Source organism: Polypterus senegalus, chromosome 11 (genome assembly GCF_016835505.1).
Source record: "Polypterus senegalus isolate Bchr_013 chromosome 11, ASM1683550v1, whole genome shotgun sequence".
NCBI lineage: Eukaryota > Metazoa > Chordata > Cladistia > Polypteriformes > Polypteridae > Polypterus > Polypterus senegalus.
Genome location: NC_053164.1, coordinates 28,836,961 through 28,981,139, shown reverse-complemented (window position 1 = coordinate 28,981,139; position 144,179 = coordinate 28,836,961). Strand labels below are relative to the sequence as shown.

The 144,179-nt window shown below is 39.9% G+C and overlaps 2 protein-coding genes across 4 annotated transcripts; one reads left to right on the top strand and one right to left on the bottom strand.

Moving 5' to 3' along the window:
* Positions 1–28,577: 28,577 nt before the first annotated feature.
* Positions 28,578–87,366, bottom strand: bbc3 (BCL2 binding component 3). The gene is made up of 4 exons (XM_039768258.1): positions 87,281–87,366; positions 45,313–45,709; positions 32,761–32,963; positions 28,578–28,757 (listed from the first exon to the last, which is right to left on the bottom strand). Exons 2-4 carry the CDS (start codon positions 45,692–45,694, stop codon positions 28,656–28,658), a joined length of 687 nt encoding a protein of 228 aa, XP_039624192.1. The 5' UTR covers positions 45,695–45,709; positions 87,281–87,366; the 3' UTR covers positions 28,578–28,655.
* A 69-nt stretch (positions 87,367–87,435) lies between these two features.
* On the top strand, positions 87,436–138,057 carry ccdc9 (coiled-coil domain containing 9). 3 transcript variants are annotated; one of them, XM_039768255.1, is made up of 16 exons: positions 87,436–87,563; positions 100,413–100,475; positions 102,868–102,930; positions 103,077–103,181; positions 105,912–106,004; positions 106,144–106,287; positions 108,103–108,408; positions 109,649–109,732; positions 113,983–114,156; positions 117,637–117,818; positions 119,033–119,109; positions 122,680–122,800; positions 123,340–123,421; positions 124,051–124,882; positions 136,422–136,493; positions 137,540–138,057. In XM_039768255.1, exons 3-16 carry the CDS (start codon positions 102,928–102,930, stop codon positions 137,542–137,544), a joined length of 2,280 nt encoding a protein of 759 aa, XP_039624189.1. In that variant the 5' UTR covers positions 87,436–87,563; positions 100,413–100,475; positions 102,868–102,927; the 3' UTR covers positions 137,545–138,057. The 3 variants fall into 3 exon arrangements, with proteins under 3 accessions (XP_039624189.1, XP_039624188.1, XP_039624190.1); XM_039768254.1 differs by lacking the exon at positions 137,540–138,057 and having other exon boundaries at positions 136,422–137,517; XM_039768256.1 differs by lacking the exons at positions 87,436–87,563; positions 137,540–138,057 and having other exon boundaries at positions 100,449–100,475; positions 136,422–137,518.
* Positions 138,058–144,179: the final 6,122 nt, after the last annotated feature.

Sequence of the window (144,179 nt, the reverse complement as noted above, 5' to 3'; positions counted from 1 at the left end):
TGGGACATCATTGTACACCCTGCTCCTATATGAAGGATATCCAAGGATCTTTTATGAACAGAGAGAGTTAGAACCTCGGTTTTGTATCTGAAGGACGGTGCCATTTTTACAGCACAGTGTCCCCATCACCGCACCGGGGCATTGGGATTCACATTCGGACCAGAAGTTAAGCGTCCCCTGCTGGTTTCACCAACACTTCATCCTACAGCAACCTAAGCTTTTTCTAGTTGGTCTCCCATCCAAGTACTGGCTGAGCCTGAACACGCTTAGCTTCAGGTGGATGAGCTCTTCAGAAGTGCATGTGGAATGGCTGATCACTCTATTAGCAATGCAGCATGCGGACACCCTGCCATTTAATGCAGGCGGTGAAGAGGAGCCATGATGATTTTGGCATGGACATCCGATCGCACAGGAGGAGGAGGATTGTGAGTTTTCAGAATACCCTGATGGTGGATCATCCCATGTCTTGCATGCATGTTGTGATTGCTTTCCTTATGTCACCTAAATCCATATTGTTGGAGGTTTCTCTTCCAGTTTTTCCTTTCAAAGCTTTCCAGCTTACCCTTATTTCTATACTTGCTTTAAAATGACCTGCTTTAATATACAGTTTTGGAAAGCCTCCATTTGTGCTTTTTTGTATTTTAAAAGCCGTAAGCTTACTATTGCTAGTATTCCTGCTCCAACCATCTTGAGGAGAGTTTCTTAAACTTGCAGGCGTGACATGGATGAGAAAAACAGCTGACCATAATCTCTGGAGTTGTATGAGAGACACCATTGTAACAATTGTGACTTCAAGGAACACAATTACACAAGTCAAGAAGTCAGCAACCATGCAAATGACCCTTTCTTTCCAAAACACTTGAATGTGCTGTTTCTAACCAGGTCTCTACCTTTAATGTTCAAAATGGATTGCTTGATCCCAACCAGTCCAGCTTCAAGAGGAATCACTTGACTAAGACAGCTCTACTAATGGTGGTCCACCAGCTACGACTTGCTAGAGCTACCAACATGTCAGTGATCCTGATCCTTCTAGACCTCTCCTCTGCCTTTGACACGGTTAACCATGACATCCTTCTTGCGATCCTCTATGACCCTGGCATCATTGGGACTGCTTTTAGAAGGTGTGAATTTGACGCTATATAGCGCCCGAGCTGGCACAGATTCACACTGAGGCACATGTAAAAAGACACAAGCTTTTTATTTTTCTTCAGCTGGAGGGCACGTCTTCCCCGTGAACCCTCCAGCCACAACACAGTCCCAAAACCACTTAATATACACAGACCAAACACTCTTCCTCTGGCACAACCACTCCTCCCAGGCAACCTCGTCCTCTTCCTCCTGATTCTGGCCCTGAGTGGTGGTTGCCGGCTGTTTTTATAGCCCACCCGGAAGTGTTCCAGGTGCTTGACCACCTGGTTCCAATTGCACTTCTGGGTGGGGCTGAAGAGTTGTCCAGCTGGGCTGTGGAATCCATGCAGCACCCCCTGGCGGCCACACCAACTCCCAACCGGGCATTTGAGGACTCCATCTCCCATGGAGCCCTGCGGGGGGTTGAGGCATCACCGCCGGCCGGGGAGGCTGCCTCCAAGTGTCCTGGGGGAGGTACTGAGTTGCCCATGGTTGCTCCCCATATGCAGCAGGGGCATCCAGGCAGAGCATGGAACCCAGCCGCCCGCCACAAAGGTTTGAGTCCTACATCTCAGGCAGATCCTACAGTGTGTCCTGGTGAGGCACACTAGACATGCACAGGTGTACCTAGGAGATCGGTGCTGGGTCCTCCACTTCTCTCTGTACACCACCTCACTGGGCTCCATCATCCAATCTCATGGGTTCTCTTATCAATGTTATGCTAATGATATACAGCTTTGCCTGTCGTTCCCTCCAGAGGACAATACAGTATCAGCTAGAGTCTCTCCATGTCTAACTGATATCTCAACCTGGATGAGGGACCGCCATCTACAGCTTTTTGTGATCCCAGCCAGCCAATCTGTTCACCTCCCCATCTCTGTACAGCTTCGCTCACTGTCACTAACACTTGCCAAGTCAGTATGAAACCTTGGAGTGGTGATTGATGAGCAGCTATCTTTTTTAGACCGCATTTCTACTTTTCTCATCCATACAGGTTCACACTGTGCAACATCTGCCAAGATCAGACCTTTTCTGACAGAGTTATAAGCACAACTTCTGGTCCAGGCTTTGGTCTTGTCGTTTCTGGACTACTACAACTCTCGTCTGGTAGGAATGCCCACATGTGCTATCAGGCCTCTGCTGATGGTCCAGAATGTGTCTTGTATTTAACCAGCCAAGATGGGCACAGGTCACTCCTCTCCTCAAGTCACTACATTGGCTCCCTGTAGCTGCACACATTAAAGTCAAAGGCCTGATGCTTGCCTACAGAGTAGTCAGTGGGTTGGCACCTGAGTATGTGGAGACACTGGTGAAGCCCTAGTCTCTCTCTTTCTTGCCCACTCAAGTCTGCAAAGGAACAGCATCTGGTGATGCCACCTCTGTGTAGATTCAAGTCTCAATCCAGTTCCTAGTGCAATGAGCTGCCCACCTCCATCCATACTGCTGACTCCCTCTTTGTATTCATGAAGCAAAAGAAGACCCATCTGTTAGATAAATAGATAGATAGATAGATAGATAGATAGATAGATAGATAGATAGATAGATAGATAGATAGATAGATAGATAGATAGATAGATAGATACTAATTAATCCCAAGGGGAAATTCACATAATCCAGCAGCAGTATACTGATACAAAGAAACAATATTAAATTAAATAGTAATAAAAATGAAAAAAATGTTAGCATTTACTCCCCCGGGTGGAATTGAAGAGTCGCATAGTGTGGGGGAGGAACGATCTCCTCAGTCTGTCAGTGGAGCAGGACAGTGACAAAAGTCTGTCACTGAAGCTACTCCTCTGCCTGGAGATGACACTGTTAAGTGGATGCAGTGGATTATTCATGATTGACAGGAGTTTGCTTAGTGCCCGTCGCTCTGCCACAGATGTTAAACTGTCCAACTTTAATCCTACAATGGAGCCTGCCTTCTTAACAAGTTTGTCCAGGCGTGAGGCGTCTTTCATCTTTATGCTGCCACTCCAGCACACCACCGCGTAGAAGAGGGCACTCGCCACAACCGTCTGGTAGAACATCTGCAGCATCTTACTGCAGATGTTGAAGGATGCCAACCTTCTCAGAAAGTATAGTCTGCTTTGACCTTTCTTACATAGAGCATCAGTATTGGCAGTCCAGTCCAATTTGTCATCCAGCTGCACTCCCAGATATTTATATGCACTGTTCTGTGCATATCTGTCAAATTGATTTGTTATTACATAAAATTTAATTACTCTCTCGTTTATTAATCAAGGTTTGTTCATTTATTAGTTATTACATCTTTTCAAATCTGGCAATCAACTTTTGTTACCTGCCCTGCTACACTTGCTGAGCAAACAGGCCCTTGCCTAATGTTACTCGATTATGTTGGCCTCTTTTGTAAAGCACTTTGGATAAAAGCGTCTGCCAAGCAAATAATTGTAAATGTAAACAATGTGGCATTGCAAATGGAGGAAGCGACACAACAAAATGTAATTTCAAGGCGAAATGTTAAGTGTTATGTTCATTAATAAAAAGGAAGATGACACTGGAACGCAGAAGCCTTAATAAACAGGAATCCACAGTTATGATGACAGCTAATTAAAGCAAGCTAATAAGAATAATGCAAAGCACAATGACGACCACGCCTCTCTCTTTGCTGATTGGACGTTAGAGCTGATTTCCTGTGACGTGTATGGGCTGTGCGGGGCACAGGGTGAGTGTGGCACCTCGGGTTTTTCTCCTTGTTCACCATCGTGCTACCCAGCACGGCAGATGCCAGTAATCCTCATTCTCCAGCATTTTGGCAGGCCGTCTGTGCCTGGGTGTTGGTGTTTACAGTCCTTGTAAGGATTTGCAAACAGAAGCTACTTCTGATACACTTGTGGGTGTTTTTCTTGCCCAGAGCTGGAACGGCACAGTATACATTTCTCAGTTTTATTGTTGATCATGGCAGCTGGTGTACCTGCGTACACTTCCAGCAGAACAGCTCAGTGCCACAAGGCTGGCTTTAAGAAAATGATGGCAAATTCTGCTGTGGCACCAACTGAACATCTGCTGGGTGAATTGGAACAAGATGGCTGAAACAGAGCTGCAGCATCAGCTATGGAGCCATCATGGGCTGGCATCCCTAATGCCTGCTTGAGGGCATGCCAGGACTGACTGAGGCTGTTTTGAGAGCAAATAAGGGAAGGTTAGTGCAGTGAAGTCACTTATTATTTAATATGAAATAAAACATTCAAATAATTTTAATAAAAGGTACACAATGTTAGGAGTCTTTCACTTTGAATTTTTTTTATGGGTGTAATATGTTTTCCCTGTAAAATATTTACATGTACTCAGGCGGTTTTGCTGTGAACATTTTGGGCTGTCCATATCTAGCGTTGGCAGCTTCAAGAATGAAATCTGATTTTATTCTTGCTATTAATCTTTCACTAATATGTCGTCACTTTCTTTTGGTAATGGAAGATGCTATCGTTTGAGTCTCGTCATCAGGGGATGTGGTTTAAGAATATCACGCCACATCTGATGTCATAGACCCGACACTTGAAATTCACGGGACAACCAGCTTTGCTTTGTGAAAAATGACAGATGGCTTCAAGCTGAGCACAAATATAATTTCACATTGACTGTCTTCTTCTTCCTCTTCTTCTTTCAGCTGCTCCCATTAGGGGTTGCCACAGCGGATCATCTTCTTCCATATCTTTCTGTCCTCTGCATCTTGTTCTGTTACAGCCATCACCTGCATGTCCTCTCTCACCACATCCATAAACCTTCTCTTAGACCTTCCTCTTTTCCTCTACCCTGGCAGCTCTATCCTTAACATCCTTCTCCCAATATACCCAGCATCTCTCCTCTGCACATGTCCAAACCAAAGCAATCTCACCTCTCTGACTTTGTCTCCCAACCGTCCAACTTGAGCTGACCCTCTAATGCCCTCATTTCTAATCCTGTCCATCTGCCACCTCCAGCTCTGTCTCCTGCTTTCTGGTCAGTGCCACCGTCTCCAACTCATATAACATAGCTGGTCTCACTACCATCCTGTAGACTTTCCCTTTTACTCTACCTGTCTGTCACAAATTACTCCTGACACTCTTCTCCACCCATTCCACCCTGCCTGCACTCTCTTCTTCACCTCTCTTCCACAATTCCCATTACTCAGTACTGTTGATCCCAAGTATTTAAACTCATCCACCTTCTCCACCTCTACTCCTTGCATCCTCACCATTCCACTGACCTCCCTCTCATTTACACACATGTATTCTGTCTTGGTGGTCCTACTGACCTTCATTCCTCTCCTCTCTAGAGCATATCTCCACCTCTCCAGGGTCTTCTCAACCTGCTCCGTACTATCGCTACAGATCACAATGTCATCAGCAAACATCATAGTTCACGGGGACTCCTGCCTAACCAGTCAACCTATCTATCACCATTGCAAATAAGAAAGGACTCAGAGCCGATCCCTAATGTAATCCCACCTCCACATTGAATGCATCTGTCGCTCCTACCGCAGACCTCACCACTGTCATGGTGTAATTTGGGGGAATATTAAATTTACTTTGATTGAATTTAGTATGTTTCATTGTTTGATGACATTGACACACAGGTTTCTTTCAGATTGCATCAGGTTTTCCTCACCCTCACATACCTTCCAGGGCCTGCTGCAGAGAAGCATCCCCACAACATGATGCTGCCCCCTGTATACTTTACAAGAGGGATGGTCTGTTTTTCGTAATGGGCGGTCTTCACACATGGTGTTATGTATGATGGCCAAAATGGCCAAAAGGACCATAGAACCTTCTTCCAGCTGACTTCAGAGTCTCATATTTCTTCTGGTAAACTCTAGCTGTGACGTCATGTGTGATTTTTCTCTCTCCAATAAAGTGGCAAGTGGTGAAGCCCCCTGACACAGCTGTTGTCTGCACAGTATCTCCAATCTGTACCACTGTAGCTGGAAAATCTTTCAGAGTTCTCATCAGTGTCTTGGGGGCCTCCCTCACTTGTCTTCTTGTACAACCATTCAGTTTTTGATGGCTTGCTATAGCAGTCTGTCCATTGCTTAATGACTGATTTAACTGGACACCAACATATATTCGGTAACTTGGAGATTTTCTTGTCTCCGTCCCCTGAGTTGTGCTTTTCAGTCCCCTTTTCACAGTTGCTTGGAGTGTTCTTTTGTCTTCATTGTGTAAGTTAGACCACCATACTGACTCACCACAAGTTAGATCTCCCAGGGTGCATTTAAACCCCACCAAACTAATTCTTTGACATCTAAAACCAAAAGGCTGCACCAGTGACGATTTAGGCCTTCTCTGTGGGAAAAGACAAGATGTTAGAAAGTCATCCAGCATCACCATTCCTGATGGACTCCTTTTGAGTTTTTAAGATAACTTGTCGATGAATCCGTTAGTTGTTTTTGCCTTTTTGGGGGTCCGTGAGCCTGGAAAGAGGGAAGCTGAATGTGCAAACCGACTAACATGACCTTCTGATCTGAGATACTGAGATTTTATGATCAAAGTGGTACAACAAGGAACAAGGAATGTTACTGTTGCAAGGCTCTATATGGTGGGAGCCAGTTATATAACATCATCTCCTCATTATTTAAAGCCGCTTTATCTTGAGTAGGGTGACAGGGAAGATGGAGCCTATCCCAGCAAGCAGGAACAATCCCTGGTCGGAACAGCAGTCCATTACAGTATATAATACCACATCTCTCTATTATATAAAAAAATCCTTCGACGCGACAAGACTTTTTGAAGGTGAGACTTTTTGGAAGAGAGATTTTTTCAAGTCTTGCAAGATGAGACTTTTGTATTGAGATTTTTTCAAGTCATGCCCTGCTGTCAAACATTTTCAAACAAGACCACGGTCCCCTCACCTCTCATTCGTGTGAATGCTTTTGTCAGAAACACTTCCTGCTCCCTCAGCTCTTCTACATTTTAATGCTTTCCTCACTTTAAGTTCCCAATTAAAGAAGACATATTATGTCCAAATCTTATTGAAGAATTTCATCACAAAGGGTTATCAACAGAAAAAATGAGTATACGGGCAATCCTAGTATAGAGAAGCGAGTAAGTCAAATAAGTTAATGGCAAAAATGTCAAAGAGTTACACGGCAAATTGGTTAAATGCGTATCAATAGACTAAATCCAAATCATATTATGTGATATCATCTACTGTTAAATTCTGCTCCGTACTTGTCAAATTTTTATTTTTATACCGTATTGAGGATTTGTTCTGTTCTGTGTATTGTACTGTATTGTATTGACCCCCTTCTTTTTGTCACCCACTGCACACCCAACCTACCTGGAAAGGGGTCTCTCTTTGAACTGCCTTTCCTAAGGTTTCTTCCATTTTTTCTTTGTCTTCTTAGAGAGTCAAGGCTGGGGGGCTGTCAAGAGGCAATGCCTGTTAAAGCCCATTGTGGCATTTCTTGTGTGATTTTGGGCTACGGTAGTCACTTCTTCTATTCCGCGTCTAAATACGATGAACGACTTCGTCTTGGTTCCATCACCCTTGGTCCCAAGAACTAATGTAAAATGATCTTTCCCATGGCCAGTAGTTTTGATAGAGACTGTGTTTGTTCCACTGGGATGAACGGTTGTCTCACCCGGCATTAAAACCAAACATTCCAATAATGTTATATTCTCGGATACCTTTGGTCATCTGCAACTGAGAAATCCACATCACAAAAGAAATAACTTTGTCAATGAGTTTATCTGGATCATTTTGAGCCACATTTGTTTTTCGTCTGAGAGATAATGAATTACGATCCATACATTTTTGCAACCAGTCATAACTCGCAACAAAAGTCTCTTTCTCTTGGATTCTTCATCGATCTCGGCATTGAAAATCAGTTTCGCTCGTTCATGAATCATCTTTCTGGAAACACGGACAGATTTTCGCAGGTGCTCGAGAATCCAGGACAATACACGGTCTTCAAGTTCTTCACTAACTTTCTTGGATCCTCCTCCTAACCGCTTTCTGCTTGTACCTTTGTTCACTTTCGCAGACATAAGACTCTCATATTGTTTCTTCCACTCTCTGATCCTTTTCGGATCAACACCATAATGACGAGTGGCCACTTCACCAGAAGTTTCTTTCACGTATTCCACTGCATGAATCTTAAAGGCAATGTCAAATGACCATTTCGGCGGCATTTTGGAGGGCATTTGAACCGTAGATCAACATGACCGTATAGGTGAAAAATTGCTATGGCAAACTCTGCTGACCCACTACCGGCATCATCCTCACGCACTGCTTTTTCCAAAATGAGACAGGAATGTTGTACAGTTTCTCAAAATACCAAAGTGGAAGGGTGGTTTAGAGTGGTCTCTTTGTTTCACACTTCAGAAATATAACAAGGGCACCTCATATCGCTGGTGAAGAAATCACGTGAAAAGGATTAAAATGACAAGAAAATTCCATTTTAGTGGATACGAAGACGACAGGTCTTTCTTTGTTACTCCCCTCTCTCCCCAAAGACTAGATTTCATAATCCAGGGCCTCACAGGTCCAAAATACTGTAAGTAAATGCGTCCCAGGTCTGACGACCTAGGATAATCTTGTTGACAGCGAAAATGATAAGGAATGTGCAGCTGGTTAAAAGTGATGAATCTTTGCAGAGACCCTTCATAGAAAAACACATTTGTACCACTCTCTGTTTATCACTACCGTACGGTATTACCATATAACAACCGTATTTTGGTCGACCAGGCACGAAAATGAAGCAGTTTTAGAAACAGGTATATCCGTATCTATACTAATAAAAGGCAAAGCCCTCACTCACTCACTCACTCACTCACTGACTCATCACTAATTCTCCAACTTCCCGTGTAGGTAGAAGGCTGAAATTTGGCACGCTCATTCCTTACAGCTTACTTACAAAAGGTAAGCAGGTTTCATTTCAAAATTCTACACGTAACGGTCATAACTGAATCCTACTTACGTACATATATACGGCCATAGCCTGCATCTCGGTCGCTGTGTGAGACGGAGTTGCGTCACCCATCACCATGCCTCCCACGTAGTTGGCTGCCTGCCAATATTACGTCCCCCTTACCCACGCCTCCCATGAAATTGAGTGCCTGCCCATATAAGGCCGTCCGTCACCAGCAAATAGACACTCTGCCGCTACGAGGCGTTTGTCATGCCTAAGACGAATATGATTTTGGTGAGATACAAGTTTAGTGAGAAGACGCAAGGTATAGATGTGACTTTTGATCACTTTGTAACGGAGTTAAAATTTCTGGTGAAGGACTGTGCTTATGCAAACGAAGATGAGATGGTCAGGGATAGAATAGTGTTTGGCACAAACTCAGCAGAAACTTTTTTAAGTGCTGGGTCTGAGCTAACATTAAATAAAGCCGTGGACATCGCAAGATCGCACGTGATAGCAAACCTTTAATGCATGTACTCCGAGCAGCTCACGTGAACTGACTGTGAACGCAGTACGCAGACAACAAACAAGAGCTCCAATGAGCGCTGAACAAAAAACACATTACACAATTGAGAAGGCAGCAAAAGAATATGAAGCGAGTGACGCATACAAGCATATTCATAAGTGCAGCTACTGCAGAAACAAAGCACACGGTGGAAAAAGTCAATGTCCAGCTAAAGGAAGACAGTGCAAACAAAGATGAGATGGTCAGGGATAGACTAGTGTTTGGCACAAACTCAGTGAAAGTGCGAGAGAAACTTTTAAGTGCCGGGTCTGAGCTAACATTAAATAAAGCCATGGACATCGCACGAGATAGCACAAGCACAGCTGAGAACCTTCGATGCATGTACTCCGAGCGGCTCACGTGAACTGACTGTGAACGCAGTACACACACAAAAATCAAGACCTCCAAAGAGCGCTGAAGAAAAAACCCATTACACAATTGAGAAGGCAGCAAAAGAATATGAAGCGAGTGACGCATACAAGCATATTCATAAGTGCAGCGACTGCGGAAACAAAGCACAAGGTGGAAAAAGTCAATGTCCAGCTAAAGGAAGAGAGTGTAAAAGATGTGGTAATTTGAACCACTTCGCTAGTTTGCAGGACTGGGAAAGGTAAACCTGTGCATGCAGTGTGTGATGTCTCAGATAAAGAGGAAGACGAGCTGTTTATTGATGCAGTAGGACAGGAACAACCCACAGCAACACTCATAACAGTAACAAAACAATTACATTGACAAACATGTTACGTTATTTTTAAAATGTTTTCTTTTCTTTTTCATAACTTCTTTAACGCACTACTTCTCCGCTGTGAAATGCGGGTATTTTGCTAGTTTCTTATATATGCAACGTGCTGACATGCACATGTATTACACACATCTATAAAGATACAGACGCTTACAATGTACGCTAGTAGGCAAATATCAAAGACCCGGCCGTGTCCCCTCTGAAGCCTGGCAATTATCAGAGACCAGCGACAATAAGAGACTTGCCATTTATTGGAGCATATATGGTATACAAAAATAAATTGTGTTGTATTGTATTGTACTATGCTGAAACAGTTGGTGATGATCGTGCAGAAGGTGAAAATATCAACTTACAATATCCCATAGAATATCTACAACAGTCCAGTCTTCCAAAGCACGAATTACTGTAGAAAGAAGGATGTATCCAAGAAAGGTAATGTAGTATATCTTCAGGGGATATAATTAGATAACAAAGGAGATCTTGATGTGCCATTTGTATTAAAACATTGACAGTTTCCCGTTAGAATAGCTCTTGTAAAGACAATTAACAAAACTTAGAGCCAAGCATTCAAAAAAGTAGTTTTATTTAATAGAGAGAAAAAAATGAAATTCAATCACGATGTTCCTTTAGGAGGCGATAGCTCCCTAGTTGGAATAAGTTCTTTTGTAATTGCAGCCTTTTAAGGAACCAAAAACTATAAAGATATGATATTAAAAGGCGATACCTCTGCCATAGTGATACGGCGGTAAGAAATCACATAAGAGAAAATAACTTAGCTTTCCTTACTGACGATTTACGTGGCATTACAGACAAAGGAAGCCATAGCAAGACAATTACCCAGGTGGGAACTCAGTGCATACAGTCTGCCATTTTTCGTCACTGCGCTGGAAGGACTTTCAGGACGGTTGACGATATCACCCATCTGTCCGTCGGCTTCAAAATATTTGGCTGCTGTCCAATCCTTTCATACTGGTTCCTCCACATTCAGGCCCCCACGTCGGCAAATAGTCCATTTCCAAACAAGGAAAGAAGATTTTGTGCTGACTTTTAACAGAGGACAAGATAGTATACACCTGTCTTTAGGCTGACTACACATTCCTCCAGCTGTCTTTGTCTATCTTGTCCTATGCTTGGCCCAGCACTTCTAAATGCTGAGAGCACCCTGTGTGCTAAGTTTGGCCTGGCCTGTACATGTCAGTGGATTTATAAAATAATTTTTGTACAGAGCACAGTGACATTAAACATACGTTATACGTTGCGTTGATGCATGTGTAACAATTCCCATGAAAATAACAATCTATATATATAATTTACTAAGGCAAGACACCAATGGAAAGCATGCCGGAAGGGGCGTGGATTCACTGAGCTGCCGACAAGTAAGACACCTATGGCGCACGCAGGGAGGAGCCATGCCCACCAACTCCAAGACCATTGGATACGACGACAACTCGCAGAGCTACGCCCACGTATTTCGGATGCGACGCCATAGAAAGAACAGCGTCATTTATATTCGTCTGTCGTGAAGGCCTCATGTACTTCTGAGCCACCTTGACTGTTCATAGAGGCATGTTTCTCGCGGAGGTGAGTCGCCATATGCAGCGTGTGAAACGGTTTGCGAGCGGTATCCCATGGAATCCTTAAAACAATCCGAGTTTTCGGTTATGACGCACTACCGCATGCACCATTGCAAACTGTTTTACACGCTACATACAGCAATTCGCACCCGTGACAAACATGCGTCTTCTTCACTCACGGACAATTATATGTTGCTCTCTCCAGAGTTCCATCTTTTCATTCACTTTCTGTTGTATCCTCAAACCCTCCCTTTTTAGACAACTGTGTCTTTCCAGAAGTGTTCAACCATCAATAAATAATTATGCGGCGTTTGTTATGCTATGGGTTCACTATTGTGTTGTATTTTGCTCTCTCCAGAGTTTCATCTTTTTATTCACTTACTGTTGCATTCTCACACCAACCCGTTTTACACAACCGTGTCTTTCCGGAAGTGTTTAGCATTTAATAAATAGTTATGCATGACATTGAGCGTGTGTCTACCCGGCGCAGACTGGCGTGGGTAAGCCGTTGAACCCCATTCGGGCTGCAAATTGTGGAATTCCCACTGAGTGCGACTCATACGCTCCCACTGTTTTCGTCCCTACCCTTTGTGCACACCACCCTCCCACCTCGCTACTACCGTGGTTGGGTGTCTTGGTGGATTATATATAGATAAGCAGCCAAAACCGCACAGAGCAATGAGACGTCTACGTGAGTCACAGGTGCTTAAGTGACAAGTTGGAGGTGGGCACATGAGCGGGCAGTGCATACTGAACGAGAAATCAGCAGACTAGCATGATGGAGGGAGCGGAGTGGACGTCCTTCTTCTCTCCTCCCGTTCCACACTCCGCGCCGTGCACCCCCATCCCTACGTCTGGCAGGACAAGGCACGATGGCGGTCCGCCAGTTTTCAGTCACAGACGATTGTGTGTTGGTTCGTTCCGTGCATTGTTACAATGTTACTTTTCTTGCTGATTTATTACATTACCGATTTTTCAAATGTTAATTTTCTCCCTGCGCTTAAAAATCATTAAAAAACCTGCCTGATTATGCGGCGTATGGTACACCGCGGGTTGGCTAGTATGTTTAAATTGTACAACGCATCCCCATACATGAGCGGCAGAACCGCAGAGAAGTTAGCGGGTAGCGCAGGACTGGGGGGGTGGGTAAGTGAAGCGAGCAGGGGGAAAAATTTATTTAAAAAATAATTACTAAAGGAAGGCTTTTAATTGTATTGAAGTATGTGATTGAAAGAAAAGTGAAAAATGTCTGAATTGAAGAAAATAACCAAGAAAAAAAAAAACACCCACATTATAAACTCAAGAGATATCGAGGAAACAGAACAGGCACGAGAGACGACTACCAGCAAAATGCTTGAAAATAAAAAAACAATCTGCACCAGTAAGGATTTAGTTACTCAAGGCCTTCTGTGTGAACAAAACAAGGTGTGGAAAGTCCTCCAGCATCAACATTCCTGATGGACTCCTTTTGAGTTGCTTCACTTTCTTACAGCTCAACTAACATTTGGTCAGTTTGCTTCCTGAGCTTCATCTGATAGCAGCAAGTTTTAAAGAGAAGAAAGATATCTTTATCAGTGTGGCTGAGGCTCAACTTTTACAAATTTTCATACATACGTTGAGATAGTGTCACACACACACACACACACGCACGCTTAGGGGGGCAGCCAAAGGGCCTAAAGGAGCATAAAAGAACGAAGGACAGGGGTTTGGAACAGAGTGTTAACGCTTTTTGCCCTCTTCCAATAGACCATCAGAAGAACGCTAAACCACTCTTACCTCAGTCTCAAGCACAAACGCCACTTCCGGCTCCCTGAGATGACTCCACTTTCGTTTCCGTCTCCCAAAGACATCACTTCCGGCCCCGTGCTGATGACTACACTTCCGTCCCTCCATTTCCTGCCAGCTCACTTTCAGTTCCTTTCATCACCATATAAAATGATCCACATCGAAGCTCCTAATTGTCAAATGTATTTATTGCAAATTTTGACCTCAGTCTTAGTCTTTAGTGATTATTCATCATTGGAAGACATTATACAGGGAATTCCCCCAACTCTTGACCTTGTACCCGTGTTTGTTTCTTCACAATAGACAGAACTTTTATTTGTCTCAGTATTTATGTACACATACACAAATTCTTGATTATCATGGTGCTGGAGAGCGGTGTTAGTTGAACGTGTCAGATGTTTTGTGCTCATTTTACTGATTATTCAGAACTGTCATGTTTATCTACTATGGGATTTTGAGGTACAGAGGATCTGAGTCTGGTTTTTCCTTCCTGACTAAGCTGATTGCTTATGTTCTACCGTGACGCCATTTTGTTTTCACGCCAGGTGGTGAACGTTGTGCTGGTGGTTGCCATGTCTTGAAATTCCCGGGACGCACTCTTTAGTGATGTCAGACTCATTCAGTGCCATTAGTTCCTAGATATCTGAGCTGGATGGTTGATAACCATTTGTTTAACTACAGACTAAAGCTCTTCTTTTGAATTTCTGGTCTCAAATCTCTTTTCGTTTTTTTTTTTTTTTTTGACTTTTGCATTTTGGGCTCTGATGAAAGAATCTCTCTGATTCCTGGTTTTGACCTTGGCCCCTATTTTGGTTTTTGCATCCTTTGGTCATTTTTCACCTTTTCACATCTGTCTTTCTGTCACTGGACTCTGTATGTACTGTCAGCGAACCGCTGGGTAAACCTTTTGAGACCAGAAGAGGAGAACACACAAAAAAAAGGGTTGTGAACTAAAAGAAGACAAAGCCAAAATGAGAAGCAAAATTCAAGATTGAGAGAACAAGAGAGAGATCAAAACTGAAAGTAACACATGAGTAGAGTTTGCACAGGACTTTCTGGCAGTTTTGATATTTGCAGATCAAATAAGGTAACGAACCTCTAGCTGACATTTCATCGTGTTGCGTCGATTAAACACGGGGCACAGCCTCCAAGGCTACGCCCCTAGAAACATGGGAAGCAGACCTAATGACGGGATCTCGAGATGCCAGCGAGTGAGGACCTAAAATGGCGTCCAAGACCATGGAAGACGAAACCAAACATCTAAACTATTAAGAATTTCAAGCAATAGGCTCTATGGCCATGGTAGTGCTGACGTACATCCGCTGTAATCTCAGCCAGCTAACTCACTTCTGTTGTCCATACTGCAGTTGTGATTTTTGTTTTGTGGAGAGAATGGCTGAGAAAAGCAAGTTTAAGTTGCAGTGTACAGATACTGTAGCTTTATGTCAATCTTAATAATAATAATAATAATACGGGCAGCACGGTGGCGCAGTGGGTAGCACTGCTGCCTCGCAGTTAGGAGACCTGGGTTTGCTTCCCGGGTCCTCCCTGCATGGAGTTTGCGTGGGTTTCCTCCCACAGTCCAAAGACATGCAGTTAGGTGCATTGGCGATCCTAAATTGTCCCTAGTGTGTGCCTGGTGTGTGTGTGGGCTGGTGCCCTACCCTGGGTTTGTTTCCTGCCTTGCGCCCTGTGTTGACTGAATTGGCTCCAGCAGACCCCCGTGACCCTGTAGTTAGGATATAGAGGGATGGATGGATGGACAATAATAATACTTTCTGTTTATATAGCGCCTTTCCAGTGCTTTACAGAGTTTAAGAAAGAACAGCAGGGTATACAGTACAGGTATATAGCATTGTACTAAACCAGATAAATAAATAAAGAAGAGTAAGATAGTAAATTCAGAGAAAAGCCTAACAGACAACGTAATTGATGGTCTAGCACACACACAGGTTACATGAGCATCTTGGCATAAAGGTACACTGAGAGAAGGGGAATAAAGCTTGCAGTAAGTACAACAAGATATTTCGTTTTCATACATTTCTCTCCGATGCTCTAAAGGGATTGTCGCTATTTGGGGAGAGAGCTTTACGGTTAGTCCCCATACCCGAGTTTGTAACCAGCATTTTAAAAAAAGAGGATTTTCACGAGCTAGGATCCGAGTCAGGGTGGCGACTGTTGAAGAAGGGAGCAGTTCCTGCAATATTTGAGAAGAACAATTGCTCCATTCCACTTTCAAGAACTGGGGTTTGGGATAAGGAGAAAGCGACTGATGAAGGATGACACACCAGGCGAGGAGGAGGAGGAGGATCCAGCAGCACGTGATGAAAACATGACTCTCAGAGGGGACGTCCTGCAGCTGAGGAAACAAACTGAGACCCTTACAGTGAAGCAGCGCTTTGGCATTCACGGTTTTACTGGCTCAGACAGAGACATTCACTTTTTAACAAGGATAGACACCCATGTTATTATGTATTAAGCTTACATACAGGGCAGCACGGTGGCGCAGTGGTAGCGCTGCTGCCTTGCAGTTAGGAGACCCGGGTTCACTTCCCAGGTCCTCCCTGCGTGGAGTTTGCATGTTCTCCCCGTGTCTGCGTGGGTTTCCTCCCACAGTCCAAAGACATGCCGGTTAGGTGGATTGGCAATTCTAAATTGGCCCTGCTGTGTGGTTGTGTTTGTGTGTGTCTGCCCAGGATTGGTGCCTGCCTTGTGCCCTGTGTTGGCTGGGATTGGCTCCAGCAGACCCCTGTGTTCGGATTCAGCGGGTTGAAAATGGATGGATGGAAGCTTACCTGTCCCTGAATAAAGCTTAATGACGAATTATTGAAATTCTGGTTCTTAAAGAAGCCTAACGTAATCACGTTCAAGTTCATAGTAGACACAAGTTTTAAATTATAACATCTGTAGCCTAACGGTAAGCTCTCCTTTCTCTGACTCCTTGTTTGAAACTGAAATTGACAAAAATGTTAGGAAAACGGTAACAGTAATTGACACAGACGTATAACATTAGCGGTATCACTACGTTATCCCTGGCTAGCACACAAACATGTTAATATGTCCGGATCTTACCTTCATAATTGTGGATGTAGCTTGAAACACAAGGGTGGAGTGGTGGCTCTGAGGCTAAGGATTTGCTCTGGTATCCCAAAGGTTGCTAGTTTGAATCCCCGTATCTGCCAAAAGAGATCCTACTCTGCCGGGCCCTTGAGCAAGACCCTTAACCTGCAATTGCTCCAGGGGTGCTATACAATGGCCGACCCTGCGCTCTACCCCCAAGGGGTATGCGAAACCTAACAAATTCCTAATATAAGAAATTGTATAAGGTGAAACAAGAGAGCAAAAAAAAAACAAACACAGAAGCCCTTCTCCTTTTTAGCTCCTGACGTTTTGCACGATATTTGAGTAATGCGACTTTCTTCGTTTACCGTAACACCTTGAAGTGAAAAATGCCACAGCTAGTCAGCTTTGATATCAGCGCTGGAAGTGAAGCAGCTGACTGATGTGGAGTTAGCTAGAGTGTGCGTACGGCCTACTAATATAAAGAACAATATCCTCAACCTCAGAACCACCCAATGCAAGGTCAGAATTATACAAAGCAGTCAGCAAAAAAACAAATCACGACACTGAACATGAGACAATTAATGTAGGGGATCTTACTCAAATAAAGTAACTGCTTATAAATGAGTAATTCTTCCTCTCAAATTGTAACAAGATGACTTTATTCATTACTTCCTCAAAAAGCAATCAAATTACAAATTACTTTTGCATGACGCTTATGTGGCTGGGTGCAGGAATGACAGGCTGGGCAACAGAGAAAAGTTGGGACGCCAACTGAGTCGTCCCGTTTAATGCTATAAGTCCTAACAAAAACACGCCTTAAGGTGACAAAGAGAACAGGGCCACTGAGGCATAAAAGTGACAGAGACGTTAAGCTCTTCTGAGCGGACGTAGCAGGCATGGCAAGTGCCAATGAGACGGGGGCGCGGATCACCTGGCCGCTCTCACCTCCTTCAACGCTATGTGGGATGAAATGCCGCCCTTCAACGCTTTTGCATATTATTTGCTTAGTTAGAACTGCATGTGTGACACAAACAACTAAATTCAAGTTAAGTAAGTAACTGTAATATGAAAACAAAAGTTGAAAGTGTCTTTGTTACTGAAGACTGCAATTAGACTACAGTAATGTGTTAACTTCTGTTTGTATGTATGTGTAGATACTGTACAGTTGTGCTTGAAAGTTTGTGAACCCTTTAGAATTTTCTATATTTCTGCATAAATATGACCTAAAACATCATCAGATTTTCACTCAAGTCCTAAAAGTAGATAAAGAGAAACCAGTTAAACAAATGAGACAAAAATATTATACTTGGTCATTTATTTATTGAGGAAAATGATCAAATATTACATATTTGTGAGTGGCAAAAGTATGTGAACCTCACGGATTAGCAGTTAGTTTGAAGGTGAAATTCGAGTCAGGTGTTTTCAATCAATGGGATGCCAATCAGGTGTGAGTGGGCACCCTGTGTTATTTAAAGAACAGGATCTATCAAAGTCTGCTCTTCACAACACACGTTTGTGGAAGTGTATCATGGCACAAACAAAGGAGATTTCTGAGGACCTCAGAAAAGAGTTGTTGATGCTCATCAGGCTGGAAAAGGTTACAAAACCATCTCTAAAGAGTTTGGACTCCACCAATCCACAGTCAGACAGATTGTGTACAAATGGAGGAAATTCAAGACCATTGTTACCCTCCCCAGGATTTGTCGACCAACAAAGATCACTCCAAGGGCAAGGCGTAATAGTTGGCGAGGTCACAAAGGACCCCACGGTAACTTCTAAGCAACTGAAGGCCTCTCTCACATTGGCTAATGTTCATGTTCATGAGTCCACCATCAGGAGAACACTGAACAACAATGGTGTGCATGGCAGGGTTGCAAGGAGAAAGCCACTACTCTCCAAAAAAATTGCTGCTCGTCTGCAGTTTGCTAAAGATCACGTGGACAAACCAGAAGGCTACAGGAAGAATGTTTCGTGGACAGATGAGACCAAAATAGAACTTTTTGGTTTAAATGAAAAGTGTTATGTTTGGAGAAAGGAAAACACTCAGTTATCTCATCTGTGAAACATGGTGGTGGTAGTATCATGGTTTGGGCCTGTTTTGCTGCATCTGGGCCAGGAACAATGAACTCTGAATTATATCAGAGAGTTCTAAAGGAAAATGTCAGGACATCTGTCCATGAACTGAATCTCAAGAGAAGGTGGGTCATGCAGCAAGACAACAACCCTAAGCACACAAGTCGTTCTACCAAAGAATGGTTAAAGAAGAATAAAGTTAATGTTTTGGAATGGCCAAGTCAAAGTCCTGACCTTAATCCAATCAAAATGTTGTGGAAGGACCTGAAGCGAGCAGTTCATGTGAGGAAACCCACCAACATCCCAGAGTTGAAGCTGTTCTGTACGAAGGAATGGGCTAAAATTCCTCCAAGCTGGTGTGCAGGAATGATCAAAAGTTACCGGAAACGCTTAGTTGTAGTTATTGGGGGGTCACAGCAGATACTGAAAGCAAAGGTTCACATACTTTTGCCACTCACTAATATGTAATATTCGATCATTTTCCTTAATAAATAAATGACCAAGTATAATATTTTTGTCTCATTTGTTTAACTGGTTTCTCTTTATCAACTTTTATGACTTGATTGAAAATCTGATGATGTTTTAGGTCATATTTATGCAGAAATATCGAAAATTCTAAAGGGTTCACAGCCTTTCAAGCACAACTGTATATATACAGTATATAAACATATGTGTGATACAGTATCTACCAAACAATACAAAGAGTACACAACACGTGTTTTGTCCTTATTGGGGCTCGTCAGGTGAACTCACTTTTGCTTCCCCTTACAGTGGTCAAACCTTGGGCAGCAGTGCCTGAGGCGAAGCCTCTGACATTGCGCCATGGCAGCGGGTTCACTTATTTGACAGGGTGAAGATTAGAGTACAGTTTTACATTCTTAGTTCTGTGTCCCAATCTCATTATTTAGGTTACTAGGGGGCTTTGCTCCCCTGCTCGATTCGCTCGCCAGCCCCCTGGCCAGTGCTACATATTAGCCTCTTTGTGGTTCTGCCGCTCACGTATGGGGATGCAGATGTACAATTTAAACAGATTTTAATTTTCATTTGAAGTGTTGTTAAAATGTATAAGAGCTGAGAGAGCAGGAACTGCGTCTGACAAAAGCATTTACAAAACTAAGAGGTGAGAGTAGCAGGGTTTTGTTTGAAAATGGTTGATAGGAGGGCGGGACTTGAAAGAATTTTAATGCAATATTCTCGTCTCGCGGGACTTCCAAAAGTCTTGTCTCCTAAAAAGTCTTGTCGCGTCAAAAGATTTTTATATATTTTTTAATATAAGGGACTACCTTTTAAGGTGTTGCTAGTGCTGGACAATGTCCCTGGTCACCCTGCCCACTTGAGTAACTTTAACCCTAATGTTGAGGTGGTTTACCTTCCACCTAATACTACTGCCCTTGTACAGCCCATGGACCAAGGTGTCATTGCCTCTTTCAAGGCCTACTACCTCCGGAAGTGCTATGGCCCTTAATGCAGCTGAGAAGGACAAGAACCTGACACTCAAAGACTTTTGGAAGTCTTATAACATTGACAATGCTGTACAAAACATTGCTTTTGTCTGGGATGAACTAAGGTGAACAAATTTAAATGGTGTGTGGAAAAAACTCCATCCCCAGTTTGTGTATGACTTCCATGGCTTTGAGGAGTCAGTGGTGGCAGTAACAGGGACGGCTGTTGTCATGGGTAAACAGCTTTATTTGGAGGTGGAGGCTGAGGATGTCACAGAGCTACTGGCATCTCATGGAGAGGAGCTGTCTGCTGAGGACCTTATTCAGCTGGAGAAGCAGCTGATTGAAGAGGAAGAGACAGAAACTCCAGAACACAAGAGATTTACCACCAAGGGTTTGGCGGAAGTTTTTTCTATGATAGAGGATGGGTTGGCAAAATTTCAGCCTGAAGACCCCAGCGATGACTGTTATGGATGCCTTGTAATGTTATAGGCAGAATTTGGAAGTGAAGAAGTCATCAACCTTCCAGACTAGCCTGGAACAATTCTTTACGAAGGTAGAGAGACCTGCAACAGATCCTGTACCCTCTACATCAGCTGCTTTTTTGAGATGAAACACCTGTAGTGCAGGTAGAATCATCAATCAATCAACATTTATTTATATAGCACATTTTCATACGAAAAAATGTAGCTCAAAGTGCTTTACAAAAAGAATAGAAAAATAGAAGACACAATAAAAAATAAACATAAGTCAACATTAATTACCATAGAATAAGTAAGGTCCGATGGCCAGGGTGGACAGAAAAAACAAAAAAAAAAAAACTCCAAAAGCTGGAGAAAAAAAATAAATAATTATTAATTATTTATTAATTTAACCCTTTGTTAGTATATACCGGGTTGGACAATAACTGACTGACACGGTATATACATTTTTACTTTTTATGTGTAATACATTTACTGACATTAAATTTCATTTGCCACAAATCTGCCCAAGCCTGTATGCTGTCCAAGTTCCCTCTGCAATGACTCAACGGATTCCAAATTATCTGCCAATCCACTTATTTGGTATCATCAGCAGTCTTAACCAGCTTGCTTCTTATTTTCCTACCAAATCATTTATATATATTAAAAATAGCCACAGCCCCAGCACTGACCCCTGTGAACACCACTCTTAACATCGGCCATTTCTGATGAGGTTCCTCGCACCATCACCCTCTGCTTCCTGTGTCTGAGCCAATTCTGCACCCATCTAAAAACATCACCCTGAACTCCCACTTCTTTTAGTTTGATGCTCAACCTCTCATGTGGCACCTTATCAAATGCTTTCTGAAAGTCCAGATAAATAATATCATAAGCTCCACTTTGATCGTATGCTTTTGTTGCCTCCTCATAGAATTCCAGCATGTTAGTAAAACACGACCTCCCTCTTCGGACTCCATGCTGACTGTTCAACATAACTCCTGTCCTTCCCAGGTGTTGTTCAATCTTATCCTTAATAATTCCTTCCATTAATTTTCCTGTGATGCATGTTAGGCTTACTGGCCTATAGTTGCTTGGACCTGTCCGGTCACCCTTTTTATATAATGGGATATTTGCCATTTTCCAGTCCTTTGGAATCTCTCCAGTGCACAGTGACTTCCTAAAAATAAGTGTCAAGAGTTTCTTATATGGACTCACTAATCTTCTTAAGAACTCGAGGGTAAATATTTTCTGGTCCTGGAGATTTGTTTGAACCTTCTCCCAGCTGACGTCAGAGTCACCTGTGTCCCCTCACCAAGATGACCTGTATGTGTTTTTCTCTTTACCTTTCTTCCACAAAGCTGTGACTGGTGAAGTAGTCGAAACACACTTGTTGTCTGCAGAGCCTCTCTAATGTCAGTCAGCCTCCCTCAGAGTTCTTCTGGTGGTCTCCCTCACTGGTATTTTTGCACAATCACTTGGTTTTTGGGAACGGGCTGCCCTAGCAGATTTCCGGCTCTGCCAGGCTCTTTCCATTTCTTCATTACTGGTTTAATTGGATTACAAGGGATATTGAGTGACTTGGATATTTTCTTGTCTCCATCCTCTAGTGACCCACGTCCTGCTTACAGAGGAATCGAACCATTACGCACATCTGAATCTGTTCCTTGGAGAGTCGCAGTCAGGGCAGCTGATGGAATGGTCTTTACGGATGACACTGCAGTTGTGACCTGCTGGGCTGGCTACTTTGAGCAGTTGTTCAAAGCTGATCCTCCAGCTAAGACGTTGGATATCTCTGGGTCCAAGGTCCTTGAGGCTGTTCCTCCAATGAGCTGTGAACCACCCAGTCGCCTCACTGAGATTGCACAAGTGGTGAACCAGCTGAGGGGGGAAGAGGCTCCAGGGATCTGTGGTATCCAGGGGTGAACTTCTCCAGGCTTGTGGTAAGGCTGTCCTCCTGGCATTGCAAGCAATCTTTGCTTCCATTTGGGAGACTACCATCATCCCAAATGACTGGAAAATGGGACTTGTCGTCCCTATCTGGAAAGGGAAGGGTGATCGCCTGGATTGCAACAACTACAGGGGGATAACACTCTTCTCGGTGCCAGGTAAGGTCCTTGCTAGGGTCGTCCTCAATAGGATCCGGGATCACTTGCCCACCTACCAGCGACCGGAGCAGTCTGGTTTTATGCCTAAGAAGTCTACCATCAAACGCATCCTGGCACTGAGGGTTCTCATGGAGCGCAAATGCGAATATTGGCAGAGTCTCTTTACAGCCTTTGTCAATTTCCGTAATGCGTTCGACTCAGTTGATGGAGCTGCTGTCTGGGACATCCTGAGGGTTTGCAGGATCCCCTCGAGGTTGCTGGATATCATGGCCGGCCTGTACACTGGTACTCTGAGTGCTGTGCAGAGTGGACGCAGGACCTCTGGGTTTTTCCCAGTTGATTCTGGGGTTCGTCAGCGGTGTGTTTTTGCTCCTACTCTGTTCAATGCTTGTATGGACTGGGTGTTGGGCAAGGTCGTGGGGTCCAATGGCTGTGGGGCCTCTGTTGGTGAAGAAAGGTTCACGGATCTTGACTTTGCTGACGATGTTGTGATCTTCGCGGAGTCAATGGAGGCTCTGGTCGAGGTGCTAGAGAGACTGAGCGAGGAGTCTGAGTGTCTGGGCTTGCAAGTGTCCTGATAAAAACCAAGATCCAGGCCTTTAATGACCTCTTGGGCACAGCCATCAGAAGTGTGTCTGTTTGCGGAGAGAGTGTTGACCTTGTTGAGAGGTTTACTTACCTTGGCAGTGACATTCATGTCCTGGTGACTCTTCCTATTAAGTCAGTAGATGGATTGGGAGAGTATGGGAGGTCATAAGGTCACTGGAAAGGGGTGTGTGGCATTCTCGATATCTATACAAAAGGACGAAGGTCCAAGTCTTTAGAGTCCTGGTGCTTCCTGTTTTGCTATATGATTGCGAGACATGGACACTATCCAGTGACCCAAGACGAAGACTGGACTCCTTTGGTACTGTGTCTCTCCGGAAAATCCTTGGGTACCATTGGTTTGACTTTGTGTCGAATGAGCGGTTGCTCATGGAGTCCCGAATGAGGCACATTACCTGCATTGTGAGGGAGTGCCAGTTACGGCACTATGGCCATGTGGCGCGTTTCCCTGAGGGTGATCCGGCTCGTAAGATCCTCATTGTTGGGGACCTGAGTGGCTGGACCAGGCCAAGGGATCGCCCACGTAACACCTGGCTGCGGCAGATAGAGGGTCATTTCCGGAGGGTGGGACTGGACCACGTGTGTGCCTGGGGGGGTTTCCAACCTGGATCCCGAGTTGTTTCGTCGTGTAGTGGGTGCGGCAACACACTGTACCAGTGCATGCTCCCCAACTTGAATTGACATCCTCTGACTTGTGCTTTTTAATCCCTTTTCATGGAATTTTTTTTTGTCTTCAGTTGGTTTATTTGGCCACCATACTGACTTGCCACAAGTTGGCCGTCCCACATGCAGGAACATTTAGAGTACAATGAAGTGAAACCCCAGACAGGTGACCTCCAATAAACTAATTCTGGGACTGGGCTGCACAGAGTGATGACGTTGATGTGTCATATTAAAGGGGGTGAACACCTATGACGGGCTGGGCAACGTCAGTCCTGGAGGGCCACAGTTACAAGCCAGTTTCTTAGTGAGATGTCAATTATTGCTAATGAAGCCCTTATTGCTCAAGTGACATTTTGATGCTTCATTTTTGTGGTCTCTCTTGTTCAGGTTCCCCACCCTTAATTGCTTATTTTAATCTTGAACAGCTGCATTCAGTGTTTTAATGGCTCCTTATTAGAAATAAGATGTTAATGATAACGCAGCCAGCAGTTCTCCATCTAACTTGTTTCCATTTACACCTGGTTCTATTCATCATACACTGTTTGGTTTAATAAATATAAATGTGACAGACTTAAAACAATCCACTTTAGGCTTCAAATCATTTGCATATCCTTGGAAAGGAAAATAAATCTATGATATAAGAACCTAACGTTGCAGACTGATGAGCCATTAAATTAAATAAGCTCTGAGATTGGCAAGGATTGTTTTCTAATTAAGAAATTGTGTTGGAACGAAAACCTACAGGCACTGCGGCCTTCCAGGACCGACACTTCCGATCCCCGTCTTATGTGATCCATTTTCACATTAAAGAGTCTGTTTCTATAAAAGCCAATTTAAATCCACTGGGATTCAATGTTACATAAGAATACAATGTGAGAACATCCAAGGAGGTGAAAACTTTTCATTTCTATTCTCTGTCCATAGAGCAGATCCTTCACTTTCTCCACTTTTTATGGTCTACAAAGACTTCCCTGGATTTGGTGTTTGTCCCGACATGCAGTGTGAACCGTGGCACGTTACATACTCAGGTACATGTGGGCCTTTCTAAAAGATGTCTAATCACAAGTAGACGGCAGGTCAAGTTCTCGACACATTAAACCGGACGACCAGACCACAGTTTGAAGGGTCTGAATGACTGATTTGCTGCACTCTGCACTACCGCTGTCTCATCCTTTTGTGCCGTATGTTGTGTTGGCGCTCAGTGCTGCACAATGTCTTGTTGCCTTACGTGTTGTATATTTGCACCGGGGTCCTGAAGACACAAAATTATTATTTCGTCTCGACCTGTACTATGTATCTGGATGGGATGACAATAAAGAAACTTGAATTTGAGCCTCTATGGATGAGAGATTTCAATTTTTTATTTTTATTACACTTGCAGAGTTAAAGATGTTAAGATTTGCATTGTGTGACAAGGAAGGACAGGATTAGAAATGAGGACATTAGAGGGTCAGCTCAGGTTGCACGGTTGGGAGAAAAAGTCAGAGAGGCGAGATTGCGTTGGTCTGAACAAGTGCATAGGAGTGATGCTGAGTATATTGGGAGAAGGATGTTAAGGATAGAGCTGACAGGCAAGAGGAAAACAGGAAGACCTAAGAGAAGGTTTATGGATGCGGTGAGAGAGGACATGCAGGTGATGGGTGTAACGAGGACAGGAAAATATGGAAGAAGATGATCTGCTGTGGCAACTCCTAATGGGAGCAGCCGAAAGATGATGATGATTACACTTGTAACCTTTTCTAAAAACTTGTTTTCACTTGATGGACAGGAAAAAGTGACAAATGTATCCATTAAAAAAATACATCTAACAACCTGCGAACGCTGCAACCAAGTCCCAGCCTCACTGGGTCACATGTTCTGGGCCTGCACCAAATTAACATTATTCTGGACAAAAATTTTAATTACCTTTCAGACAGCCTTGGACTCACAATCCCTCCTAACCCATTAACAGCTGTGTTTGGTGTTCTTCCAGAGGGGCTTAAAGTGGAGAAGGACAAACAAACTGTGATTGCATTCACTACACTCTTGGCACGCAGACTTATTCTCATAAACTGGAAGAACCCAAACTCTCCTCTTTTAAGTCAGTGGGAAACCGATGTGTTACACTATTTGAAATTGAAAAAAAAATCAAATACTCAGTTAGAGGATCCGTACAGACTTTTATCCAAACATGGTAGGATCTAATCAGTAACATTTTAAAATAAGCTCATAAAGCACAAAGAATGTATTAATTTAGGTATGTTTACAAGCCTTAAATTTCACGCCGTTTGGCTTGCTCTCTCTCTCAGGGGTGGGGATCGATTTGTCCTTAACTTAATTTTTCTTTTTGTAAAAACATGATTGATTTGTATGGATTGCAATAAAATTAATAAAAAAAATACATCTAACAGCACAACCAAGTGCAGGGTTCTGAATATATATGTACAGAATATTCTTTCCCATCCACTCCTTGCAGAATATGTGCTGGTCAGCGTTGCCAACTTGCAGAGTCTACACCTTCTTGTGTGCCGTTTCTTCCTTCCACACGTGTTTTCGGTTAACTGACGATGCCAAACGGCCTGCCACCTTGTCTGGTGTTGGCTCCTGCCCTGCTGCTGGACAGGCCCGGTGCGTCATACTTTTGAGACTGGCATGTCATGTCGTGCCAATCCCAATGACTGGCCTGGCTCCGGCTTGAATCATTTCATATTTGAAGCTGCGGTTAATTCTTTCATACACCCTTAGCAAACAGCATTTACCAAGCAATTTGTAAAACTCCTAAAGAAAAACACGAGAAAGGTTTTACGTGGAGGTCTGCTTTAAAATACAGTCTGGCAACTGAAATTAGAAGCATCTCAGATTCACTCTTTATTGGAAAAAATGTACAAAATTCACATAAAAATCAAACAGCAAATATACACATTTGACTCACAGACGGCGTATTTACAAACGGCATTAGATCAGCACCAGTTCCAGACCTTCTGTAACTTTTCCTTGACCTCGGGGGACAGGGATGGCTGGCAGAGCGGTTTCTACACAGTACATCCTTGACGACAGTTTGAATTGCTACAAAGTAAATAAGATCCAAAGTTCTTCCCCCAAGTGAAATAATAACAACAACAATAACAACCGGCTCCATGTTGGAAGTGGCCAGACACGGGGCAGGTGCGTTTGAAAGCAGTGAAGGGCTCATAACTCGCAACATAGAGCAATAAATTAGAATAATGGCTACCAAAAGTCATCAGCTACAAACACTTTGTGGCATTTACTAAACAGATTTCCTTTTTTGAGCAAAAGTTGTTTTACCACTGCAGTGAGAAGTGGTCTTGAGTGCAACGGTTGTCTTTGTATTTTACGGGACAGGAACAGCGTTGCATCATTTAAGTGCATTTTGAATAAAATCTCACATGTCATTTTTATATACACGTGAACATCTTAAAATATTCTTTACGCTCATTTCTTTTTAAGTAATCTCGACTTACAAAAATAATATGAATTAGAGAATCCTTTCTTGTGTTTTTTTTTTTAAATAAAAAATTATTTGAAGTCTTTGCGAAATCTCTTCTTTAAAACTAAATGTGGTTTATTCCAATTAATTCAAAATCATAGAGTTCCTCGTTTCTCTTTCTTTTATCACAATTTAAGAAGAAATGACCTCATTATCTTTGAGGTGGATTTATTTTACAGTTTTTGAAATGAATTAGAATTTCTTTTATTAAAGATTTTTCAAGATATAGAAACAGTATTCACATTCTCGTAGACAAAATGGAACAAATTATAATGGACATTAGGAAAATAGACTAAATGTACTCAATCTTTAGTGAGCTTGACTTTGTTCATAAATATGTACAAATAATTAAAGGAAAACAAAAAGTTTTAATAAATATTTTTTTTTTTCCAATCTCAATTCCAGTCTTTTTTGGTACAAAAAAAAAAAAAAATGTCCCCAATACTGGCCGCCCTGGTGACACGGTGTCAGCAGATAAATGTCATTTCCATTACACCAAGGGCCACGGCCAGTTTGGATGCCCGCCTTCTCTCATCTCTGGTCAAGCCCTTTAATGCTAGTGGGAACCAATCCTCCCTCCTGGGCGCATGTGGACGTGTCAGGTCAGGTCACTTACATTTTGGGTCAGTGTTTTCCTGAATGTGCTTAACGTCAGGATGTCTCTCCTGTAAGCGCTTCCTAGATTTTGCCACCCTGGTACATGTTGCTATCGGCGTGTTGACAAGGTTCAAGTCATCCGTGCAGTGGCATGGTCAAAGATTTTTTAAAGAAGAACAATCCTGCAAAATGCCATCTCATTAAGAGATTTTTTTTTTTAACCTAATTTCACAAGTCACTAGGCCAACACACTACTGGAATTTCTGTGTGCTGTGGTCCCTTATCTCTGACACTTACTCAATTGAGTCCTTTTTTTTGCCCATCATTAGAATTGCTAAGTAAAAAGAACAAAAAAATTGGCAAATATGCCAATGATCATAATTAACACAGGAGAAACTAGCATTTATTATCAATATGCTACAGTTCCAATTAAAAAAATCCGAACCAGCGGATTGTGAAAATTGTCCCCGCAGTAGCTGGTCACTCTGTCCTTGTCCTTTGCTGGCATCTTCTGCTTATCGCCATCCCGGGAGGTGGAATGCAGTCAGAGTCTCTGTAATGAAGTTGAAGAGTCCTCGCCACACCCCGGGCCAGTGCTGCCATTCCCAAGCACCATTCTGTGCAGGGGACAAAAAAAAAAAAAAGGCACAATTAGTACCTCACAGAAGTGACAAAAGGTAAATATTTATTATGATGTGCACTTCAGTCTGCCGCTGGAAGCTGTTTACACATACAAGTGCAGCCTACAAACTGCTCGATATTAGTCACAATAAAGGACAAAAATCTCAACAGCATCAAGCCAGACGTGGTAGTCGGTACAATTCTTAACAAGCTGGTGATGACGGCCATGTCCACATTACCAGCTAAGAATGAACTCCATTGCATCTTCAGAGATTACCCTAACAGGCCAAAGACTTTTAGTCAAAGTGGATGTCAAACTTGACGAATCTTGTTGCCAAAGGATATCAGATTACATGACTAGGAATTGTAGACAATGGCAATTTAGATGACTCTGTGATGACTTTTCAGCACAGTTTAGCAGTTCCACTTTTTTCTGACAGACAATAATGCAGCTGCCTGATGAAGCTGGTTCCCGTCTGAAGGATTTACAAGTATGGCGAGAACAGCCGCTTTCTTTTGTCTTCCAAACTTCCATCATGGGCGGCACGGTGGCGCAGTGGGTAGTGCTGCTGCCTCGCAGTTAGAAGACCCGGGTTCTCCCTGCGTGGAGTTTGCATGTTCTCCCCGTGCCTGCGTCCCACAGTCCAAAGACATGCAGGTTAGATCCTAAATTGTCCATAGTGTGTGCTTGGTGTGTGGGTGTGTGTGCCCTGCCCGGGGTTTGTTCCTGCCTTGTGCCCTGTGTTGGCTGGGATTGGCTCCAGCAGACCCCCCTGACCCTGTGTTAGGATATAGCGGGTTGGACAATGACTGACTGACTTCCATCATACATGAAACACAAGGTGAAAAACACTCCTGTTCAGTATTCCTCGGGCACTGCATTATATGCATTGGCTGGCAGCTCTCATATGCACACACACAGATATGCATCTTGATTGTGTCAGAGTGTTGTAAATGGGTCACTGGGTGTACCACACTACACGACCGCTAGGACTTGGCAAGATTGCATAAATGATGTCAAGTCGTGTAATGTAACATGGCCTTCAGGGGAACTGCCACTGTTAAAGTAGGTTTCAGTAGAATTTATACATTTTTTTGTGAGAATTCCTGCATGAATTTCAAGGATCTATATACAGTATTTAATTAGGAGTTCTGGGACTGAAGGACTTGCTAGTCTTTGCAAATAAACAACATTGACATTCTGTAGCGTTTTTTTTTTTTTGCTGTGATACTATCTTTGCTTTTCTAATGGCGCTGCCATTTCAGAATATTTGTGTCTATTGTTTCCATGGTAATTATACCCAACTTTCCCCTGGGACAGTATCAAGAACAATGGTAGAAAGGTCACTTTGGGCATTTCTGGGGTATCCAAATTTATGAATAAACCTAACGCTTGTGCTTTACAAATAAACATTTTGCATTCAGCTTCCCAGTTAAATAATCCTTTGGTCTAGTTTCTGACTTAAAGTTTGTGGATAGACTTTGTAGTTTTAATGTAAGATTCATCTGAATTACAGTTTTAACTTTGGTTTGTGTTTGGCTCTCCTGTTCATTACCATCTCTCATATTATCTCTGGTGCGAGTGTCTGTACCCTGTCCAGGTGTTGTTCGCAATGAATGCTAGTATAGATTCCAGCTGCTGCCATGTGACTTTGCTCTGGATAAGTGGCTTAATGAAATGAACTTTGCGTTTAGGCTTAAAAGCCCAAAAATATCTAACATAGCAGGATGGTTTCAACTAGGGGTTCTGTATGGGTATGTTGCAGGAATGGCACCATCTCAAATACAGTAGGCAATTCAGTCTACCATGATGTTGCCCTCTGACACTGAAATCTTTTACCTCTATTGCTTGGTCCCCAATTGGTTAGCCATTGACTCTACCAGAATATTGCAATCTGATCCAGAAATCTGTCACTTCGATTGTTTGGTCTCCTGTTGGCAGAGCCAACTTATTAAACTGTTTCATTTTAATTCAGCAGATAGTTTGCCGCTAGGTTAGCACAGGCAACATAACAATGTTTTTCAACCTGCTTAAACCAATTGAGGGTCACAGGGAGCCTGAGTCTGTCCTGACAGCAGCTCTGGACAAGATGAAAGCCCATCTTTCCGCATTCAATTCAAAATTCTTCTGTTAACTTTTAAAGGCTATCCACAACCTTGCCCCTCCATATTTGTCCGACCTCCTCCATGTTGCCATTCCCTTCCGTACTCTTAGATCCTCTTCCTCCATCCATTTGACTGTACCCTTCGTCCGTCTTACCACTATGGGGAGCACAGCATTCAGTTGCTCTGGAACTCATTACCATCTGAGCTTAGAAATATTAAATTATTTTCACTTTTCAAATCTAAATTTAAAACTCACTTGTTTAAGACTGCTTTTTCTCTTTGATTACAAATTGCTGTCCGATTTTCCATCCATCCATTATCCAACCCGCTATACCCTAACTACAGGGTCACAGGGGTCTGCCGGAGCCAATCCCAGCCAACACAGGGCGCAAGTCAGGGAACAAACCCCGGGCAGGGCGCCAGCCCACTGCAGTGTCTGATTTTAACTTCTGTATTTTACTTTTGGTTATAATCTGTGTTTTATCTATCGTTCGGTGTCCTTGAGTGTTTAGAAAGGCGCCTACAAATAAATAAAAATGTATTATTATCACATGGCCCACTTGCACATGTGTACACACGCACATACAGGACCAGTGTGAATTGCCAATCAACCTTAAGCACGCATCATTGAGGAACTCTGAGGAACACCTAAATACCCAGAAACCGATACTGGCATGAAGTGAACATGCAAACTCCACACAGACTTTGACCAAACAAAGGATTTGAATCTGGGACGCTGGATCTGTGAGTTGACAGTGCTGATAATTCAGATAAAAATAAAAAAAATCAAAATAAAGTAAAAAATAAAGAAAGTTGAGGAGAGGGAGTGGGTGTGATCACCGGAGCATGACTCTGGCACTCGTGCTGCCCCAGAGAACGACAGCCTTGTGGTGCCTGGATGCCGTCCAACAGCCAAATATTTCAACACAGTGTCACCCAGCAGTTTGTGTGCGTCTTCTGCTCGAGGTGGCTCTGTCTGTCTGCTGGGCGCTCTCTCTCGCACGCACATGTGCGCACACACACACACACACACACACACAGGGAATGCAGGAGTTTGTTTACTTTGCTAGGGGGAGCTGGCGGTGGGCAGGGCCGGGCCTGTTCAGCCCTTTGGCAGTGGGGACAGAAGTCAGGAGAGGAGAAGTGCTTGTGCAGCTGCTCTGACTCACTGGCTAAAAATAGAGCTGGATATAAAATCAAGTTGCAGGGCGCAGAGACAGGCAGACAGAGATAAGCGTTGAGACGAGTGAGACTAACAGAGAGGGAGGGAGAGAGTGCGTATAAACGGAGACAGGACCAAAAAAAATGATCGTGTCTGTCATAAATTCTGAAAATGCAAAGCTGGCAGCCCTTGTTACACTGTAAACACACAGACAAGGTGTGAGGGTCTGTCTATGGCACATCCTAACTGTTTCTCCACAGATTTTACAAATAACTTTTTTTTTTTTTTTATTTTTTTATTAATTTAACCCCCGCTTTGCACTTTGCTGTCTGCCTACTCTGCTGCTGCCTGCCTGTCTGAAGGGAGTTTGCATAGCTTGTCTGATCTGACCTTTCAGAGTGATAAACTAAAGCAAAACTTATCTCCACAGCCCCATCCAGACAGGCGCTGAGGTCAGTTGTGTTGACAGCTGGCGCAAACTTTCAGGACCACACACACACACACACACACAAAAAAAGGCATATATACATGTATACACAACCAATGAAAACCTAACAGCAGACAGGTTCAAAAACCTCAGACACTGCTGTTTTCTTAGGAAAATCCTCAGGCGGCCCCCCCGACCACCAGAGCTCGGCCAACACGTGGAGAGAGTGGGTGGCCATTTACAAATAGATGTTTTTACACCCCCCGCCGCCCCCCGTAAGGAAACACACAAAGGAATTGCGTACCCATCCCTGAAGATACAACTCGTTCATTTCATCCCCTATGACACGCAGTTGTGCCGCCACACGGCTCGACACCTCCTCTTCCCAGGTGCTCCTTTCCCCGACAGGCGTTGCCACTGGAAGGTGCTGGTCATGATCCACGTTTGCAAGAGGCAAAGCTTGACTGCTTCCCCACTGGCTCCACAGTTGAAACTGAAGTCCAGCTTCTGAAAATGAAAAGAAAACCAAGGGTTACATTTAACAGTGAAACAGCAGTGATGGATTACAACTCCTTATGGTGAGGTATGCTTGAAAAGCCTACAGATGCCAGTTAACTGGTGAAAATGAAATCCTGTTCAAAAACATTGTCTCAGAATGCTTTATACATTTGCCAAGTGGAGTCCAGGCAGGTTAGATTCAATCTGGGACGGGGTGCAAAATGAACCTGTGGCAGTAGGCAGGCGAGTGTGCTGTAGTGGCTACGACACTGGACTTTTAATCCAGGGTTGGCCAACTAGTTCTTACCTGCGACTCACTTTGTGACCATAGGGGAGTTACTTAACCTGCCTGAGCTGCAACTGTAAGTAATAGATGTAAAGTATTGGCAGGAATGCTGACCTTGCAGTTCACCTTGGATATTGGCATCAAAACGAATGTGTGATTATATGCTAACAGCCACTAAGGTAATGACCTGCCTGTTCTCCACATACTTACCAATAATTTACCCAATCTGTTGTAAGTGCTGGGCGGCACGGTGGCGCAATGCTGCTGCCTCGCAGTTAGGAGACCCGGGTTCGCTTCCTGGGTCCACCCTGTGTGGAGTTTGCATGTTCTCCCCGTGTCTGTGTGGGTTTGATCCCAAAGACATGCAGGTTAGGTGCATTGGCAAGTCTAAATTGTCCCTAATGTGTGCTTGGTGTGTGTGCGCGCGCCCTGCGGTGGTCTGGCACCCTGCCCAGGGTTTGTTTCCTGCCTTGTGCCCTGTGTTGGCTGGGACTGGCTCCAGCAAACCACCCCCCCCTCAACCCGTGACCCTGTAGTTAGGATATAGCGGGTTGGATAATGGATGGACGGATGTTGTAAGTGCTTAAAGTTCAGCTATTGGTGGCTAATGCTTGCTACCCTGCATGGTTATTTCTAATTTACAGAAGAGATACTTAATGCAGAGATGTACTTGTTTGGGGTCTCTGCCCTTTAGATATAAACATTTCTTTCTAATACTGTGCCATTCTCAAAACCCACAGGGAGCTGGAGCCTATCCTAGTGACAACAGGCAAAAGGCAGGAACCAGACCTGGAAAAGGTGTCCACTTAGGGCCGTAGCTGCTTTCAGTCTAGGGCCAATGTAGAGTCACCAGTTAACCTAAACTGCAGGTCTTTGGGAATATCGGCGGAAAACCTATGCAGACATTGGTGACAATGTGCAACAGCCACATGGACAATGACCAGGCGAGGGATTTGAACCTGGGGTGCTGTATCTGTGAGGTAGTAATGTCACTGCCCAATTTGAACCAACAGTCTAGCAGCCAACACATTTTATGAAGTTACTTTTCATTAATCTTCACCTAGTGTACCATCCCATTAAAACCTTTTCTATCAAGAATGAATAAATGCACCTCAACTACATTATACAGGGTGGTCCAGATCTAATTATGCAATTTTCATTACGCTATAACTTATTAAGTTTATTACATAGAGAATTCACAACTGAATGGAGCACAAGTGGGACATTACATGGAAAAAAAATCAGTGAATTAATTCAATAAAAGTCCATTTTCGTTTATTGCAAGATATTTTGAACACTTCTTTTGTCTTGCATTGTTTTCCTGCATTGCATTAAAAGTTGCATAATTAGATCTGGACCCCCCTATAGTTTATTAATTACTAACTGGGCTTCCCGTTTAAGGTGGATTGAAACCTAAGGAATCAACACAGACCTCAGTGTTAATGTTTGCAGTGCAGTGTGTCCATCCAGTTATATACCATTTGGCACAGGACCATCTGTTGGGACCGGACAGACGGACAGACACTTGTCCATTAATTGAGGTGGATTACTGTACATCTACAGACTGTTTTGTGACATTCAACTGTTTACTTATACACCGCCTACTTTATATTGTACACTGTATACGGACTGTCTTTGTATACTGGACATTGTATACTGACTTCATACACAGTTTGCACTTTTTACAACTGTGGAACTGCCTATAAGCAAGAACTCCATTTTACTATACTAGTACATGTACTACTTATATATGGCAATAAAATCAAGTTCAAATGTGCCACTTTGCGAACACACCCATTAATCTAAAATTTGAACAATAACTAAAATGTAAGATTCTGTTTAACATCTTTATTAATATGGCAGTTCATACATGGTATTCATGCAGACACAGAGATTAATAAACCATCCATCCATTATCCAACACGCTATATCCCAACTACAGGGTCACGGGGGTCTGCTGGAGCCAAATCCCAGCCAACACAGGGTGCAAACCCCAGGCAGGGCTCCAGCCCACCGCAGCAACTGGCAACCAATTAATTTTAAAGCTAATAAGCTTGATCTTCTAGGTTTGCCCAGACCTTAGGCTCCTACACATTCACAGGTCTAGCCCTCTTTTTTCTCCCACTCTGTGTATCACAGGTGACATCCTAACCTGGTTACCAAGTGCTGAAATGTCAAATCCAGTTAAAAGAGAGACCATGCCCTGCTCTCACCAAACATCCACACAATTAGAAAAGGGCTCTTTTATGCTTTTCATTTAACTACTTGCTTAACTTGCCATAACTACTTTACGGTTTGCCTGCCTGTGCATCTCTTCTAAGCCAAGGCTTGTTGTCATGAAAACACACACACATACAGCGAGCGGGCTGCATATGGATTCTTGTGAATGGTGGATTAGAAGTGGCTGCTTACAGTAAGTCGTGAAAAGGCAGCCGTTTCACAAAGAGTACAGACAGAGGCACGTGGTGCTGCATTAGCTGCCGCGACTCTGAATGTTTCATTAAGTACATTTCTCTCTGTATTTCGGAAATTAGCTGCTTCAGTAATAACTGGCGTATTTAGAGAGAAATAAGGTAGTCAATTTAAGTGGGGGCATGAAGAAGAGACAGAATGTAATTGCGCAAATTTAAAGAAATAAACACCAAATCTCCAGAAGATGACAGAAAAAAAAAAACACAACATTTAAAATTTGGTAAAATAATTAGCCCAGAGTTTAAAGCTTGGCTTGAATCCACAGCTGACAGACTGCGGAGGTGTTGGGAAGCCACCTGGCCTAGGTCTGGGAGATGCTGCATTTTTACTTTTTCCCTCATTTAATTTGGGCTTTTGTGTTCATCAAAAAGTTTATTCAATTACAATTTTATATTTCATCTCCTTCACTAATTGTCCTTACTTTAAGTGAGCTAGAGAATCTTACTGTAGGTAATCTATTTCACGGTCACATGAAGCTAGACACCATCCCAGCAACACTGGGTTGCAGTGTAGGAGCCATGCCTGGATGGAGAGTCGGTCCTCTCACACATATGGCCAACTGCCAGTTATTCAAATATGAAGGTCTTTGGGACATGAGAGAAAATCGAAGACCTGCACATTAGATCTAGTGGGCCAGCTTGGGTGAATGTGGGGCACCATATCCAAGTGTCTTCTGGAATACTGCCTTGCTCACCAGTGCCTAATGCTGCGTAGACTGACTCCATTTTTCCACACCCCAAAACTGATGGATGAATGCATAAATGACTGAATGAAAAAAGCTTAATAAGAATTAATCATTTTAATCTGTTGATGTGTGAAAGCTCCCATGTTGTGTGGCTCTTCTAAAATCCTGAGCACCTGGGACTCCATTTTGCACAAAACATCATCAACCTAAGCTACCATGACAGTGTTTAAAAGAACCTTAGGAAATCGGATATATGAGAGGTGACCATTCAGTCCATCAAGCTCTTTTGTTTGGCTAATAGCAAAGCTGTCCCGATATCTCCTCCAGAATACTTCTTAAAGGTTATCAAGATTTCTGCTTCAAATACATAACTCTGAAGTTTGCTCCAGATTTCCACAATTATTTGAGTAAAGAAATGCTTCCTGGTTTTAGTCTTAAATGCACTTCTCTTTAATTCCCACTGGTGTCCTCACATACATGATTCAAAATTTAGTCAAAAGAATTTGGCTGGATCCACTTTACCAATGCCTTCAAGGAAACTGGTGTCCACAGCAATAATTCTGTTCCTGGATAATCAATAAACGTCATGGCAATGTGACCTTGTCAAAGATGTCCCCAGTGATGCTGATTCCATATACTGAGCAGGGAGCAAGTAAGGAATGAAATCTGACAGGTAGATGAAGGCATCTTCAAAGATTAGGAAGGGGTGGTAAAACTAAAACCAGGTTGTATCAAAAAAAAGCAGCAAGTATGGAGCTTGCTCACTCCTGCTGTGTCTATGTAACGTCTCTCTGGTCTCTTCCTGTGCGGATTAAGTCTGAGAAGTCTAAATAAACCAGTATGAGTAACTAGTGTGGCCTAAGGAGGATAGGCAGATTTCTGACTTGGATACAAACCTTCAAGGATAGCTTGATGCCTCTGACCTATAGAGTACAGGTCTTAAACAACAGGGCCTACAGCATATCTCTCCTTCTTCTCAAACCAATATTTTTATACAAATATCCACGTTAGCTTTTGTTATTGCCATTATGTAGCCCCTTGACCACCACTTCCTCGTCTGTCCCATATTTTTCAATTATTGAAACTTTACTGTCACCTAATCAGTTACTCCACTTGACCAATTTCCAATTTTGTACTTGGTAATTTAAGTAAGCCATTTTTAATATCCCTTATTTTTACATACATTTATAAATTATACAAATACGTATATGTTACACAGTCAAACTTTGAGAACGGCACCATAATATATTATAAAGCACTACTCTATCAACCAGATGACAGAACTTTATTTGTTCCCGGGGGAAATTTGGCTTTTTACAGAAGCTCAATAAATAATCATACACCATAATAACTAAAAAGAAATACTGTAAAACATCTGACTTGGTACTGGAATTACAGTTGGTTAGTTATTATGCAAGTGTATTGCTGCTGCTGCTAGTAGCCCCTGTTTTTGACACACTCCTGCTAAATATTTGTTTGGCTGAAAGTTCTCAGAGTTAGTGTGCCAGAGAGAGGATGTGCAGCATTGTTCACACTTAAGCAAATCATACGCAAGGCAGTAACGTGTAGTGGATAAGACCTGGACTTCAAACCACAAATCTTATGGTTCAATTCCCGCAGGTAACACTTTTATAAATCTTTACTTAACAATGATTTTTAGACATGTGTCTTAATTTGGGGCAGCATGAGGGTAGTGTTCATCACTTCTACTTCAACATATTGAATGTTTTAGATTAGAATTTCTGTCTGTGTGGAGATTGCTCCCCATGTTTGTTTGTGTCCATTAATTTTACCAAAGAAATGTAAGGTAGCTTGACTGGCTACTCCAAATTGTCTCTTTGTCGCTCTGTGAATGTGAGTGGATCTCACAATTGACTGTCTGCATGCCTCTGAAGCAGATTATGTAAGTTTGACAAAGTGATGTTAGGTCACTTAATTGTGCTTCTACTTGACTATGCAGAGATACCAGAGATATGATAATAGCAAATCGCGCTTTGCTTTAGGAGCCGGCCCCCTCTTGGTATCATGCCACTTACTAAATTTGGCAGGGTTCACGCTCTCCCTGAAAAATGATTTATTGTATATCAACTGAAATGCTAGCCCAAAACACCATTAAAACAGGAAACGGTGAACAAACCAATTGTACTCATACACTGGGCTTATAAATACAAATCTGTATATTTTAAATAACAATTCAGGTTTTCCATCAGGTAACCTTGTGTTTTCTATAAAATACAATGTGTTTCTGTATTTTACATTCTTGCTTACCATAGTGCTGGAAAATGGTGATGTGTTGCTTGCTTGTCTGACAGGCAAGTAAGAATTTCTGTGGATTCGGAACATGTGACTATTACCGTTACTGTAAACCCCCGTGTGACCCTCAACCTGTGCCTACTCCAACTGCAAAAAGGAAATCTGTAAACAGTTGAACTTATCTTGATCTTGTAAGCGGCCTTGGATAAACACTTCGGCCAGACCCAATAAAGCAGCAAGCACTCTCGGACATCCATCCTTTAGTTCTTCACCTCTCAATCCCTATCCTATCAGGCTTTATTTTCTAATAAGCCGCATATGCTCCTCACTTTACTGACCCTCACCTTCCCTTCACTCTCTACTCCCCGTCTCTCACTCAGCCCTTTGGTCACAGTTGCTGACCCTCCCTGCCTCCCTCTACCTCACAAACTGACAGCTCTGTGGGCAGACAGCACTAAGACACGCATCTTCTGGCCAATGAATTGCACAGACGAAACTTCAATGGTTGCCAGGGCAACTGCAGGCCTGGCCAGCAACAAGCCCACATCACCCATTGGCTAGGAGCCCAGCAGAACTCTGGGAGAGGATGACAGAATGAGAGTAGTGATGCCACCAACAGGAAGTACTGACAGATTCCCATAGCAAGTACTGACCGCAGCCCTGCGGGAGCTAAAAGGAAGCTCCCAGTGTCACAGTGGGTTAGACTCCCAGGTGTTCTCACTCTCTTTTAATTGAACCTTTAATGTAATGTATTTTTATATTTCTCTTACACAAACCAGCACCACTCGCAAATAAAATTGTCAACTGGTATTTGCATAATAGTAAACTCTGCATCTATAGTTTAGTGGCTGTACAGATCCTTCCCGTTTGTATTCTAACACGTTATTAAATGAATTTGAAATGAGCTTCAGATACGAGAGTTTAGTTGTGCGTGTGCCCTCAAAAGATGAAGGTTAGCCTCATCCTGTTTGTCTTGCGCATTGGCGTCACTCCTACTCTTAACTCTCACCTGCTATCACAATTCCTAGAAGTGGTCTTAATTGCTGCACGTCAAAAGCATACACCCCAGAGGTCTGGTTAGAGATGGGATACACTTGTTCTTCAAGCAGACAGAAAACTGAACTTACTCAGCTCTTGGGGACAAGCCTTGACATGCTCTAACCACTATGTCTATCTCAAATGGCCGGAAAAACCTCAGCGAGAAAAGGCAGCACATATGCTTTTTTATTTTTTTAAATTATTTTCATTACTGAATGCCACAAAAAGCCAAATAATCACTGCTTTCCACACCATGGGCCAAGTGATGAAAAAGAACAATGAATTTACATACACTAGTGAAACCACAATGAGTATTTTTTTTTTCCATTATGCTCACCAAGTGATTGGGGGTGTGCAAAGGCTACAATGTTACATCTCTGCATGCAAGGCACATATAGGACATTCATGTCATTAGGAAATACAATTATACCACAATATAAAAGCAACTGCTGCCTTTATATGAAAGCAAGGATATTAAAAAGCTAACACATACTGTATAGTTATGAGTATGTTTCTGTGAAAAGTACAAATTCACATGGATTTGCATATGTGTATGTATTATGAAACAGAGCCAGACCAGACTGAAGTGTTTGCACCTCATCTCTGAGGTTGCCAAAAATACTTCCCGCACACAATGACAAAGTCCCGTCTGGAATGTTTTGGAGATCACTTCCTAGTTGAGACGACAAAGTTCATTGTGGCAAGTTGCAAAAACACAATCCCTGGACACGATTACAAACTAATGATAAAAGAGTATCAGAGGACAATATGGGACTGAAACTCAGACCTCCAGCCAATTAGGTTGGTTGCTCCTTTATTAATATGAAGCCTGCCATGGGGGCACAGCCATCTTAGGCCCAGCAGTGGGCATGTTTGGTGCCTGGCCAAGTCACTCATAAGCAGTCTGCACTGACCTGGAAATACTTCTAGAAACAAGACAAGAAGTGGTCCTGGGTCTGGTCTTAAAAGGACCCCTTCCTCACTTGCCAGACAAGCTTGGAGTCTGAAGATGCAGCAGCAGGGGCAGTGAAGGGAAGGACAGAGTAGTGGACTTGGGCTGAGTGTGGAATGATTGTGTTTTAGTTGGTCCTACTAGTCACATAGCTTTTGTCTTCATTGCATTAACTCCTTTTTATTCACTCTTTGTTTTTACAACATGTCATAGTCAAAGCACTTCTGTGTATGTGCAAGAGCACCCTAAAGCATTTACAATATTTAGGGCTACAACAGTGAGTAAACTCAATAAGATAAGAAAAAAAAAAAAGACTCAAAGATCTTGGGGTGCTACTTTTACACACCTCACTCCTTGATAGGATCACCATTTACACAACAAATTACGACATACACCTAAATGTGATAAACTATCTGATGTGACCAGCTCATCATTAGTTCCCTCATAAAAGGAATACATTTAGGATGAGGTGCTTAAAAAAATGAAAAACGTGAAATTCACTTCAGCTTCACGGATTATCTGAGGAACATATTCTATATGCTTTTTTTTTTTTTTAATTTTTTGGACTATGTTTTGTTCTTTAAATAAAATTACATGCAGCAAATTAAAATAAAAAAAAATAATTCCAAAAATATCAAGTTCAGTTTTCCTTTTAGATTGCTTTTCACATCTTAGGAGTCCACTTCATTTTATTATTGCCGCAGTTGACTGCAGATTAGAGCTATACCCATGTCCCAGGATGTTTTGTATTTCAAAAAAAAGTAATACATTTTTAATGTAAGTGTTTGATTTAATTTTTAATTTCAAAAAAAGGTAAACTTTCTTGCCAAAAAAAGTTAATCTTTTAATCCACTTCAGATTTGTGGGGGCCACAGGCCATCCCTGCACCATCAGCTGAAAAGCTGGGCACTCATCAATCACAGAACACATACTCACTCATGCACAGCCATTTTAGGGTCAACAATTCACCTTACCTGCAGATCTTCACAAAAAATTGAGGAAAAACGGAGTACCCTGAGAAGTCATGCAGATATGGGAAGAATGTGCAAAATCCATCCAGACAGGGATTGGGCACTCTAAACCGTGTATCCTACATTATGAGGAAAATACAAGCGGCCACACCACTTAGACCATACACTACCTTAGAAAATAGACTAAATATCTATAAAATTGCTTTATGCTGCAACTTTTTATACTACCTCAGATAAATCAATAATGTCTCAAATTGCAAAATACCACTACTTTACATAACTTGCAGCTATGACATTTCACCATTTATTTTTGTGCTGATATTTAGGAGCATTAAGCTGAAATAAAATTATCACAATAACTCAAGGATTCTCCATATAATCCAGTTGCAAAATTAATAAATCAAATACAGGCCATTTACCATTTACCATTTAAATGTGCAAGTAAATAATAACGAGACAACATCACTACTACTATTTCTTCTACTACTACCTGATAGCTGACACAGATCAAAATCATGCCTGGGTCAATGCACAAGTCTCCCAAAGATAACCAGATCAGTAAAATGAGTGAAGAGCTCTTTTGACTAGGGTGACATCAATAAGACTATTGACTCACAGCATGATGGTGCATTCAAGGTTAACATCAGAGGACACGCTCACACAGGAGCAGTTTAGGCTCTACGGGTTTTTTGTTTTTTTTCTTTGGGGATGTGGGAGGGAAGCTGGAGCACCCGGAGGAAAACCCAGGTAAACACTGGGGAGAACATTGAAACTTCAAGACGATAAGAGTCTGGGCTGGGATTTGAACACAGGACTCTGGACCTGTGAGGCCAACATGAATGTTATATTTTGAACTCAATGTTATCCAAAGCAAAATAGAAATCACACTGAGATATACTCTACATTTACATTGAATATACCCATAGACAGGTAAATGACTCACTCAGAATCATACAGTGGATCAGGGAGGAGGAATGAAATGTCGGCCTCTTGGTATATACAGTATAGTCCATTAGGCTGTGCTACTTGTCTAGAGCAACTTGCAAATCACAGATACCCGGTTCAGTTCTTCATTTACAATATCCAGACAGTTAAAAACCTGGGAGGTGAAGTGACACACTTAAGATCACAGTGTGTACTGACTGATGAATGAACAGTCACCCTCACTGCTTAATCTTCAAAAATGTGATCTAATATTCAATTGATTACTATAGGAAGTTACTGAGAATATTCAGTAAAAAGAAAATAAGGTGAGAAATCATCACACCTGTGCTGTGAATGGCTTTTCAAACAAACATTTACTTACAAAGCCAGTTACTGCTGTCTAACAAGACCTTACCAAACGCTTTGTTTGCTGTTAAGAGTTACAAAGCACAACACTTAAGAAAATGGGCTATCTATAGTACATCTTTTGGTTACGCACAACTGCAGAGCAGGTCTTAAAGATGGTGTTTGTATTAGCAAGGCTCAAAAAGTACCAATGACAATACTGTACTTAAGAGAAGGAGCAAGCTAGAAGACCCATTTGTGTTATATGGTAGTAAAAGACTAACAGCTTAATGCTCCTGTCCTAAATGGTTATCTTGAAAATTTTGTACCTGCTTAGAGAAAGAGGCAGTTTGTCACCATTCTACACACTGTGTAGAACTATCTGCTGGATTAATGACCATTTTCTGGATTTATCTAGGTTGGCCAGATAAAACCCAAATCTTGGCAGTAGTGCAGCAGAATATTTTTATGACCATATGCCCTTCCTGATGCTAAACTTTAGTTGCCTTTTATGACACCCTAGAGAGCAGGTTACCTTATTCTATACCCCAGGTCACAGAGGAGAATATGAGAAGTTAATTATGTGGTTGTCCTATATGCAAACCCACAGTGCTGAACCACCAAAATGTACAGATTCTCCATTTATACAGGAAAAGACCAGAGGCTATGTTTCATTCCAAATTCTCCCCCAGGCAGAACTTAATTTTAGTGACCACATCTGCACTTTGTTAAGGAAGTGTACCTAGGAAGCATTTTTTAGACTTGGCACACGTAATTAAAAATTGTTTCCCACAGTGGGTTTAGTCACTGAAATTTTGGATGGGGCCACAATTTATCAGTGATCACACTTGCACTTCACTCCATCGCAGGCAATAACAGACAGTAACATCCATCCACTTTCTTAATCTGCTTATCCACGGTGGGGGTCAATGAGCAGCTGGAGCCTATTCCAGTAAGCACTGGGGCAAGGCAGGAACAATACCTTGACAGGGTGCCAGTCCCTTGCAGTGTTACTAGTGGCATGTAATATTATTTCATGATTTGATAGTTAGTATATAGGGGGTTTGATAATGGATGGATGGATGGATTTGATCTCAATGGTTGAAGAAAAAAAAAATTAGCAAAAGTTGTAAAACTCAGTACAGGAACTTAAAGTATGTTGACTCTCTAAAAAGGTACATCTTAACAAACAATGTGATATGAGTGGACACTCCTTGACCCCAAAAAATGGCATTCATATTTAAGCAAAAGTAAGTAGCCTTCCCCCTCACACATAATGCTATTTGAACAACAAGCCGTAATTCAGGCTCAGTTTTCACATGCACATTTTAAACAGTATTTCCAAATAAACACTGCCTGGTAATACATTCAGCATTAACAGGAGGTCTAATAATTTATTGGATTTAATTTATAATTAATTTATGCATTAGGGTTGAACTCACATTATGTTTGCATTTTGAGGTCCTGAAAAAGTTACTACACTTACCAAAATTCCTGTTGTTTAAAAAAACAAAAAGTATATTTGTAATACATGTAAATGTAATAGGTGTATTATCCATTTCTGAATTTTCAAGTTACATAGGATAAAAGCAGCACAACAACACATGCCCGATTAATCCAATTCAGGGTCACTTGGGGACCAAAACCAGTCATGGCAGCCTGGGTGCCAGTCCTTCACAGAATCCACTTATGCACACACCCACACTTGTACCACTCTAGAGTTGCCATTCAACCTACCCTTTACATCTTTCAAGACCTGGGAGGAAAACCAAAAAAGATAAAGGGTATATGTACAAACTCCACAAGGTCAATGACTGAGTTCTTCATTATTTATTGAGTTCTTGTTTATTATGGCACCTGAGAGTGGCAACATGTGCTATGTTGGTCAGACATAGAAGCTACTTATTGCTACAATGTCAAAAAATAAATGCAAATGTTAGAATGCTGTTTGCCAGAATTATGTTTCAAGTATCCACACTTTAACAGTAACTTGTGTATGTTACAGACAAGTTAGGCTGTTAAGAGGTGTTGATGAGCAATTATGCAAAAAAAGATATCCAAAATACTACTGTTTTTCTTATACTATGTAAAACATGTAATGATTTCCATACCAAAAAATCATACGCACTTTTATGTGCCACTTGGTACCCTACAAAGATATTTTAACCTCCTATAAAACTAGACGATCGACAACTAATAAAGGTTCATTGGTGGGATAAACATCAAAAATGACTGAGCAGGAAGCTAAATATTTCAGCACCATTATTATGGATTGCACATAAAATGCCTTTTGAACATGTGGTATAGTTTTTAATGCTGTTCATTAGTATAACCAAATAACTGTGTGTGTCTATGAGCACTGGCTCCTCCTGGCACACACTGTACCATACTCCAAATACACCATCACCATTCATGCATGTCATAATACTTACCAGTGTAGTTCTGCCCATGTCTCCTGGCAATTGGAATTCTTGGAAGGACAAGATTCTGCATGGCTGCTCTCTGTGTTGCCTGCCCAAAAGGATCAGCCAATGTCTGCGAGGACAAGTCTGTCCGTGCCACTTGGCACTGCCCTGTCTGGGATTGGTTCTGCCTGTGATGCCAGTTGGCCAGGCGGGTGGCCTCTAGCCTGCAGTTCGGCCAGATTCCCTCTGCAGGGTTTCTAGGAATGGTCTCTTGCTGGTATGTACTGTCCAGGCTCACACTTCCTCTGCTGCTGCAGTTTACCGGGTTGTTGGGAAGTCGTCTGACCACTCTACTGTCCCTCCTGCTCCCTCTGCTTTTGCCAGAGTTGTCCTTCAGAGCTCGGGCCATGAGAGGCACTCTTTCCTATAAAGAATCACAGCAGACAATTGGTTAGTCTCACACAGATACAGAAAATCAAATGTAAAAGCATGGCTACCAGTATGGAGTCCTTTCTTAAAGTGAGTGAACAATTAAAAAAAAAAAAATTTATTCAGCCTTGGACACTCTCTTCAAAGTGGTTGTTTGTTATCTTGACAAGTTAGTAAAGCAGTGAAAGGTTTTGATGAAACAATCCAAACCAGGGAAATGAACAATATCCATTCTTTTGTTTTCTGAGCCCACCTTTGCATCAGAAGGTAGCTGGCCCCTCATATTAGTCACATATCTGGCGATTCTGAAAGAAAACAAATGATCATCCCACTTCCTGAATATACTTTTTACAGTGTCGGGTTGTGAAAAACAACAATTGGAGGGTATGAACCAAGCCGGAACAGATGGCCGGTCCATCACAAGAGTCACCTCTGTTCCTACCTACAGTGGAACAGCTAATACTTACATTCATAGTGCTTTTCTAGTCAATAGGGTGACATTTCAACCATCACAAACCTGCAGCAAACACCTGGGTGATTCAATGGGTGCCTTTTTTGCACCAGTATGCCCACCACATATTAGATGGTAGAAGAGGTGAAAGGTTAGCCAATGGTTAGCCAGTCAGAGACAGGAGATGATTAAGAGTCCAGAACGTACAAGGTCAGGACATCAGGATATACCCAACACTTTTCATAGGATGCCCAGTTTTTAACAACAACAGACAGTCAGAACCTAAATTTTACATCTCATCTGAAGGATGGCATCATTTTTAAGCACAGTGTCCCGGTCACTACACTGGGACATTAGGGTCTACACACATGCGTAGCTAGGGTTTTCAGTGACCCGGGGACAACTGAAGATTTTGCGCCCCTCCTGTTTACCAAAATGCAATGATGAAGGGAAAGAACATTTTTTAAAAATGTATTTAAAATAATGGTATTTTAAGAAAAAAATTTCACATAAGTCTCCGAAAATGATAAAGCCGCCTCGTGTTCTTTAAAATCTAAATCCGTCATTAGTTTTTGTAGGAAAAAAATCGTTTTCCGCATTTAAAAATCATTTTAAAGAAAGTATATAGCAAATTATAAACTAAAATAATTATATATTTATAAAAACTGCATTACTTACAATTTATTCATACGAAAATATGATGGGGAAACGTCTAGACTTTTGTAGCCATCTACTAGAATACTTCACCAAAGCCCAATCAATTTTCTATCAAACACATAAACACAAATCACTTGACACACAGAAATGGCGTTTGCAACAACTTAGACAATGATACACTAATGCCTCATGTTAGTCGCGCGACCTGTTTAATAAAGTCAAAAACGTTTCTGGGTGGGAGTTAAGCATGTTAGAGTAGTGGAGGGAATAAATTACTGTCTGTTGGGTATAGAGAACTAATACGTGCTTTGAAATCAGAAAGAGACAAAAAAAACAAAAGGATATTTGAAAAGGATATCCTCATACTGATGGAGTGATGGACTGTTTATTTACTTTTTAGTGCATTTGAGAATGGAACACATTTCATTCTAAAATTTCGTAACATCAATTTGGCGCCCCCTGGATGCTGCGCCGGGGACAGATGTCCAACCCCCGCCGGACCATACCCCCGGGCTACGCCACTGTCTACACACAGACCATAGGGTAAGTGCACTCTGCAGGTCTCCCCATCCCTTCTTCCAGAGCACCACCAATCCTCCCAACAGTCATTTCTTTGGACTGTAATGGGTAAATGGGTCAACCTTCTTGCAGACTTAAAAATTACCACTGAAATATGGGAGGCAGAAGACGAAAATGCTTTATTAGCTTATATTTTTTTTGCCATCGAAGGTGGATAAAAATGGTCAGATAAAAAATTGCTTATAAAAAGCCATCAACTACACACATATATTAAGACGGTCATATTAAATACGCATATCTTCATCGATGTCCTCGGACATTACTTCTGCTACCTCTTATGACCAGACGACACTATCAGCTCTGTAGTAAGCGTGTTTCATGATTTCTCAGAGAGCGCCGCAAACAGTGTCGACAGCTGTCGGTAGATGGCAGTAGTGCGTGCCCGCATGTGCGTGTGTTTATAAACAAAATCTCAGCTGTTTTTGCATTACATCAGGGCTGCACGCTAAGCCCACGGGACTGAAAGGACCGCTCAGTGTCACTTTGGACACAGAGATGCGCACAAGCAACGTGGCAAAAATCTCTCAGCGACACCTGAGCAGCGTCGAGAGCGGCAGAACACGCTCTGCTAAATGCATCTCACAAGCTCAAGAACAAAACATCCCACAATCAATTTGAACCCAACCACCTTCTTCGCGCTATCACACCCAGCAAATTAGAATATCGGTAACATTAGAATAGAAAAAAGACCAAACACGCGCTGTAAACTGTATCAATAGATCAAGTGATTTGTTTTGATCCTCGCACACTGACGCACGTTGTACAAATACACAAGCCCTTTCAAGGCAGCTCGTCGGCTCGCCATTGAGGTATCAAAGGAGTGCAGTACTGCATATTCAATAAGTGCCCAGAGTAAAGATAAAATGGAAAAAAAAAAACAGAGAAAAAAATCATTGAAGAAATAATCATAAATAAGAAAGAGACGCTGACTTGCACCCCCTTCCCCAGTACCTTACAGTGGTGTTTTTTCCATGTTGCAATCAGACAATTAGTAGCCTTACGTACACAGTTGAATGGAAAGTGTTACGTATTTGCATTTACGTAAAGCTAAGACAGCTGATAAAAAGAAGAAAATAAGAAATGTATTCTTTCAGCAAGATTGGAAGATGCTATTTATAAACGACAAATAGGCGCGATGTTGTCCAGACCAAACCCAGAGTCTCCAGCCAATCAGCGGCGCCGACAGATCGCTTAACTTGACAACAGTCTCCTGGAGTGATCTTTGACACAGTTTCTTATTAACACACATACGAGCGTTTAACTCTGCATATGACCCATCTTATGTACAAAAGGTCCGCACCAAAGACAAAAGGTTCAGAGGCATGTTAAAAATATCCGGCACGTTAAGTCCAGTTCTACCATTCCTTCTCCTACTGCTGCTGCGTTGCTTACGGTTAAAGAGTCTGCGCCTATCCCGGCAGTAACGACGCTGGCAGAACTTACAGTCAGCTGGGTGCTGGTCCGGCGCAGAAAACTACAAGCATGCAGTTGCGATCACAGCGATTCGAAAAATGTGTCCAGCGGTCAGGCGTGTTATAACTGAACGCTAAGATCATTTACAATAATCTGCTGTTAGACGGATTGGTCATGTGCGCCCTGACTTTCCGTTAATGCTCGAATCCTGCTTTGATCGTGTTGCTCCCGGGTTGGGCTATTGCTACCCGCGACTGTCTACCAAAAAAAATCGATTTCAGAAAATTGAAAGAGATGGGTGGTTGCAACGGGAATAGGACCGACTTTCTGTCATAAACTCCAGTTTGTATCTAGATTATGTATAAAACCATTCGAATTCAAACGTCATTATGTCTTGTGGTTTACATCTACTGCTTAGCACTACCATTTACAGCCAAGCTTATTGGCGAGGTATTGCGGATTAGATCTCTTGACAACAGTGCGTGCCAAAACAAACCCATGCGCCCGCTCTTGACAGTGTTTATTATGACGGTAGTGGTTTGGCCAGACAAGCACGCTACTAGTAACCCAGCTTATGGACCCGCTGTTTTGCTTTGGTCAATACGGAGACCAGAAGCCCATTTTCGGCAACTGTAGAACTCGAGAAAGGACACCAGCTCACTTAAATGACTCTGCGTGTGTCAATTTGTTTGAGATGCGAGTTCGAGTAACCAGTTGGCACCACGTCATCGAACTGAATACATATCGTTAGAAAAATCAAAAAGTCTAATCGAGTAAACAGAGGGTTACAAACACTTCCCTAAAACGTTAGTCTTTTTAGTTTGTAAGTCACTGATGTTTTAAAAGACCAGCACCATCTATAACTCTGAAAAACACTTTTTTGAGAATACGGCGCCCTACACACACACAAAAAAACAAGCAAAATGGCTTTATTAGTTGAGAACTGACTGCGATGCGCTAAATTCAGGATGAGCCGTCAGATGGGACGTCAGACAAATACGAGGTACAGCCATCAATTTCGTGTCACCAATTTGTTCGTTATGAGAAGAGACATTAACGTGGAAGAACATGCAACATCCACACTGACGTGACACCGCAGTGACAATGCACGCGAACAACAAACAATATTCACAAGTGCGACAAAAAGACGATACACTTACATGCTGAATTGTGTGACACAGAGAGGAGCTGATTTCCTTTAGTTTCTGCCTCTTCGGTTATCACAACGAAAATCCTCTGCCCGTTTCCTGGTTAAAATTACACAGACAATTTAATTCCACCGCACACTTCACTGCACGCACCTCCGAATGTACAAACTTCACTTCCTCCAATTGCTGAAGACACGCTATCGGAGTGTTACGCTTCTGTTTATTTAGAAGAAAGGAAACAAAAGTTCCCACAGTGGCCAGAGTCGCTAGCTGTTTTTTTTTTTTCTTTGGGCTGCGCAGCACACACGCGTCTCGCCTGTCGGCGCCCTCGATTCGTTTTGTTTTGTTGAGATCTGCTGCTTTCACTACTGCCGGGGTCGGAGCTTGCTGTGGCCACGCCCTCCGAGGGCTTAACAAGCCCCGACATGTAGGAGATGCTTTTTTTTTTTGGGAAGCGGAGGGCGGAGGCAGTGGACATCCTCTTTTTAACGGAATGGACCTTCAACACACGACACGCCCACCAATCTCACCTCTGAATGGGACAAACTCCTGCCCTCCACTCAGCTCTCATCCTAAAAAGAAGCTGCGTACAAATGTAACGGAAAAAGATTTAATAGATCATCGCGAATTCCTGATTTGTTTACAAGACTGATTCTAGAAAGTTTATCATTCGAATGTCGTATTGCTGGCATGGACTGCACAGAAGTTTATTCCAAGCCGTCAAATTACAGACCAGTGGCTTCCACCTATCATGAATAATTTCATGGATATGATGGCACAGTGATTAGTATGCAGGTGATGCTGCCTGAGGAGCTGGGGTCCAAATATCAGCCCAAACAGCATTTTTTCGCATTCTTGGGGTGCATCGCCATTTTCTGTCAACCTTCCCTAATTTGCACACTACAAGCCAAAAGGTTGGACATATCCAGAAATGTTCATGTTTTTGTTAGAAACTGATACCTTTTTAAATCAAGATACGACTAAATTGAATTAAAATACAGTCAAGGCATTTTTAATGTCGCTAAACGCTATTAATGCTTGAAATGACTGACTTTTAAATACATTATTCACATATTATGTCAAAGTCCAATTTTTAACAGCTCTGACTTTAATGTCCAAATCAACAGAGTGTAATTGCTGACTGGAGTATCTTTCAAGTCGGTCACGTAACAGCCCAACATCATGACATGCTCCCATCGTCTACAGTCAAGAAACACATATTGCATGCTGGATGAGATTAGGGTTGTGTGAGGGTTATCAGACTCAAAGGGTGTTTTGTGACTGACGTTGTGGGCATTACCTGGCCTATCATAGGCATTGCAGGCTGCAGTTAGACTCAGCTCATCCAAATGGCCAACTCCCTTACCTTATCCTTAATTTGTCTTAACACAAGTGAGAACAATAACAGATGTCAGTGGTGGTGCAAATGCAATTACAAAGGTTTCTCTAATAACCAATTAGCATTTAAACAAGACTAATTAAGGATAAGCTATGGGGCATGACCGTTAAGACAATGAAGGAAAAAATAAATCAGTAATTTCAAGCAGTAACAGCCATTATAAATACTAACTAGGCTCACCCCCTTTTAAGGCGACCGACTTTTAAGTTGACCACTTCTTAAGGCAATTCAATATGTAGATCAACTTGATATTTTATACAAACTCATTAATTTGGTTATATTGCATAATAATAATACTCGTAGTTTCTGTTATTTTTGTGATGAAATTGAAGCTTTTTTTCTATATTGAGGTCGCCCTTTTGAACCCCCCCTGATATTTACTACGCAGTGAGGCATTTGTACTCCATCAACATTAATTATTTCCAGAGACATAATTTTGTCTATTTTTCCAGCGCATCGCACACTAAAGCAAGGGAACAATGGGAGCACCAGAACTCTGCTCACATCATGTCGCTTCGTACCGCAAGCTGCAAGTAGTAAGTCTGTGATAAGCGGAATACCGCTAACGCTTTCCACTCACGGGACAGAAGGACAATCCCGACCGCTTTTATATGGTAAGAAAGAAGAAGAAAATATCGCACAGTCTGGAGTAGAAAATCATCTTTTACCTGGAAAAACGAAACTACAAATCCCATCGTGCATTGCAAAATGGACAGGGAATGTGTGAAACTCTGCGCCTGCGTAGCACTCACGGGACGGAAGGACAATCCCGACCGCTTTTATATAGAAGGATAATGGCTTGGCTGATATTTTTTAAATCAATTAAATAATACCTTGACAAAAAGGTATCAGTTTCTTTTGCCGTATATTTCTGGCAACCGTAAAAGTGTAAGGAAATGTAGGGTTGAAAAAAAGGGATGCATTATAAAGATCAAAACTGCTTAATCATTCATACTAGATAGTGACTTTCAGAATGGGTTAATGGTTTAGATGGGGGGAATCCTATTTAAATTAAAAGTGAGTATTATGAAGAAGGAACAAGAGCTTTTATTTATAGCAGAGTAAAGTGCTGCTGGACTTTTTCATTTATGTAAAGGATTAAGATACTCAATAGATGTTGGTTAAAATATTCAGATGACAATAAATAACTGAAATTAAATGTCTAGTTTTACATACAATATGATTACAGGCTTTAAAGGCTACGACAGGAGGAAAAGACAGGATGGAATGTTTTCACCTTAGACAAATTACGAGAAGAAATGATAAAAGTGTTCACATATACAAAGGTAATAAATGAGGCTGATGCTGTCATGCCAGCTAGCTGTGTTTCAGCTTTTAGTGTCCCATGTTACTTGGTAACGGCTTTGTACAGCTCGCTAGCTCATTGTTCACCTAATAATCATTTGTAGCAACACACAATATTTAAGATTAAACTCTGTACTAACCTCATTCATGAGTCTCCTTGTGTTCTGCAAAATGTAATTGCTTCCTATGACTACTGTACATTTGTGCACTTCTTTTTGGTTACCCTTCTTGATCAATTTGTGTTTTAGATATAAACATGGTGAGAATATTTCTATGGTCTGCAGTTGCCTACCTGTCCAACATGGACCACGTCTGAAATTTCACTTGAGGTTCACTAAAAATTATTAATTCATTCTTTGAACGCACTGTTTCTTATTGAGATGCGTGAGGGACTTCATGCCATTCCATCACAATCGCAGATGGCTCAATTGTTGGGTATAACCACGTCAAGTACATTGAGAACAATGACAGTTCCTAGGTCGAGATTCAAAATGTGAGAGGGATAAGACAAGATTACAGGAATCAAGATGGAGGACTGTATTCCTTGGTGCAAACAGAATTGTCTACAATTGAATATTAGTAAAGCCAAGGAACTTCCAATGTCTACTTGGGGAGTGGATGTGGAGATCATGCACTGCTACAAGTACTTGGGGGTCCACATCAATGACAGGCTGGACTAATATAGTAAACCAAAGGAAGGCAGATACAAACTATGTTTTCTTAAAAGACTGCACTCCTTTGAAGTTGATAGTGACATTGTTTACAAGTTGTAAAACAAGTCTCTATGCTGTGGTGTGCTGGGCCAGCGATATCACTTTTAAGAGAGGCCTACTAAATCAAAAAACTAATTAAACGGGCAGGATCAGTTATTGGATGCACTCCTGACATCCTGGAGGTAGTAGCAAAAGAGAGAATTAAAGCAAAACTGAGTGTCATTATAAACAATGCTGCACATCATCTCTCTGTCACACAATACCATTTAGTAGTTTCAGCCAATTAATAATTCACCAGAAGTGTGGGAAGAAACACTACTGGGTCTGCTTCAGTCCAATGGAAATACATCTTAATAGTGCCTCACTGTGACTGCCACTGCTGTTTTTATATTTTTAGCCAAGTTAGAAGTTTCTCTTTCTTTTTAGTTATCCTGGTGTGTATTTGAGAGGTCTTTGTTGTTTATTAAAATGATATTCATTTATTGAGCTTCAGGTAAAAGCTAAACTTGGCTCTGGGGACAAATAAAGTGCCACCCCTGTATAAACAAAATCATTGAGTCAGCATTGCCACCAGTTTGTTAGCAATCATCTTCACATAACATACCGAACATGAAGAAGATATTCTGTCTTCTTATTAGACTGCACAACACAAAGGTATACAGTGCTGTGGAATGTCCAGGAGGGAGTGGGCAGTCAGTTGGTCTAGGTCTTTAAAACCATGGCTTTGTGTGACTTTGGATTATAACTGATCGTAAACCCCTCAGGGTTATATTTTCTCCAGGGATGCTTCTGGCTAGTTTTTGTTTTTCTCTCCTATGTTGTCAACTGGTCAGATCGTAAAGATAATATTAACAGACATATAAATTTAGGATTCATTTACATTGACCAATTCAAAACTTTATTCTTTTACAATGTGGTAAACTCGAGCCCCAGGTTAACAACGACCACCACCAGTACTATTAGCCAACAGGGTGCTGAAGGAAATTGGGCTACTGTTAGCCAAAGAAGAAGAAAGAAAGATATGGAAGAAGATGATCCGCAGTGGCAACCCCTAACGGGAGCAGCCGAAAGAAGAAGAAGAAGATTATGTAATTTGTTCTTTACCTGAAAACCTATAGAACCGCTTGCCTGTACTCAGTAAAGTACACTATACAAAAAAATACCGAATTAAATAAAGTGGTGTAAGATTTACAAGAATGGACAATGAGGACACAGATGGAGAATGGTGAAAAGTAAATGTTATACACGAGTGCCAAAGCCATTTAATACAATTCAGGGTTTTGGGCAGAGTCAATCATGATAGCATTGGGTACAAGACAAGAGCAGGCCATGTTTGAGACACTAGTCCATCACAATGTCACACAAATACTTTTATTCCTCCTTACACAGATACCTAATTGATCATGTAACACTGGCTTCTTCAAATCTTAAGTTGACATTATTTTAGACATGGTGTCTATTTATTGGCGCTACCACCTCACAGATTCTGCATCTTGGGACTTGAATCCTGAACCCAGCCATTGTCTGTCTGGGTGAAGTTTGAACATTCTCTCCATATCATCGAGAGTTTTCCTCTGGATGGTCTGATTTTCTTCCCACATCCCCAGAGACATGTTAAATGGGTGGGAGTGAGAGTAGGTCCACCAATAGACTAGTGGCCAGTCCAGGGGGTGTAATCATCTTGGCTGCTAGGATAGGCTCCAGCCCTCATGACCCTGAACTGGTCAAGCAGGTTTAAGAATTATATGTCATTTTGAAAATGATTATTGAATATGAGAAGTGCTACAGTGGATGGCATTTTCTTGGCAAAATGTTTCCTTATTATTTTTACTCATCATTGCAGCTAGCGTCATCTAAAGCATTGGGCGATGGGTTAAAATATGATCTCCACTCTGAGCATACATTTTGTTTCTTTTGTAATAAAAATGTTCAATTGTGCTATAAAATAAACAACTGAATGATGGAACATCCAATGTGGCAGTAAGATTCAGGACTGTAAAGTGCAAGTTTGTCACTTCAGTTCCTGCCATACAGTTGTTCCTGTTGTAGGAACCTCCAGCTCTATATGTCCATGTACTGCAAATTGCCAATTCAGGAAATTGACAGATGAAAAAATTGCAATATGTATGTGTGATTCACAGGTTATTGCTTATTTAAATATTAATATAATGTGCATTTTATAATAGGCAGTTTTCAAAACAAAAAGCAAACACCACAAGATGATGGCATTAGCATTCCAATATTACAATGTTAAAAAGAAAACATAGATAATAAGCAACGAATACCATTATATAAGTGTACTTTTCATATAATGTCAGTTTCAACATACATCCCTGTGTTTTATCTGTAAATTCCCTATATATCTACCTGTAAAATATCTCATATTCATTCAAAATTAAACTCATCATGTTTTATAACGGACATAGTTAATATCACAAATCAGGTCCACCTAATCCAATTCAGGGTCACAGGTTTCTGGAGCATATTTTGGCATCATTATGAATACAGCCCTGGACAGGGGCACTAGCCCATCACAGGCCTCAAACACATGTACACCCCCTACATTGTGATGATTTAGAATTGCCAGCCATTTGAGCCTGCATGTCCTCGGGTATGGGGGAGCAAAATCATGAATACCCAGAAGAAAACCCACACAGACACAGAAGGAACATGCAAACTTCACTTGGACCACAACCAGCAGTGATTTTCAAACCCAGCATACTGGATCTGTGAGACTGTTAAAATGTAAATTTTTTTATTAATCAACACATACACTAATAATAAATCAAGTGCAAATTAGATCTTTATACCTTAATAATAAATTAGCTGTATATTAGATCTTATATAACTAACAAAAAATAATACATCTTTAAATAGTTTCAATTGCAAATCTCCCAGACATTTTTCAAATACAATGTTCCCTTTTCCTTATCACACTAAACCAGTACTGCGTATGTCACAAGAACCAATCTTGGATTGGCCACCATCAAAATTTGCTTTACTTGCCCCTTTGGCAAGGGAATATCATTAAAAAGGGATGGAGGCCTTAGGGCTTCTCCTCTTCTCCTTGCAGGATCCTTGGAAACTCAGCGGGCTTGATGTGCTCATTAAGGGAAACTAGAAGCCTTCAAAATTTGGCATAGCCTTGGATGATAGCAGATGGGTGAAGGGTGTGTGGGGACCTTTCGGTTATTCCTAATGAGGAACAATACAAGATAACATCCCATTAAAGATGGCTGCTCTTTTGCACAGCTATCAGCAGTGTGTCTGTCTGCAGTCAGAATGTTAACCTCATCGAGAGGTTTACCTACTTCAGCAGCGACATTCATGTCTCTCGTGACTTTTCCTATTAAGTCAGTAGACGGATTTGGAAAGCACAGGGGATCATGAGGTCACTGGAAAGGAGTGTGTCGTGCTCCCGATATCTTTGCAAAAGCATAAAGGTCCACGTCCTGGTGCTTTCTGTTTTGCTATATGGTTACGAGACATGGATGCTGTCCAGTGACCTGAGATGAAGACTGGACTCCTTTGGTATTGTGTCTCTTCAGAGAATCCTTGAGTACAGCTGGATTGACTTTTTGATGAATGAGTGGTTGCTCACAGAGTCCTGAATGAGGCACATTACCTGCATTGTGAGGGAGTGTCAGTTATGGCACTATGACCATGTGTCACGATTCCCTGATGGTGATCCAGCTCACAGCATCCTCATAGTTGAGGACCCCAGTGGCTGAACCAGGCCACAGGGATATTCACATAACACCTGGCTGTGGCAGATAGATGCTCATTTCTAGAGGGTGGGACTGGATCGTGAGCCGTTTCATTGTGTGGTGGGTGCAGCAATGTGCTGTACCAGTGCATGCTTCCCAACCTGACCTGTCCTGACTAAGTCAAGAACTCTTCCTGGTAGACTGGTCCAGACACAGCTGAAGGGAATAAAAGGACAGGCCAGTGGGACCGAGCTCAAGACAAGTTGTAGGACCAGCTAATCGTTTGTTGAATAAAGAAGCCAGGATGTCTAGTTTCTACATGACTATTTAAGAATCAGTTTTACAGCTTATTTATGCTCTCTGAAAAGTAGTTTTTTCTGTCTAAAGAAGTGGTGCCGATCTTAAGTCACAGAGCACTGCAGTGGCTAAAGCTTTTCATTCCAGCCACTTTCTTCATTAGTAACCAATTACTGCTGATAACGGAACAGACTGCTTTTCCTTTCATTTTAGTTGACTTTTTTTGTGATTTAGAATCCATAGTTATATGTTAAGAGATGTCCCGGTAACTTGATCCCATTTTCATGTGTGTTCATCATAAAATACCAGTTTCAATAAAAATAACACAATGGTCAGAGAAATATCAATCTGCTCTAATGCAAAAAACATTTTGTTAATGCTCTCAGAGACAATTCAATATTTATGGAAATGTCTGGTGTGGCTAAATAGCACATTACTAAGTAGCTATAGAATTAAATTACATATTCATTAACAGGTAAGAACTGGCTTCTAATTAAGAAATCAGTGGGAGCATAAATGTAATTTATCCAGGAACTGGGTTTGAGATCCCAAGTTAGCAGGTCATCTATTTCTCACTGTACATCTTATTATTTTTTGGTGGCTGGTTAAGAAAAAAAAACCAAATCAATTAAAATTAATTCATGAAAAGTCTGCATCATTAGCAGCAAAAAGTAGCTGGAATAAAAAACTAAAGGCAAATGAGCCCTACAGAGTGGAGTTTGACACCACTGGTGTAAAATCTTTTACTAGTCCAAAAACAACCACCTTTCCATACATCTAAAGGGCTAGCATAGACCAAAGCTCTCAAACATTAGGGGAAAGAATCATTTAGCCTGGCTTTGAATGCTTATTTAACTTGTTAAAACTAATAAATGTGAAGGCACTGCATTAACAAATAGTCCCCAGAACAGCAGGAATATGGAAGTTTCTTGTCTGGTGCTTAGAACTGCTTCTGCAGTGGGTCTCATGTTCACAGAAAAGGTCCCATTGGGTGGATGGCTTGATAATTTCCAATAAGACAGAACTCAGCTGTTAACTCATGAAGACAAACAAACAGCACAAGTGTATGATAGCTGCCTTCTTTAGTCATGTTATTCAAACATTATTTGCATCATTTGCCCCAAGTGTGATACAAATCCATACACACCCCTCTTTCACACTGTAATCATATATTCTGGTACTGTAATCTTGTTGCCCATCTATTTCTAGATGCTCTCATTTTAAAATGTCATGTTCTGCAGCACATATAGTATCTTATGTGTAAATGTTAGCTAAAGCCAAGTGTAAATATGAAAATATAGCAAAAATTAAATATTTTTGCATAACTCAATAAAGCATAAATCACAGTGGGATACTAATTATTGGTTTAATCTATTTTTTATTATGGTTTCCCCAAGTGGTCACAACATTATATACTACAACAAGCCCCCCCACTCACACCCCCAACACTGTCAAACAAGGCAGATGGATAATTGCTCCTCAGCCTAACATGCATGCCTTGGAATTTGGGAGTAGACAGGAATACCTGGAAAAATGTCCAAACTCCTCACAGACAGCGCATGAGTAAACTTTTCTACCCTTGTGTAATTATACTGAGTACTGGTTCTTCAAATTGAAGTACATGACTGAACGAAGGAGACCAAGAGGAAGTCTTAACTATGGTCAACAATTAGCTTTTAAAAGAGCCCTAGATAAATTTACTGTATAGAAAGTCTAGAAAACATTATTAAAGGACCTAAATGCAGCTTGAAGACCAGTGAAGACCACCTTTAAAAGGTGGAAGGTGTAGGGACAACCAATACTGAATCTGGTTATCATTGCAAAAAAGATGACCAAGCAAGCAACACCCATTGCTGAATGCAAGTATTTACAGGCATTTATGTATAAAAAAATATATAAATAAAAATACAGTAGCCATTTGCTTTACACAGTAAAACAATCTTTGTGGGAAGGTGTTAAAAAGAAAACCACAGAGAGTATCATTGGATGCCTAATTAAATCAAGACAAGCTACTGTATGCTACAATATTGTGGCTTGATTGCATTGCATACACAATGAATGGAGAAAAAGAGATGTAGCGATATACAATTTCACAGACATCCAAATGTTAAATCTTATTTAAAAATTTCCAGCCACAGGGAATCAACAAAGTCTCTAGAAATACAATTCCCAGCACCCTTCATCCGTATTGTGTATCTAAATCATTCTCTGAATGCAGGTGGAGGAAATAAAAGCAGAAAATTCAAAGGTATACAATGCCACCATAATTCTGCGCTAACTTACCATATTTAGAAAATGAGCTCTGCTTCTAAAAACATAGGAAACTGAAGAGTATCAGCTCTGGAAAAAGAAAAACACACAGACATCCATGTCTTTGCCATACCTGGACCACAACACATGCACAATGCATACAATCCATGTACGTTGAATGTGTATGTGGATACACATGGTACATCTTGACCAGTTAATGTACAGTAAATATCACAGACATTGAATCAGATTTCAACACCATTTCCAGTGTGGGCATAAAGAACTGGTAGTGCAAGCACGACTCTTGAGAAACTGAATGAAAAAACCAGAAAGATCATGGAATAAAACTTGCTGTCCTCTACAAACAGGTTCAACCTTTGAAGAAAATGTATTTCAACATGGGGTGGACCACGAACTCACAGCTGTCAGCGCTCCTCCTTTAACAAGACTAAATGTGTAATTGTTTTTTTTAAGCTAAACTAGAAAGCTGCTTTTCTGTCTTGCTCTTTCTAATTCAACTATTTTTGGATGCACATTGTGGATGACTAGGTGGGGATTAAACCACAATTTAATTGCTTTTTAAATTGATGTTTTGAAAATTTCCAAACTGTACTTTTATTTGGGAGTTGTGTGTTATAATAAAACAGTTTAGTAGGCATTGAACTGAGGCTACTAGACCAAGCCAAAAAAACTGGGAATTTGAGACGGTGTGTAGACAGGGCCAGCGCCTTAAATAATGTCACCAGAAATAAGTCACATTTTTGCCACTTGTCCACCCCACCCCCAATACATATCCTTACTAAGCATGAGTCAATATGCTTAATTCATATGCAATGTTTATTGTGATACAGAATTCAGTACATCCTTGAAACAACAGGAAAATAAAAATAAACAACATTATTTCTGGAAAGAAATGAAGGATTATCTTAAAAACAATTTAACACACAAAATGGGCATTAAAAACTAATACAAATGTATATATTCTTTAGCACTTCAATTCTTAAACTAAATGCAAAACAAAAATCATCTGTTTCATTTATCCTGCATCCTTCTCTAAATACCTTGGCAGTTTTTAAACCTTCACGCTTAAATGTGCTTGCCCTTTCCAACTAAACAACTCCATCCATCCATCCATTTTCTAACCCGCTGAATCCGAACACAGGGTCACGGGGGTCTGCTGGAGCCAATCCCAGCCAACACAGGGCACAAGGCAGGAACCAATCCTGGGCAGGGTGCCAACCCACCGCAGGACACACACAAACACACCCACACACCAAGCACACACTAGGGCCAATTTAGAATCGCCAATCCACCTAACCTGCATATCTTTGGATTGTGGGAGGAAACCGGAGCGCCCGGAGGAAACCCACGCAGACACAGGGAGGACATGCAAACTCCACGCAGGGAGGACCCGGGAAGCGAACCCGGGTCTCCTAACTGCGAGGCAGCAGCGCTACCACTGCGCCACCGTGCCGCCCCCAACTAAACATGCATTATACAAACTGAAGAGACATTTAACAAATTGCATCTGCAACTGACATCTTAATAATATTCCAGAAATTAAGAAAATTTGATAAAATGAGAAACAATATACTGTAAATACAGCACAATATATAAAAAAAATCTGGAACATAAACAGCAGTAACAGTTATTGATGTGTAGCTTTGAGATACACACATGCTGTGTGTAGTCTGATGCAAGAAGTGTGGTAAAGCAGTGCTAATTGTAGTTCTGAAATATAAATTAGGTTCTTGATATATATGCAACTCTTATGGTTCATACTTAACTTTCTTTTTTATATTATTATTTTATAATGTAAAAAAAAAGCCATGTATGAAAATGCTCCCTTCACTTAAGTGCTACCTGAGGCAACTGCAACATCTCATGTGCCTGTCCTGTGTGTAGACTTTCGACAGATCCATCCTAATGAATACCTAAATCAATATGATGATCATTACAACCAATCAGGAACAGATTAATATAATAGCACTTATTTAAAACATGGTGAAAAAGCAAACAGAAATGGGTAAATGAAATTAAATTTATGTAATAAAACATTTGTAATGAGACAATAGTGAGAGTCACAGAAAATGGAAAGTCTATGACTTTTAGAAAAGACATTTAGGTAAAAATCAACCCACTGCTCAATAATGATCCACACTCAATTACAGCTGGAAACACCAAAACTGAACATATACAATCTTTATTATGGATGGATGGATGGATGAATGCAGCAACATAGGGAGTTCAAGTCAAGAGAGGATATGTTTAAGCTATGTAATTCACTGGTGACGTCACATCTCAAGCACTGCATGTGGTTTTGGTCTCTGTATTCCAAAACAATTAGCAGCACTATACAAACTCTAGAGAAGAGTGGTCAGGCTGATTCCATGACAGAGATGCACCATCTATGAATAAATATTGAAGGAACTGAATCTTTTCAGTATAAGCAAACAGAGATTAAGAAATCACAAGACTGAAATAAATCTAACTGAAGGGCCTGCTGGAGGTCATTTTGTAGGGCTCTGGCAGTGCTCATCATGTTCTTCCTTGCCCAAAAGAGCAGATACTGGTCCTGCTGATGGGTTATGGACCTTCTATGGCCATCTCCAGCTCTCCTAGAGTAACTGCTTGTCTCCTAGAATCTCCTCCATACCCTTGAGACTGTGCAGGGAGACACAGCAAACCTTCTGGCAATTACACGTATTGATGTGCCATCCTAGAGAAGTTGGACTACCTGTGCAACCTCTGTAGGGTCCAGGTATCGCCTCATGCTACCAGTAGTGACACTGATTGTAGCCAAATGCAAAACTAGTGAAGAAACAGTCAGAAAAGATGAGGAGGGAAAAATGTCAGTGGCCTCCACCTGTTAAACCATTCCTGTTTTGGGGGTCATCTCATTGTTGCCCCTCTAGTGCATCTGTTGTTAATTTCATTAACACCACAGCAGCTGAAACTGATTAACAACTCCCTCTGCTACTTAACTGACCAGATTAATATCCCATAAGTTTCATTGACTTTATGCTATACTCTGATTAAAAAGTGTTCCTTTAATTCTTTTGAGCAGTATATATATATATATATATATATATATATATATATATATATATATATATATATATATATATATATACACATATACATATATATACACATACATACATATACATATATACACATACATACATACATATACATACATGAGGGGGTTGTTAATCAGTTTCAACTGCTGTGGTGTTAATGAAATTAACAACAGATGCACTAGAGGGGCAACAATGAGATGACCCCCAAAACAGGAATTGTTTAACAGGTGGAGGCCACTGACATTTTTCCAGACCAGTATCTGCTCCTTTGGGCAAGGAGGAACAGGATGAGCACTGCCAGAGCCCTACAAAATGACCTCCAGCAGGCCACTGGTGTGAATGTCTCTGACCAAACAACCAGAAAGACTTCATGAGGGTGACCCAAGGGCCCCATGTCCTCTAATGGGCCCTGAGCTCACTGCCCAGCAGCATGCAGCTCGATTAGCATTCGCCATAGAATACCAGAATTGGCAGATGCACCACTGGTGCCCTGTGCTTTTACAGATGAGAGCAGGTTCACCCTGAGCACGTGACAGAAGTGAAAGGGTCTGGAGAAGCCATGGAGAACATTATGCTGCCTGTAACATCATTCAGCATGAGCAGTTTGGTGGTGGGTTAATGATTGTCTGGGGAGGCATATCCATGGAGGGTCACACAGACTGATACAGGCTTGACAAAGGCACCTTGGCTGCCATTAGGTATCAGGATGAAATCCTTGGACCCATTGTCAGACCCTATGCTGGTACAGTGGCTCCTGGTGCACGACAATTCCTGGCCTCATGTGGTGAGAGTATGCAGGCAGTTCCTGGAGGATGAAGGAATTGATACCATTGACTGGCCACCACACTTTCCTGACCTAAATCCAATAGAACACCTCTGGGACATTATGTTTTGGTCCATCCAATGCCACCAGGTTGCACCTCAGACTGTCCAGGAGCTCAGTGATGCCCTGGTCCAGATCTGGGAGGAGATCCCCCACAACACCATCTGTCATCTCATTAGAAGCATGCACCGATGTTGTCAGGCATGTATACAAGAACACAGGGGCCATACAAAGTGCTGCGTACAATTTTGAGTTGCTGCAATTAAATTTTGGCAAAATGGACTAGCCTGCCACATAATTTTTTCACTCTGATTTTTGGGGCGTCTTTGAATTCAGGGCTCTGTAGGTTGATCATTTTCATTTCCATCAAACGATGTGGCATCCTTTCGTTCCTAACACATTACCCAGTCTATATCAGTATAGATATCCAGGAGGATTTCTTTTTCCCATTGAGATCTGATGTGATTTCAAAGTGTTCCTTTAATTTTTTTGAGCAGTTTATATTAGTATAGTGTACATCTACAGTGTGAATCAGCAGTGGACTGGCAGTTTGATCATTTACATTTCACACCTTAGCCAACAGGCAAGTGATTCCTATTTATGATCATTTGGCAGATTGGCTTTCCCTCAGGGGTTTGTATATTTTTTATTTTATTTTAAATTAGGCAGGTTGGAATATTATCTAATCTGGGCTGCTGCTTGCCTAAAAATAGTGTTATACAATTTGCCAACTATTTTTTTTTTTAATCAGATTAAGGGTATTTCCATGTACCAGAATTTCAGATTCAAGCTTGTTTGGTTGTATAGGAATATTATAAACTTTTACCATGCATTTGTTTTTATCCCTCTTTACTATATTTGAGAACTGTGCAAGCTGAGCAAATGGTGCTACAAGGAATACATTTGGCATACAAGAGGCTATGAGATATCAGTCTTGTGCTGCTCCTACTATTAAAACACATTTTGCAAAAAATGTTTGCAGAAGGGTGGCACAGTGGTAGTGCTGCTGCCTCACAACAAGGAGGCCAGGGTTCATGTTCTGGGCCCTCCCTGCATGGAGTTTGCATGTTCTCCCCATGCTCACATGTGATTCCACAGGGTGGTGCAGTTTCCTCTCACACTTCAAGGACATGCAGATTAGGTGGATGGACTATACTAAATTGGCTTGTGTGTGTGTGTGTGTGAGTGTTTGTTCTGCAATGAACTGGTGCCTGTCCAGGGACTGTTCCTGCCTTGGTCCCTATGCTTCCTGGTGTAAGCTCCAGCATCCCCACATTCCTTGCTCAGGATGATGTGGGTTTGAAAGATTGATGGATATTTGTTTGGAGATCCTACTGGCAATTCATTTGTATGGAAAAATACTCTATTAAAACTTTTTGCTTTTCAGTTTTGCAATTTAAAAAAAAATGCCTATTTGCTACTTTTGTTTTAAAGATTAGAAAGAATTGGCATAAGCTTCCTTTTATGCCACCTGAAGCTAGACATACACATACAGTTAAAGACGGAATGCTACACTGTATCACTGATAACATTTTGTTTTTGTTTTCACATTTGGATTGGTGCCATGTAGAAGCCATTTTAAACCACAAGAACAGGCACAGAGGTTTTAAAACGTTTCAACCTAAATCCACAATTTGCCATGGTAAATGAATGTATACCACGACAGTGAAAAAGCTCTGACTTTAAGAATAACAAGCTAAATTCCTTTACTTCCAAATACTGTGACTACATACTGCCATAGCTGGCTAGTATACACTTGCTTCCAAAAGGATATTTGCTTATCTTTGAAACTGTACTACTGACTTATAAAGCTATATGCCTAAACACGCCAAAATACTTAGCTGTATTGGCTCATTACATTTCATACAACCTGTTAACTTATTATTTCAAAACAATGTGACACAACTCTCAGTAAAAACTCATTCAGCTTTATGGCTTCTGCTCTCTCTGTAACTTTGTTCCATTGTTGTTTCTTGAGGTTCCAGTTCACTTGATGCTAAGATAAAGACTGAAGATCCATTAGTTCTCTCTTGTTTTTTAACTGTTGATTCTTTATTTCAGCAAAGTATTACAGTAATGACAGTTCAGTAACTCACACTACCCTGAACTTCTACCTGTGAAATCTCTCACTTTGATTTATCCTCTATTATGTATGTTTGCTTCACTTTTGCAAACCTCGGTGCAGTTTTACATGTTGGATAAACTCGGTCTGTAAGTTTATTTTTGATTGATTTGTAGTAAAAAATGATCACATGTACTTACTAGACTCTCTTGCCAGCTGTTCATTCATTGTTTTAATTTTACTTTTGAGTGTGTGTGTGGCATGGTGGACCAGTTGTTAGTACTGGACCCAGTATCCTAGGTTTGAATTCCACATTCAAAACATTTGCATGTTCTTTCCCATGTCTGTGTGGGGTTTCCTCCAATATCCACAAAGTTCTGCCAATTAAATTAAATGGCAACTCTAAGTAAATCTCAGTGTGGCTTTTGGTGTGTGCATTTATTTTAAATCTTCTTCTATTGGCAGCAACACATTATGGAACAACATTCTCAAAAAAAAAAAAAAAAAAAAAAAACACTTCACTGCTCACTACTTATCTTATCTTACTTAGAGAGAAGAAACCTAACCTCCCCTCCTAAGCAGTGGAAAAAGAATATCTGATTTAACATAAATTAGAACAAAATATAACTTACCCTGTAAATAAAACAAAGCAAACTAACGATGATGTGGATTCACAGACTACTTTAATCAGGAAGGAAGAGTATTTGTAACTTTACGTACACCTGGCCACAGGCAAAAATGCAAGGAAAGTATTTCAAAGCATATGCAAGTTGAGGTGAATTTACTTTTTATTTTTTTACTTTTTAATCACATTGTTTTTAATAATCACATTACAACGAACAAGACACAGATCTGGATACAATCAGTACTGCATCCCATACATTTATGTTTAATATCCATCCACTACCCTGTACATGTACTGAGGCCTAAAGAAGGCTAATCCTGGCCAAGCTTGGACTAATTAAGTTGGTCTCTTGTCATGAAAATTGTGATGATCAACTTTAAGTCTTGCGAGTCTGCACATTGTGATAATGTTAAAGCAGGGTTGCCTTACTGGTTTGAGAAAGCAAATCTTCTTTCATATACTAATCAGCATTATAGATAATTTCCTCTGTTTCATATCTACACATATTTCTCTGATGTTTTTAAATCAAATTACATCCAAGTCATAAGGCTAATGTTATCTAAAACATATGTAAATACTGTAAGTGACCATTCATAATGTCCTGTCCAACATATCAAAATCATATTTTCATAACACAACATTCTCAAACACGATTTCTCCAATGCAGGATTGTAGACCCTGGGCATGGCACCAGTCCAGTTTCTTTTTGATGGCAGTGAGAAAAATGGAGAAGAAAAAAAAAAAAAAACATCGCCAATATCATCTGTCACTAGTAAATAAAAGTTCTAAGTAGAAGGGTGCAAATCTGCAGACCTGTAACAATGGACTGCTTTGTCAACACTGCTGTGATTAGCCCTATTGAAATGCAAACCCTGTCTTCTTCACTAAGAGGATGCAGTCGGCCACAGAGAACTATTAACATTATTACATGCAGTAATTGGCCTCCAGCGACCAGAGTGTACAGCCCTGTGTTCAGCTACTTCAATGGGGAAATCCCCGATTAGTCACTTGCCCGGGCGAAGATCCCTGTATCAGGCAACAGAAATGGGGAAGCATTTTGTTCACTTCAGTGCTCATTCAGCCCAAAAAGAAAAATATTTATGGCAAGCCATTTTAAAATATTTATTTTTTTAAAGACTTATTAATTAATAAGAGCACACTTCATATTAATTGCCTTTACATATTTGTTAAGCTCCGGGTGCTAGCACAGGCGCAATGCAGAAGCCAACACTAGGCATCAAATCACATTTTCTCACACTGTGTCAGTTAGTGGTTGCCAATGAACTGAAAATACACATTTTGAACATGATAACACCGTCATCCTGGGAACCTGATTGACTACAATAAAAATGCAGGCAATGTCATTGCTTCACTAAATACTGTGGTATTTAGTAACACATTCAAATTCCATCACTATTAGTTTCCCACCTGGACACTACAATATGCATATGCATTATCAACTACCACCTTTCAAGTACATGCGTCACATATAAAACAAAGAAACGGGTGATTCAAGGTCGCACAAGCACCATCACTTTCCCCACCACATGACAGCTGCCGTGCAGAAGCTTTCAGTCATGGACACAAAATAAGAACCAGCTGGGAACATCATGTCAGTCCATAACATGGTATACCTTAACCCTCAATGGTCCCATTTGGTGCAACTATTTAACGTGGGATACAAGATACTGTATATAATCATTTGGCTATACAAACAATGCTTTCTTTGCAACAAATAAAATTATATAATATATACAGCAGAGCTAGAAAGCATTCAGACCCCATTTTGCTATGATGCAGTCTTGTGCTTAGATCATTTAAATGCCTCTTTTCCTCCATCAGCAATACTTAATACTGCAGAATGATAAAGTGAGAAAAGGATTTCAGAAATGTTTGCAAATTAATCAAAAATTAAAATCTGAAATATTCCATTGACGCATGAGTTCAGATCATTTGCTATAACACTTGAAATGTGGCTCAGTATCATCCCATTCTGTTGGTCATTCACCAATGGTCAATTTAATTGATTTGATATTATTTAGAATGGCACACCTGCTTAAAGAAAGTACAACAATTCAGCAAAAACTAAACCATGAGATCAAAGGAGTTGTCTGCTGAGCTAGAGTCTAGGACAGTGGTGGCGAACCTATGGCACGCGTGCCAAAGGGGGCACTCAGAGCCCTCTCAGTGGGCACGCGCCGTCGCCCGAGCATAGAGTTCGTTACTATAAAGCCAGAGGAATGCGGGGCCGGGCTGCTCCCCTCGCCGCTCCCCCTCTTCACGCGCGCTGGAGGACGTTTCTCACATCACCCGCCCCTCTGCCCAGCAGCCCAATGGGAGCGCTTCCTTCCTCTCCTGTCTGAGGTAAGGCGGGCGGCACACATGCTGCTTGAAGGTGCGGCACGGACTGCAGCCTTTTGAGTGTGTGATTCTCGTGGTGGGGTTGGAGGGGATGTGGTATAGCGGGCACTTGAGATTGCTTTCCTTACTTTGTTTGGAACATCTTATGCTTGTGCGCAGCTGTTTTCAGCTTTGAATTAAATCAAATCTGACACCAGAAACAGACTAACAGATGACCTGAGTGCTGCATGTGTTGCTCTCAAACTTACAAAGTATGAGCCAAGGTTAGACAAATTATCAGCATGCATACAACAGCAAAAAGCACATTAATTGTTCAAAAGCATACCGAATGCAAACTTTTACCTTTCAACAAAAAGTTGTTTGTATCATTGAAAGCTCTGTTATTATGTTTTTCTTTTAAGACAAAATATGTTAATGTATGAGTGGTTTTTCTAAACTAAAAGCTCAGTAGATAGACAGACAGACAGAGCATCAGTATTGGCAGTCCAGTCCAATTTACCATCCAGCTGCACTCCCAGGTATTTATAGGTCTGTACCCTCTGCACACACTCGCCTCTGATGATCACGGGGTCCATGAGGGGCCTGGGCCTCCTAAAATCCACCACCAGCTCCTTGGTTATGCTGGTGTTCAGTTTTAGGTGGTATTCAGGTTAAATTGCCATGTTGGCACTTTGCGATAAATAAGTGGGTTTTGGATTGCAGTTTGGGCACTTGGTTTCTAAATGGTTCGCCATCACTGGTCTAGGCTGTGTGGCAAATGCCTTGACACAGTCAAGGGGAAGGCTGCAAAAACATTTCTGCAGCATTGAAGGTTTCCAAGAGCACAGTGGCCTCCATAATTTTAAAATAGAAAATGATCGAACAACCATGGCGTCTGCTAGAGCTGGCTACTTGGCTAAACTGAGTAATTGTGGGAGAATGGCTTTAGTAATAGACCAAGACCCTAATAGTTACTATGTGTGACCTCCATAGAACCACGGTGGAGATGGGAGAAGTTAACTCAGAGAAAGAAAACCATCACTGCATCACTCACCTTATATGGGCTTCATGACAGAGAGGCCAGACAGAAACCACTTCATATTAAAAGACACATGGAAGCCCACTTGGAGTTTTCAAGTAAGCACATAAATTCCTCTAAATGTCAGGAACAAGATTTTTTAATTAAACCAAGATTAACATTATGTCTTGGAGGAAACCAGGCACCGCTCATCACCTGAGCAATCCAATTCCAACATTGAAGAATGGTGGTAGGGGCTGGCAGACTTGACAGGGTTGAAGGTAAGGTGAATGGATCAAGTACAGAGATATTCTTTACGAAAATCTACTCCAGAGTGCTCTGGATATCAGACTAGGCCAAACATTCATCTTATAAACAGGACCAGGACCCAAATCACAAAGCAAAGACAGCTCTGGGAATTTCCCCCGAGTCACCCAACCAGAGCCCAGAATTTAACCCAATCGAACATCTCTATAGAGGCCTGAAAATGGCAGTCCACAGGTAGTCTACGTCCTACTTGGTAGAACTTGAAAGGATCTGCAGAGAAGAATGACAGAAAGATCCTTTAATCCAGGTTAGCAAAGCTTTTTGTGTTAGGAGACTCCAGGTCAGAGTTGCTGCCAAAGGTACTTCATTAAAGTACTGAGTAAAGGGTCCTAATACTTGTGTCAACGGGAGATTTCAGTTTTTAATTTTTAATACACTTGCAAAAACGTCTAAACTTCTATTTTCACTTTTACTCTGCCATTCTGGTGTATTTAATGTTGCTTATGTGGAGAAACTAATTAAATGATTTTACAATAAGGCTGCAACATAGCAAACTGTGAAAAAAGTGAAGGGATCTAAATCCAGTGTGTGTGTATATCACGTGTCACAAATACACAGCACCCGGATTAGGCGTACTTATTCCTCTATTTATCTTTCAAACATGGGTTATTACTCACTTTCTTATTTACCACTGATAATTTTCCTCCGTTACACTACAAAATGTACATGCGCTCAGATACTATAAACAGTCCGTGTGCATGCGTGAACGTCTCTCCCCGCCTCATTTAATATGTTCTGTTTTACTATGCTGTACAGATCCTGTTACTGGAATCTGTACAATACATTAAAACTATTTGTATTCGTTCGCATTATTTGAAAAAAAAACAAAAAAAAAAACGTTTTAGATATTGACAGATAAATGTGAATTTGCCCAACATTAAACTGGCAAAATGCAAGTGTGTACTTCCATGTAAACGGTTCGTGGATCTCGGGCTGTCCTCGAGTTTTACAGCCAATCTTCTATCGCAATTCTGTGGAACTAATAACCGATATATGCGCATACTTGCTGTCTTTCCATAAAAGACACTAGAGTAATACCACAGCGCTTGCGTCTGTATTAGCATACTTCGGCAATAAAAGTAGAGAAATCCACACTCAAATAAATATAAACATATTACAACATCGATTCACCTAAATAGTTTGATAGAGAAAAACTTCAGAACTCTTTACATAATGCTGCCATACGGTTTGGTCTTATGTTTAGATTTATAAATGATATGAAGTTCATGCGATCAGTTGACTGATTTCTGTTTTAATAGCGTGCGTTGCCTACTGCCCACAAAGACTTTTTAGAGGGTTTATATCCCCGTCATGAATATTTAAAGCAACTGCGTTTACTTCTCCGAAATGAGGGATGTTAACATTTCTAAAAGCGTGTTTGAAAATCTACTATTAAACAAAAATCGGTGCACATCATACACTTGACTCAAGATACTGTATATCATAATGTAAAATAATCGATGCACAGCATACTTTATCTGAGAGGATCGCGGAACATGCAGAACTTACTCAAAATTAGAACGTAATTCATTCAATACTCAAAGCATTTAGATTTGACAGGCTAACGAACATGTGGATATTCTTGCGCTGTAAGTGTTGCGCAGACATCCATGATGAGATACAAGGAAGCTATACAATTCCAATATTTTTTTCTTTCTTTTTTTCTGCCCGGAAACAAGGTTGGTGCGCCGGCGCAGCGGGGTAGTAATTGGTTGCTGAGTCGGGAGGCTCTCCACCTCAACCGCTTGGGCGATGATGACACAGCGGAGTAAAGAGCCGCAGCGCAGGGGGTGGTGGCCCTGTCACAGAACATCATCATCAACCTACATAGCCTTGTTGCTGGGCTCTGTGTTGAGAGTCCGGCAAGCAAAAAGTGCCTGCCAGGACAGTGCCATGGCAAGATAGTCTGCACAGCAGCACCGAGTTACAAGCGAATTACAGCATTCGCCCATCTTCACCCCTCCTCATTTTTTTGTCCAATTACAATAACTCAATAGGAACATAAAGTGTGAAGAGTTGCGGTACTCGAAACATCAGCCCCCTCAATACACGCACGCCATCTCCACCCCATTCCTTTGCTAAATGTAGCCTATAACGATTTTTTTGTTTTGCTTACAAAACAGCATTAAGAAGATCTCGCTAGAAACGGTGTTTTAAATAGCCAATTGCATATATTACATGCTGAAACAAATATCCAATAAAATAATTTGCGTTTTTACTTGCAGATACTCCTTTTGTGCAACAAATCCAAATAACTTTCTCCAGTGCTTGCGGACATAAAACACAAAATATTTCAAAAATGATGCATGTCTTTGTAACCGGGATTCAAAAAGAACATGGTAATTTACAGTGTCTGGCATACAAACACCATTAATTGCACTCAAAAACACGTGTTTATTGCAGGTACAACACATGTAAATTGGGGCCCGAAGAAGACTGCAACTGAACTTACAGGAATTGGGCTCTAAGATGCTCAGATGGCAGGTACACTGGCAATGGTAGCATTGTCAGTGACAACTGTGCACCTCTAACAGGGGGACCTTATATGCCTTATATGCAGCCTCAGAGAAAATGACTCCTGGAGTACCAATGTAAATCAAAGATATTGTGTGATATGATATACAGCTCAAGCCCCCTGTCAGGTGGCAGCAGAGAGTCAGCTGACTATCTAACATTCATCTCTCTGTCAACCACTATAACAGGCAAAGAAGAAGTCCTAAGATTTGACTGCACCTTCAGTAGTAGGCTTGGGATCATCATTGCAGAGACACTTGGTACTGCTAGGGAGAGTCTTGACAAGATGATACCAGGAGACTGTGAGCCCTTTCCAGATGTTGGAGGAAAGAGCTGGGCTCTACTGTGAAACAATTCCCTGTAGAGACTTAAAATGCCTTTCTCGCCATATGCCAGGTGATGGGAAATCTTGTGGTTCCAAGAGTATACTTATGTAGGAAGAAAGACCTGAGAAAAAGACACAGGGGTCGAAGTAGTAAGCAAAAAGAGATAGGGCAGTATGGATGAATAAATTATGCATCCCACCACATAGACATGATTGAGTCTGTATAGGCCCATAGTGGCCTAGATGTTACTACAGTGGTGTGAAAAACTATTTGCCCCCTTCCTGATTTCTTATTCTGTTGCATGTTTGTCACACAAAATGTTTCTGATCATCAAACACATTTAACCATTAGTCAAATATAACACAAAAGTAAACACAAAATGCAGTTTTTAAATGATGGTTTTTATTATTTAGGGAGAAAAAATCCAAACCTACATGGCCCTGTGTGAAAAAGTAATTGCCCCCTGAACCTAATAACTGGTTGGGCCACCCTTAGCAGCAATAACTGCAATCAAGCGTTTGCGATAACTTGCAATGAGTCTTTTACAGCGCTCTGGAGGAATTTTGGCCCACTCATCTTTGCAGAATTGTTGTAATTCAGCTTTATTTGAGGGTTTTCTAGCATGAACTGCCTTTTTAAGGTCATGCCATAGCATCTCAATTGGATACAGGTCAGGACTTTGACTAGGCCACTCCAAAGTCTTCATTTTGTTTTTCTTCAGCCATTCAGAGGTGGATTTGCTGGTGTGTTTTGGGTCATTGCCCTGTTGCAGCACCCAAGATCGCTTCAGCTTGAGTTGACGAACAGATGGCGGACATTCTCCTTCAGGATTTTTTGGTAGACAGTAGAATTCATGGTTCCATCTATCACAGCAAGCCTTCCAGGTCCTGAAGCAGCAAAACAACCCCAGACCATCACACTACCACCACCATATTTTACTGTTGGTATGATGTTCTTTTTCTGAAATGCTGTGTTCCTTTTACGCCAGATGTATTGGGACATTTGCCTTCCAAACAGTTCAACTTTTGTCTCATCAGTCCACAAGGTATTTTCCCAAAAGTCTTGGCAATCAATCATTGAGATGTTTCTTAGCAAAATTGAGATGAGCCCTAATGTTCTTTTTGCTTAACAGTGGTTTTCGTCTTGGAAATCTGCCATGCTGGCCGTTTTTGCCCAGTCTCTTTCTTATGGTGGAGTCGTGAACACTGACCTTAATTGAGGCAAGTGAGGCCTGCAGTTCTTTAGACGTTGTCCTGGGGTCTTTGTGACCACTCGGATGAGTCGTCTCTGCGCTCTTGGGGTAATTTTGGTCGGCCGGCCACTCCTGGGAAGGTTCACCACTGTTCCATGTTTTTGCCATTTGTGGATAATGGCTCTCACTGTGGTTCGCTGGAGTCCCAAAGCTTTAGAAATGGCTTTATAACCTTTACCAGACTGATAGAGCTCAATTACTTCTGTTCTCATTTGTTCCTGAATTTCTTTGGATCTTGGCATGATGTCTAGCTTTTGAGGTGCTTTTGGTCTACTTCTCTGTGTCAGGCAGCTCCTATTTAAGTGATTTCTTGATTGAAACAGGTGTGGCAGTAATCAGGCCTGGGGGTGGCTACGAAATTGAACTCAGGTGTGATACACCACAGTTAGGTTATTTTTAACAAGGGGCAATTACTTTTTCACACAGGGCCATGTAGGTTTGGATTTTTTCTCCTAAATAATAAAAACCATCATTTAAAAACTGCATTTTGTGTTTACTTGTGTTATATTTGACTAATGGTTAAATGTGTTTGATGATCAGAAACATTTTGTGTGACAAACATGCAAAAGAATAAGAAATCAGGAAGGGGGCAAATAGTTTTTTACACCACTGTACTTTTGTTTTTTTATCTCCATGGTGCTATGACCTCCTGCTTATGACTTGCATTTATAATAAATTTGCTTTTAAAGTTATTTTGGCTTCCTTGGTTTTCCTTTTAAATCCAGGATTTTCATGGGAGCATCCCCAGGCAACACACACATTTTTTCAGTTCAGGGTTGTAAGGTCATTCAAGAGTAGAATGTACCTTGAATGTTGAAAGTGAGGTGGAGATTGTTGATAGTTATACATATCCGAGGACAACCATAGACTCAGAACTGAAGTTTAAAGAAAATGCAAAAGCCATCTGCGAAAAGGGATGTCACCACCTCTATTGTTTAAGAAAGCTGAGCTTTTTCAGTGCAAGTCCTACCACAATGTCAATCTTTATTAAATCTTGTACTGAGTCTGTCTTTACTTATATTGTTCTGGCCTGGTCTAGAAATGTTAATGTCAGCAACAAAAACGGAATAAATCAAATTGCAAAATAGAGCAAAAAAAAACAAAAACACCAAAGATCTCAACAGTCCAGTTTGACAGACTATTTTAATAAGCAAGTAGTGAGGAAAGCATGTGTACCTCTGTCAAATAGGACTCATCCACTACATTTTCAATATTCCTGTTGTCATCAGGACAAAGGTTTTAAGAAAAGAAAAAAAAACCTGTTTCAATGTTCTTTCATCTCCACTGTTGTTAATGTTTTAAATAAATTCAGTTTAATTAACGTCCAAAGTCTTACATAATGGTATTATTTGGCTATCTTTTGGCAAGTCTAAATGTTGATTTAAGATATATGATATGTTTGATGTAATTTTTCACCATAAGTACTGTTAGTTTATGTTCGATGGATCGGCCCTTTATGATGTGTTTTTAATATTCTGACGTGGTCTCAGTAAAGAACACAAATTGAAAAGGTGATGCTATTGACAAGTGAATGTTCTCCGTGCATGGATATGTTAAGAAAAGGGGCGGTTCCGCGTTGTTTATCATAATGGTGGACCGACAAGGTGACATCACCAGGTCATTGTGGCCCTGGTTCTCACGTTAGGTTCTCTCCTGGGAAAGTTAACATTGCTAGAAAATGTCGCCTGGGGATTCGAGAAATACTGTAGCTGCTAAGAAACCCATCCGTGGGAGCTCGATTTATTACAACGGATCCAAAAAATGATAAAGCTAATACTATAGACGTACTGCATTTTGGTAATAAAATGAAACTAGTTTCACAGTGTTTTCCTCCCCTTTAAACATGACCATTGACGTTCATTATCCAATTTCATTGAACCACAGTTCTCCACTTTCAAACTTGACTACTATTTGTCCCGGCGTTTAATCCTTAGGAACTCTTTTTTTTTTACAAATCCACAAACAATTAGAGCTGTTTTTATATAAAAGTTGAAAACTCCTTATTTAAGAATAATAACCAAACGTGAAAGAAAATAATCTCAAAAAATAAAACCTGCATGACAGTCAAGGTATGGTTACATGAAATCTTCTGCTTAAAAGTGGCGAAATAGTGATTGTCATAAAACATGGATAACGATAACAAGTGCACACGGAACTCGTGGCCCTATAGGTTCGAATATCAAGCAGTAGGCTCGGTGGTGAACGAGCCGTGGTTCTCTTTAACAGTACTTTTCAGAGTATCGGTTAAATTTGTAGCGGCTGCAGCAACTTACATGTGGTACTTTGACAACAACATATAAAACTGAACTTATAAACATGTGCACAAGTGACAAGATTGTAGGAGAGGCTAAAAACAGTGAACGGAAGGCAAAAAGCATTACTACCAAGTCGCCGTGAATTAAGGCATCAGCCAATAAAGTAAATGTAAATTTAAACTTCTGACACCGGTACAAACGCGTACATACATGGCAATAATCGACAAATATAGGCAGTAAAAAATTAAAGCATGCACACATATAAAGATACGATCCTATTCACGCGTAAAACACAAATCTTAACAGAAATAAAACCAATGATACAAGCCCTCACACTGAAACCAAAAGGAAGCGACTGTGTTACACAAGCGCGCACACTGAAACAGAAAGCACGTGCACGTAGACAAACGCAGACACGCGATGATCTCACCTGCCTCTGTCTTCACCCCACATCGGTATAACGAATGCGTGCCAAGAGGGCTTTGTTTACAGATTCATACAATAGACTTTAAGTCATCTGGAACGGACTGCGGAAAACCACTAGGATTACACAAAGCTTTTCTTTTAAGATTTTATAGTGTTAAGTAAACACGAAAAATGTATAACTACTTGCCGGTTGAAGATAGTGACGCGTGTTATGTGGCATAATATTTCAAGACGAAAACAAAAAAAAAAAAACAACTTTTCCATTCGTAACAGATACGTATGTTACAATATGTCTGTAAAACATATTCTTATTTTCTCCAACTGCCTATAAAGTATTGTTTTTGTCATTAAATGCTGTCCTTAGTCCAGAAGAGTCACTCTGGATCTGAGCTTTTGTTACACCGAATTTATACGTTAATAACCAATGACTACTGTTAATGGAATATACTTCTTTTCAAATTCTTTTAAAATTTCAGAACACTTTGTCTTCTTTACATGTAGTGGTACAGTGAGCATACCATGGCCAGCTAACTCAGTATCTCCAACTCACAGTGGACCACAATTTTCTCTAAAACTAGTTTCTTAATTACAAGGTACAATTTACTGTTTGTTTAACAAATGATTCAATTCTGAGCTGTCTGAGCTGTAACTCTGCTACACTAGACATTTTCAAACCAGTTAATTATCTTTTACTGACAGCACCACTAAAATGTTTTGTGGACCTAAGATGATCGATAATTCTCAGGCCTTAGCTTTTTTCTTTTCAAAATTTTGCTGAAACAGATGTTATATGATGGAAACATAGGTGCAGATAAGATCAGGTTTATCTGTTGACTCACTTTATAGCTCATTACTATGTGGCTGATAGTTTAAAAAAAACTGTTGGGTTCTGCATCTTAAAATAAAGGAGAAGAAATGTGTTCCATTAGTAGCGCTAATTGGTTACTAAATAAGAATGTGTGTGGAACAAAATCAACCAGCCACTGTGGGCCACTAGGGGATACAACTCTGACACCCTGCCTTAGCTGTAACCTTTAAAATAAATAAATAAAAATAAACATATATATATTATATCTATATATATATATATATATATATATATATATATATATACACACACACATATATGCATACAGGTGCTGGTCATAAAATTAGAATATCATGACAAAGTTGATTTATTTCAGTAATTCCATTCAAAAAGTGAAACTTGTATATTAGATTCATTCATTACACACAGACTGATGTATTTCAAATGTTTATTTCTTTTAATTTTGATGATTATAACTGACAACTAATGAAAGTCCCAAATTCAGTATCTCGGAAAATTAGAATATTGTGAAAAGGTTAAATACTGAAGACACCTGGTGCTAATCAGCTAATTAACTCAAAACACCTGCAAAAGATTTTAAATGGTCTCTCAGTCTAGTTCTGTAGGCTACACAATCACGGGGAAGACTGCTGACTTGACAGTTGTCCAAAAGACGACCATTGACACCTTGCACAAGGAGGGCAAGACACAAAAGGTCATTGCTAAAGAGGCTGGCTGTTCACAGAGCTCTGTGTCCAAGCACATTAATAGAGAGGCGAAGGGAAGGACAAGATGTGGTAGAAAAAGTGTACAAGCAATAGGGATAACCGCACCCTGGAGAGGATTGTGAAACAAAACCCATTCAAAACTGTGGGGGAGATTCACAAAGAGTGGACTGCAGCTGGAGTCAGTGCTTCAAGAACCACCATGCACAGACGTATGCAAGACATGGGTTTCAGCTGTCGCATTCCTTGTGTCAAGCCACTCTTGAACAAGAGACAGCGTCAGAAGCGTCTCGCCTGGGCTAAAGACATAAAGGACTGGACTGCTGCTGAGTGGTCCAAAGTTATGTTCTCTGATGAAAGTAAATTTTGCATTTCCTTTGGAAATCAAGGTCCCAGAGTCTGGAGGAAGAGAGGAGAGGCACAGAATCCATGTTGCTTGAGGTCCAGTGTAAAGTTTCCACAGTCAGTGATGGTTTGGGGTGCCATGTCATCTGCTGGTGTTGGTCCATTGTGTTTTCTGAGGTCCAAGGTCAACGCAGCCGTCTACCAGGAAGTTTTAAAGCACTTCATGCTTCCTGCTGCTGACAAACTTTATGGAGATGCAGATTTCATTTTCCAACAGGACCTGGCACCTGCACACAGTGCCAAAGCTACCAGTACCTGGTTTAAGGACCATGGTATCCCTGTTCTTGATTGGCCAGCAAACTCGCTGACCTTAACCCCATAGAAAATCTATGGGGTATTGTGAAGAGGAAGATGCAATACGCCAGACCCAACAATTCAGAAGAGCTGAAGGCCACTATCAGAGCAACATGGGCTCTCATAACACCTGAGCAGTGCCACAGACTGATCGACTCCATGCCACGCCGCATTGCTGCAGTAATCCAGGCCAAAGGAGCCCCAACTAAATATTGAGTGCTGTACATGCTCATACTTTTCATGTTCATACCTTTCAGTTGGCCAACATTTCTAAAAATCCTTTTTGCATTGGTCTTAATTGATATTCTAATTTTCCGAGATACTGAATTTGGGACTTTCATTAGTTGTCAGTTATAATCATCAAAATTAAAAGAAATAAACATTTGAAATACATCAGTCTGTGTGTAATGAATGAATTTAATATACAAGTTTCACTTTTTGAATGGAATTACTGAAATAAATCAACTTTGTCATGATATTCTAATTTTATGACCAGCACCTGTATATATATATATATATATATCATTGTAAAATGAAAAAAAATGTAATGCTGGGTCAGTTACATAGATGATCAACTACTCTGGGGTCTGAATTCAAAGGTTGGAAGAACAGATGGATCAAAATGGCAGTGATATACAGATAAGGAAAATGGAAGAGATGCAAGTACAGCCAAACAAAAGTATTACTAAAAAAACAATATGACCAGGTTCTCCAGAGCTCTAAGGAGCATACCATGCTAAAATAATGAGTATTCAGCTTTCTTTTAAAAGCTAAAAATGATGAGACATCTCTTAATATTGATAAATAAGTAATTTCAGAGTATGGTCACCCCACAGAAAAAGACTGGCTCCTAAAGGTTAGTTAGTTAGTTATTTAGTTAGTAGGTTGGTAGGTTGGTAGGTACTTTATTAATCCCAAGGGGAAATTCACATACTCCAGCAGCAGCATAATGATAAAGACAATATTAATTAAAGAGCAATAAAAGCACAGTGCAAGTTAAAAAATGCAAGGTGGAGAGTGTGAGGCAGGTATAACAGTCTATAATCTTGTGCAGTGTTAACGTTTACCCCCCCAGGTGGAATTGAAGAGTCGCATAGTGTGGGGGAGGAACGATCTCCTCAGTCTGTCAGTGGAGCAGGATGGTGACAGCAGTCTGTTGCCGAAGCTGTTCCTCTGTCTGGTGATGATACTGTTCAGTGGATGCATTGGATTTGTGATCTCAGTGTACACCCTTGAGTACTGGCATTAGTATATTGAGGTGAGGGGGGTAGAACATATATCACTTTATATTAAAAGGAGGATAACTGGCTTTAAATAACACTGCAAGCCATAGTAGGAGATTTGATAAGGTGGAGTTACACTGTAATACTTCTTAGTTCTAGTTATGATCCTTGATTTTTTTGTGTCCAAATATTTATTGATGTTCAAGCAAAATAATGAGAAATAGAAATAATGACACCAACAGGTTTCTAAAAAAATAAACAGCAAAAGAAAACAATTCTAAATGCTTGGTTTTTAATTACCTGAGAGTAGTAATCAAGTTAAAAAGCCATACAACACATTGTGGTCAACTCTGCTTTATATAAATGAATAAACTAGTTTTTATTTAAACTGTATTTTAAAAAAGAGCTTTCATTTTGCAGTATTTCTAAATTGACTAAAGCACATCTTGGATAATGTAGGAATAGGATAAGTAAATACTTGATCGATCTCAAAGAAATCAGCTACATATAGCTATATTCAGGTTAATACTGTCACATTAAGTGCTGAATTTCCCTATTTAATTTTTTTCCTTGCATTTTCAAATGTATATTTCTGTCTTCCACAGTTTCACCTCATTCAACCAGATAATGTTAGAAGAGCAATCACCTAATTTTTGATAAATACACCTGGATTATTATTTAAATATTCTAAAAAAGGAAGTACAGCAACCTCAAGAATTTAGTGTCACTGGTGCAGATCCCAAATAAAGTCACTATCTACATGGCTATTTCTATACTTTTCCTCACATATCCATAAGATGTACATGTTAGTTTAATTTGCAATTCTTCATTGGCTCCATTCAAGTATTAGTGTTTATGTGAGTGGGCCATGTGGTGGATCTGCATCCTATCCAGGGTCAGCTCCTGCTTTGTGCCCAATGCTGTAGAGATGTAAATTTCCCTGCAAGTTCAAATTGGACTTATTAATTTTAATGTTTTATGTGAGAAAATATTATAATATAACCTATAACATGAATTGGGGTAACTTTGTACTGTAACTACAGGGAAATGTAATGATTGTGTTTAGGATAACCCTGGACTAGAAAGGTTATTTTCTCTAAAATGCTAGAACGAAACAGCACATTTAAAATCAATCTATAATTCTTAATTAAAGTGGATCTAGAGCTATTTTAATAGCAGTCTAACATTAGTGGACTATGAATGACTCAATGGCAATGTCAGTTAATAAAATGTAATAATCATAGCCATAACATGAGCTGTTTATCAATAAAGTGACTTTTTCAACAATATTAGGGACTGATAGTGGGTTTCATTTTAGAAACATGTTCATTAATTTACATGTACTAACACAAACTCTGCCATTTTGATTGTGCTATCATTTACCCTTTTTTTAAGTTATTTTTGCTTACAAATTGCACACTTTTAATGTTACTTTATTTGATGGTACATATTGTTTCTGTATTGTAGTCTTGTATGCAAGACATACTGCTACTAGTTGCATTATTAACTGATAAAATAATAATGGCTGAATACAGAGTACATTCTTGCTATGTAGAACTATGTTGATGTAGTTCTATAGTAAACAAAATTTATAATGAATACTTTAAAAAAATCCCTTCCACCCAGAGAAATACAAATATCATTTGTGTTTATACATTATAGTAGCCATGTTTACTCAAAGTGATAATATCATAATATAGAACCATGGAGAGACTAATGCAGTAGGATCAGGCACAAGACAGGAACCAGTGTATCATTGGGGCCACTCATGCAAACACCAACACTCATATGGGTGGGCAAAAACATAAAACTGATTGAGAAAACAGTTGTGCAAGCTCTTAAAAACCCATGTAGTTTATTTTAAATGCATTTCTAAAAGGATGGTAAATTCAAATATGAAGACATGTTTAACACACTGTGACTAAGCAGCAAAGGGCGAGAATAGTACATAGTGTATAAAGCTTTAATCAGTACATAGATAACCATCAAATAAAAATAACAACCAATATTTTATATTACATATTGTATAAAATGAATACTGATTAAAACATACATACATACTGTATATACATACATACACACACTCACACACACCTTCTCTCCAAAGTGAAATGACTTAACCGGCAACATGGAAGAATAGCTTAGTTTTGTCGTTCTTAAATGACACCCGTTGACAAAGGCTTTCGAGACATCGGAATACAAAGGCAGCTGATGCAGGGGAAAATGATCTAGAGGTGAAGTAATTGAAACGTGACTCATTACATACTTAAGACAAGCATAGTTTGTGAGTTACTGGGTTGATGGCCCTGGGGACATACCTATTCAGTTTTAATGGTACGTAAACAAAAGTGTATTTTGTTGACTAAAAAAAATCATCAAGAAAGAGGCCAACAAAAACACTTCATATTAAAAGTCATATACATGTGTGAAATGTAGCTAGATCAAATGAGATGTTTGATATTAATGCATTTATAAATTAACGTATGTTTTGTTATTTTAGGACAATTTTAGGAGTGTAGATATTCTCTGTTATGACAGGTCAGTACTGCTCACAATGATTCCAGGGGAACCACTTACAGATACTTTAAAAAGCTCAAAAAACACACTAGGATCATAAAATGTTTTGTGGAGTTCTTTGTCTCAAAAGATTAACTTTTTACACTTAGGTTTGACACGCCCGGCAAAAGGTAAGTTCAGTAAACAATGGGAAGATAACAGCTAGAGTTTCCACTATTACATCAGTGTTTATTTTTACACTATTTACCATACAAGAGTTCTTACATAGAGAGTACACGTATGCACCAAGGAAGTTACCAAAGCCCAGTGACTCTTACAACACACACACACACATATACGCATATATATACACAAACAAACCTTTGTGAGGATTTTAACATTTATTAATACTTGCAATTCACAAATAAAACATGACTGTAGTCATTCACGTCATAACTAAAGGTATCAAATATTCATATGTCTAAAATAACTTTTTGAAAATAAAAGAAAAAGCTGCCAGGATTTCAGTTTTTTTTTTTAAAATGAAGTGACTGGTTCCAAAATTAAAAGAAATAAATTACTCTAAGTACAATAAAAGGATAATATACTGAAACTTTTTTAGAAGCAATATGAGACACATTTGGGTCTGTATCACCCCTGCTTGTCAACTGACCAGCATATCACTGGACTTCTGCCCTTTGCCTGGAGAATGGTAAAACCACCATATGAATAATCCACTCAGTTTTTTTGTTTTTGTTTTGTTAATGCCACATGGGTTATCCAGCCAGAAAGGCCTAGTCAGCAAACACCACACCCCAGGCAAGACTCCCAGTACAGGTCTTTGAATCACTTCTAGCATTGAACCTGTCTAGCACTTTGTTTTTGACTGATCTTTATCTGGACTTACCCTATGAACTAATTTGCCATTTAAAACACTGCAAAAGTACAGTTGCTTGGGGGTGCCTGGGAATTCCCCAGAAGTACTTGGAGATTGTTGTTAGGGACAGTGTGGCCTGGTCTGTAAAATCTGCCCTATTGCAACTACAGCACTCACCAGAACAACACAATGTGGGGAAAAGTAAAGTGTAAAGTAATCCTCATTAGTTTGTACATGAAGCTAGTGAGAAAGGCACAAATACACTCAAACTGTGTCTCTTTAAGAGCATAAGCACTTTCTTTTGGTTAAACATATATTAAATGGCAGATTAAAAGTTAAACACTAAAGTAAAAACAAAACAAACAAAAAAGCTAGCATTCACATACATTCTACAATGCACCTTTTCACTAACCACAGTTAAGATTTTGTAACATTTATGTTTATTCATTAATACAGTGCAGCAAATCAAAATAATTTCTGTATTTCTACACTTGGAAACAATGTATCTCCACAGGGTCATATAGTGAGTCAAAGGCAAGGCCTGAGCCAGCCACTTTACAACCTACCATGATATGCCTTAAACATTAGGTAAAACCACCTAAATTTGACTCATTACTGATGAAAATACTCTTTATTTTAAATAGTAGCCTGCATTCTAAACAGTATCTTAATTGTATAGTGTTAAATATATTTTACTAAGTGACACGGCTTTATAGTATTGAGGTCCAAGCAAGGTTTAAGAACTTGATGGAAGTTGCATGAATAAATGGTGTGAAGCAAACATACAACTATATTTTTCACTGTCTAAAATGTTAAGCGCTATGCCACACTTACAAAGTTAACACTAAAGTCTAAGGATAAACGTTTATGTATTTAATTGATACTCAAGTGTGTAAAAGAGGTGGGTTAGGAGACTCATTTAGAGTTATGCAGTACAGCCTTATTATTACTATGGCATTTATAAATGAAAATGATATGAACCATGGCATATAGGTTAGAAATTTTGGAAAAAAAAAAAAGATCTTTTATGCACAGAATCAATTTTCACTACTGACTAACAACCTTGAGCAAGTAACCAAACCTGTAACAGCTAAAACTGTAAAAATATCAACACAACTCTATACTGAAATTGTGATTTGTGAATCACTTTGGATAGAAATGTCAGCAAAATAAATATACAGAGTTCTGACTGGTTGAAGGTTCAAAAATTGGTTGCTGTTAGTTTTCAAGCTTTCTCAATAGACTCATCTTGTGCAATATCGCCATCTATAGGAATCTGAAATATTGCATACTGTGAATGCTCTTAACTTGAACATAGTCAAAAAATAAGAGTATTACTAATACAGACAAGTTGTTAACAGAGTTGTCTAAACAATGAAATAGTATATGTAATCATAACATGAACATCACCTTTGATAAGAACTCATTAGAATGAGAACAAAGCACATTATTTATTAAATTGAAACTGAATAAGCAAAATACTAAAATCCACTGAAATATAAATTATGGTTCCTAAAAATCATTACCAACATGGCTGTGCTTCAGTTGCAGAACAAAAAATATCAGGCAAAAGCATAGTTTGTCAGATTTTTATGCCTGCAATCCTGGAAAACATAAATGTGCACCACAGACCATTAAACAAATAATAGGTGTCTTTGGGCGAGTGTGGTGAGGAGAGACATTTACCTCACCAAACAAATGGGTATTAAGCACAATAAGAGCCAGCAGACAGTGGGTCTTCCAGTGCAGTTCTATATTAACTTATTTATTGACCATCCTATGGTACAGATCTTATTACATGCCACTTTCAGAAAAAAATCTTCAACGTGGATAAATAACCAAATTGCCCTCCCGTCATGTCCTGAGCAGCAGTGCTTATACATAACGCATTAACTAATATGAGGTATAAAGCAATAATGAAATGCTTTCCTAGGCATGTGAATTAAAAATGTAAAATCCTAATATATCTAGCAGTCTGAAAGTTGTGAAGACCATTTGTTAGAGCGACCACTGGGTTCTTGGTGTCCTCCCTATCCAAGGCCCTTCTTGCACAGTTACTCAGTTTGGCCAGACAGTCAACACTAATAACAGTCCTAGTGGTTCCAAACTTCTTCCATTTAATAATAATTGAGACCACTGTCTTCTTGGGAACACACACAGCTTTAGAAATAGTTTGATAACTTGTCCAGATCTATGCATCAACACAATGTGTTCACGGAGGTCTAGAGAGTGATCCTTAGACTTCATGGCTTTTTTTTTGTCCAGACCTACAGTGTAAATGGTAGGACCTTACATACACAGGTGTGTGTCTTTCTAAACAATGTCCAATCAATTCAGTTTTCACAGGTGGACTCCAGTCAAGTTCTAGACACATCGCAAGGATAATTAAACCAAATAGGATGCATCTAACCACAGTTTGGAGTGCCAAACCAAAGGGTCTGAATACTTATATGAGTGATTTCTGTTTTTGATTTGTAATACATTTGCAAATCTTTATGGAAACATGTTTTGACTAGTGAGGAAAACAAAGATTCTCAGGGCCTCCTTCTTCTCCCAATAAAATTAATCCTGTCTGAAAAGGCCTTAAAACCCTTGATTTACTTTTGTACCGAAACTAGGCTTCGCTTTTAGCAAACTGAAAAACAAAATGGCACTTTCCCCCATTATAACATGAGGTAACTACAGAGGAAAAGAGGAGATACTGGAAAGAAAATTAAAGGATAGGTTGTTCTAGCCTTCCAGAATCTCAAGGTCCTTTTATCCCTCAATACTATTACTTTCTGCTCCTAGAATTTTCAAATCAAATAACTTAGTTGCCATGAGCCCATAGTCAAAGAGGCACAACTCTAACCTAGGTCTCTTGTTTATCATAATTTTACCGCTTTGGCGTTTGAAAAACTGTGTTATACATTTTTTAATTCAAACTCAACAGCATTTTAGTTGTTCATATTGGTACTAAATAAGTGGAGAAATAAATACATTGATGCCAAGACTCTGGTCCTGGAAAACTGAAGGTTTTTATTATAACAAAATCTACTAATGACCATACATGTCTTCATTTCCACAGTTTTCTTAATGTGGTTCCCTTACTTGGTATTATTTATTGGTACACTAGAGTATAGTTGCAGAATAAATCCACAATATTAATATTTATTGCTGTTTATGTTTATCATCTGGTTTATTAAATACTGGTGCATTTAAAACAGTTATTCTGTAAAATATGTAATAATCATATTATCTGCAGCATTAGAGATTTGTACTTGCATAAGTTATTCGAATGAAGTTTCCCTTTATATTAACAACCAAACTTGACGTCACAATAAAGTTCTATGAACACTTCATTTTGAACTACATGAATGCAAAACAAAAATCGGTGGGTTACTTGGAAATCACTTTTTAAAAAGCCAATTCCTACATTCAAAACACAATTCTACAACATGAGGGATGACCATTACCATATTTAATTTCTATCTTGCATTTCCAGGAGAAATTCAGCAATGCAGAGTAACAAACTTTGTAATCACTAGATTTTATTACTGAGAACGTAATTTTACGTTTTCGTCATATCAATAAAATTAACTATTATTATGGATATTATTTAGTAGGGCACATTACCTGTTGGCGATGAAAGATAATTGGTGTTCATTTAAAAAAAAAAAAACTTAACACGTTTTACTAATGGTTTGATTAACTCTTATAAAAATAAATTTTAAACTGGTAATAAATTGAACCTTGTTACTTCATATTTAAAGAATACCATGTACATACCGAAAAACCGGAAGGATTTTGCGCGTGCGCAAGCGACCTGCACCAAACGGGCGCGTGAGAAACGCGCCTGCGCACTAGGAGTGATTTGCGTTATGATTGACAAGAATGGTACCCCGGATGTTCTTGTTATTTTGTAATGACGAAGGTCGCTTACGCCCCCGGAAAAGGCAGACTGGATAGAAAGGAAATCATTTGAGAAGCTGATTAGTAGGGTCCCTGTTTTCAGAACGCTGTCCTCTGCAAAGTGAAACTTTATGTTTTGATTCTGTCGTTGGATAAGAAGGTATGTTTAAGTTTGTATACTGGGGACGTGGCTTGAAGACTGGAGATATGCTTTGTATGTACCAGTCGCTGCATTGCAGGTGACGATGTTGCTTGGCACTGTGACAGAGGTTCAGTGTAAATGGGCATCTAGTGCAAGCGATCGCCACACTTGTCATTTAGAATATTTTAACCGCACCCTGACAGCAGTTTATATCGTAATTATATTAGGCTGGTACAGACCTTTAAATTCAGCGGTGAAAGTTGTTTTGACGTGACCAGAATGAACAGCGTATTCGTCTTATTTACAAGAAAGATTAACGCGCGATTTCTTACGGACTTTGTATATAGTTGAGAATGTCATAGAAGTTCAAATAACCAACAAAATAATTTACGACAATATAGGTATAATTTTGTCTAGTTTAATACTTTAATATTTAGGAGCTTTTTAGTGTCGCTTCTCCTATTCCTCAATCGCTCATTTTATCGTGCCTTTTGTAGTAAAACTTGCTGTACATTTTGCAAATGAAAGGCATTATTGCTTTGAGTGTGCGTTGTAGTGTTAACTGGAACTTTTTTTAAGTCAGTGAACTACAACTTATAACGTTTACCATAAATTGTGACATATTCAAAGTATACCTTTCAGAAAGTCATAGCAGTCCGTTTTCCGCATGGAGTTACGAGTTGGAGTTAGATGGAGTTATGAGCCAAAATATGTGACTGGCAAAGCGTTAAACTAACATTTAATTGATTTGTACTGTCATTCTGTAGTTATACTAGTGGCTCTCAACCTTTTTGGCTTTGGGACCCAATTTTATATTTTTTTTTGTTCAGTGATGACTTATAACAGTAATCTTAATATAGAGTAGCCTGCATTAACAAAAACTAGCACATGTTAACAATTAACGGTAAATACATGTTCAGCATTTAAATACAGTGACATAGAAGGTGAAATGCGCAAGTACTAATCCAAAAATAACCTGACACACAAGGATGTTTATACTGAATAAAATTTAGTGTCCATTTGTCTTTTTAATAAGTAACCTGGGGGTGGTCTGATCAGGGGTAAGTGTAGAGAGGAATATGTTTTAGTCTGCAGGCGACTGACTAGTTACATGCTTCATTAAATAAAACAACAAACATGGCAAGTTTCTTAAATGTCCCATAGTGTCACCTACTCCAAACTCTTCCAATTCTGTATCAGCCTCACAAGATTCATTCCAAAAACATGAACTAAACAGTAGTGTTAAAAGAACATACAACCCAGATTTTCTGAAATAATAGATTTACTGTGAAGACAAATGAAAGTATGAAGCTTGCCAAACTATAATGACATTTGTAAATAAAGCATTCAACTTGCATAAATTGTTCAACTCTTTGAAATGTAAATATTGAGGCTTGACAAAAATATTCTAGAGTGTTTGTACAACAAGCTAGCAGTCACTCAGGAGATTGTCTTGTTGCGCATGATGAACTGACAAATAAAAGAAAGGGCACACAATTACAGAACAGTTTGTCTTGCCTTGTACAACAGATACAGTGCATCTGGAAAATATTCACAGCGCATCACTTTTTCCACATTTTGTTACAGCCTTATTCCAAAATGGATTAAATTCATTTTTTTCCTCAGAATTCTACACACAACACCCCATAATGACAACGTGAAAAAAGTTTACTTGAGATTTTTGCAAATTTATTAAAAATAAAAAAATTGAGAAAGCACAAGTACATAAGTATTCACAGCCTTTGCTCAATACTTTGTCGATGCATATATGTAATAGCCTGTGTAGGACATGTTATTTTGGAGTCTGATAATTTTGCACACAGGCTTTGATGCTGTCTTGTAGAATGTAGTGAGAAGAGACTGAAAAGGATAAAGGGGTCATACATGATGGAACTTGCTCTCCTGACACACGGCTTACTGACAATGATGTGAATGGCTACTGAAGTGCCGTTGATGTCCTAGTCTGCCTTCACCAAATGCTGCGGATCTTTCCAATCAGACACAGTGCAGTTAGCCCACTAGATGGTAATGTAGTACTGTATATCTGGATGATGTCAACAACACATCTATAGAAATTGATGAGAATTTGGAGGGGGTGAAAGTGTTTTTTTTTTTTAAGTCTCTTCAACAATTAATTATGAATTCTGAATGTGTATTTGATGATCTTCTCAATTGTCAGTATGCATTTCTCTGTATTTGTCATTCTTACATTCTGTGTTCTATACCCCATTATTGCATCTCCGCAGATTTTGCTGCTCTTTTCTTCCTTTCTGCCATGACACTAGGTTTTGCTATCACTCTGCTTGCATAAAAAACACATGGTGATAGGTTGCTCTGCCAAGGCTGATTTCAAGTAAGACTTAGATCAAAGTTCTAGACCCAGTGGTTCGTGAGTAACTGCATGAGAGACAGAAACTCTTTAGCATTTTATATATGCAGATAGATAGATATATTTATAAAGATATATATATATATATCTTTATAAATATATCTATGTGTGTGTGTGTGTGTGTGTATCTCAGAATTCCATACAAATAAATTAACCAAAGTCAACAACTACTTAAGTAAATGAGGTGCAAGACGGAAGAGGTGGCATGAATGTCTAGGCAGTGAACAAAGTAAATGAAAGTGCGTGGAGTCCCATGGAAGGAGCAGCAAGTGGACACAAACAAGAATAGTGTTTTAGGGCATCTAAAGGAGGAAACTGCGGGTGGCATGAGCCCTGTATGACACCTGCCCTATCAACCACTGTCATATGCTAACTAAAATCCTGGAATGTAACTACATCTTTAACTGAGGTTTTACAGTATTGGTGTATTATACTTAAACTAGGACAATTCTTGCAGTCATAAATTTAAATTTTGAAGTGGTTGGCTCTGGCAGTGTATCTTTACCCATGATTTATTATGTGGGTTAGTGAATGTGACACTACTGTTGAAAGAGCAGCACTTGTAAAAGGAGATACTGTACTGAAGTTTGAAAAAAGTTGGATTTTTTTACATTTTGCTATTACAGTGAGTAAGTATATAGTGCATTCACAAAGTAGTCAGACCCCTTTACTCTTTATACACATTCCTTTATGTTGCAGCCTTATGCTTAAATCATTTTAACACAGTTTTGCCCCCGTCAAGCAACATTCAAAACCCCAGAATGGCAAAGCCAAAACAGGATATTAGAAATGTTTGCAAATTTATTAAAAACAAAAAAAAAAAACTGAAGTATCTCATTGACAGAAGTATTCAGACCCTTTTCTGTGATCTTGATATTTGGCCCACATGCATGCACTGTTGATCATTGTTGAGATTCTGCATCATGTTTGGAGTCCACCTGTGCTCAATTCAATGAGTGAGCATGATTAGAAAAGGCACACCTCTGTCTATAGAAGGTCTTAAAATTGAAAGTGTGTATCAGAGCAAAAACCAGGCCATGAGGTGGAAGGAATTACCTGCAGTCGAGGCATGGAAGATTCCTAAGAGCACAGTGGCCTTCCATTTCTCTTCTTCCTAGAGATAGTTTCCCAGCTAAACTGTGCAAACTGCACTGAAGTGCTTTGGTAAGGCAGGTGACAAAAAGCCGATTGTCATTCTGCAGGAGTCCTTGAGAACCTGAGTGGAAATGGGAGAAACTTTCAGAAGGACAACTATCACAGCAACACTGCACTGATCTGGGCTTTATGAAGCATGGACAGGTGGAGGCCTCTGCTCAGTAAAAGACTCATCAAATGTCACTAAGAGTATGAAAACAGGCACCTATCGGCCTCACAGGTTGTGAGAAACAAAATTCTCTTGTGTGATGAAACCAAGATTGAGCTGTTTGGCCAAAATTCTAAGTGTTATTGTTTGGCCAAAATTCTAAGTGTTATTGTTTGGCCAAAATTCTAAGTGTTTTTGATGGAAGAAAATCAGGCACCACTCATCACCCACACAAATCGAGCTGCTGGGAGACTAATCCGGGTCAAGGGAAAAGTGAACAGAGAAAAGTACAAGGATATCCTTACTGAAAACTTGCTCCAGAGCTCTTTGACTGCTGGGCTGTGCCGAAGGTTCCTCTTCTAACAGGACAATGACCCAAAGCATGAACCTAACTGAGCATCTCTGGAGAGACCTGAAAACAGCCATTGATTGTCCCAATCCAACCTGACAGAGCTGAAGAGAATGGTTGAAAATACCAAAATCAAGGTTGTGCCTTGATATCTTGTCATGTCAACAAAGAAGAACTCCAGGTTGGAAATATTTGCCAAAGGTGTTTGAACGAAGTACTGAGTAAAGAGTCAGAATACTTGTGGTAATGGGATATTTCAGATTAGATTTTTTTTTTTTTTTTTCCCCAAATTTAGTTAAAATGAAAAAGTCGAATTTTCACTTTGCCATTCTAGATTCAGTTTTAGCATATGGCTGCAACATAATAATAAAAAGTGAGAAAACTGAAGGGGTTAGAACTTTATGGATGTACTGCATATCTGATTGCAGAAGCAGTTACACCTTGCTCTCGTTGCTCAGATAGCCCATGTAAGTTTCTGTTTATTACTAAAATAAGCAGATAATTGTCGGTTTCTAAAGGTAGACGATTTCTCAGTACATAGCATTGTTTACCACCTCACCAGGGGCCTCTTGCATAGAATTCACACTATAACATGGCGTGCGGAAAAAAATGGAAATGTGCGTGCGCACAAAAAAATCCAGATGCATAAATCTGTGTGAACACTAACTTCCATGTTCTTCCGCTCCATAAATCCCGGTCAGCGTGAAAAGAAACGCATGTGCTATCTTGCCCTAACTCCTCCCAGAATTATGCCTCTTTGATTATGCAAATCAATATAAACTGCCCTTAAGCAGCCTTCTGTGAAAAGACAATGGCAAAAGCACAAGGGAAAATAGAAGAATTTCAGTGAATACCAAGTAGAAGCAAGGAAAAACATACTATTTGTTGGTTTAAACAGTGGTATAAACAACAAAAGGAAGTTGATCGAGTGACATAGCGTGTCAGAGAAACTTGAAAGCTCAAGTTCACAAAGTCGCACAGTGCCCGAAAAAAAAAAAAAAAAAGAAGTTGTCAGATATCAAAGTCGCTGTGAAAGCTTATTAGGGTACAGAGGAAAAAAAAAAGGCACACAGTGGGGGGAAAAAAGCACAAAACATCAACTATAATCTCTAAATTTCCACTTTAATTATGTAGTTTATTTTGTCATTAAAGTAGAACATCATTAACATCATCTTAAAATCATTTAATTTACTAGTTTCTCAGATCCCATCGTAATTAAAATAGCATGTTAAATGCTTTGTTTTGTATTTGATCTTCTATGTGCTCTATGTGTGTGAATCACTACATGCTTCCGGCCTTTCTCTTCCTCTGACAGGACACAATTCATTACATTTATAATATTATAGCTCTCTGAATAATTAAAATACCGAGATGTATACGTGATATCATTTTCATGATGATAGGAGTTAAAGCTTGTAAACATGGGAACACGGTGGAGCTGTGATTGTTCATGTCTCATGACAGATGCTTTCTGCTCCATACACGACCTCTGATGAAATACTTTATTGTAGCAGTACTGTCTCTTTCAAACGTACTAACCCCAAATTCCTGTCCTTACTTTTCAGCTCTGTAATAGACGTTAAGCCATCTGTAAGCTTAGATCACCGATTCTTCACAACTTTTAAGGAACATTGAAATATCTTCGTAGTACATGTTTAAGTGCCATGCCAGCACAGCAAGAATACAGCGTGAGGCAGGAACAATCCATGAACGGAGCGCCAGCGCCTCGCTAGCACTGCAGCAACATGTCCTCACATGTTTAATTATTAACAATACAGATTATTTAAATGAAGTTAAAGTTTTATTTGTATAATATAATAAACATATTTTGCTGCATTTCATCTTAAAAATTATATCATCATCATATGTAAATACAGGCTTTATAAAGTGGCTCAGGTTGTGCAATATTATGACTGTATCGCAAGTTTACAGTGAGGTAATTGTACTTATAATTACAAAGCATTCTACAAGGAGCACTTGATGGACTGATTGAGTGCATTTATATTTTTTGGAATGAAACTGTTTCTAAACTGCGAGGTCCGTACAGGAAAGGCTCTGAAGCGTTTGCCATAGACACCATGGATGAGGCAGTGTGTGCTTGATGCTGTATACCGATAATTCTCTTTCTTGTCAGCTGCTGTACAGCTGTGATTCCCCACTCAGATACAGTGATATAAATTCTCAGAGTGGTGCAGTGAGAGTGATATGGAAAAAGATGATCCTAACAGGAGCAGCTGAAAGAAGAAGGTGCAGTAAGAGTAACAACGCTAAAGCAGCTATTGTATTTAGAATAGTTTGACCAATCTGTGGACCATTACATTGTTACAGGTTAATTACCATCAGATGCATTAAACTAATAAACAATATGCGGTTAATTTCAGTGTATTTATAAAGCCGTGTCAGGGATGTGGATCTAAAAAAGAAACCACACTGGAACAGTAGCACTGCTTTGACACTGGGTGCCACCAGTCTGCAAAACTGAGCACAGAACTTGCGTATGCCAGGGTATGAGCTACCGTGGAAATGTGCGTAGCTTTACACCAAGTTTAGGTTTTATACGCCGCGATTTGAACGTGGAAACGTTCTTATGCAACATTTTTATGCGTATACACCGTTTATACATGAGGCACCAGGTCTTGATCCTGCTTTGCATCGTGTATTCTTTTTGAAGTTTGCATATATTCATGATAGGCTGTTCCAAATAAAGCAAGCTAGTAATGGATGTTAACTTAAAAAAGAGAGACCTCCTCACTTCCTAACAAATAAGAATAACAGCCTTTAAAAATACATAAATTCAGTTCTGGAGTAAATTCTCAGAACTTTCTAAACTTTTTGAATGTTGTGCTTCCTCCCAAGATCTAATTAAGGGCTTAAAAAGAAAGATAAGTGTGTCTTGCATGTTCTCCCCGTGTCTGCGTGGGTTTCCTCCGGGCGCTCCGGTTTCCTCCCACATTCCTAAGACATGCAGGTTAGGTGGATTGGTGATTCTAAATTGGCCCTAGTGTGTGCTTGGTGTGTTTGTGTGCGTCCTGTGGTGGGTTGGCACCCTGCCCAGGATTGGTTCCTGCCTTGTGCCCTGTGTTGGCTGGGATTGGCTCCGGCAGACCCCCGTGACCCTGTATTCGGATTCAGCGGGTTAGAAAATGGATGGATGGATGGAAGTGTGTCTTGCAAAGCAGGGAAGACTATAAATAAAATATCTAACCTTTTCCAACTTGGAATTTAAACTCTTGATTAAGAAATGGAATTGTGAAGTCAGTAAAGAAATTGAATCTGAAATGAGGATGGATAACTGTTTTGCCAAAATATATAAAAACTTGTGTCAAAATTGAAGAAAAAGTTTAAATGTTTTGGAAAGGCAATCATAGTCTAAAGTCACTAAAGTGACGTAGTCAGGACTATGACATTCATATCTGGAGTTTGAATATACAGGGTGAGTTGAAATTATGTTAACACTAATGGATTATTTTTATCTCGACCACACCTTTCCAGGTAGGTGAATAGGTCATGGTGGACCATTGCTATGGCCTCCACACTCCCCTGATTTGACACCTTGTGATTTCTGGTTATGGGGTATGGTGAAGGAGTGCATGTATAGCAGGAAAGTTTGTGATATAAATGACCTGAAGGACAGAATACTGATTGTGCTGTCATCTATTCCTCTCGAAATGTGTTTCTGGGCTTTAAATGGTACAATTGCTCATTGGTTTTTGTGTGGTGAACAGGTTGAGACATTCCTTTAAATAATCTTGCACATATGAAGTATGTTTTGTGAATAAATTGTTTCTGCCTTTCAAATGTTAACATAATTTTGACTCACCCTGTATTGTAATGCTGTATGTATTACAGTTTGAATATTGGAAATTGAAGTGATCATTTTAAATGTTTCTACTCGGTTCTAATTGTTTTACTTCCAGACCTTAAATGCAGTATTATGGATTTTTTCTTCACAGCCTATTGTATTCTTATATTTGAACATTAGAAATATTTAGACAAGAACATTTTGTTCAGCCCCCCAAAGCTTGTCAGTATTATTTACTTAATTCCTCCATTAGAACATTAGAAAGATTTCAACAAGAACAGGCCATTTAATGAGAACAAGGCCATTTTTGCTTTTCCTTAGAGTAGTATTGTTGTCAGTGAAATAGACAGCCTTCAGTTGATTGAGAGAGAGAGTGTACCCTTTTACTTTTCAGATGTAGGCAACTATGCAGTGCCTCACTTTCAACTGGAAGAACTGACCAGGATGTGTCTGTTAAATCCCTAAATGGCTGCTAAGAGTAGTGGTTAAAGGTTGATCTGTACTTCATGCAGAGGCAAATTGCATATTCTTTATACACAAATACTCTTCATCTGTTGTACAGAATGGGACTGTGACAATTTTATGTTGAAAAAAATGGGAATTCATAAATGATTAACCACATTATACACAGTAGTTTCTCTGAATAATACCAAAAAACATACCATATAATTTCATTCGTGTGACACTGATAGTCTTTATGCATTTCTCAAGCTGAATATTTTACTGTACTAAATATTATAGACACTACTGAGTGTTTAATCCTTCTTATGATGAAACAAATACACCATGGGAAAGGGGCTTTATAAATGAAATGTATTATTAAAATTAAATTCCAAAAAAATCAATGATCTGCATTTGAATGAATATCTGAAAAGATAAACAATGGAGAGCAACATTATTATAGAGCACTAGAAGCTTAGTGCTTTGGTTCGATCTATATCTTGAGGAAACCTATCCATCCAAAAAAACCACAGCTGGTTGTTGGTGAAATGTCAAGACCGTTTTTAGATGTAGGAAATCCAAAGAAGAATAGGAAGCTTGAACAGTCCCAAATACTTGTGACATGCATGCTATAGAAAGTACACTATTTAACATTTGTCCAAGGTTCGTTTACAGTTTTAATAAGTATTGAGGAAGTGGCACATTAATCATTTATTTGTTGTGTTGTGTGTCCACATGCTGTATCCTACCATATATACTTGTGGGACTTGCTTTTACTGTATAATTTCTGGTATTTTATAATGTCGGTCGAATGCGGAAAACTGACGCTATTGGTACAAGGGATTATGATATGCTAACGCCCACCTGAGAGAGTAGCCACGGAGCACACTGCCTTTTTTTTTTCCCCTACATGGGTGCGGCAATGTGCTTTATCAGTGCATGCTGCTAGCCTTCCTCTCTCTCTGTTGTGCTTACGTAACCACACGGTATTACCCGAACTATTCCGAAGCAACGTTTGCAATGATTTGTGGTTTTTTGTATCTCACACCCTCATACACCTTTATCGTAAGAGCATCCCTTATCTGCGATGGAGCGTTAGATCAGAAGAAAATCTGAAGCTGGTTTTAAATTAAATGTTGTTGTAGTAGCAAAAGAAATTGGTAACTGTGCTGCTGTAACAAAAAAATGATGCATCTGAGAAACTGATGCGAGATTGGAGGAGGCAAGAAGATGTTAAAAAAAAAAAAAAATGCATAAATAAGTGTCACATTTTTGAACGGGAGTATAAGTCAGGGTCTGATTTTATGATTGATTTTTCGGGTTTCAAGACCCGACTTATATGTGAGTATATACGGTAGGGTACATCAAGCTCACAGATTTTTTATTTTTTTTATTTTGAGTATATTGAAATCAATATATATTTTTGCAACATGAAATATTTAATCTCGGTTATCTATTAAAGTGATACTCTTAAGAGGATTTTGGAGCTTAAAGAGTTTTAGAAGCAAGAAGAGTAAAATTCTTAGGAGACTGCTGGAAGTATTTGAAAACTGAGTTCTTCTGAGGAAGGTGTTCATTTGTGCTGATAGGGTCTCACAAATGTGTTAAATTCTTTTCACTAAAAATCCATTAAAAGCTGCAATTTGAGTATGTTTGTTATGAGTTAGAGAGAGAGAGATTGAAAGGTATTGATGTGATAACAAAGAAACATCATTTATTAAAGTGTTTTGGTAGGATATTATAATGACCTTTGTACCATTAATTAGTGGAACTTAAGAGTGTCCTGGTGGGAGTTGAAATTCACAAAAATGAAGTAATGAATGATGCAAGAGACAATATAATCAATGTATTTTTCTGTACAATTTCAGGTATGTGCCATTGTTCTTGTTGGAATTATCATTTTAAAATGGCGGAGTAAGGTTTAAGGTTTCTTTATTTAGTCATGTTTACACAAGAAAATGTGAAATTTGCCTTCTCTGTTGCATCTAATAACAGAGAGAATGAAATAAAACAGACAAATAGAAACAAGAAAGGGTAAAGTAAGGCAGTTGGATAATGCATATTTACACACACAAAAAAGGTTACAGGATATACTGTATATCAAAACCTTAATCATTAATCAGTAGAGTAGACGTGACAAAGTTGATGTGGATCAGCAGCTTCCTTGCCACTGTTTCCCATATGCCATGGTATTGGCACACATGAAGGTATATTTGGGAAGCACTTCTCTTAGAGAACAGTTGTGTTTTTGTTCTTGTACACCAAAATTTTACACTTGTCTCTGGTTGAGTGTGGTTTAATACAAAGTACAGTGTACAAAGTCTTGCTCAATATCTCACAGATTGAAACAGAAATACGCTTTACATTTGATAAGTTGTGCTGAAAAGTGCACAGTTCTTGATCCTTCCACTGATGTTGATTCACATGGCAGTGGGGCTCCCAATGAGAGCTCAGAGAGGACTACTGAGTTTTGAGCAGGCGCTACACTGTATTTATGGCACATGGTTTCACTGGTACTTTGAGTAAGGAGCGTAATCAAGTCTTAGAACGCGACTTCTATGTCCAGCTGCCAAAGTTTATTAGAGTCTTGAATTTTATATTGGTCATCAGTCTGTGGTGCACTGCCAGAAGGAATATTATAAGCACTGGTTTAACCATTCCCAACTGCAAGAGGCAACAACCTATCTGGACATGAGAAAAGTGATAATGACAGGCTCTGGGAACCATCAAAGACTGAGATCAATATGATTCTTTTCAAGTGTTTTCTCCCATTAACAAAAAAAATACATCTCTGACACCCAAAACTAAAAGACCGAATTGACCTGCACGTTAGAGTTCCTCCAGCAAAATGTTAAAGGATTAAATTGCCTTGTTAAATAATAAAAGTACTTTTATTTCAAAGGTGTTGTTGTTTTTACAGAGAATCAATTGGCATAACAGGGCCTGTTTCATAATGATAAAGCAGAATGGTTTAACATCTCCTCCAAAACTGCCAGAGAAGGAAATTAATGCAGCTATTTGTGGTGTTGCATCCTTGGTGATTGCTGACCCAGGAGGCTGTGATTTGAGTGTAGTTGAAGGCCTTCATTAAAACCTGGTGATCTGTGATGCAAGCTGGGTTAACCATGTGTTTGTTTTTTTTGTTTTTTTTTTTCTTTCTCTACATGTAACTTGGCTGTGAGTTATTCCCCCTTAATACTTTTTTTTTCCAAGTTGTTGTAATTTGGATCTTCTTCAAAACTTTTAATGTAATCAGATTGAGATTGTTTTTCTACCGTGCTAAGAGCTACTGTTTCAATTACTTTCACTATTTACCTAGTAGTGTACTGATGCTAATGTTGCTACATTTTCAAAACCAGAAATATGTGAATGTGGAAGATTAATTTCATGTTTAATAAGACACAGCTGATGAAACCTTTAGATTAGAATTAAGGCTCATGACTGTATGGAATCCATCTTTTCTTCCTTAGTATATTTTCTCACCTGTTTATTTTTTCCAAAACCTTTCTGTGCAGCTCTGTGTGGGTCTTTTAACTTTGTGTACTTTTTCTCCATGTTCTGCTTGTGTGGCTCTATCATGATTTAGATTGTACCTGAAATTCTTTTCTTTCTTTTATTTTAGAATGTATTACCTGTGTTTTATTTGGTTCTCAGTTCTCTTACTCCAAATTGTCTCTGCCTACACTGTATTTATCACACATTATGAATAGTCTTCAGTGAAGGATTTAGGAATGTGCAACAGTGGCTCCCATCCATGCCAAAAAAAAAAATCAGGAAAGTTAAAAGATGCACACTATGCAAAATGTGCATTATGTATACAGATGGGCACCGTTTATGTTCCTGAGAGGAGTGCGTGACCTGGACACTGAGGTGTGCTCAACACCCCCCAAACAACCGGTTGTCCTAAGTCTAATAGTACAGTATGCTTGCTGTTGACACCGATAGGTGCTGTCAATCCCCACCTAAAGCTCAAAACAGGCTTTGACCGGCACTAGTCTCCTTTATATTTTCAGTTAATTTTTGGTTTTAAAGGTTATTTCTAGGACTTAATTCCCTCTTGACCATATATCTGAAATATCATTTGGTATCATTTATTTTGTTGATTTAAATGACTTTCTGTTTTGGTTTGTAAAGTACCCTCTGTAGCGACCCCGGCTGAATGATGATCAGCTCTCAGACTGATGGTTTATGAATTTTATTATCGTTTCCGTGACCTTGTTTCATAAACACACCGTAAGAGCTATAAAAGGCAAAGTACAAAATAAAAAGCATGTAAATAACTTAACATAAACATTCGTAACCTTTGTTTTACATATAACCCAAAAAGATTAATACATTGTTCACTTTTCAGCGAGGTGCTTGTTAGTTAACCCCATATGTCGCCATTTTCCTTTCCTATTCCCGGCAAAACTGCACAATTAAATTATGCAAACTAAAGACACCCAATAACTTGTCAAAATAAAAGTCACGCAGACGCTGTGATTCAAGCCCAGCTGAAGCATCATGTGTCCTTTACACCTTCTGATGGATTACTCTTAAAAAAATTGAAATATTAAGTTTGATTTGTTGTGGAAATTTGACAGGTGAAATATTGAATGGGAAGCTGGATGTGAGATCAATCCAAGGTGAAAGATACCTTTTTACAGGTAAGCAAACTCCTCATTTAATTTTTTGACAAACCTTGTGTTGTTTGCAGATATAGTGCACCCAGAAAGTATTCACAGTGCATCACTTTTTCCACATTTTATGTTACAGCCTTATTCCAAAATGGATTAAATTAATTTTTTTCCTCAGAATTCCACACACAACAGTCCATAATGACAACGTGAAAAAAGTTCACTCTTGACCTCAGACTGGGGCGACGGTTCATCTTTCAGCAGGACAACGACCCTAAGCACACAGCCAAGATATCAAAGGAGTGACTTCAGGACAACTCTGTGAATGTCCTTGAGTGGCCCAGCCAGAGCCCAGACTTGAATCTGATTGAACATCTCTGGAGAGATCTTAAAATGGCTGTGCACCGACGCTTCCCATCCAACCTGATGGAGCTTGAGAGGTGCTGCAAAGAGGAATGGGCGAAACTGGCCAAGGATAGGTGTGCCAAGCTTGTGGCATCATATTCAAAAAGACTTGAGGCTGTAATTGCTGCCAAAGGTGCATCGACAAAGTATTGAGCAAAGGCTGTGAATACTTATGTACATGTGATTTCTCACTTTTTTTATTTTTAATAAATTTGCAAAAACCTCAAGTACATTTTTTTTCACATTGTCATTATGGGGTGTTGTGTGTACAATTCTGAGGAAAAAAATGAATTTAATCCATATTGGAATAAGGCTGTAACATAACAAAATGTGGAAAAAGTGATGCTGTGACGATGTGGGTTCAGGCTCCACACTCCCTTTGATATTGGAAGCACATGAACCCAACACCGTCGATAATGTTGCCGAGTGAGCTAGTCAATGGAGGCAAATAAACAATTGAGCAAGGGGTGGTATACAAAAAGTGCAATAGTGCTTTTATTAAAAGCAGTCAACAAAACAAAAACAGTGTTCAAATAAATAGTGCAGATCTTCAATAAAATAAATAATCCATTAAAAGAACACGTGGGGGTTAAAACTCAATAGAAAAACAATCCTTAAAATCGGAGGTTAAATCTTCTCTTGGAAGCAGTCTTAAAACACTAACAAAATCCGGTGCCTATTTTCTGTATGCGTCTCACCTGCTTATCCCGTACGGGCTTAGCAGCAGGCAAGACGCTCTCTGCAGCTGCCCTCCTACATCACACGCTCGAGACTGGAGACCTCCCGATCCCTGGCTTCGGTCTGACACTCATCCCAGTCCCCGAGACTTGATTACCCTCAACGGCCAGGTCGCCCACGTTGGGGATTCCATCACCAAGTCTCCCGACTTCCGCTGCCTTTTCCATGGCCTCTCTGCGGCCCGTCGCTTTCACCTTGTCACTACCGCTACCAAATCGCTCAGCGGGAGCGACATCTACACAAACACCTGGGTGTCGGCCTAACACCCAGCTTCCTCGCAGCTGCCCACGAGCGCTCGATCGCGCGCTCACCACACGCTCCGCGTGTCCGTCTCTCTCCTGCACCGCTTGCTTCCACGCTCCCTGTAACCTCCGTCCTCTCCTTTCCTTTCTCTCCGATCGATTCTCTCTCTTTCTCCCCAACCGACTTGCGCTTCTTTTAAAAACGTGAGGGGCCATCACAGCTGCAGCATTAGCCACGGGAGCAATCACGAATGTGGGCAGTTCCTCACCTGTGCACACGGTGAGAAACGCCCACATCGACGACTGCCCCGCTGCTCGCTAACAACGCCTCACGAAGCCGCCTCGGGTGCGGTGATTATTTATTTAAAATCAATGGCCTTTTCTCCACGAGCTGTGGACCCATAACACCACAGATGCGCTGTGAATACTTTCCGGATGCACTGCATGTCAAACCATTCCTCATGGGGATATTGTGTGTTTAATCGAGTTGTGACCAGACCCTTTTAGAGAAGCAGTTCAATTGACATGTTTTTGAAAACTGTAGTGGTTCACAAATGTCTGAAAAGAGGGGTTATCATGTTGCATTACAAATGTCCAGCCTACACTAGCAGATTCCTTTTTTCTTTTTCGGGTAAAAATTTTTTTAATAAATGAAATATGAACTCATGAAAAAATGAACTATTCTTCATTTTGATGAGGTTTTTTTATTCTAAACATACAGACTTCACAATTTTAAACAGAATATGCTGTCTTCCAGAAATACTTTTTCAGACTTTTTGAAAAGTGAAGTTCAATAGAATGGAGTTTACAGTTGATATTTTCATCAAGATTGCTCTTTCTAAAAAGGTTGTAAGGCTCCCTGTTCTGAAAAAAAAATACTTCTTCCTAAAATATTTTCCTTTTTTTTTGTCAACTTACTACCCAACCCAAACCCTACCATGAGAGTAATATATAGGAAAAAGAAACGACACAAAAAGTTTTAACAGTGGGTGTAGAATGATCTTAATATATCATTTTAATCTTGCTTGTTATTTTAGATCCAAAGGGAGCACATAAGGTTGTGCTTCTCTGCCTTGGAAGAGTTTCGGAAAACAGCCATGGTAAGTGACTGTATGAGGGATCTTTTATTGATTTCTGTATTTATGACAGATCAACTTAATTGATTGAAATGTATTACAGCTTGACTGTCTTAAACTGCCTCAGGCATTTGTGCTTGCAACCCCACTTAATTTCATTTTCACTTCAGTCCACAGCACTTGACCTGAAAACAAAGGAAGAAAAAAATGCTGAATTAGACAAACGCATTGAAGCCCTCCGCAAGAAAAATGAAGCTCTGGTTAAGAGGTACCAGGTAAGAGACATGGAATTAATTTTCAGGGATGGCCATTCTTTGCTTTTAAAAATCGTGAGGAAGTCGGTGGATAAATTTTATTATTACACTAGGCAAAGTACCTTGTGTTGCCCTGGTACAGGGAGATTCACTTGAAAGAGGCCTTGAATATTCTGTTGTAACTCCGATTAGGTTGAAACAATCTGAACCAAAAAAATACTTTTTACCTTGATGTATGTGTAATCGATTGCATTACTTGCGATGCTGGGGCGGAAATAGCAACAGTTTCATGTTGGATGTTTTCCTCCAAATCTTTCACAGTGCGAGCCTTCTTCCAATAGACTTTTTATCCTTTGAGCAGACCCCCAAAGGAAGAATTCTGGTGGTGTCAGATTCAGCGACCGTAGTGGCCAAAGCCACTTTGAAATTACCCTGTTGCCGAAGAACGACTCAAATTCAGCCATGCTCCTTGCCGATGTGTGACACGTTGCTCCATCTTGCCGGAAGTAACCTTCTGTTAACTCCCAATCATCCAGCTGATACTGACATCACTTAAATGAATTTGTGACCCAGTAGGTGTGCACCATAAAGACGCGCTGCTCAATACTGTACACCACCATCCTGATGAGAAGTCGAGTAAATAAGTGAAGGGGTATGGGTGATATGCACCCAGAAGTTGCAAACGGAGATTAAACGTCATCACGCAGAGACATCCTGGCTTTTTCGAAGCTCCATGTACTGATAATTACACACACAGGGTGACACGGTGGTGGAGCGGTAGCGCTGCTGTCTCACAGGGAGCCACGTCGCTGATATTCCCTGCCTGGAGTTTGCATGTTTTCCTGCTGGGTTTCCACAGTGTGCTTTGGTTTCCTTCCAAAGATATGCAGCTTTGTGGGCACTAAAATGACGCTAGTGTATGTAAGTGCTTGTATTCACCTTGCAATCAGCTGATGCCCCGTCCAAGGATTGTTTCTGCCTCATGCCCAATGCTTGCTGGAATGGACACATCCCTTGATTGATAGATTTAATCATTAAACATCCTTTTCGGAGATATTGCGGTAAGATGTCATCGGAATTTAATGGGTGTTCCAGGCAATTCACAAAACAGCAAAGCCGAATCTGTTCTCACCGTGATGATGATTGCACTGCCACCTGGTGGATTCTTCCAGATTTATATAAAGTACGTGCGCAAGTATAAACAGTAAAACGCTTGCATAGCAGGAGTGTCCGGTGGAGCATGCGCTGCGTCGCGTGAAGTATAAACCTGGCGTAAGGCATCTTGCTAATATTTAGCAGCCATCTTACACACTGAAAAATTTGGGCTTTAAGATCTCCATTTATGAAGCAAGATTTCACCTCACCCTGTTTCATGTTAGAGAGGTAGAGTTACAAGACAGATGGATAACACACACACCCTTGAATACATAGAAACACTCCCACACTTGGTTGCATACTAGCTTTAAGGAAAGACAGTTACCTCTGTTGATTGAGTGAATGCCAGTTGTAATTCCTTAGGGCTAGTTAGTGTCTGCCTGTTTGAACCCTTATGTGTTTGAGAATGTGTATTAGAGTTTTGTATGATTACAGTTAGTGGCATTTGCCAAAACTCTAATTCAGGTTTGCTTTTGGTTACTGCCATCTCTTGGTTATAAAAGGGCTATATAAATATCTCGCCTGATAAATGAGTTCTGTGTGCTTAATAAATTACATCCATTAGGATTTTTGAACACTGGCCTCTCAATATTGAATAATTATGCAGGCTGTGGAAAGCCTTTAGTTCTGAATAGTAAGCAGGTTCTCATAGGATTGTGTTACTTCACCTCTGTTTTGCACTTTTATTTTAATGTTTCATGTTTTTATTCTTTGTTTCTAACCTATTTTTGATTTTATCGTTGTAAGGCACTTTGGTCAACTCTTAAGGCTATGCACCATAATCAGACTTTTCTATTGATTTTCACTTGTAGCCTTCATTTGCATAATCTCAGTGAGTTGGAGAAAGTCGACAGTGTGCACTTGTTAAATCAGTCATATAATGTTACATGACTAGGGGCTCACTCCAACTAATACGCAACTCACTCCAACTAATACGCAACTCATTCTGATAAAATTAAACCGCTGGCTTGTGTGAGTTGAAAACCAATGAATGCTCATCTAGAATTATATTGTTATTATTAATTTAGCGCAGCTATGAGGAATATGGAGCACGGGGACTTTGGACCTCACAAGTGCAAGAGAAGTTTGTCTGTCTGACGTCTCTTGTGTTATGTACCATGGCTTGGGGGGGTTAAATGGTGATTCAAGGGGTGGCTGGGGATTGAGGGTTGAGATTGCACCTGGATTCACTGTAATTTTTAACCCTTCATACAGCATAGGCTCCGTCAGGCAGCATGCTATTGACTGTCACAAAAAGGTTGTGAGCAAGACTGTGCTGGAGAGTTAACATGCTATTGGTAAATGTGACATGACCAGCAATTTTCAGTGATTTAAATTGACATGGTACAGGTTTGAGATCAGCAACTGTGATTGGTAAATCTGACACGTCTAGGAGTCTCATAACGTCACATTTGCTTTAGTTGTTTTAAAATTGCTGTATAAATAAGGTTAACTTGACAAGTTGTTCCATCTGATGTTTTAAAGAAGGCTTTGTTTTTATTTACAATCTTGGGCAAAAAAATTCAAAAGTAATGTCTGCTTGATCCTGTAATTTGAAAAATACCTTATTGCTGATATTCTGAATGTGCATTCCAGGAAATTGAGGAAGACAAGAAACGAGCAGAGCAAGAGGGCATTGCGGTAACGACCCCTAGGAAACCACGAGAGGCGCTTGGTAAGAGGTACCAGGTGAGGATTATAGCCAAAGACTGGCAAGCATAATGTTTTTTGTGTGAGTGCTTTCCTGTCACTTTTTTTTTTTTTTGTTTTAAATCATTTTATTTGAACACAAGTAATAAGTAATTTTATTCTTTAAAAATATGTTTAGGATAGTGATGATAAACGAGGAGATCAAGATAACACTGGCATTGCATCACCAAAGTCCCATTTACATGATTCTGATGTGCAAGAGAAGAGGAATTTTGAGAAAGAAAACTTCACCATCTCTGTGGAAATTTCTAAATCTTCAAGGGTAAGGCTGATTGTCTGTTATCCTAGATTCAGGCCATAGCAATATTATAAATGTACATCTCTCATCTCCCAAAAATAGTTGCATCTTTTAGCAACTATTGTATAGACACACAGGCTTTATCTGATGTACAGTTCCACTGTACTGTCTATCCTATTTTGTTGTCAATACTTACCATATGCAAGGATTTAGTGGTCTCTGACTAATGGTTAGTTGCTTGCTCATTTGACATTAGAAAAATTAGAATTTGTTGGTGCATTAAGTAAACAATGTGTATTGGTGGCAACCCGTAACTGCTTCACTGAGTCCCATTATATTGGCAGGTTGGCAAGTGATGAATCACTACTCCAAATAGGTTGCTTCATCACATCTGCAGAATGAAATTACAGATAATTTATTGGATCAGTTTTTAGTAACCGTGGATGCCACTGAGTTAATCTCAATTTGTTGTCATTATTAAATTCATTCCACAAATTTTGTAGCCTAATGGCATGCACTGTTATCCTCCTAAAAAAATACAATCGATGCCATAAAAGGACATAACTAATAAGTAAAAAATTTGCATTTTTTGTGCCACACACTATTCTTATCAATGGTGTAACCGTCTAGCAACCTGTGTAAGAGCAGGGGTTTGGAGAACAGCTTGAATGGGAGGGGATTTTGGGGGATGGGACTTCCCCTTAATTGTTTAACAAGATGTGAGAGTGTCTTTGTAAGATGAAGATTCCTGGCTCACAACTAGTGGGCAGCATTCCACAGAGTTTATTCCTGAACTGAGGAGATGGGACACATCATGTGACTTGAAAACAACCCTCACAGATTGACCCATGGCAAGGTAGACTTTTGGATTATCAGAGTTTACTTATTTCTGTTTCCCAAATCGGCATAAATTTGCAGGAACCAAAATTCATCAGATAATGCAATGTTTTAAAATTTCTCAAGCATATGCCTCTCACTCTTGTTTTTTATTTTCAAAAGTGGGACATGTTTGTGTTATTTCTTGGATATCCCATTAATTCCTAGGTATTAATGATGATGTGTTCTTGTATGCTTTTTGGTACCACTGTTGTTACTATTTAGTTGACATGGCCATAAAGTAACTGCCCTTGTTGGCCTCACCAAAACCTCTTCCAACAGCAACCCAAGGTTTTTCCTTTTTCCCATCCAAATACTGGCTGGACCCAAACATGCTTAGCTTCAGGTAGTATATCTGCTAGCTTTTACTTGCTATTAACAATTGCTTTGTGACCTGAGAACCATAATTGCCTGAATTTGTTTTGCGTTCTGACCTAACTGTAACATACCTTTGCCAGTGTTACGGAATTAAGACCAAGCAGAGTTGCCTTTCTTGACACAATAATAGTGTTATCTCTGATACAGAATATCAGGCTATGTTTGATGTCACTTGAAGTTTAGCACTGGTGATTCTTCCGCTTCATTGTGCATTCAAAAGTAATTTTGTTACTTGCCTACCTTTATGAATAGGATTTCCTCCACATATGGTACTGTCACTGATTCAGCAGTCGGTTACCTAGAAAAGACAGGTGATACTTCTAAAATGGCCACTTGATGTGAATTGCCAAAACATGAATTAATCGATCCTCTGGTTTATTCAGTTGTGCTTTAGGTAATGCTGCACTTAACAGTGAAAAGTTAAGTTTTTACTTATCTGAAATACTGATAAATACTGCATTCTTTTTCTAGCTGTTAATTTTGTTTTGTTGGTTTTTTTTTCTCAAATCCTTTTAAAATTAGTTTAACAACTCTGACTGTTGCAAGTCAAACATTTGTATCTGTATATATTTTTTATATGTATAGGAGAAACGTGTCATCAGTGATCGCAAATCAAGCAGTCAAAATACACCAAGGAACAGGGTGGAACCAGGTGATTTCTCCTCTGAAACCTTTACCATTGAGCAGAGCCCATCCAGAAGAGGGAGTTCTGGACGAGGGATTCGGAACAGAGGAGGCCGTGGTGCAAGGCAGGAAGCATGCCGAGAAAGAGGGGAAACTCCTCATGATGTAGGAGAAACATTTGAAGGGCGGTCACCTAGAGGTGGCCGTGGCCGCCGGGGAATGCCAGAAAGTGGTGGAATTCATCCTGGACAAGACAGGAAGGCAAAAGTAAGTCTCCATACATTGATTTGAGATGACAATTCTTTTTTGTTTTTTTTTTTTTTTTTTAGTCTACAGTATAAGTGTTTTATTTGCCATCATTTCTTTTTGTTACAGTTTTAACAATAGCAGCAAGAATATGCAATATACTATGTGAAGAACACTGTTTCATATTGAACAGGAAGACTAACAACTGTATTTCAATAAATAGTAACATTTAGATTAGCAATGTTTATACCACAGAATAAAATGACTAATTTATTCATGGTATTGTGATACTTTATAAGCTTTATCTGTGTTTTACTCTTATAGCCTTATTTCACTGACTGCTCCATCGATGTTTTTGCTTCATCTCTGGCAAGCTAGATTCCTGCTGTCATGTTAAATGTTTCATAGCCCATTCAGCTAGAACTTGTTAATGTTGTTTAGGGAATAGTTAATGAGAATTTAATTACATCATTTTCTTGTTATTCAAAGGTATTCCTTAGTATTAATATTCAAGGATTATTTCACAGATTTAAGGATTAATGTGAATTTTACAGAGTTCTAGAAGAGTAAATCAAGGCTAACCTTTTTAAATACTTCACACAACTGCAAGAGGTTTAAGTTTGATCTTGTACTGCCATTTAGGTTCAAAATTAGTCTATCTTTTCTGATCAGATTGAGTCGTACATCAAAAACTCTTTATAAAGCAATAAGTGGAATTCCATTTAGGCAGTGATTGATTTGGATTGTATGTTGATAAAATATATTAACAGTGAAAGAATTTTGAGGAACATTTGCAGCTTGTGAAAGTAAAAGTAAATGTTTTTGGTGTAGGAGGGTGGCTGTCTTGGAAGAACAGATGTGAAGGAGCATTATGGTCACTGAAAGAGAGACTACCAAAGTCTTAACAGTTCCCAGCAAAGTGAGGCTTTAGAGTAGCAAATCAGCAATTATATATAAAAAAAAAACCTCTGTAAAGTGGGTTTATACAGGTTAAGTAAGACATGAGTACTATTCAGTAGAATTTGATTTCATGGATTTGAACTTGGCAGTATTGTGTGTAATCTATAATCTATATTAGTTCCTCCTAATGTGATCCATTAGAGGAAAGGTCTTGTAAAGTACAATGAATGGGCACAAAGCTGAACTCAGAAGATACATGTATTATTTGCTCATTTTATTACATATAAAGATATTCACATTTTGGAACTGTGATGGTTCATGTTCTGTCCCAGCTATATAATTTAAATCTCTTTCTCTGCAGGAGTGGGAGGAAAAGAGGCGGCAAAACATTGAAAAAATGAATGAGGAAATGGAGAAGATTGCAGAATATGAGAGGGGGCAGCGAGTAAGAAATTATTACTCTTATTTTTTGTATTTCTTAAAAGTTTTATATGTATACTAAAGGAATTTTGGGGCTGTTTAATTTCTACACCCAGGACCACATTAAGACAATTATAGGCCCTGCCGTGAAAGTTTTTGGGAACTTTCCCCAACACTCACATTAAGTTTTTTACGTTAAACTCAAACCTCTGTTCAAAATCTAAATGTTGTTAGACTTGTATAATCCATAATTATGTTACTAGGTTATTTTTGCTGTCATAAATGGTCACTTTCTACACTATCACAAAGCACAAATGACTTTATGGTTAAAAATGTGTATACGGTATGCCTACTAAACAGTAGTATAGCACTTAGAAACAGTCTCTTGCAGTTTTTATTTTCTTGTTTTACATACTCATAATCAAGAAGTCTTAACTGCCAAAATCTGTACTTCCAGCTGTTTTATTTATTTTGGAGCTAGATAGCAGGGTTAACTGTATTTTCAATTGGAGCAGTTCATAAATCCTCACAAATCCAATATTTCCATGTAAAAGTCTATCCGTTATAACAGTCAAAAACTTCATCTACAAAGTTTGTGTTAGGCATCTTACTTTGTCAACCAAAAATCTGTTGTCCTAAGAAATCATAACAAAACGTAATTTCTTTATGTAGCGCAGCTAAATTAATGTGAGTCTGTTTGAAGATCAGCACACATTTAAAAACTGAAATTGTCATTCCTCCAAAAAAAATGCTTTAGCACAGATGACTAAGTAATCCCTCTTTCCTTGTTAAAGTTGGTAGTGACACCTAATTTTATAATTTGGAGAAAGTGACTTAAAATTAACCTTTTTTTGTGAGATTCATTTTTAAGGTTATATTTATCAAAACTCATTAACTTATTTTTTCTATTTCAAATTAGAGCTGAGTAATATTGAATTTTTCATTTGTTTCACTATGTAAGAAGAATCAATATGCAAAAGCCAATCGCAGTGTTCAGCACCTTTATTTGATTTTCCACAACTACTACTTCATGTTAAATCAGATCCACAAAGTCTCCTTTTCTAAGCATGACCACCTTCACTCTATTTGTGTTGCATGGCATTGATGAGTGTTGGAATGGAGAGGGGATCAGAGGTGGAAGAGTTTAGGACAAGTAGAGTTAGTTCTGCTGTTTGCAAAAATTTGTGGTTTTACCCAGGAGAATAGTTGAAGCAAAAAACATCTAAAGATAAATGCATATGAAGGAGGCCATCCAGGCACATGTGGTGCCTGCAGTGTGCCCTCTACCTGCCTAGCAAAATAAGCAAAGCTCGATAAAATGTTTGCTGTTAAATACCACAGTGTATGAGCAGACAAGCAGCAAGTGGAATGAGTAAACAACTGTAGAGACTTAGAACATTATAAAACACACTTTCGCCTGTTCAACCTGCACCCTAAAAGTATTTGTACTTTGTCAGTTGTGTTATAACTACACTAATTAGTATTTCCCATCACATCAGATCTCTCCATCTCTCGCCCTTTCTGTAGGATTCATAGTTTTCTTTTGTGTGAAATAGTCAGTGCTCATGGATCAATTATGAGGTGAACTGCCTTACTGGCCATTTTAGTTTCAATTTGTGTTAGCATGTTCCTTTAACAGGTGAATCAAGCTTCCTATTTACAACAATAAACATTTAACTTACAACGCATTCTTTTTGTTTTAATATTTATACATATGTTGTCTTGTTGATTTTTGAATCTGTTAAGATTATTAGAGGAAGTTAAACATACAACCGTATTACTTTGTGAGCAGAGGTTAAGTAATTGGATAATAAAATATAACTATCTGATGGGGGCTGAAAGGCAAAAGAATGGATTTAACACTTTATGTAAAGCTGTTGGCAGAAAGGCAACATTGGCTTCTTCAGTGGTTGGACCCACTACTACCTTTCTTGGCCACTCTTCCCCACCGTACAAGTCTTCTGCAGTTCCATGTGCTCTAAGCTGCTGTGGCCTTTTTGTCTGTGCATACACGTCATTGGCCACCCCTCACTCCACATGCCAAGGGTCCAAGGCAACCCAAATACCACATTATCTCCTGAACCACGGACAGGGTTTACATCTAAGGCTCGGCTGAAGCCATGTTTCCGGTTTATTGGACTTTGGCAACAAAGAAATACAGCTGAAGTGCTTTTTGTACGTGTTGTAGGTAGACATACTGTGCTGGTAAAAGTTTATAAAATAAATATTTGCACGCATCATACAGGCTTTTATAGACAAGAAAAAACACATATATGCAAAGACATAAATTGAAACCACTACAAAATATATAAATCATAAAAAGAATTTATGTGTAATATACATATGCACATGTATTGTGATATTAAATTGGCATGGTAATGAATCAAGAGTTTTTTTCCCTTGTACAAAACCAGCACGGACAGTGCCATTGAGCAGTGCTTACTGAGTGACTGGCAGACACAGATGTTGGCAAGGCAGGCACAGTTTTGAACAAAAATGTTTCCTTGAGGTATAACTATTCATGAAATTGTTGCATTTTACACAAAAATACAGCTTTCATTTGCTAGCATTATCATTTCAGTTTAAGTTCGTATTGAGTATATTTTCAAAAATGGCATTGAACATTTTTTTCACTGAATGACAGAAAAGAAGTAACATTAACATAACTTGTTAACATTAATTAGTTTCAACAAATTGAAATTCAACTTTATGACATTTTAAAGTGGGAATCGAAAAAGTAGAAGTGGAATTTCATTGAATTCTGCTATTTTTCAGCCAATTGATTCACCCATTTACTGAACCTGCTTTGTCATTTTCAGGCCCGATGAGATTACATCCTATGTCAGTTATGGACAAAGCATCAACCAGCCCATCCAGTACATTCTAGGAGAGAATATGCTTGCATACACACAGCTGATTTTTGAGCTGCCAGTTAAACCAAGTGCGCATGTCTTTGGAATATGCTAGAAGTTCAGAGTATGTAGGGAAAACCCATTTGACTTGGAGAGAGAATTCAAATTGTAGAAAGACAGTGACTGAGTCAAGAAACAACCCTAGGTCCCAAGAGTTGGTTATCCCCAACTGATACTCGTATCAGTAAATGTTAATGTTGCTTTATAAATGACACCAATATGGGCCAGAGTGGGGAAAAAAGATACAAGAATAAACTTTACATGTTCCTAGTGCTTACAGACTTTAGTTTCATATCCTTTCTATCTCTGAGACCTTGTTAACCTCCTTGGCATTAACTTAAAGAATGACTCAGGGTTGGAATTCTATGACTGGGGTGATGTTTAATGATCCACTTTACAGTGGTATACCCAAATATCTGTTGAGACAGTATTCTGCTGCCATCCAGTGGATAAATTAACATCATGCTGCAAAAAATCGTATTTCTATGTGTTTTGCCTTTCTAAAATAACTTGATGTTCGTGTGTGAGGTGAAGCCTTCAACAAGAACATACTAGCATGTAAGCGAGAAGCTGAAAGCCAGTTTTAGAACAAACTAAAGTTGAACATTCGTTGAATCAAATGATAGTAATGTCAATTTCAGTTGGTCATCAGACATTGACACGGATCGTGAACCTGATGCATACTGCACTGTGAATCACCATGATATGCCTGGTGAGTTTGTTTGCCATAAGTTTCACTGTGGTGCAAGTGGGTGTATCTAGTAGAAGGACAATAAAGACGTTCGTCTCCTAAGCACTGTTCACAATGCAGAAACTGTCATTCGTGTGAGTGGAAATGTGGATGTCACTAAGATATGTGTTGTGGTAACCTCCAATAGCAATGGGCGTGTTGATTGTGCGGATCAGGAAAGGACCGTCTACACTCACGTTCAAGCAGCAAGAAGTGTGTGCAGAGAAGCACGCATTTACTGTCCTGATTGCAACATCAAGCTGTGTGTTAGTAACTGTCTCACAACATGACACACAAATCACATAAACTAAATCTGAGACTGTACAACAGTGGACACTAGACATGCATGCCTTTCCTGATGTGTTTATTTTGACATGTTGGTATTTACATGTTTCTGTTACAGGTAATAACCATTATTTATTATTTTGAAAAAATCAACATTTTTAACTTGTTTTTCTGGGGGTAGACATAACACTAAGGTTACCATAGAAATATTAGAAACATTTTGATGAGAACTGGCCATTCAGCCCAACAAAGTGAACTAATCCTAACCGCTTAATTCCTCCAAAAGTGTTAAGAATGGCATATCATAATCAACAGAGTGGTAAATGTTTTTCTTTTACACCATTGTAGGGTGATGGAACTGGTGAAAAAAACCCCATAAGAAATTTTTTGGATGACCCACGTCGTTCTGGTCCTATTCTTGAACTGGATCGTAAAGAAGGAAGCAGACGGCATTTTCGAAACTGGGGTGGTCTAGACTTTGAAAAGGTCAAGACTGGAACTGAGAGGGAAAAGGAATGGACGGTACTACATTCTTTCACTTTAGTTATGTAGTAGATGAGGCTGGCCAAGGCGTTGGAACTAAATAACTAGACCGATAAGCAGAGAAACAAAATGGATATTTTGTGGAAATTTTTTTATTTTATTTTTTTGTGTTTGTTTTTGGTTTTTTGTTTTACTCTTACTTTGCATACTGTGTATTCTGCCACATCTAACACATGGCATTAGTTCTTTCTAATTATAGTCTGAAAGCATTTCAGCCATGACTCACTTATTATGAGTGTAGCTCTTTACCCAACCATATTTGAGTAAAATGAAATGAAACAAAATACAGTAATCCCTCCTCGATCACGGGGGTTGCGTTCCAGAACCCCCCGCGAAGTAGAAACCATATGTTTGTATGGTTATTTTTACAGTGGTGTGAAAAACTATTTGCCCCCTTCGTGATTTCTTATTCTTTTGCATGTTTGTCACACAAAATGTTTCTGATCATCAAACACATTTAACCATTAGTCAAATATAACACAAGTAAACACAAAATGCAGTTTTTAAATGATGGTTTTATTATTTAGGGAGAAAAAATCCAAACCTACATGGCCCTGTGTGAAAAAGTAATTGCCCCCTTGTTAAAAAATAACCTAACTGTGGTGTATCACACCTGAGTTCAATTTCCGTAGCCACCCCCAGGCCTGATTACTGCCACACCTGTTTCAATCAAGAAATCACTTATAGGAGCTGCCTGACACAGAGAAGTAGACCAAAAGCACCTCAAAAGCTAGACATCATGCCAAGATCCAAAGAAATTCAGGAACAAATGAGAACAGAAGTAATTGAGATCTATCAGTCTGGTAAAGGTTATAAAGCCATTTCTAAAGCTTTGGGACTCTAGCGAACCACAGTGAGAGCCATTATCCACAAATGGCAAAAACATGGAACAGTGGTGAACCTTCCCAGGAGTGGCCGGCCGACCAAAATTACACCAAGAGCGCAGAGACGACTCATCCGAGAGGTCACAAAAGACCCCAGGACAACGTCTAAAGAACTGCAGGCCTCACTTGCCTCAATTAAGGTCAATGTTCACGACTCCACCATAAGAAAGAGACTGGGCAAAAACGACCTGCATGGCAGATTTCCAAAGCAAAACCACTGTTAAGCAAAAAGAACATTAGGGCTTGTCTCAATTTTGCTAAGAAACATCTCAATGATTGCCAAGACTTTTGAGAAAATACCTTGTGGACTGATGAGACAAAAGTTGAACTTTTTGGAAGGCAAATGTCCCGTTACATCTGACCTGACCTGAATCCAATTGAGATGCTATGGCATGACCTTAAATAGGTGGTTCATGCTAGAAAACCCTCAAATAAAGCTGAATTACAACAATTCTGCAAAGATGAGGGGGCCAAAATTCCTCCAGAGCGCTGTAAAAGACTCATTGCAAGTTATCGCAAACGCTTGATTGCAGTTATTGCTGCTAAGGGTGGCACAACCAGTTATTAGGTTCAGGGGGCAATTACTTTTTCACACAGGGCCATGAAGGTTTGGATTTTTTTTTCTCCCTAAATAATAAAAACCATCATTTAGAAACTGCATTTTGTGTTTACTTGTGTTATATTTGACTAATGGTTAAATGTGTTTGATGATCAGAAACATTTTGTGTGGCAAACATGCAAAAGAATAAGAAATCATGAAGGGGGCAAATAGTTTTTCACACCACTGTATATATTTTAAGCCCTTATAAACTCTCCCACACTGTTAACATCATTAGAGCCCCCTATACATGAAATAACACCCATTAGTCAAAAGTTTAAGCTGTGCTCCATGACAAGACAGAGATGACATTTCTTTCTCACAATTAAAAGAATGCAAACATATCTTCCTTCCTCTTCAAAGAAGTAAACGTCGGGGGCAGAGAATGTCAGAGAGAGAGAGTACGAGAGTAAAGCAAACAATCAAAAAATCAATATGTGCTTTTGTGCTTTTAAGTATGCTGAAGCACCGTGATAAAGCGGCATTTTGTAGAGGAGCGTCCGTATCCTCTAGGCAAACACCCCCTCCATCAAGCAGAGAGTGTGAGAGAGACAGAAAAAAGCAAACAATCAAGCACCGCGCGGGAAGCACATCGTATATCATTGAGGAGTTTTATTTAATATATTTTTTATGTAATACATGCTCTGACTGGGTAGCTTCTAAGCCATCTGCCAATAGCGTCCCTTGTATGAAATCAACTGGGCAAACAAACTGAGGAAGCATGTACCATACATTAAGACACATTGTCCGCAGAAATCCGCGAACCAGCGAAAAATCTGTGATATATATTTAGATATGCTTACATTTAAAATCCGCGATGGAGTGAAGCCGCAAAAGTCGAAGCGCAATATAGCGAGGGCTCACTGTATATGAGCTTTTAGTATAGACTTCCAGCATTAAGGATATTTAATACATAACAAAAACTGGTGAGTTGTACAGGAATTTCAGCTTACTTGTTGTATGTACTCACCAAATTTTAATAAACTAATAGTAACTGAACAAATGTATGTTATCTTAAATAAAATTATTATATTTTAGTGGACTATCCTATATAAAAGTGGGAATATCTACAGAAGAAAAAGCACCTCTGTCTGTATGTGCTACAGTACATCTAATACATACTTGAACAAAACTAAATTGCTCCTATCATTTTTTTTTCAAATTCTATAGTCAAATATATACCACACATCTGAATTGTTTTGATTATCACATTTTTTGTACAAATACTCTTCTACTAATTAGCTGTAAAAGTAAACCACATATATCTGTGAATATCAAGTCATCTATAATGAGCTGTGCTCACTGTCTAAGACAGCTTGAAATCTAAGTAATCAACATAGAACTCCATGTTAATGTTTATAACATCTGTTGGAATCTATTTTGTAATGCATGTAGTAATAAAATTGCTTTGCATTTGTCATTCCAACAGATGCCACATCACAAACATTTGTAGCAATAAAATGCATTACTACAAATGTTTGTGATGTGCCAACTCATGGGTTGACAAATGCAATGCACATGTATCTGTTACATGGCCTTTGTTAAGGAATGTCTAAAAGAAATGTTAATGTGTGTGCTGTGCCATCTGTTGGAAGGACTCGGACGTAGCAACCAAGGACCCATAGACATTTATCCTTTTATCAAGGTGGATAACAAAGTATTGTAATTTTTTTTACAACATTCATAGTTTAAAGCATTTAAGTTGAGGTTTTCCCTTTTTTTTTGTTTGTTTTTTGTGCCTCCATTTTTATATGTTTGTAGTTATAGTAAGGTGATTAAAACATAATGGTTATTTTCACAAAGCTACTGCAGAATAGGGTGCTCTTGCACACTAAAAAAATCCATTATAAAAAGCAATCAGGGTTTTTGCATGTATTCATTAGTATTCATTTGTTGTTTTTGACTGTTATGTTTTAGTCTGTTTCCTTTTGTCTGCAATATTGGATCAATTTCCACAATTATATTTTTTAACCTTAGAACCGACGTCCTGTTCCCAAAGTATCTTCTGACATGACCATGTCCATGACTGGGAGGGAAAGGGCAGAGTACATGCGATGGAAAAAAGAACGAGAACAGATTGATCAGGAAAGGCTGGCTCGCCATCGAAATGCAACGGGGCAGTGGCGACGTGAATGGGATGCACAGAAATCAGATGGCATGTGAGTATTTCTGGTTTCTGGTCATTAATTCAACTTTTATGTTTCTAAGTAGACTCTTGATTAATGGTAGTTAACAACCAAGAAAGAAATTAAACAGTGGTGTGGTATAGCGAGTCTGCAGCCCAGAAGAAGCAGCTATTTTAGTAAATAAATAAATATGGCTGGCCCTATGTGTGAGTGCTTATGCAGCTGTGGGTGGTTGGTGGAGTAATTGTAGTGAAACATAACCTTCGCGATTGAGATACTGTGCCTTTGCCTATGGAGGCATATAAGAAAGAGCTGGCACAAGAAAAGGGGGAAGAATTGCATGGAGAATCGGTAAGGAAACAAAAAAAAAAAGGAAGGAGGATGAAAGATGGCCAGAGAAGGCAGGAGTAAGAATTAGCTGGTAAAAGTGAATTATAGAGAGAGAAGGCAAACAGCCAGGAGGAAGTCCCTTCGGGGAGCATGTGGCCAATGCTCAGGGGATGATGACTACTTCAGCTGAGCAATCTGGAAGCTATAAAGACTTGCACGCACTGCTCAGTTGGAGCGACTCACCAGAGATAGGCAGAGTGGCTGCAGGGGAATGAGAAGCTCAATGAGGCGTCCTGCAGGTAGTGCCATGGTCTGCAGGGATACAAGCCTGGCTGCGGGAGTCCGAGCCTTGGTGTGGTTCCCTGCTTGGAGCCAGAGTTGGCTACAGGGTCCTAAGCCTAAGAACAGAGCAGCAGGTTGCCTGAACTGTTGGTTAGGCGCCTCCTTGGCTATAAGAACCTGCTTAGGGTTAAGACAAGGAGATGTCAGTATTTAAATGAGTTTTTAAGGACAGATTCCTGCCATGTTATTAATTTTAATGTAAAGGATTATTTATTTGACTGATTTTAACCTGCATCTTTAATTTTATGTATTTATGTATTGAAAAGTTAGCACTGCACAGTTTTTGGACACTTTGTTTTTTTACTTGAGTTATGCACTTTTAAGCACCATCCCCTTTCTTTGTGTGAGTTACCTCATCTGCTAGGCTCATCCCTTAGCAGCAGTAGCGTGTTCAAGGGGCTCCACGGAAGGACCCAATAGTGTGGGGCTGACCTGCACCATCACAAGTGGTCAATATGCTTTTAGGCAAGAGCTGAATTTTATTCCATGTTTGAATATATTACTTTGCTTATTTTATGGCTTTGTTGTTGTTTTTTTTTTTCTTTGATCTGATGCTATCTTTTCAAAAACCACAGGTTCAAAGGAGAGGCTGGAGAATCAGTGGGACAAGGGCAAGGGCAAGGGCAAGGACAAGACCAAGACAGTTGGAGAGGTGAACTTTTTTGTGTAGTTTTTATTTTTCAGGAGAATTGTAGGTTCTGTTGCTGAAAATACCAGTAGAAATAGTTGGGAGGTTTAATCTCTTCTTTATCATGAAATTTATAACATGAATACTTAATGTCAGACCTGGCAGGCTACAGAATCAATTGGTTTTCATTATAATTGGTGTGGAGTACTTTGCATTAGTAGAGAACTGCCCTTCTGTCATTATATCAAAAATGCCTATTTAGATATAGGTTTAAATGCTCACATATGCATGTAATTTAGGTGTTGTTTAAAATAAACTCCTTCAACCTTTTACTGTTATCCCCAGTCAAACTCGATGATTCTTCCCCCTTAGGCCGGGGTTATACTTCACGCGACGCATGCTGCAGAGGACGCTCCTGCTATGCAAGCATTGTATTGTTTACTAGCCATGTGCGCCCAACTACGTTGCGCGTGTTAAAGTTGTCTGTGAAGGGCTCCCTGTTTAAACGAGGCTGCCAGTCGTGATCTGGGCCCTTTGTCGAACAGCATTATGATTTTTTATAAGGGAAACAAAATTACAAAAGAAAACCCTTGGATATTGATTCGATAGGAACGGCCTACTCGGAATCACTGTCCGAATCGTAATTATGTGGTGGTGTAGGAGCATTTCTGCTTCTGTCCGTTCACAGTCCGTCTCGTTTTCACGACGCCGTCGTTTCCTCTCACGATCTCTTCTCAATCTTTTTCCAATCTCGCAGGTTGCTTTGTGGCAATTCAAAGAGTAAGGCAATATACACGGAGCAATGGTTATAAAAGGGGGACACATAGGTATCCAGGCTCTTTAAAGCATAAATAGGGATCACTTCACTGACATGTGAGCAAGTCACGGTACAACTGTGAGACGCGCAGCACTCGCCAGCTACAACGTAACAATAATAATTTCCGGAATGTGCTGTTACGTTGTCATTCGTTTTACCCACTGTCTTTCTTTCATTCATATGTTATTTAGGCATGTACCTGTTATCTTCGGCAATCTCATTCTCTAACCAGGCCTCAGGAGCTAACCAGCGTAACACTGTCCACAACCCCTTTTGTTATTCGGGCACATTGTTGACATCCGTGAGTAACAACAACGTACTAAACTGGAAGGTGGTCTACGCATGCGTGGAATTCACGGACAAAGATCAAGATCTAAATGAAGATTATATATAAAGATTAGTTAATTTAAAGCACAACAATTTGTTCAGCTTGAATGTCTTGTGTTTTGAGGTGTGACAGTCTTCAGTAGTATAAGCCTGGAGAAGATTCTTAATGCAGTGCCTATGTTTTAGCTGTCTCTCTACTGCCATCTAGTGCTTCTTCTAATTCATTCGCGGACAAACAAAGATCAAGATCTAAATGAAGATCTCTTTAGTTAATTTAAAGCACAACATTTTGTTTAGTTTGAATGTCTATGTTTTGAGGTGTGACTGGAGTACTACAGTATTCTGTAGTATAAGCCTGGAGGAGATTCTTAATGCAATGCCTATGTTTTAGCTGTCTCTTTACTGCCATCTAGTGCTTCTTCTAATTCATTCGCGGACAAACAAAGATCAAGATCCAAATGAAGATCTCTTTAGTTAATTTAAAGCACAACATTTTGTTTAGTTTGAATGTCTATGTTTTGAGGTGTGACTCTACAGTATTCTGTAGTATAAGCCTGGAGGAGATTCTTAATGCAATGCCTATGTTTTAGCTGTCTCTCTACTGCCATCTAGTGCTTCTTCTAATTCATTCGCGGACAAACAAAGATCAAGATCTAAATGAAGATCTCTTTAGTTAATTTAAAGCACAACATTTTGTTTAGTTTGATTGTCTATGTTTTGAGGTGTGACTGGAGTACTACAGTATTCTGTAGTATAAGCCTGGAGGAGATTCTTAATGCAATGCCTATGTTTTAGCTGTCTCTTTACTGCCATCTAGTGCTTCTTCTAATTCATTCGCGGACAAACAAAGATCAAGATCCAAATGAAAATTATATATAGAGATACTTGCGTACATACTTTATGTAAATCTGGAGGAATCCACCAGGTGGCAACAGGTTTGGCTTTGTTGTGTTGTGAATTGCCTGGAACACCCATTAAATTCCGATGACATCTTACCACAATATCTCTGAAAAGGACGTTTAATGATTAAATCCTTCAGTCCAGGGATTTGTCTACTTCAGCTGGCACTGGGCATGAGGCAGAAACAATCCCTGGCATCAGCTTATCCAATGTGAATACAAGTACACACATACACGCTGGTGTAATTTTAGTGTAACCAAATCTGCATATCTTTGGAAGGAAACTGCAGCACACTGTGGAAACCCAGCAGAAAAACATGTACACTCCAGGCAGGGAATATCAGCGACGTGACTCCCTGCGAGACAGCAGCACTACCGCTCCATCAATGTGTCACCCCATGTGTGTAATTCTTAACAGTATTCATTATTTAGACGAAATTACCGATTTATCTGTAAAATGTAACATACATACTTCAATGCATTTCATCATGAAAGTGATATCAAGTATAAATCTAAGGATTATAAGTGTGCAGAGAGTTGGAATATCATACATTTAATGTTCTCAGTGTGGCGATCTATTGCTGTTTGCTGCTGTTGTCAGTACCGGAGGAAGCCCTAGAAAAACAAAAAAGGCACAGAAGACGGTATGTGAGACTTTTAAAAATTATCGTGTCATTACGATTGAGAATATGTGACGCTTGAATATAAAAGCACCACAAATGCATCTGTATGTCGGCATTTTTCTTCACCACTTCGAACTATTCTTCAAACATCGAAGCATGCACACCGAGATCGTAGGATCCGCAAAGTAGCTTTCTGTCACATGTAGATAGTAAACAAAGACTCTGATGTCACATTCCATCTTTTAGCACACTGCACTCCCCCGGCTTATTGCTGGTGCTGCAACTCGCGCACGCGTCACATTCATTTCTGAGGACCTGCTCAGAGGACGCATCAAATGAACGCTGGAAACGTGTGGCAGCCATGATGCGGGTGTGTACGCATTCTGAGCGTGAAGTATAAACGAGCCCTTACTGAGCACACCCTGGTGGGTCCCCTGCTTACCATTCCTGAATTGTGAAATACTTTAACAAAGCCTTCTTGACACTTCTTTGTGGCCAGGGTTTTGTTTCATCATTAGCATGCCATTAACTTTCAGTCAAATGCAGTGACCCTCTTGGCATTGTTGTAAGAAATGTGCTGCCTCCCCAACCCTCAGTTTTCACAATCTGTTCCAAAGGTTTCCGCGAAGACAGGCACCAACCACATTTTGGCCACTAATTCTAGTCGTCTTGAACAGGAAATGTCAGTCAGCTGCTCCCAGGGCAACCTCCTACATACTTATATGGTTGATTTATTTTCACAGAATAAATTCCAAAATCAGTTGTTGCAGTGTATTTGGCTTTACAGTATATTATTTTACTATCTTGAACTGAAGAGGATAGAATATGTATTTGTGTATGCTTGGCATCTCTCTTATTGGTTTCACTTAACTGTGTCCAGATAAATCTTGTATGACATGAGTCATAGCTTTGTTTCTTCTTTTTGTAGATGATGGTAGACCTCGTCACAAAGCACCCACGTTTGGAGACTTTATGCCTCAGAGCAAAATGAGAGAACCAGTTAAAGGACGACCCCAAAGGAAGGGACGGGGACCAGCAAATAACTACAGGTAGGGCTCTTGGATTTCATTTTTATTTATTTGGGCAATTTAAATTTGTAGTTAAGCTTTCTAAACTTCTCTTGAGTCTATTTTTTGGTTTCAGAATACAGTAGTTTGTTTTTTTATAGATTTGTAAATCGAAATTAGCAGAGTGGGTAGCAGTTAGGCTCAGCAGTCAAGGCTGTTGCGTCAGACTGCTAGAAAATCTGATTTTCACTTCAACCCAAGCTGCCATGTGGAATCTACACATTCTCTCTGAATTCCCTTTTCACATCTTAGAACCATGCCAGGTGGATTAACTGGTGGTTCTACTATCTGGGTATGTTCATGACTGTAACCTAAAATGGACCAATGCTTTTTTATAAGTTTATAAAGTTTTATAAATTTAAGTTTGATTCTTTTGTCAAAGGTTTGTGTCCCTGAACAGTAAGGTTTAATTTAATTTGTGAAGGAAAAGACATAAGACTTTGGGCTGTCATCACACCGTAACACATTTGTTTGATACAGATTTTGTCCCCATGTGTAAACTGATATTTTCATTTCAACAGTATGCATGACAACCGATGGGTTGAGAATGAGGAGGACAAGATGTTGGGAGAATTAAAAACTGAAGACTCTGCCAGCAAGAAGGTAAAGTGTTTTATGTGTGCAATGGTGTGTATTTATTGAAGTCTTAATGGTTTGTCAGCTACCATTGGTGTCCTAGGAGATTAATATAACATCCATAGCACATTGCATATTTTAACACAATTTTCTCTGACAGTGCAGTAATCAGTATGAAAATAATAAATATCTTGCAAGTTTAGCGTGATTTAATCTGACTTTGGATTTCAGTGAAGTTGCTCAAATTAACTTTCTGCCAGCTTGTCCAATTACTTATGGATTTATAGGTTAAGTACATTTTTTTTCTCTTTATGTAACGGGTGTGATTTCTACATTTCCTGCCATTAGCTAGATTCTCTGCAGTTTCAAAAGTGCTATAAAATAATGATAGAACATAAAAACACCAGCACTGAGGTAACATTTTGTAGGTGAAAAGATGCTGTTAAAAATCAATACACACATCTTTTATCTACTTGGCAATAATGTACCCAAAATAACATACATGACAATATGGTGATGATTTTAGTCAATTGATTTTTTGTTTGCCCCAAATCTACAATAATTAAAATAAGATACATCTCTTATGTAATTAAATTGTATAGTAGTTTAGGGAAATTTTGAAGTGTCATCCTGAACGTTTTTTTTGTATGCAACAGAGTATGATGCCACCTGAAAGTGCTCCTGAAATAGAAAGCCATGAAGATGATGAAGATCAGTGGGAGGATGAAGAAGATGAAGTAGTAGTGGTAGGAGAAGGAGATGAAGAGGAGGAAGAGGAGGCAGAGCAGCAGGAAAAGTCCTCAACATCTGTTCCTATATCCTCTGCGGAAACAAAAAAAAAAGTTGCACCAGTTTCTGTCCCAATGAACACAAAGGTGAAAGAAAGACCAAGGCCTGCAAGAAAAAGGAAGAGTAATCCTAAACTGCAGATATCAAATGTTCAAAGGTCTCCGCCATGCCAGACATCTTCAGAAACAAAGCCACCACTGAGCCCATTTTCTCCTCAGGAATGTCCCCAGGGTATGAGCTGGGGAGACCAGATGGATCTGCAGTCTCCACGCAGTAGTTTGGGTGATAGCCCTCTCAGGTTGGATAGCACTGGGGATGGCTTTAGCCCTGGCAAACCTCAAAGGGAGACTGAGGAAGTTGTTTCTATAGAAGGAAAGTTAGATCAAACGGACATTTCAAAATGCCACAAGCTTAATGAGGCAAGTGAAACTGTGTCTGTTTGCCCTGAAGAGGAGTTTATAGAGGCAGCTGAATCTTTTGTAACTGAAGAAATGGATAAAGTTGATATTCCAAATGTGGAAAATGATGCACACAATGAATCTCCAAAGGAAGAGGAGGGTGTTGATAAGCAGTTAGATAATAAAGAGACTGTAAATAATGAAGTACTTGGCACTCCTAACAATGAGGAGGAGAACAGCAATAATACTTTTAAGGATGAAATGAATGATTCTCCTGATGCTCTGCAGAACACTGAAACAGGTACTTTTCATTTGTAAATAGTGTGAATTTAGCTCCTACTATGCAACACATCATTCTTATGCAGTAGTTACACGTACTGGCACATCTTTCTCCTTTTTATCCAGAATGTCCAATTCTGTGTTATAAAGAGAGAACTTTTATCCCTTGTGTTTTATACACACTATTGTTTCCTGATTATCAGACTTTATGAAAATTTAGTGAAAGGCTTGATTTTTCAGATGAGCTTGTAGCACTCCCTGTTCCTTGCCCATAGCAGTGACAATAGTATAGTCAACTTATTTTTTCAGGCTGCACATTAATACATATGTTTTAATGTATTTTTATAATCCTGTATTTGAGATGTTACAGTAGACAGTAACACTTTAGTTTATTTACTGCAAAAATGCGTATTTATCCATCCATCCATTATCCAACCCGTTATATCCTAACTACAGGGTCACGGGGGTCTGCTGGAGCCAATCCCAGCCAACACAGGGCACAAGGCAAGAAACAAACCCCGGGCAGGGCGCCAGCCCACCGCAGAACGCATATTTATTAATTTACTATTATGTATTAAGACCTTAAGAAACACTCCTTGGGGTCTTCATAATACAAGCATCAGTAAAATGTTTATTCATCTCTGCAATGTGTCATACTAACAAAACTTCACTTTGGAGTGGTCTGAGGTGGCTTAAATGAGACATATTTCTCTTGATATTGCATATTTATTATACAACCAGTGAATCCTTCATATTAACAAGTAATTTGACCAGCATTTTAATATGCAGCCCTGCACAGAGATGAATAACTGATCTACTGATGTTTCTTAAGTGTTATGAAGACCCACAGAAGCCATTGTTAAGGTCTTGCTACGTAAGTGTATTTTTGAGTAATGGATGCATTTTTGCAATACCTAAACTAAAGTGTTAGCAAGTTGACAGATTACACTAATCAGTGTTGTATATAATAGATTATGTATATCTATAAAAGAGGCAGTGACATGTTCAGTCATTTGCACACCGCAAAGTCACTGGTGGATTGCACTGGCAGAATAAGCCCAACATTTCATCACACAGATCATCAGTTTTGACTTTATTCTCTCCTCCACTAATACCTCTAGTGGGTCAAGAGTGTATCCCATAAGCAAGCCTGTCTCCTGTGGAGATTTTTGATTAAGTAGCCTCTTTTGAAGTGAAGTTATTGGCCCAAAACACCAAAGTATAGAACATCTCACTGGCCATCACAAAATTACTATATAGAACATGTAAAGGACTTAGTTGTGACTTTATTTATTTATTTATTTTTTTATTATTAATTTTATTACAATCCATACATAGCAATCAAGTTTTTACAAAAAAAGAATTCTGTTAAGAACAGATCGATCCCCACCCCTGAGAGAGAGAGCAAGCCAAACGGTGTAAAATTTAAGGCTTGTAAAAATACTTAAATTAATAAATTCTCTGTGCTTTATAAACTTATTTTAAAATATTACTGATTAGATCCTGCCATGTTTTGGAAAAAGTCTGTACGGATCCTCTGAGTATTTGATTTTTTCCAATTTCAAAAAGTATAACACATCAGTTATGACTTTAAAGGAGCACAATCTCCCAAGGACAAAGAGTCTGCTCTGCCCTTTCTCATACAGTTCCTCTGCTTGCCACTCCCTGAATTGCGACTGGGTGTAGAGACTGTTTGGTGCATCTTAAGGCAGTAAACTGTTCCTTGGTTTTGCTGATGTTGAATTGCACACAATTTTCAAAGTTCTCCACTTGACTAAGATACTCTGTCTCACCCACCCCTTGCATATACAGTTGATAGGCGCAGAATCATTTGAGAATTTCTGCAAGCGATATGACCTGGTGTTGTATTTATAGTCTCAGCTATGTTTCATGTGATGCTCTAGTGTTACTTGCGTCCACATCAGAGACCTAGTTCTTCACCCTCGCAAATTGAGGTCTGTCCCACAGATAGACCATTATCCAGGAAGTCATAGGCCCATTCACTTGCCTATCTCTTGAGTTTATCCTTTTAACAGTGATTTCTCTATGTTGTTGAAGGTAGTGAAGGAATCAAAAAACATAATCATCATAGTTTTGCCATCTTCATAAGCCTCAATAGCTGCATCATCCACTCCAGGCTTTGTCCAATAGCTAAGGTACAAGTGATTCAAGTGAACTTTCACAAGAGAGCTCTTACAGTCCATAATCACTAATACACTACCAAATTTTTTTTTGTTTGTTTTTTTTGTTACCCCATGTAGTTTGTAGTGGTTGCTGAGAAAAAAAAAGTCTCTTTTTCATGCAGAACCAGAGAAAATCGTTTAATATAATAGAACGTAGAGGTGACCAGTTCTGTCCAATGGCAAATGATATGAAAAACGCCCATGGAAAAGAAAAGTGATTCTCGCGTATCTTGTGTCACATATGCCACATGTTCATCATGCATTAGTATGCTCAAAACATGCAAAATGGAGATGGGACTCATTATCAATGAATGAGGGGAAGAGGCAGATCATCAATTTAAAGGTGGAATATTATGGGAATATGTATTTTCTGTTTTCCAGAAGTATTAACAGAATTTTAGCAAAAAATGCATGGAATTTGCACATTTTGAGCATACAAATGGATGACAAATATGGATAACCATCATGTGGATTATGCAACCCTTCAGAATTTAGTTTTTCTTTTTTCCACGGGGTTTTTAACATTGTTTGCCATTGGTCAGAATGGGTCACTATTATTATATTATCTGTTTTCTCTCATTCTGCATGGGAACATGAGGTTAAAAAAAATATATGCCCATCACAACAAACAAGTAACATATTAAAAAAAAATAATAATTTTTGGGTTGAGTATTTCCTTTAAAGCTTTAAATCTTAAACAAGTGATAGTGGTAATGTTCTAGCTTCTGGCAGCAACCACTGCCACCGCTGTGTTTCACCAGTCACTACAGGTTTTTGTCAAGGGTTTTTCTTTTTTCCTCCTTTTAAAGTTCCCACAGTGCCACTGTGCTTCACAGGAAGAAAGAGACACAATGTGAAATATGTGTTTCTCTGTTTTCTCTTTGATCATGTTACCTTTTGTGCACAGAGAATTCACAATTTCCATTTATGTTAAGTATAGATCAGCCTTCAAGGGTGCCTAATAGTAGGAGTGTAGCAACAGGAGACCCCCACACTGGCTTGCTCTTTCAATTGAAAGGTGGTCTCTGCTGACCTTCCTGCTCACAACGAGGAGTATTGTTTAATATTTTCAAATTAAAGTTTTTTTTATAGAAAATTATTTTGGGGTTGCACACTGGTTGGCGGGTGGCACGGTGGTGCAGTGGGTAGCTCTGCTGCCTTACAGTTAGGAGACCAGGCTTTGCTTCCCGGGTCCACCCTGCGTGGAGTTTGCATGTTCTCCCCGTGTCTGTGTGGGTTTCCTCCGGTTGCTCCATTTTTCTCCCACAGTCCAAAGACATGCAGGTTAGGTGCATTGGCGATTCTAAAATGTCCCTAGTGTGTGTGTGTGTGTGTGCGCTAGCACCCTACCCGGGGTTTGTTTCCTGCCTTGCGCCCTGTGTTGGCTGGGATTGACTCTAGCAGACCCCCGTGACCCTGTAGTTGGGATATAGTGGGTTGGATAATGGATGGATGGATGGTTGGCAATAGCCTGGTATCTTTTTGTGTCCTTTTTTTGAATTCCAATATGGTCACAGCCATCATACCTCCCACCATATCAGCATGAGTTACTCTCTTGTTGGGTCTCTCGTCCTCTACTGAAGACAAGTGTGTTATTTTAGCTGGCAACTCCAAATTGGTTGTGCCTGTGTTTAAAATTTTATACCTTAAACATTATTAAGGTAATATTTAGTAATAAGATAGTAATTGGAGACTGTTTAATCTAAATAAGTAATGGGTCTAGCCCAACATTTAAGGATTATGATTAAATGAAATTTGTAAATTAATTTTCTAGGTCTCAGGGGCATAATAAAGCATGCTTTTTCATGTAATGAGACTCTAACAGTTGATATACAGGATTTCACCAGGGAGAACGCTTCAGAAGGAATTATAAGATTAAATATTTAGATGAGAACAGACATGGCATATCATAACTTATTCAGTTTCAAGTCTGTCGTGCACATAGTTCCTAGTTATATGGTGCAATGAAATTCATACCCGCTTATCCAGAGCAGGGTCATGGGGAAGCTGGAGTCTATCACAACAAGCATTGGGTGCAAGCAGGAAAAATCCCTGCATGGGGCATCACAGTCCATTGTAATTGATGCCCAGTGAATACCCTGAAATGGTACAAAGTTAAGCAAATACATTCCCAGAGATTAAAAAAAGAGTTTAGAATACCTAAAAGTAAAAAGTAATTTTTAGAGTTACACAGAAATGCCTTTATCAGGGAACAAGTAATGGGTTAACAGTTTCCAGCTTTTCTGTAGCAGTGGAAGTTAATTAAGCCTTAAAAGCCAACGCAAACAATCCCTACATGTGTCCCAACTTTGCTGATTACCCTCTTGTTTGTTTTTAGCCTCTGGCAGTTTACCACTTACCTTTGTAGCATTTCAGGTGATTTGTTAGACATCAGCTGCTTAAATATCATTAACTATTGCGGAGTGAAACAGACCCTAAATCTACATGTGCAATTGCCAATGGGGTAGCTGTGTACCATTTGCAAGATGGAAAGAACAAGAAAGGCAGCTTTGCAGGATCCGTGGTGTCGAGTAATGCTCTTTGTTTAGTGTTGAATGAATATTACTGCTTTGGGATTTGAACATCCAAAATGTGCTGCTTTCAACAAAATTACGTGGCGGCATGCTGTGTATACTCGGAGACCTCTGTGTGGAAAACGTTCTACCAAGGTTATTAATATTAGAATATTAGTAAAAGAATCACATTCTCCGCCTTAATCCCTGAAGCTCCCTATTCTTAACCTCCGTGCAAGCCAGCTTTGCAAATGCTGAAAACGTAAATAAATTAAATACATTTTTTTTTATCTGTAATCTAGCTAATTGATTGGGAAAAAAATAAATAATGCATAAAACTTTGTGATCTTTCAAATTTTTGGTCGAGTTTAATTGCTTTATCGATTGTTAATCTATGATTGTAAATGTATTAGTTTTTACACCTTTTCATTTGTGGCAAGCAACTTTTGTTACCCGTCCTGCTGCACTAGCTGAACAAACTAGGCCCTAGCCTAATGTTACTCCATTATGTTTACCTTATTTGTAAGTCGCTTTGGATAAAAGCGTCTGCCAAGCAAATAAATATAAGTGTAAGCTATGAAGTACAGGCGTGCAAAAGAACACCAGTTAGAAAAAACAAGGCCTGACAGTTTTTTTTTCCAGTAGTCCTCTTCAACTGCAGTGCATAACACAAATACAGTTAGACAGACAGTACAGCAAAACCTAATACCCTGTATGCTTACCCTTAACATCATAGCTTTAAGAAGCAGACATTATTTTTACCTATGTTCTTGAAATTTATAGTTGCCTGTGTTACAACTAGACACTTTCATTGTGATATTTAAAAGTGCAACATTATGTGATTAAATCCAGCTAATCAGCCATAATTTGTATAATTTACTTTGTTATTGCAATTGGCTATCCCTGGGTACATAACATGTATGAAACTGTTGTTCTTTTGTATCTATGTATCTGTTTTGTACATTTACAGCACATGCACGTTAAGTGACTGTCAATGGGCCAGAGAGAGTAAAACACAGCAACTAAACCTTTAACTTTGTGGTTTATAGTCTTGTGATGCAACCACTGGGTAATTAATACAGCTTCAGTTATCATCTCATATTATAAAAGTTATAGGTAATGAACTTATTGAAACAACTACTGATGGCTACAATAAAATGTAAAATTGAGCTGAAATAACTACTAATTTGTGAACACAGGCTTGTCGGTATACTTTTAGGGGAAATAATTTGAAGAATATGTGGAGCATTGCATATCTCAATTTTTTTTTTTAGGGCTCATCACTGATCTCATATTATTGTCTCTTAAAAAAAAACTACTTTTATACTAAGAAACCTTATGTTCTATATTAAAGTGTTAACTTTGTATTATAAACTACAGACCACAGGTATTACCTGTTCATTTTTTATTTACAAAATGAAAGTCTGTAGGCTTATTGTTCAGTGACCATAAAAATAATGAAATTAAATTCCCTTTAAATACTTGGTTTATACTAATAAAATATGTATGGCATTAAACAAAACAAAATAAAATGCTTCTCATAATTACAAGCTGTCAGATTGTTTAATTTCTTCTGTAATTTACTTATCTAAAACAAAGCTTAAATGAAAACAAACAGTTTTCACCATTTGTCTCACAAAAATATATATTCTCACACATTGATTCACTTAATTGATATTGGTCGTTAAGTGCTGCTGAAATGAAAATATACATGTACTTATAGATTTTACTCATAATTGCACTATAGCTTTTCAGCTGTAAAAATGTGTATTTACTATATTTACACAGGTTTGTTTTTTTCCCCAGTGTATCTATCAACTGAGTCAAATCTTATATACTGTTTGATACACACAAGCAAATCAACACAGTACAAACCCATAAAGCCTCAAATGCATGAAAAGTTCATAAAATATATCTCTATTATTAAAAAAAATCTTGGCAGGGAGACGAGATGTGATCTTCTCAGAAGACAATTTGATGTCCCGCAAGAGACATTTTAACATCACGCGAGACAAGGCAGTGAGACAGAAAGACAGCTGCTGTACAGGCTTTTAAATGATCAACGCGCAGCGCGACGAGCAGAACACACATCTCGGCGGCAGCAGCAGCACAAAGCCGGTAGCTGATCCATCCGTTTCTCCTTAGTGTGCGTTCAGCTCTCTCACCCCCATTACAACGCTAGCGGGAGAGACACGAACTGGCAGGAGCGTAGCTAGCGCGTCTCCAGGGGTGTTGAGCGAAGCGATCGAGACCTGATCATCTCGGAGAGACACTTGCATGACACGCAAGACTAAACATTACAACCTTAAGAAGCAAAACCCGTGACACGGTGACTTTTGCATGTCACACCCTACGAACAATGTAAAACAAGTTCACGAACATCTAACCTAACAGTTGCTGGAATGGTTTTGGCAGACACACTTCATGTGTGCCCAGCTCTTAAAACAACAAGCAGAATACGCAGCAAGCTAGCAGATGATCCAAGCGCATCTCCTTAGTGTGCTTTCAACCCCCCTTACCATAGTTGTGTCAAACCACGCTCTTCACACAGCTAGTGGCAGAGATGCAAACTGGCAAAAGGACAGCTGCTGTACAGGCATTTAAATGATCGTCGCAATGCGCGTCAAGCAGAACATGCAGCTCGCCAGCAGCAGCAGCAAGACATCAGCTGAACCGACCGCATCACTTTAGTATGCGTTTAGCCCCTCCCCCTTCACAACGCGAGCAGCTTTATACGTCCCGTGAGAAATGGATTTAACCACGCCTGGGCCAGTAAATAAAGAACAAATATTGTTTTTACAAAAGTCTTAAAGTTAAAAGTGAAAATAATGCATATGTAACAATTCCCATTTAAATAACAATCTCTTTACGTTGTATATCCAGTAAACCCAGGGGTGGGCAAGTGAAGCGAGCAGAGGGCGGAGCCCCCTAGTTTATCAAAAACATACAACGCTAACATGCTTAACAAGTTTACAAGTAAAATAGACACATTTTGATGTTAAGGTAACAAGCCTGTTGTTCACTAAGCTGCAATTTCAAATTCTTCTCTATCTCTTCTTTTTTCTAATTAAAAATGTGAGCTGCTGTACTTGGGTGGGCTGGCACCCTGCCCGGGGTTTGTTTCCTGCCTTGAGCCCTGTGTAGGCTGGAATTGGCTCCAGCAGACCCACGTGACCCTGTGTTAGGATGTAGTGGGTTGGATAATAACTGACTGATTGCTGTACGTAACACAAGCTCGCTCAATGTCCAAACTCCAACAAGCAGTGCATGTTTTAATTAAAGGACAAAATAAAAAAGTCTGAATTTGGTAAAGTTGCTTTTTTTGGCATTTCTTTAAGTGCACAAGACGACTCCTCCAATTCCTCTTTTTTAATGTTAATATTTCAGTCATCTCTCTCTAGTAAAGTCTGCCATGCTGCCTTCTGTTTACAGGAAGTTCACAGCAAAAAAAAAAAAAAAGATGCTAAAAACATTTTTTTTGTGCTTGGACAATTCATGTCTTTTGTAGTTAAAACTGAACGATTTTAGATTGGCAGGTGATCAATCGAGGCATCACTAGAAGCAAAACAAAATATCCAGCCCTTATGTTTGTTTCTGTTGATGTTATTGAAGTTAAGATGTGGAGAAACCGTATGCTCTGGCAATTTGCATGCTGTAGACGTGGAATGTTTTACGTGCTTGGTAAATTAACCTTGACAAAATCATTTGCTTAATAAAACTTAAATTTGTTCAGGCATTTTGATTTGATCGAGCTGGTTTAAATAACCCTAGTCAATTCCAATGAGATTTATAACTGTGAAGGCATTTTGAGGTGCTGCATGCCTAGGGATTCTCTTTTAAAATTGTGATTTTTACAATGGCCAGTGTCTAGTTTGTAAGAATCCTTTATTGAGTGTTTATTAAGACTTGCTGCTCTGATAAAAATCTATATATATAATTCACTAAGGCAAGACAACCATGGAAAGCACGCCGGAAGGGGCGTGGATTCACTGAGCCGCCGACGAGCAAGACACCTATGGTGCACGCAGGAAGGAGCCACGCCCACCAACTCCTGGCACCTCCGAGCCACGTTGACTATTCATAGAGGCATCTTTCTCGCGGAGGTGAATCGCCATATGCGGCGTGTAAAACGGTTCGCGAGGGGTATCTCATGGGATCCTTAAAACAATCCTTTCCAACTGAGGTTAAAACACAATGAAGTGAGCAGTCTTTAAAAATCGAGTTTTCGGTTACGACGCACGACCGCGTGCACCATTGCAAACTGTTTTACACGCTACATACAGCAATTCGCATCCGCCACAAACGTGCATCTTCTTGGATGCTCCTGCAGGAACACGGAAAGTCTACGTGAGTCACAGGTGCATCTGGACTGTGCAAAGACAACAACGACTCAAGTGAGCGATGGCGGTCCGCCAGTTTTCAGTCACGGACGATTGTGTGTTGGTTTGTTCGTTCCGTGCATTGTTACAATGTTGCTTTTCTTGCTGATTTATTACATTACCGATTTTTCAAATGTTAATTTTCTCCCTGGGCTTAAAAATCATTAAAAAAACTGGCCTGATTATGTGGCGTATGGTACGCTGCGGGTTGGCTTGTGTTAGTAGTTTTAAGATTGAGTGTTGACTTTGATGAAAGAAAAGACATGTATGAAAGTGTAAGCATGATGGATGTCATGGAGTATCAACTATATGAAAATTTACAGATGTACGAGGTGTGATCAAAAAATACGGTAAATGTATTTTATAAGAAACGTTTATTGCAGTAAAAGATTTACAACTAGTAGTCAGTCTCCCTCAAAAAACTCTCCTCCACTTCGAATGCACTTATCCCAATGCTCCTGTCACTTTGAGAAGCAGTTCTAGAAGTTTTCTTTCGAGAGTGTCTCTAGTTGGGCTGTCGTGGCTGTCTGGATGTTCTCAGTCGATTGAAATCGTTTGCCTTTCATGGTCATTTTCAATTTAGGGAACAGCCGGAAGTCACACGGTGCCAGATCCTGTGAATAAGGTGGATGCGCGGGCACAGTGTAATGTTTTTATTCAACAGAAATTGTCATACTAAAAGGGATGTGTGACAAGGAGCATTGTCATGATGAAGAATGAAACCGTTTCAACACTTTCTTCAGTTATTGATGTTGAAGGATGTCCTGATCTTTTCTCGTCATTGACCGAGTCAGATCCATTACGAAATCGATCAAACAACTTGTAAACAGTCTTAAGTGTCGGTGCAGTGTCACCATAAACCGATTTCAATATCTAATGGGTTTCCTTAGCTTTTTGCAATTTGAAACAAAATTTCATATTAATGTCTTGCTCGATATCCATTAACGGCAAACTTGAAAAACACCCTTGAACTTAACAGTGGCTCACAAATGACTGACAGTATCAAACAATTTGAAACTGGTCGCAAACTCTGCTCTAGGATGGACCTGTCAGAACCTGCATTGAATTGTTTTGTGTTTCTCTTGGATGGTGCTCTGCATCAACATTTACCGTACTATTTGATCACACCTCGTAGATAATGTAAACAGTTAAAAATATTCAATTTTTCAAGGCTGTTACAATTGTCCATCCGCTTCCGCTTATCCGAGGTTGGGTCGCGGGGACAGCAGCTTGAGCAGAGATGCCCAGACTTCCCTTTCCCCAGCCACTTCTTCCAGCTCTTCCAGGAGAATCCCAAGGCGTTCCCAGGCCAGCCGGGAGACATAGTCCCTCTAGCGTGTCCTGGGTCTTCCCCGGGGCCTTCTCCCGTTTGGACATGCCCGGAACACCTCACCAGGGAGGCGTCCAGGAGGCATCCTGATCAGATGCCCGAGCCACCTCATCTGACTCCTCTTGATGATGACGAGCAGCAGCTCTACTCTTAGCCCCTCCTGGATGACTGAGCTCCTCACCCTATCTTTAAGGGAAAGCCCAGACACCCTGCGGAGGAAACTCATTTCAGCCGCTTGTATTCGTGATCTCATTCTTTCGGTCACCACCCATAGCTCATTACCATAGGTGAGAGTAGGAATGTAGATCGACTGGTAAATTGAGAGCCCTGCCTTACGGCTCAGCTCCTTTTTCACCATCACAGACCAATGCAGAGCCCGCATCACTGTGGATGCCGCACCGATCCGCCTGTCGATCTCACGCTCCATTCTTCCCACATTTGTGAACAAGACCCCGAGATACTTGGGGCAGGATCTCTTGCTAAGAAGCCTGTGTGCTCAAATTAGAAGCGGCTTCAGCTGAAAATTATGTTAATAATTATAGTTGTTTCACTAAGTTTATTATATAATTTCGTATCAAGCTAATCAGTGGTTGGCGGCACGGTGGCGAAGTGGTAGCACTGATAATTCACAGTAAGGAGACCTGGGTTCGTTTCCCAGGTCCTGCCTGCATGGAGTTTGCATGTTCTCCCTGTGTCTGTGTGGGTTTCCTCCCACAGTCCAAAGACATGCAGGTTACGTGTATTGGCGATCCTAAATTGTCCCTGGTGTGGGTATCCTGCATCCTGTGTGTCCTGTGGTGGGCTGGTGCCCTGCCTTGTGCCCTCTGCTGGCTGGGATTGGCTCCAGCAGACCCCCGTGAACCTATGTTAGGATATAGCGGGTTGGACAATGACTGACTGACTGACTAATCAGTGGTTTCTTGTCACTTGCCTGTTAAAATATTGCATGTTTTGAAATAAACAATAAATAAGTCTTTCAAAAAAAATTGTCTTGACAATGTAGTGACAGCAGCTACAATTTGGTAATCTATGTTTACTGCGCCCACAGTGACTATAGTAGTGATGTGTTGGTCAGTCTTGGCCATCATCAGCCACATGTACACTCCCCAGTTTATTAGAACTGATGTATTGTCAATGTTTTCTTCTCATTTTGCAGATGAGCTCCAAGTGACCACAGAACCTACATCAGACTGCGTCTCCTCCTCTCTGGCCAGTCAGCCTTCTTCAGGTGTGGTTCAGATTACCAGCTTTCAGGCTGTGGCTTTCCGTAAGAACTCTCTAGAACTGGCTGAACTTTGAATATTTGGCTGCTTTTATCCCTGCATATTCCTTTCCTTGAACTGCCCTGAATTCATTTCCTACCTTCCTGATTTGTGACGTTAATGCTGCATTCATAGCGTGAATCCTTATCGCCCTGCATTACTTCTTCCTGCTGCTTGTTTGTGTGTAACCCACCTGTCTGTTTGTCAATTTGGATGAGTAACAAAGTTTAAGTTAACTTCACAGTTTCTAGCATGTTGGATTCAAATTCACTTTCTTGGGAGTAAGCAGTGTCACTTTGTGGATAAACGTGGCTGAATTCTCCAGTGCCTGGCTTAAGACATCGACACCTCCTTGACTGATCTTTGTCTCTCAGCTCAGCTGCGCATGACTTAACCCCCTCACCCCCATTTCCGACATCACCTTTTTAATGTTTTTAAACTTTTTCTTGCTGCCTTGTTTGTTGTTTGATATCAGAAACAACTGATATCTTCTCCTTTGGGGTTACTTTAAGGCTTTTATTTGCAGATTTTTTTTTCCATTCCCCATTGCCATGGGGGCTTTGGCTGTCTTTTATTCTCATAAAGCTAATTCACTTCCTCTCTAACTGCACTTTTGGTTGTCAGCCAGTAGATAAATTACAGGCATTATAAGCATAATGGATCTTGTTTAGATCAGAATTTACCAGTGAGCTGTAAGTAGTGCAGAGCACAGACTTGAGTGTTTTTAATTATTTGGGTGTTGTGGCATGTTTCACCATTTAAGCTTCAAGTAAGTCAGAATTCTGAGGTTAGTGGTAGCCAATGAATCCATATGTATGTGTCTACACTTTTGATTACTGAGAGTCCGCCTTGTAAAATCTTAAACTTGATTTAAGGTATACCTATTCTTCTTCACTCTGAATAATAAGCACCACTGAGCAGACATCAGAGGCAGGTAGAACTTTCACTGTACCTGCCCACATCCACCCTGCTAAGTGATGAATTTTTAGTAACCCCTGTTCTCTGTCGGCAGGTTGAGGTGAGAGTGCTGGGAAGGAGACGCTCATTACCTGTGATCCTAAGTTCTTGTGTAATTGTAAAGCAGAAGATGACATACTGCTCTTTAAAGTAAAGAGTGCAGATGACTGATGTCTGACAAGTGCAGCTCCCAGGAAGAAGGGACATTCTGGTCGGGTTGAGTGTTTTTTGAGTGTTTAGTTTATTTTTTTTCTTCTAATTATTAAGAAAATGAAAGATAATAACATTTGTAAAGAAATCAAAATGCCCTTTCTTACATCTTTAAAAGTGAGTGGTTTGCTTGGTCATATGTGATCTATATCTCTATTTTTTCTTTTGGTACATTTTATTTTTCAATTTGATTTTTTATTTTTATTTTTTCTGTACCTGGGTGGGGAGGGGGGAGAAATAAGTAGGGGTCTAATTTGTTCAGTATTAATACTGAAAACCAAAGCACAGTTTCTTTTTCTGCACATAGAAAAGAGTTTTCTTGTTTCCTATTGGAGGAAAATAAAGTAACAATTTTATTGTTTATTTTTTGTGTTAAGCTTGCATTATGTTTTCTTTGTTTTTGCTTCATATCCGAATATTTTATCATCTGAAGGTAGGTTATCAGTTGTTTGTCCCTCTTTCCATGTTCCATGATAATGCAGATTAGCAGATTTTAGTACAGCTTTTCCAGTATTCTCACATTTTGGGGAATTGCTGGGTGAAGAGTCTTGCTTCGATCCAGGGCTGAGAATTGACCTGGCATCTGTGTGGCTTAAAGGCCTGCCACTTTAGCCTCTAGGCAAGTTGTGTTTCTTCGTTCCGGTCCAAAGCCCGGATAAATGGGGAGGGTTACGTCAGGAAGGGCATCTGTTGTAAAATTTTGCCAAATCAATATGCGGACAACAATACAAATTACGAGCCCCAGGTTAACAACGACCGCCACCGGTACTGTTAGCCAACAGGGTGCTGGCAGAAATTGGGCTACTGTTGACCGAAGGAGAAGAAGAGGGGGGAGACGTGTCCAGAGGCAGGAGGAGAGGAGGAAACTTTGAATGTTGGCAGTATGACTGGTAAGGGGAGAGAGTTAGCAGATATGATGGAGAGAAGGAAGGTTGATATATTGTGTGTGCAAGAGACTAAACGGAAGGGGAGTAAGGCCAGGTGGATTGGAGATGGGTTCAAATTGTTCTATCATGGTGTGGATGGGAGGAGAAACGGGGTAGGAGTTATTCTGAAGGAACAGTATCTCAAGAGTGTTTTGGAGGTGAAAAGAGTGTCAGGCAGAGATTATGAAGCTGGAAACTGGAGGTGTGCTGATTAATGTTGCTAGTGCATATGCACCGCATGCTGGGTGTGCAATGGGTGAGAGAGAAGATTTTTGGAGTGAGTTGGATGAAGTGATGAACGGTGTACCCAAGGGACAGAAAGTGGTGATGGAGCAGATTTCAGTGGGCATGTTGGTGAAGGGAACAGAGGAGACGAGGAGGGGATGGGTAGGTATGGTGTCAAGGAGAGGAATGAAGAAGGTCAGAGGATAGTGGATTTTGGTAAAAGGATGGACATGGCTGTCGTGAATTGTATTTTAAGAAAAGGGAGGAACATAGGGTTAAGTACAAGAGTGGAGGAGGAGGTAGATTACATTCTTTGCAGAAGAGTTGATCTGAAGGAGATTGAAGACTGTAAAGTAGTGGCAGGGGAAAGTGTAGTTAAGCAGCATAGGATGGTGGTCTGTAGGATGACATTGGAGATCAAAAAGAGGAAGAGCTTGAGGGCAGAGCCAAGGAGTGGAAGTTAAAAAAGGAAGACTGCAAGGTTGAGCTTAGGAAGGAGGTGAGACAGGCACTGGTGGCAGTGAAGAGTTACCAGACAGCTGGGAAACTACAGCAGATGTAGTAAGGGTGACAGCAAGAAGGGTGCTTGGCATGACATCTGGAAAGAGGAAGGAGGAAAAGGAAACCTGGTGGTGGAATGAGGAAATACAGGAGAGTATACAGAGGAAGAGCATGGCAAACAAGAAGTGATAGTCAGAGAGATGCAAAAAGTAGATAAGGCACAAGGTGAAGAGAGAGGTGGCGAAGGCTAAGGAAAGGCGTTATGATGAGTTGTATGAGAGGTTGGACACTAAGGAGGGAGAAAAGGACCTGTACCGATTGGCTAGACAGAGGTACCAAGCTGGGAAAGATGTGCAGCAGGTTAGGGTGATAAAGGATAAAGATGGAAACGTACTCACAAGTGAGGAGAGTGTGTTGAGCAGATGGAAAGAGTACTTTGAGAGGCTGATGAATGAAGACAACAAGAGAGAGAAGAGGTTGGATGATGTGGAGATAGTGAACCGGAAAGTGCAACAGATTAGCAAGGAGGAAGTAGGGACAGCTATGAAGAGGATGAAAAATGGAAAGGCCAGTGGTCCAGATGACATACCTATGGAAACATGGAGTTGTTCAGGAGAGGTGGCAGTGGAGTTTTTAACCAGATTGTTTAATGGAATCTTGGAAAGTGAGAGGATGCCTGAGGAGTGGAGAAGACAGGAGTCCCCGTGGACTTTGTGATCTGTAGCGAGCAGGTTAAGGAGACCCTGAAGAGGTGGAGATATGCTGTAGAGCAGGGGGTGCCAAACTCCGGGCCTGGAAGGCCACAGTGGCTACAGGTTTTCATTCTGACCCTTTTTCAAATCACTGACCAGTTTGCACTGCTAATTAACTTCCCTTCATTTTACTATCCCTGATTTTAAGGATTCAGTCCCCAGAATTTATTCCTGTCTTTATTAAATGGCAGCCGAAATTAAATGAAACGAGTTAACAGATGACCAGCTAAACCAATTTCACTCCAACCAATCTTTTAATGAGAAGCTGATTCTTGCTGTTAATTAAACCCGTTATTTAATTCCATCACAGTCAATTTTTTCGTGACCTGAAAGAATAACCTTACTGAGACCTTCACCTTTCTTTATTTTTAGATAATGTGTGATGGACACAGGTAAGATGGTCATGTGATGGCTTGTTTTGTGCCTCATTACTGTTTGGCTGCTAATTAAGGAAAACGAAACAACTAAGGGGCTTGAGTGAAGTTAATTAGCAGCAAAAACTGGTCACTAATGAAGAAGACGATTCGAAAGAAAACCTGCAACCACTGCGGCCCTCCAGGACTGGAGTTCGACACCTGTGCTCTGGAGAGAAGAGGAATGAAGGTCAGTAGGAACAAGACAGAATACATGTGTGCAAATGAGAGGGAGGCCAGTGGAATGATGAGGGAGTAGAGTTGGCGAAGGTGGATGAGTTCAAATACTTGGGATCAACAGTACAGAGTAATGGGGATTGTGGAAGAGAGGTGAAAAAGAGAGTGCAGGCAGGGTGGGATGGGAGGAGAAGAGTGTCAGGAGTAATTTGTGACAGACGGGTATCAGCAAGAGTGAAAGGGAAGGTCTACAGGACAGTAGTGAGACCAACTATGTTATATGGGTTGGAGACGGTGGCACTGACCAGAAAGGAGGAGATAGAGCTGGAGGTGGCAGAATTAAAGATGCTAAGATTTGCATTGGGCATGACGAGGATGGACAGGATTAGAAATGAGTACATTAGAGGGTCAGCTCAAGTTGGACGGTTGCGAGACAAAGTCAAAGAGGCGAAATTGTGTTGCTTTGGACATGTGCAGAGGAGAGATGCTGGTTATATTGGGAGAAGGATGCTAAGGATAGAGCTGCCAGGGAAGAGGAAAAGAGGAAGGCCTAAGAGAAGGTTTATGGATGTGGTGAGAGAGGACATGCTGGTGATGGGTGTGACAGAAGAAGATGCAGAAGACAGAAAGATATGGAAGAAGATGATCCGCTGTGGCAACCCCTAACGGGAGGAGACGAAAGAAGAAAGGCCCATGTCACATTAGACAACTTTTCTAGCATTTTGAATGATCTTAGCAAGTTTTAAGCAGGCATGCAGTCGGACATACCTAGTGACTCCACTCCAACTAGCCCATGACTCTCCCAGACAAAATGGAGCAGGCTTGGTTTTGTCTTTACTCGTAGACGTGGGCTCTATGTTCATGAGAGCTGACAACCAATGAATATTCCAGAAATACAGTGCATATAATGTATTGAGGAATACAGAGGGCAGGTGTTTTTGGACCTTGCATACAGAAGAGAAGCTTGTCTGTCTGATGTCTCCTGTTTTACTTATCACAATAGAATGAAAGTAAAGAATAAAAAACTAAAAGTATCTGACCTTACCGTAGCAGTAGAGATGAGCCAAAAATGGACATGGGACAGATTACCTTTGAATCACTGTTAAGACATTACTGAATACCACTGCACGTGCCAAGCTACAGCAATCGGAAACAACAAAACTAATGTATCCTGAGCTAAAAACGCCCTCACGCCACAACAATCACTGTCCTGCACATGGAAATGATTTCAGATGATGCAAGCTTTACAATGTGACATGTAAATACTGTTAAAAGTAAATCATTAAAAAATAAACTGTGGCCATAAAGAAATATAAATTGTTAGGTAATGTGTGGTATCCAAATGATCCTCAAATGATATTTAGGAGCCTAATGTGTGCCAAAGAAATCATTTCCCACAGCGTTGCATTACTGCTGCTAGCCTGAGTGTTGATTCAAGGCAGTGTGGATCCATGGATTCATGCTGCTTCTGAGAAAGGTTTTAACCTATTATGTGACATTTTCTTGGTGATCATATGCCTCCTGTAGCCAGCAGTGGAGCCTGCTGTACTCTTCTACGGCTGTGGGCAAAGTGTCAGGGTTGGCGCCATTCATGAATTGAATTGAGAATACATGGCAAAGTCCAGTCCAGGAATTAGAATTGCAATAACCAGTAGGGAAATTGAATTGGGATGTCAGGAAACAGAGTTGAATTCAAATAAATTCCACTTTCTAAGATACTTTGACTTGCTTTGCTAAGTAGTTTACAGTACATTACATATTATGAATCCCCTAAATCACAAAAATAAAAGAAATACAGGTGTAATGTATGTTTTATATATTACAGGTGCATCTCAATAAATTAGAATATCATTGAAAAGTTAATTTATTTCAGCAATGTAATTCAAAAAGTGAAATTCATATAGATTCATTACACACAGAGTGATATACTTCGTGTTTATTTCTTTTCATTTTGCTGATTATGGCTTATAGCTAATGAAAACCCAAAATTCAGTATCTCAGAAAATTAGAATATTGTGACAAAGTTCAATATGGTAGACTCCTGGTGTCCCACTCCACTCAGCTAATTAACCCAAAAACCCAAGTCCTGAGCCTTTAGATGGTCTCTCAGTCTGGTTCAGTAGGCCACACAATCATGGGGTGACTACTGACTTGACAGTTGTCCAGAAGACACTCATTGACACCCACCACAAGGAGGGGAAGCCACAAAGGTGATTGCTAAAGAAGCTGGCTGTTCACAGAGTGCTGTATCCAAGAATACTGATGGAGAGTTGAGTGGGAGGAAAAAATGTGACAGCAGAAAAAGGTGCCCAAGCAACAGGGATAACTGCAGCCTTGAGAGGATTGTGAAGCACAGCCCACTCAAGAATTTGGGGGAGATTCACAAGGAGTGGACTGTGGCTGGAGTCAGTGCTTTAACAGCCACCACAGACAGACGTATCCGGGACATGGGCTACAACTGTCACAGCATTCCTTGTCAAGCCTCTCCTGAACCAGAGATGACGTCAGAAGTGTCTTACCTGGGCTAAGGAGAAAACGGACTGGACTGCTGCTCAGTGGTCCAAAGTCCCTTTTTGCTGTTCATTTGGAAATCAAGGTCCCAGAGTCTGGAGGAAGAGTGGAGAGGCACAAATCCAAGTTGCTTTAGGTCCAGTGTGAAGTTTCCACAGTCAGTGATGATTTGGGGAGCCATGTCATCTGCTGTGTTTTCTCAAGTCCTAAATCAGCCCAGCCGTCTACCAGGTAATGTTGCAGCACTTCCTGCTTCACTCTGCTGACAAGCTTTATGGAGATGCTGATTTCATTTTTCAGCAGGACTTGGCACCTGCCCACACTGCCAAAAGTACCAATACCTGGTTTAATGACCATGGTATCACTGTGCTTGGTTGGTCCAGACCCAACAATGCAGACAAGCTGAAGGCCGCAATCAAAGCATCCTGGGCCTCCATAACACCTCAGCAGTGCCACAGGCTCATCACCTCCATGCCAAACCGCATTGATGCAGTAACTTGTGCAACAGGAGCCCCTACAGAGTATTAAATCCGTATTTCTGTATTAAAAATAATCTTTTTATTGGTCTTGCATAATATTCTAATTTTCTGAGATTTTGAGTTTTCATTACCTGTAGCCCATAATCGGCAAAATGAAAAGAAATAAACGCTTGAAACATATCACTGTGTGTGTAATGAATCTATATACTGTATGTATGAGTTTCCTCTTTTTGAATTGAATTACTGAAATAAGTTAACTTTTCAATGATATTCCAATGTACTGAGATGCACCTGTATGCCTAATTTCACAAATCACTTACAAATAAAAAGTAAAATCTGAAATTTGATTGTCTCATTTGCATGTGTCACACTTCACAATAATGTCCCCACAAACATTTTCTTAAATTAAAACCGTGTCCTGCAAGGTGAAGGTTCATAACCTGTGAGTATAAATGAAAGTCAATTAGGGCCCATGTTGATGGTGTGAGATTGGGGAGATTT

What these genes read in the sequence shown, in the direction of transcription:
- bbc3 (XM_039768258.1), bottom strand. Translation starts at nt 45,694, where the DNA reads ATGGCCCGAGCTCTGAAGGACAACTCTGGCAAAAGCAGAGGGAGCAGG. An exon ending in ACATGGGCAGAACTACACTG is followed by an intron (nt 32,964 to 45,312) that starts GTAAGTATTATG and finishes TTTCATTTTCAG; the next exon opens with AAGCTGGACTTCAGTTTCAA. An exon ending in AGTTGTATCTTCAGGGATGG is followed by an intron (nt 28,758 to 32,760) that starts GTACGCAATTCC and finishes TCCCCTGCACAG; the next exon opens with AATGGTGCTTGGGAATGGCA.
- ccdc9 (XM_039768256.1), top strand. An exon ending in AGACCAAGACAGTTGGAGAG is followed by an intron (nt 119,110 to 122,679) that starts GTGAACTTTTTT and finishes TTCTTTTTGTAG; the next exon opens with ATGATGGTAGACCTCGTCAC. An exon ending in GGACCAGCAAATAACTACAG is followed by an intron (nt 122,801 to 123,339) that starts GTAGGGCTCTTG and finishes TCATTTCAACAG; the next exon opens with TATGCATGACAACCGATGGG.